At 40.0% G+C, this 105,530-nt stretch overlaps 4 protein-coding genes and 1 long non-coding RNA gene across 8 annotated transcripts in view; 2 read left to right on the top strand and 3 right to left on the bottom strand.

Moving 5' to 3' along the window:
* Positions 1-7,956: 7,956 nt before the first annotated feature.
* dyrk1aa (dual-specificity tyrosine-(Y)-phosphorylation regulated kinase 1A, a) lies at positions 7,957-59,641 on the bottom strand. Of its 3 annotated transcripts, none has more exons than XM_036524432.1 (13): positions 59,487-59,557; positions 27,623-27,735; positions 25,901-25,970; positions 16,506-16,702; positions 15,714-15,833; positions 13,410-13,598; positions 12,829-12,976; positions 12,150-12,436; positions 11,687-11,833; positions 11,060-11,200; positions 10,566-10,869; positions 10,316-10,440; positions 7,957-9,894 (listed from the first exon to the last, which is right to left on the bottom strand). In XM_036524432.1, exons 3-13 carry the CDS (start codon positions 25,908-25,910, stop codon positions 9,280-9,282), a joined length of 2,283 nt encoding a protein of 760 aa, XP_036380325.1. In that variant the 5' UTR covers positions 25,911-25,970; positions 27,623-27,735; positions 59,487-59,557; the 3' UTR covers positions 7,957-9,279. The 3 variants fall into 3 exon arrangements, with proteins under 3 accessions (XP_036380325.1, XP_036380326.1, XP_036380327.1); XM_036524433.1 differs by having other exon boundaries at positions 15,714-15,806; XM_036524434.1 differs by lacking the exons at positions 25,901-25,970; positions 27,623-27,735 and having other exon boundaries at positions 59,487-59,641.
* Positions 59,642-62,799: 3,158 nt separating this feature from the next.
* vps26c (VPS26 endosomal protein sorting factor C) lies at positions 62,800-72,464 on the top strand. Its single transcript, XM_036524979.1, has 8 exons — positions 62,800-62,932; positions 66,390-66,533; positions 66,691-66,840; positions 68,663-68,743; positions 68,997-69,071; positions 70,378-70,528; positions 71,034-71,186; positions 71,645-72,464. Exons 1-8 carry the CDS (start codon positions 62,876-62,878, stop codon positions 71,725-71,727), a joined length of 894 nt encoding a protein of 297 aa, XP_036380872.1. The 5' UTR covers positions 62,800-62,875; the 3' UTR covers positions 71,728-72,464.
* A 225-nt stretch (positions 72,465-72,689) lies between these two features.
* ttc3 (tetratricopeptide repeat domain 3) lies at positions 72,690-97,906 on the bottom strand. 2 transcript variants are annotated; one of them, XM_036523684.1, is made up of 43 exons: positions 97,746-97,906; positions 97,564-97,645; positions 97,263-97,316; positions 96,112-96,235; positions 95,929-96,014; positions 94,649-94,743; positions 94,212-94,274; positions 93,995-94,049; positions 93,409-93,571; positions 92,957-93,005; positions 92,733-92,835; positions 91,925-91,961; positions 91,090-91,150; positions 88,837-88,927; positions 88,364-88,540; positions 86,369-86,449; positions 86,124-86,233; positions 85,862-85,988; positions 85,529-85,651; positions 85,093-85,194; positions 84,888-84,980; positions 84,732-84,796; positions 84,181-84,323; positions 83,642-83,956; positions 83,253-83,525; positions 82,953-82,999; positions 82,747-82,803; positions 82,580-82,659; positions 82,338-82,493; positions 80,763-81,495; positions 80,186-80,254; positions 79,928-80,077; positions 79,635-79,774; positions 79,460-79,528; positions 79,121-79,217; positions 78,924-79,027; positions 77,542-77,626; positions 77,002-77,103; positions 76,060-76,424; positions 75,012-75,138; positions 74,267-74,446; positions 73,770-73,862; positions 72,690-73,497 (listed from the first exon to the last, which is right to left on the bottom strand). In XM_036523684.1, exons 1-43 carry the CDS (start codon positions 97,841-97,843, stop codon positions 73,366-73,368), a joined length of 5,556 nt encoding a protein of 1,851 aa, XP_036379577.1. In that variant the 5' UTR covers positions 97,844-97,906; the 3' UTR covers positions 72,690-73,365. The 2 variants fall into 2 exon arrangements, with proteins under 2 accessions (XP_036379577.1, XP_036379578.1); XM_036523685.1 differs by lacking the exons at positions 91,090-91,150; positions 91,925-91,961; positions 92,733-92,835; ... (8 more) ...; positions 97,564-97,645; positions 97,746-97,906 and adding an exon at positions 89,122-89,254 and having other exon boundaries at positions 72,693-73,497.
* Positions 97,907-98,208: 302 nt separating this feature from the next.
* LOC118774361 lies at positions 98,209-102,492 on the bottom strand. The gene is made up of 3 exons (XR_005004821.1): positions 102,408-102,492; positions 100,090-100,167; positions 98,209-98,244 (listed from the first exon to the last, which is right to left on the bottom strand). It is a non-coding gene; the product is annotated as an uncharacterized LOC118774361 (long non-coding RNA).
* A 2,170-nt stretch (positions 102,493-104,662) lies between these two features.
* The window catches only part of LOC118774359 (phosphatidylinositol glycan anchor biosynthesis, class P), a 2,642-nt gene continuing 1,774 nt past the window's right edge, over positions 104,663-105,530 (top strand). The window contains exons 1-2 of the mRNA XM_036523686.1: positions 104,663-104,801; positions 105,263-105,357. Coding sequence (XP_036379579.1) covers positions 105,279-105,357 — 79 coding nt within the window. The 5' untranslated portion in view covers positions 104,663-104,801; positions 105,263-105,278. The remainder of the gene's footprint in view (positions 104,802-105,262; positions 105,358-105,530) is intronic.

Raw genomic sequence — 105,530 nt, 5'->3', positions numbered from 1 at the left:
ATTATTTGCGTGTCATTGGCTGACTCAGCAGGGTGATCGTGGTTCAGCTCTTTGCGGCATGAGGAGAGGAGAGGGGTTACCCTGAGGCCAGGGTCTTGCTCTCCCCTTCCTCCTCCATCCTTCCTCCACAGCGTGGAGGTCACACCATGAGTGTGTCCCGCGTTGGCCGCAAGGTCCTCCCACTCCCCGGTGTCGACGTGTCCCTTGTCTCTTGAGGAGCCTTCAGGTTGCCCTTGAAACATCGTCTGCGTCCATGTCGATGAGGAGCCTCTTTCCGGAGTGAAAAGGGGACCTGCTCTGGAAGCAGATCAGAGGGCATGCAGGTGCAATGTCTGGACTAGCAGGGCTCACTTCGCATGGACCTTGGCTTTCATGCAGATGATATGGGGCTTCAGTTAAGTTGCTCATCTTCCTTTCTGACCTCGAGTGATCTACGGGAGCACCACTGGAGGAAATCCTTTGGTGCCTAAAGGTTCCCGGCGGTCAATGCACTGGCCGCCACCGTGGTATATCAGGCTGGCAACAGCAGTAGCACTGTGGTCAAGAGCCTTTGTGCTCTTCTGAGGATTTGAGCTGCTGGTAGACCTGGTTTATGTCATATTCGGAAAGAAGTGCTGTCACTGCAGATTCTGTGCTGGGTCCCGTCATTGTTGGAGACCTCCAGGGAGTGATGAGCGCTGAGGTATGTGAAACAAGCAACAGCCCCTTGCCCCTCCTCATCAATCAGCATTTATAGAAGTGCAGTTGGTTGTCCAGGCAGAGGCTGGGGATTTTGTAGCAGTGCTGTGAATGAGACTGTAGGATAATGCATTGCTCTGCGGGGGCAGGCAATTTGTGTACTACGGCTGGACAAACTGTACATACATTCTCAAGTATGTAGGAGATATGTCGAAGTATTCCAACCTGCAAGTGCTCTTTAAAACTATTCATCCCAGACAGCTGTTCAGAGAACTTTTGATCCACAGAAAGAAAGCCATTTGAATGGAGGAAAAAATATCTGCACCTTACTAAGTGTGTTCATTTTTTTTAAACTCTCACACTGACTGTTTGATGGCCTTTTTTTGCTAATCACAGCTTTTGTGCTGTTTCTGAAGTGAACATTACGCAGATCTCTCTTTTCTGGTGTGCGGACAGCACAAATATCAAAAATTCTATTTCAGCTGAACGTGCACGTTAACTGTCAGCCCAGCTTCCTGACGTATTGCTTTTCTTTCCAGCTTTCAATAATACACTATGGTTTTCAGTTTCACTGTAATTTGTTTCTGGCTATGTGCATAAGTCTCTCTGCTTTTGACTGAATTTGAATATATTCTCACTTTTCAGTGGATCTTCTAAAGTGAAAATTTAGTTCCTCCAGAAAGCCATATCCTTACATTTACAATGGTTTTATATTTCTGTAGACCTCATCCAGTATTGTTGTGTATTTTATAGATATCTTACTAAAATGTTTTGTTTTTTTTTGTTAATGTTTGTACATTTCTAATCACGTGTCAATAGAAATTTGAGCAAAAGACTGAAACAAAGAGGTGACAAAGGCATGTGAAAGAGAACTGAACAAAGTAAACTTTTACCTTATTTTCAACCCCTATTTTCATTGTGAGGATTACCACCATAGTAGGACTCATTGTACTTAGTTGTTTTATTATTATTCAGAGGATTTAACGAATGGCAAAGTGATCATTTAAGACAGTTTACAGTTAGAGTCACAGAGTTCTTGTGACCAAGCATTGCTCATCTGATTATTTTTGTTGTTGTGACTTGATGAAATGACATGTATGTACTCATATATATTTTACATTTAATACAGCCTGTATTCTGCATTCTGTTGGAATTTATGATTAGGAATATGTCATAACTGGACAATCAGTTTGGTCCCATTTTAAGGCCACCGAGCACTTTGTTCATCAGCAGTGAAAAATTGGGAGAAACCCGGGTGGGGGGGGGGTGGGGGGGGTTGTGTTTTGGAAGAGTTTCTCAACGTATCTGACACACAACTTAAAGCAAGACTTTCCCAGTTCTTCCTGTAAGTCCTTTTTCTGTTGATCTGTTATTTACTTTTTTTGTTGCTGCGATTTTTCATTTTAAGCAAAAGGTGAAAAGACGTTTTCCATAAAATAAACATCTGCATTGGTGTTTTGAAGACTGGGGAAAAAACACAAGCCCTGATACTCTTTTTTTTTTTTCCAGTTGCGGCATGATGTGATCTTTTAATGTGAGAGTGGCGTGAGTGTTTAGCTTCTGCAGTGGGGCCACCTGCAGGAGAGGTAACTGCACAGTGTTGGAGGTAATACTTGTTCCAGAAGCTTCCCACTCAGCTCCGTGCAGTCTGAAATTCAGAAAGTCAGTTGCTGTTAGGAGTCAGGTGCACACACTGAAAGCGAGTTGGTGCAATAATGACTCAAATCCCAGATTCAGTTTTCTTTGAATTGCATTATTCTGCAAATACCCAACTAAGGCCTCACACTTCACATTTTAGTCAAGATATCACCTGCCACCCCTTCCCCCAGCTGTCTCTGACTCCCGTTCTCTTATTCCTCTCATTTCCAGTGCTACACATTTGACCTGTTATGGGCTGGTCCTCTATATTTTGCACATCATTATACTGTAATTGTGCTTCAAATTAAAATGAATGTTGGGATGTACTGTATACAGTCAAGCTCTGCCAAATAATGTGCATCAATCCGATAACTGTACTATACAAAGTGATATATCAAAGGAACACAATAGGACAATAAGCATTAGTGCTGTCCTGGTGAGAGCATGAGAGAGAGCAAAGGGGAAGTTGGTCATACCTAAAATAAAGCTAATTTTCATGCAACAGACAGAACCTTACACTCCTCACATTGTTGATGGCAAACACTGCATCCACAAGGCCAAGTGGCTTGAAAATACCTTTCATTTTCTTGATAATAAGAAACCATACTGACAAGTTTCTCCAATATATTCAACATCAGCAGGTGTCAAAAATGCCTCGCTTCAGTGTAATTTGATTTAATATAGATCAGATGCCATCTTCATAAAGCAAGAACTCGTGCAGACTTGACAGTCAAGCAATAAAGCAACGCACTTTTGTCTCTTGACGGGCACAGAGAAGAAGGGCATTTGGCTAATAGCTCTCTGTGCAGCAGCGTCAGGAGGAACTGTGACTACGTTCAGTGAAGACTGTGTAAACAAGCTGACAGACACATCTGACACACTGAGGGATATGCGAATGTTGCTATGGTCTGCCCTCAGGATTAGGCCTCTTAAAGGGCGTTTTCTCCCAGTGTTAGCAGAGCAGAGGAAAAAACCTTCACAAAAAATATTTGAACATCCTTCTATTGATACTCAAGGCTCTCTCTTTTGTGTATTGGCTTGCCTTTGGATTTAGAGAAGAGCTGAGATCAGCACCTCCACAAAGTTAGTAGTAACATACGAGGTAGTTAATACTACCATTACAACTAGTATTAATGATGATTTTCCTATTTTTTATTAGCACCATAAAAATATGCATAAAAATATGTATAATTATGTTTATGTACACACACATACACGTGTACACTTTGTACTTGAATTGACAGGGAAATGAATACGAATGTAAAATTGAATGTGTAGTCCTCAATTTGTGACAGTAAGCTCTACCATACTGTTTAAGTCAACATATCAAATTAAAGATCATTCCCCGAAAGTACATGCATGTATGAGGCGAACTGGAACTTTTCACCTGCCCACAGATAATCAACCAATGACCACATTTACTGTTTTTACAAACGGGGATCACGAGCATCTGGATTGCATTAACAGATAATTTCAGCCAAATCTTGCCTCCGTGAATCCTCCCCCCCCCCAGTCCGTTTTCGGGCTCTCACCTAGCGCTCGAGCGAGTCTGCCTCATATTAGGACCCAATGAGCCGAAACGCTCACCAAGCAAACTGCTCTTTGAAGCCTTTAGAACGGATGCGTTCATTTACTGCACTCCTCCCCACTGCGCTCTTCTGCTCTGTCCAACACTTGCACAGCTCCCTCCTCCGAGTGGCGTTTTTCTTTTTTTTTTTTGGAATGCGCAATTTCCCAAATCCGTATTATAAAGAGCCTTCTGATATGAAGCAGAAAATATGTTTGCCACCAGACATTGCATAATCAAGACACAAATTTCTACCTTCTTTATACCCACGTTGGGCAAATAAAGTACGACTTCATGCGCACTGCTTTAGAATAAGAAGAATGCTCGAAGTTGTACAATTTCTCTGTCTACGACCCAAGTAGCAGTTCTTTTCAGTGTGTCTCTGCACGGGCAATGGAATGAAAGCATGCTTTATATGAAAGCACAATAATTGTACAGACAACTCAAATGATTATAGTGCCAAATTTTTAAATAAATTGATACAGTATGTTTAAAGAGATGTGTGAATGTGTGATTGATTTACTGTACAGACCTGAGTGAAAGGTGATCACGAGAACCCTAGCGACCACTACTTTCGAAAAACCTGGGTCAAAAATTTATGTTTTGAGGTCATTAAAAATTGTGGCTTCTGTCAAAGAACACAAAGCAAGATTTGCCAAAGAAACTGGTTTGTTGCCTCTTACAATAATATCTTCTGATATCTCTGGGGGTGTTGTTTATACTTTAACATTAACATTCAGCTTAACCGATAGCAGGAACCTTGCTTCATTTGAAATATAACTGTCCAAGAAAGTGAACTTTTTTCTATCTATGTGATCCAAGATCATTAGCTTACAACATGTCAAGAACCACAGCCAATGTACTGCCATAATGCATGGCAGCTGATAAAACAGTGTTAGTGCGCTCTCTAGTGTAGTAATAGTGTATTACACTTAAAATCATGTAGGTGGGTTTTCACTGGATAAATTCATAAATTCAAGTGTAATACAACTAATTAATATATAATCTACAAAAATATATTGTGTAAAATATAACATGTAGTGTATAATGTAGTGTATACTGTTACTAGACTACATTCTAGTTCCTATACTGAATTATGGAACATATCATATCAGATTACTTACAGTAAATGAGACATCACTTACATCAATAAATAGCAAACAATATACATTTGAATACTATTCAAAAATGTTAAAGATATGTTAAAATGGAAAAACAAATAATAGGTGAGGATTTTAAAACTGTTTACTTTTTAAAAACATGATATGCTCGGGAACAAACCATGTTATTGGGAAGATACAAGAGCCCCCTGTACGTAAACTGAAAAGCTTAAGCGATGCGGTAACTGCAGGGAAAGCGGAGCAGGGGAAACCACAGATGCATTGTTTAAAGAGAAGACAAACCCAAATCCAAAGAGACAGCCCAGTTGTAATGTTGGCGGGCAGTTCATTCCACCACTGGGATCCTGGAAAGGAGAAAGCTATATCTATAAATGGAAGAGTGAAAACATAGAAGGGAGGCTGCCAGAGGATGATCTCAATGGACGAGGGGGGAGTACTTGGATGGAATTATACATGAAGTCAAAAGGGGAGGAGAAACCGTTCTGAGTAGCAACAGTCGTCGTATGCATATCTTTCTGCGTGTATATATACGAAATATAAAATTATATACATGTTATATACATACATACATCCATGTGTACAGCAGACTTTCAGTTGGTTCAGTACGAGCAGCAGCTTTCCAGAGGGAGGAGCAGGGTCTACACTTAGACAGTTACAAGGTCAAACAGGCTAAAGATTTCAAATCGCTGGGATTTTTTTTCCTTCAAACAGCACAGCATTCTTTCCTGTGGGTGAAGGTTCCCATTCAGAGATGGGAGCTACACCCATTTTATTTTTAGCTTTACAAGCCATTTAAAACATTTTGGGTGGTATTATAGACATCTGAAATAATCTGTTACGTCATAAAATTCTCGGCTCTCACACTTAAAATAAGCTCTACATTATTAAGAATATACGATCCCTTTTTAAGCATGTGTGTACTGCTTACATTTTTTACATTCAAAATATTTGCTTGAGTGAAGTCATGGAACAATTCCCTTAAAAATGAAGCAAACAGAAAACTGAGGAGCTTGGTAGTCAGTGCCTGTACAGCCAAGGCACTATATTCATCCAGGACATAATCATGTTTGTGGCTTTCAAAAACTTCTCTAAATATCAACACATAAAGGAACCAAAGCAAATAGTTGTGGGGAAGACAAAAACAGCAACACAGGAAGAAGAAAAAGGCTTGGGACAAGTTAATGAACTTTTTTATATCATACATAAGACCGCTTGAATATAATACAAAGGGCTTGTCCATTTTTTTTTCTTTTGTAACATTATCATATACACAGCAAGTCTTGACTAGATCTTACAATCTGTGGACACAGGTACTTATCCTTTTGCCATGCTGTTGATCTTTACAGTGCACGTCAGACGTCCTGTAACCAAACCGTGTAGTCAATCACCAAAAACTGGACTGGGGGACAGGGGACGGGGGACAGGGGAGGAAAAAAAAAAACCCTTAAATCCCCCCTGAAAAAAGAAAAGAGTTTGGAATTACGTTGGATGCTTGAAAGTTGACGATGCACGGATTATATTGTGTAGACAGTTGTGTGCACCCACACACTTATAATCGCCTGACTTAAAATGGACCCACTGTTGAAGCTTGTGCCAATTAAACGCAACAATAAAAGGTTTCCTGTAATATGTATATATAATTGCTTATATATATATTCATATGTATATAGAATTAAAACACTGCTGTCATCCAGGTTCGTAGACAAACACCCACACACTATACCCTGTCTAAAATACTTAAGGTATGAAGATCTACTGTTTCCTGTTGAAAATTTAACCCTACACTTCAGCGTTGTACTGGCGTTGTCAACTACTTTGGCCTGGAAGCACTGTTACCCATTTACTAAAATCACAGAAGACTTCCACTGTATGGTCTCCACATTGACTTAAATGTAATCAAAATACCATTAGGAAAAAAGTAGTGAGTTCTAAACTTCCTTTATTAAAAAAATATAAATATGTACATAAATTCTATTTCAGCTATTAAAATGGGGTGGGGGTGGGGCGGAGGGGGTGAAAAGTAAACACCTGAATCCTGCTTTTCATGGACACCTTCTCTAGCTGATGCTGTTCCCGTTCGATCCGTGACTGGCCCGTGCTTAAACCTCTCTGAGACCAGCTTCCTAATGCTCCGGCATCGCACGACGGTGCTGAAGAGCGGACCTCCAGCAGGCAGGGCTAACTCACCATATTGTCGCTACTTGTTTCCCTTTGGATGAAGTGCCCACCATTGAGGGCTTCAGTCATTACATGTGGATTTGAACCAATTTGATTTTAGTACGTTTAACAACTCCCGACGTCCATCTATTTCAATTGTGTACAGTGCCTTCATTAGATTTAGGTCGCTTCTTCATTTCAGAGGAGGGTACCATTTTAGCCACTGCCATGTTGACTGCGATAAGTACTTAAGGCAGCATTAGCCGTTTAAATAGGCACGTTTTTAAAATAGCCTGATAAAACCGAGATCACAAATTGAAGATTTAATGCACTGTTGTTCACACCTTTCTCTTGCTCGAAACTCATGAATACAAGGTCTTGCCTCGAAACATCAGCCACCATTTCCTGGTACTCCGGAACCCGCAGAGTAACAACCAGTATCTGCATCTACTGTCCCTCGAGTCCTTAACAACAAAAAATAAATTCTACCAATGAGATTTTTGTGTTTTCTTTTTTTGGAAAAAAAAAATGATTTCAACCAATTCTGTCCAGGATACAGCTAACAGTAAATGTACTGATTTCAACAACAGTTCCAGTTTTGCTAAAGCAATAGATACAGCCATTTTTTACTGACATTTAAAAAAGGTCTTGATACACCTTATGTCAAAGTGCAGAACTGCTACATTATTGGTTACAGACATCTATGTGCTATAAAAAAACAGCTTTGGTACAATAAATTATCAAAAGGGAAAATAAATTCTTGTAAAATTCACAGCATAATTGTGAGGCAAAAAAAAGCAGTCACATAAAATTCTGCATGTTTTCATTTTCAAGATGAACAGAAGACATTTGTGCAGAAGCTCTGTTGGAGGAACCACATGCTGAAGAAAAAAGCAAAAGAAAAAGCGATAAAAAGCAGGAAGGGACACAGTCGTAGCTAATTCCATCCATCTCGCAAAACTACTTCTGTGACCTTCAGGATTTTTAGGAAGTCATGTTTAGGACACGCATGTGAACTTACAAGACCCTGCAATCATAGGGCCATCCAAGTCATAAATTTTAGTTAAAGAAAGGCCTCTTAAATTACCATTCTCAAATACCTTTTTTTCTACTTTTTTTCTATTTTTTGTTAAGAATTAAGGGCTGTCTAGAGTTCAAAAATACAGGAAAGCTATTTTTCATTGTAATGAGAATGTCCAGCTTCTTTTCCATTCAGAGTCCAAAAATCATAAGGCCAAAGGGTTATCTCAAAAGACTGCCACTGCCCGACATCCCTAGGTTTGGCCAGAGCCGACCTGGTGGCTGCTCCTCAGTGCACCTCCTCGGCACGGCCCGGCGGAGTCCCAGCTGCCCTGGGTCCCGGGCTGCGGGCCCTCCGGGGCCTGCGGGGCCTGCGGGGCCTCCAGGGGCCGCGCCCGCTGAGCGCAGGCCGCCCCGCCTCCGCCGCGCTGCGCCCCTCGCGCGGAGCCACTCAAAACCCACAACAGATGGAATCTCACTGCAAGTGCTTCTTCCTTGCCACACACTACAGGTTCTGAGCACGCAGCTCTTTTGCAGAATTGCACAACGTAAAGAACAACTTTTTTTTTTTCCTCTTTAAAAAGGCGTTACGATGAAATTCAACAGAAAACGATCCTGTTCGGAAGGGGGAAGGGGGAACGTTAATGTGTGCTTAGGATTTAACAGATTAAACTGTATGGGTGGAATAACTTCTCTTTACGAATGACCACCAGCAACACAATTTCGGACATTTCTCTCTAACCCACAATGTCTGTCACTTTAAAAGCTCACAGCTGACAATAACATAGAACCAATTGTCATGAAATGTCTAGAGTTAAACAAGTGAAATGGCGTATGTGTGTGCCCCGTACAGTTTTTGCTATGCCTATTCTGCAGTTCTACCAATTTGCCTATGATCAAAATCAAATAATAATTAAAAAAAAAGAGAAGGGGAGGGAGGGGAGGAGATAAATAAAATCTGGGCTCTGCACTGTGGTAGCGGTTCAGTGATAATCTCCCTTCTGATTTAAGCAGCTTTTGATCTCTATGCACTTTTTTTTTTTTAAAAACACCACCTTAAAAAATACACACAGAAAAAAAAACCCATTCTCAGTTTAGTCACGAACTAGCCACAGAACTCTGCTGAACACACACTCCTGCCATGGGAGACTCCTCCCGGTCAATGCCTTGTCTCATGCCCAGGTGACCCTCCGTTATGTAGTGACCAGGCCCCGTGCTTGTGGCGATAGGGTACGTCGGATGTCCTGCTATGCCAGTCTCTTGGCGGGGATTCGAGAAGGCACCCAATCCCATGTTCATGCTGCCATTTTGGCCAAAGTCCAAGGCATTGGCAGCGACCGGGCGGTTCTGATAGGCCTGGTTGCCTTGGTTCCCAGTGGAGGAGGAAGATGTGGAGGAAGAGGACGCGGAGGAAGACAGGGAGGTCATGGACAGATGGCTGTGCACCACCTCCATGGAATCCTGCGTGGAGGCGCTGTTAGTGGGGGAGTTGTAGAGCCGGGGGCGGGGGCGCGTGGCCAGGCCCTGTCCGTGGTGGTGATGGTGGTGGTGATGGTGGTGGGAGCTGTTGCTGCTAGCGAGGGGATGTAATGCCTTGGGCTGCTGGGGAGGCACATGGAAGGTGGTCTCCTGGACTGGGTGGGTCTCTACAGTCACCTGCTGCGGCCCGTCGCTGCCTGCCCACCCCACAGGCGGAGGGTACGGCTGTCTCGCCTGCCGTCCGGGGACAACAAATAACACATCAGAGAGGGATCTTTTTCAGACAGCTCTTTAGCTCTTTACCTCAATTACTCCTTCACAGGCTTTGAAGTGCCAGTTATTATTCAATACCAGGATAAAAAATAGAAACATTTGTCAGAGAGAGAGAGAGAAAAAGTGAAAGGAAAAAATGAACGACACATTATTAATGCCAAATATCCTTCATGCGGCAGCTGTTTGAAGCCATGGTCACAGAACTTGATTTGTTACCAGAAGGCTTCTGGGTAGACACCTGAGCGGGACCATCCTGGACAGGGGATCTGCTAAGCAAAATTACCAGCAACAGCAACAACAAGTCGTGCTGACACTGCCTCAAACCGGACTATGAGGATCTGCGAACGAGGAGGTCCCTGCGTGGCTGAAAGGGGCCGCTCACCTGTGGACAAACGTTTTCGCAGTCCATGGCCTGCACCGCTGCGCTGAAGTGTCCTCCGCTATGCCTGTGCTGATGGGTGGGGTCAGACCGCGCTCGGCCACTGGTGCTCGTCCCGGACGAACCTCCTGGGGGGCGCAAACGGCAGACACGCAGAGCAGTTAGCATTTCACACCGAGGGAAAAACATCCAAACCGGGCCATCTGCCACGCCAAAAACAAGCACAGGAAGAAAAAGGGCCGACGGGCGACACCTGAACTGGAGGAGGTGCTGGACGTGGTTCCTGAAGACTGCGACTGCTCGAGCGCCGGGCTCGTGGACACGCTGCTGCTCGTGTTCGTCCCCTCGTCCGCAGTCTTCTTGAAGAAGCTGTGCTGCAGGGCGTAGTAGGGCTGAATGCGGTTCTTGGGGTCGTAGTCCAGCATTCTTAAGATGAGGTCCTTGAACTTCAAGTAGTCGGCTACAGCGTGACCGGATTCCCCGGCTCGGCGCCCACCGGGACCTCCAGCTTCCACCCCGAGGATGCTGTGGAGCTTACGGGAGCCAGGAGGTTTATACTGGCCGCAAGAGAGCAGAGGGACAACCACTGAACACCCAATCAACAAGCACAGAGTGCATACACTGGTGCATTAGAACCTCATTATCTGTGTACATCATTACAAAAGTAAACCATTTCCAAACTACAGAATGGACGTTCTGTATCTCATCTATCAACTACTTATTAACACTGAGCTCGGCTCTACATACCCTTTTGCCATCTTTGGTCTTCTTTACACCCCATGTGCTGTCAGACATCTTCTCAAAGAACTTCCTCGCTTTGGGTGCCTGATCCAAGATGTGATTGGGAGGGATACCAAGCACTTCAACTATTTTGTTCATTTGATCCACCTGGTAAAGATCGAACCAGCACACGTTAAAAACTGTTTTGTTTAACTCCTTGCACTAAACCACTCAGCAGTGGTTTAATTAATCGCTCTGTATCTGTAAACTGCTTCAAGAGTAGAAAGTGTTTCAATACAATATGTAGAGATGCACACTTGTGAAGACACGCGCACACACACACACACACACACACACACACACACACACACACAGAACACACGTGCACACACACCTCCACACAGACAGACGCACACCTTAAAATGAGGCTCAAAATGAACAAAATAAAAAGTTACAGTCATTCAGGTCAGCAGGATTCCTCTTCCCTGAGCGACAGCGCCCTCTACTGTTCCAGTTTAAAATGATTCCATTCCACAACATAGTTAACATGCACACATGCCAAAGCAGCACTATTGTCAAATTAAATGTTTAACACATGGGTAGAACCTTACATATAAACACACAATTACTGATATCAGCTTTGAACCAAATTACCTCATTGGCTCCACTGAAGAGTGGCTCTCCAGTGTGCATCTCCACCAGAATACAGCCCAGGGACCACATGTCAATGGCCAGGTCATAAGGCATTCCCAAAAGGACTTCAGGGGAGCGGTAGAATCGACTCTGGATGTATTGGTATATCTGACAGAAGAAGCACCAGTAGGTAAATATATAATAAACACATTTATCTCAATTTACAAAGTATATACACATACACAAAAACACACAACTTAAATATGCCACGTAAAATACAAACACAGGCTGAAAAAAGCTTGTAACCATGTCACGATCTCAGTGATCCTCATTAATATAAGCCTAGTGCGTCATGCATAGGTGTCTCCTACATGCCGGTTCATCCTTTGGTCCGCCTGGCGTAGTGGTGTCCAAGCATGTGACGACACTGGCATTTTACAGATTTAAAAAGACAAAGTGGCAAAAATAAAAGTGCTGAACGCACCCTTTGTCCCAGTTGGCAGGAGCTCCCAAAGTCCACTATTTTGATGGCGCTTCTCTTGGGGTTACACAAGAGGATGTTCTCGGGCTTCAGGTCACAGTGGATGATGCTGAGTTCAGGCGTGGCGAGGAACAGCAGCGCCGTGCACATCTGCTGGGCGAACTTGCGGGTCAGGTTCAGCGAGACGCCGCGGAAATTCGTGTTCCGCAGCAGGTCGTACAGGTTGTACGACAGCATTTCAAACACTAAGCAAAGGTGGTTCCGGAACATGAAGTGACGCTTCAGGTGAACTGTATCAAAGGGGAAGAAGATAAAAGGGGACATTTGGGTAAGTGACATTTTTCAGCATAGGCAAGGATAAAATGGTGAAAACTTAAAGAATTTCTCTATATGCGTGTTCCATTAATGCACAGCATATAGTAACACAATCATCTCTTATGCCAGAATGTATCATGTTGTTTAATGCTTTTCTTTATTTGAAATGAACAATGACTCATATTATGCCCAGAGCCTCACTATTATAAAGGTTATAATAAAGACTATAAGAAAGTTTTGAACTTAAAGTTTGAGAGCATGTGGTAACAAAACTTAAACAGGCTTAAATAAGATGAATTTCCGTTTTGCCATTACAGAGACCATGTAGAGGAGGCACTGAGCAAGACAGCAGAGGGTTCGTGATTACCTATGTAGTACTTCATCTCCGTGTCATGTTTGTTCATGAGCTCGAGGAGACGCACTTCAATCTGGGCTTGATTTAGAAAAGCCTTCTTGTTCTTGATGATCTTAATTGCCACCCACTCCTGCTCAACACGGTCGTATGCTTTTACAACCTACGGCAAGAAGTAAAGAAACATCACAATGAGGATGATAAACACGTGCACAGAGGAAAGCATAGCTGCGTTACTTACTGCATCTGAAGAGCTCTGCATTCACCCTGACGTCTGACAGCTGAAAACTAGCTAGAACGACCTGGCAGATCCGTCAAATCCTATTGGTACCACCTTCATTAATCCATTATGCCCAAATTATTACAATTCTATCCGGTCAGCCAGCTCAAAGAAAACAAGCAATCATCTCGATTAGTATCAGTGAAACCGCTCTGTTCTCCATTAATCAAAGCTGAAATCCTGCAGAACGGAGCTCTCAAATATGACTCAACTTACACTGTATTTATACCCTTAGGTGCATGTTCTGGTGTGTAATTCATGTTTTTCAAACATTACATGATGCAACAAAAAAAAACAAACAAATTGACAGTCTCACCTGTCCAAATGACCCTTTGCCTATTAAAGAATCAATTTCATAGCGGTCCATCCATTTCTCCCCATTCTTCACGATGTAGTCATAGTTGTCGTCATCATAGCCATCATTATACACCTTCCTCTCCTTCTTGTGACTAGAGTCATCACCTTGGCCCTGTTGGTGTCGTCGTTTCTTTTTTGCATAGTATACCTAAACAACAAAAGGTAAAGTTTCAATGGAGAGAAATAACTGAAAACTAGGATGTTAACCTCTTCCAGCATTAGCATGTCCAATCAGCTCTATAATTGAACACTATATTCCTGTCCCATAAGCACATAATTTTTGTTCAGTTTTCCCTTCCAAATTTGTTCAGTTATCCTTCTCGCAGACAGACGGAGACACGGGAGCAATAGCGTCATGGTGGTTGAGGTAAGAAAATGGGACATACTAAAGCGGTCGCTAATATTTATTGAACATGTATTAAACACTGCAGCACACCTCATCTTTACAGGACATCTGCAGCTGTTGCTCAAATCACAGAACCACTTTTCCTTACTGTCTAATAAGGTTTTCCAGTTTTAATTCACAGACAAACTTCCAACGTTTCCCAATTTATCTTGTTTCCGCTGTTATCATTTCCACCTGGCAGAACTCGGCTTCAGATTTTTCACACAAAATGACTTCTGTCCTCCAAGTAAAAACCAAATAAATACAATGGTCTTCCTAAATAGCACTCATCTACTGACCCCAATTAGGACAATTATCTGCATGGGAATTCACACTAATCAGACTGAAAGGAAACATTGTCTTTGTTTCCGTTCACACAGAAGTTATTCATTCAGAAGCCCTGGGTAAACAGAGTGCACTGAACACCTGACTCCGAGACAACATTGTGGGAAAACGCTTGTCCCCCCCATGTCCCCCATAAAACCTTCCTCAACAAATTTACTGATGCACAACAAATGCCAAAAGACATGACCATTTAGGGGTTCAGCAAGGCTACCAACAAGCTAGTAAACTGATAAAAAGTGTCTCTTCATATACTTGTAATAAAGGTCTGAATTGGCTTTGGTCAGCCATCCAAGAGTGCAATCATAGATCTCAGTGAGATGACCTCTTCAACAAAACCTATGCATTCCTGACATGGTAACTAAGGCAGTTAGGTTCACGTATATTCTCTGTGCAGACAGTAACAGAAGCTTGAATATGTTGCACTCTCTCTTTCATGCTTATGCTTTTATGCTTAAGTGAAATCAGGGGATATGGCAAATGAATAAATTTGTGCTAATTGTAGGGCTAGCATTGACTAGCTAAATGGTCACCGAAGTGGTTAACCTCAAAAGCTGTGGCTGACTGATCAGCATTGGAATAAAAATGGAGGCATATCAGGAATGCTCTGAAAAAATACAGCCCTTCTAATGTGTCTACTACAGTATAAGGAATGCTCCCTATCTGAATAGCTTGACTTCACTGGTTTATTTGAAAAAACACCACAAGCTGATTGGTTTGCCCTCCTGTCTCAGGCTTGAACAGCTGTGTGTGCAAGTGGTTCAGCAAGGAAATGAGACAAAAACCAGGAGACAAAAGACAGTGCTGACTGTTTCTTTAAGCACCAAGTCTCATCCATCATGTCATAGGTCCAAACGTCCATTATAGTTTTAGATTTATAAAGGGAAAAAAAATAATGTAGTCCAGAGGTAATGTCACCAGAACTAAAACCAAGTCCAACAAATTCCAGGAATCCAGGCCTGGCTCTGACATGCTATTGGACATAACAGACTCTAGCTGTACAGAGATGGATTACTACTTTGTGAAAACTTGCAGTTTGCAAAAACTCTGAAAACATTTACTATTATTACAAAATGTTTGTACTGTTTCGTGAGTATGACAAATGTAATAAAATGTTTACAAAGCCATCTTTAACCTAAGTTTCAGTGGGAAAAAAAGGAAATGACCCCAGCCTCAGGAATTTTGGTATTTTTCTTTCTAGAAGAAAGAAGCTCTTCCTAGAAGCGGGTAGAAATAGTATGTTTTTCTTACAACTTTTCAAAACATTTGAGGCTACAAAAGGGTTCTGTGAGCGAAATTTTGTTTACCCGATAACTGGAGATTTCACGAAATTTGGACTAAGAAAGTTCTGAACTTTATTGATGACTCGTTTATGCAAATACTGCGCCACCTTTCCTTTGTTAGCGAGACAGCTAAAAGCTGAGCGCGCCTTCAGACGGCCTTTGAATGTACTGTGCTGTGAGTGCGGGCACCGAGTGCGAGACGAGAACGTCCTCAACAGGCTGCATGTCGGAGCAGAGCGCAAGCGCGTCTTACCTCATTGATGTGTTTGTAGGTTTTGATCAGGTCAATAGAGAGCTTCCTCAAGGGAGCCGAGGCTGGGTCACGAAAACATTGGGGCATGCGCCTCTGTAACATGACAACATCAGGGGTCACCTTAAACAGACAGAGAGTCTCACATTTAATCCTTTTTGAAGTACACAGCAACCTCCTCATACATCTTACAGAAAATATCAGTTTTTGACATTTATATTTCACATGGAAACTGGAAACAATGTATGCTCAGCGTCTTGTCCATTTCAACAAATCAAATCAGATTAAAAAAAAAACAAACATCATAGCATTATAAGCATTATAGAAAGCATTACAGAAATATTCAAAACAGAGATTCATGCCTTCGTCTTGTATCAGAATCCTCTAACTTACTAGTTGGAGGTTTCTGATACAAGCTCTCCACGTTGAAGTCAAGGGCTTGCTTAACTATCACAGATTATTTTCGTAATGGTTTCAACTGTCCACTGCAATAGAATCAAGTGGAAAACCATTGCGGCAAGGCCACAGTCATGCATGCTGTGATTCACACACTGCAAGTACAACCGATCCCCAAAGAGTGTCAAGATGCATTTTAAGAAGTGCCCTTTCCAGGAATGACAAGAGGGAAATAACCAGTGTCAAAAGGTCATGGGGCTGAGTGGCTAAATTCGGCGCGCACACCCCCTCCACCAACCCCCATCCACCACCCCAATTTTAACCACTCCTACAGGAGCACATTCGAGTGTGCTGTGCAGATGCTGTTGCTGCCTGTGACGTGGCCTCAGGGCCCTGTACCTGGTTGGCAATGGGCTGCTGAGCCTGGTCGCTGTATGGCAGCACAGTGACCGACGGGTCAGTACTCTGCTGGTGACGGTCACTGTACTGCTGGTGCGAATGGGGCATCGGAGCAGCCATCTGAAGCCCAGCAGCATGGAAAGAAAACGAGGGTGCAAGTCGGACGGATGAAGGTTTGCATGCTGAAGTCTCTCCTCCTGCAAAACAAATAGGGACGTCATGTGAGATCTTCATGTACACATCGCATTACTGCATTATTTATGTGCTTAACAGATGCCCTCATCCACAGCAACCTACACAGTTCACATTTACATATCCATCTGTATAGGTGCATATTTACTGAAGAAATTCACGTCAAGCACCCCATTCAATGATCCAATGGCCGTGCCACATTTGGGAGTCATTCCTGAGATTTTGGCTCAAACACCCAGCTCCTTCACATCACTAACCCGCACTGCCACTAACATCATGAATATTCTCACGGACAGTAATAAAGACAAATAAATGCCACTTCCAATGACATGGTGGTACTGAAATCGCATTAAGTCTTGGCATGAGGGACATTACAGTAAAACGGCACAGAACTACATTCAAGGAACACTTCTACCACTATCCGTAAGACCCTATTTATTTTTGATATCTGGACATATCGGCGGCTGTTTTTATGTAATGGGGTCACTTCTTGAGTGCAAAATGTGCCTAACAAAGTACAAAGGGGAAGTCATAGACATGTAAGGACAGCTGACAGATGGAGCGTGTGTAACAGGTTTCAACTTGGTTTGCTTCACTCAGTGTAACATCACACTTCTGTCACATACTCTTACTGAGGCTAATAAACCATCACACACACCAGGAGAGTGGATATCCTCAACTACCCCAATATCACAAAGCCAAGTGGCTTAATATTTTCAGAAGCATGGTGTGGTTGTTTGTGTTGGCCTCCAAAAACTAGCAAGAGCGCCCTGATTGCGATCACAATTTCAAAACACGTCTCGAGTCAATACACATATTGTTCTCTTCGTTACTTTGCTAAAAATATACTTAAACCACATTTTTATCCATGGCTTGATCCAAGTCAATGATTAAAAGATGAAGGGAATGATGTGGATACAAAGCCACAGAAATGGCATATACCCTGCACTAATACCAGATCAAACTACATTCCTGTCCAATGGTCAGGGGATGTGTCTTGGTAACAACAGATTTTAATTTAATAATTCATTTGGAAAAATACTAGAAAAACCATGAAGTAGTAGCAGCAACATTACTTGAACAGAGGCAGAAGTAAATGTAAATGTATCACATAGGTGCACAGTCTCAAACTTTTACTTCAGTGTCTAACTGCGTAAAAAAAAGTACATTTCAATTGTGAAAACACTTTCAGAGTATCATCTTGTGAGTGATCGCATCTAAAATGCCAAGCTTTCTTTTCTGATACTACAGGTGAACTTATCTAAAGTGAACTTATACAGACAAGTGGATACACTCTGCCTCTAAACAAACAGGCCATTAGCAGGAAATTTATTCATACTAAAAATCACTTTTAAAACAAGCTTGTATTAGCCATTATTGAATTTCAAGTCAAATGTATACAGGATGGGTGCCCCCAAAGCAGTTGTAAGCAATAGGTGAATCTATTTACAATATTTACACCAAGCAGCTCTTGGTCAAGACTTTTATAGACAACAAGCCACAAACAGCTTCAACATGAAAACTTAAAACAAGAATTTATTGGGGGGAAAAAAACCCTAAAAAAAAAAAATCACACTCAAAACCAGTCAAAAAGGCGACCCTGCCGGCAAACTTCTACATGAACTGCTGCCTGGCATTGCAAAAACACACCAAGGATATTGAACAAAACACAGTGACAAAGCAAAAACTGATAGCCCTGCCAAATCTCACAAAGTAGCAGCAAGTTTCCTTCACCACCCCAATATTAAATTCAAACCACTCTACACAGGTGTGTCCTACTACGGGATCTCTACTTAATGCGCAGTTGCTGGTCACTAATCCACTCCGCCCATATTGTCTAGGCTAAGGTGCCAGTGGACAAAGGTTCAGTCTGTCCAGTCAGCCACTGGCCAGTCATGTGACATTCAGTATAATATCGGTTTATTGGGATATGAAGAGTTTATGAAGAGTTTCTATACAAACTGTCCATAACTTTTTCCAACAACCTATATGGAAGAACATAAAATTAAACAACCTGGCCAATGATTTGTTCACAGCATTAATGGAGCTGTGATCAAGAGAACTATGATCTGTGTCCTGTACTACAAGCAAAAAGCTACTGCTCTGACATTTGGCAGCTGTCATGTGGGATGACATCAGATCACAAATAGCTACACCTGGTGATGTCACGATCTCATGTGGCCAACAGCACGAGGCGTCCGAGCCCATAACCTCATCTCAAATTGCAGCCCAAAGTAGAGGGGCCCAAGGGACACAACACACATCACAGTCACGCTCATGTCACAAGATTACTTTTGGTTACATTTGTTATGGGCTTTAAAATAGATGGCAGGATACATTCACGTAGTGTGCTGACTCCTGACAGATTCGTATTATAAGAAGCGACACTTGATTTGAGAACACCACCTTCACCTACTTGGGAAGGAAAAACGAAGGGCACACAGACCAGTGTTTGTTGTACCACATGACACTGGGGAATTCATGCTAATAACTGAATGTGGGGGGAAAAAAAAGTCAAATGAACAAATCTTTTGAATACAGGTGTTTGCTTTGGAGTCCCCCCCACCCCCTTCAAGTTAGAGCGAAGGCGGCGCACAGTGGCTGCCTGTGGATGTTGGCTGTCTGGATCAGCTTGTGACTCAGCTGCCTAGGCATTGAGCGCTGCGGAGCCAGACACAGGCCTGACCCCGCCCCCCGCCTCACTCTGCCTCCCAGCACAGAGGGCCGGGAAACTGCTGCGTCACTGCACAGAGTTCATCCCCAAAGCGGCTCCGACTACAGCGGGCGCACAGAGCCTCCTGAAGAGAGGGCCAGGCTGCCGCGGCTTTCACGCGCAGCATTCGGACATCACCTTTCTCCAAAATCCCCAAAACGTCATCTTTAAAGCATCGCTCCAGATTAAAAATTCTAATCCCTGCCTGCACGATTACTGTTCAGTAAGACCATAGCTGGAGTCATGCAACTTTAAGTACTGAGCATTAACAAAATATATTCTGAATGGAAGACAGAAAAATGTCTAATCAAAATTTAAAAGCAGATTAAATGGTCACATTTTCTCTTAAATAGGAAATATGCCTGTGCAGTTACAGTTTAGGTAAATAAGCACTGCATGACTACACTGCAAAAATTTACACAATTATATAGACGCTTATGTTTATGTTTGAAATATCTGAACGGGGTAGAGGTGGCATGTAGTTACATATTATGAAAAGTTGTGGTTCATATTAGTATGTTCAACAAGATACATGTACACAGTGGTTAAATATTTTAAAACCCCCACAGATTTATACAGATGCATTTCTGGCTAACAAGATAACATATCAAAGAGGGCATACCACAGAATCTGAGTTAGTGGTAATGTATTTTTGCAAGATACTCAGCTCCAAGTTCCTGACGCACGTTCCCTTAACACATGAAGCCGTGAAACAGAGCTGTGAGATACGGTTGAAACAGTGTGATAAATGAACCTTCAAAAGTTGTATAGTTCAAAACATGGCATCCACAATCCAAGCTTTCATGAAGACAACTACCAAGACTGTGTGCATGAGCTTTTACCTTGATCATTTTATGTGACAGTTCAGGGTTTTCAGTTACTGTATGAGATGCACCCTTAAAGCATAAAATCCATTCATTCAATGGGCTGGTAGTACCCAGCATTCTTTCAGCCAAATTGAAATATAAGTTTTATACAAAATGAATAAACCATGAAATTTATTCCTACTTTATTCTTACATTGTCAACGTGAATGTGTACATTTCCATCCCTTCTTAAATTATCTTTTGTGTTTTTTTTAACTATAACATTGTCCATCTGTCAATGGTTGTAGCTTTCAATAAATACATTAAAGCTGAAAACAAAACAGCCAACTACTATGAGTAGAACTTTAGAACTTTAGAAGCCACAGTTAAGCACAACATAAACTGGCCTGTGAAGTCTGGAAACAAACTACACACTCTTTTTTTTCTGCAAGCATTCAAAAATTATTCCAGAGTTGTAATTCTTTCACATGCGCTGACAACTGGGGGTCTCCCTGGCTTCATACTAACTAACCACACAGACTGAAAGAGTTCTTCCACTGCACTACAGCAATATGAACCAACATGTTTACAGCCACATGATGCACAATAGACTTCAGAGAGAAGCCTTCAGATTAGACTCAACAACTGAAAAAAACATACCACAGCACCAACAGCACACACACAGCATTTGCAGCCATTTTCACCTGTTGACCAAAATTTCAGACTGACAAGATAATTTAATCCATCCACATGATGGACCAGGTATTTGTGTAGACTATTCATATGACAAGCCAAAGTGGTACCCACAAGCACAACTGTCCAACTCTACTTAGTAAATTTTTGGTAAGCATTTAAATGTATAGGGGAAAAAAATGAAATGATCTCCCTAAAAAAAAAAAAAAAACTGGAGTCCAATATTAACATAAATCAATTGGAGGCTTGCTCTATGTTCATGTGGAAATCTCACAGTGAAAGTGAGTCATAAAAAAAAAAAAAAAAAAGGTTAAAATTGTCCAACATCAACTTCAAAGGCAAGCTTATACATTGCTATTTTTGCTCAGGAACAGAAGAGCATCCACAATCTTTGGCTTTCGACAACTTTGACAAACTGCCCTGCCTTACTGAACACCCTTGTTGCTCAGGACAGATGTCTCCAAAAACATCCGGCACTGTCTTCATATCACATGAGCAGATCCCCTGCACAGATCCCCCTATTAAAGGAGTTGGCCTGTTTTTTCATTGAGATATGAGATAAATGTAATTATTTAAATGTCTTCATTTAAATTACACAAAAAGTTTAAAAAACAGGTTGTATGTTGTATAAGCGTAGGTTTATTTGAAACTCAACACAAACAGTCTAGTGATGTGATCCTTTTAAACGATATTCATCGTTTGAACAGATTCAACTTTCCACTTTCCTCTGGTGGAAAATCGGGGACTACCAAAGTTTGACAGGGAGTCACATGCACGGCCATATTGGACCAACTTTCATACTGAGACTGCCCTTACACCTAAGCAAAATTTCTGTGAATTTAAGTAGTCATTTAACATTTACCACCCTTTATACCAAAAGAAGATTAAAAAAGAGCAAATCCAGAAATAGCAGCAACATGAATGGCATTCAGCGTAAAAACGTCCATCAGAGGGTCATGAAGCGTAATGTAAAATTGAAGTACACAACGTGGTATGGTAAATCTATACTGATTTAAAAGATTGCTCTTGATCCATGTGACAACTTTCAGGCTTACAGAGGGCATGAAATACATGTGCAGACTTCTTGAGTGAAAATGTTCTACCTCAGCTTTTGGACAGCTAAGTTTGATTGTACCAACTTTTCCTTCACAATTTAAATTTAAAACATGGTAAAAGGATTGCATAAACTTTGTGCTATGTTGTTGAATTTCTACTACGTACCTTTCATGAGTAACTGAAATTCAAAAATTTCACATAAAAGCCTGCAAAATACAGTCATTTTGTGCTGTAGCAGAGTATTCATTAAAGTCAGTTTAGATTTGCTTTGCCTATCCCATCTCATAAATATCCTGTTAAAAGTTACAGTCAGGGTTAGTCATTTCACACAAGTTTTTTTTTCAGATATATATTCATAGGTTTATTTTTTTTACAATGGGTTACAGACTGTCCATGGCAATAAAATATTTAAAGTTGAAACAAACTGTGACACTGTGTGTTATAAAATGACAACTGCTGGTAAATATCAATACGTGCACAGGCACTGTAAAATGATTGCTGCTTAGATCAAAATTCTATCAGATCATTCATCAAAATATTACATGGTTTCCATTTTCCTTTCATAAATAAAAAAATACCACATCCAAAAGGCAAGCCTTGGACACACTGCTATACTCTAACAAACAGTATCAAACTTGTTTTGATATGAACATTAGGGTTGCCCCAGATCCGGGACTTTCAGGTTCAGTCATACTGGACTGGATTTGGTTTTCTGAACCCGCATGTTTGAATGAAGCTTTGACTGCTGTTCAAGTGTTCATGGATTTCAAATGCGCCTGAATTATTGTTTATTAAAAAAGGAAAAAGAAAAAGGAATAATTCCTCTCCCTTTGAAAACCTGACCACAAATCACTTTTTCATAATTCAGCAGACCCTTCAATTAACACGCTAATTTATGAATGAATAACAATGTAGAAAATTAAGTATTAGAAAAAGAAACAAAATGTCTTGCAGTAAAACAGTCCTACACTATTAGGAATAAATATTACAAAGACAAAATAAGTCAAAATATATTTTAAATATAAATGTATACTTTTGTATGCCTTCCATTCCAACAATCTGTAGTATCAGTTTGAAAAGCACACCTCAAAAAGAAAAAAAAAATTCAAACTACTCTTTAAAGCATCTTTATCAACCAAGAAGGATATTTCTGTTCTCATTAAAGCCAGTTTTTACACATGGTATATTTTAATCTCATGGTCCTTTACCATAACTTTGGTATTAAAAATTCATTCTCCTCCAAAAGACTATGATTTGCTGATTTTGACTTGACAGTTATTTTAATCATATATATGGTTTATATGATATACATGTGGTTGCATAAAAAACACAGCTGCTTAATGTAAACTTGATTTTAAAGGGGAGTCAACTTTGTGTTTTTAGGGATTATTAACAGTTTTATTAACATTACAGATAGATGGTAATCTTTGGATGTTTGGGGAACAAAAAAAAAACTTTCAAAAAAGTTAGTACATCAATAAAAAGTGATTAACACCCACAAAAAGAGAGCCTGATTCAGGAAGGGTATAAGGTTTAATTCACTTGCTAATTATATGATTCATCCCTAACTGCATTTTATTGGAGGGGATTTGAGGAAAGAGGGCTGCTATTAGTTTAAAAAAAACACACACTTTAAAATTACCTTTTGGAAGAAATCACTGAAATCCAGGTTTCATTAAGCACTTTTCTTGGCCGGTTCAAATGAACAGTAAAAGCAAGCCTTTAGCTCAGCAATCGAAGCTTCTCAGTTCTATTTTGAAATCTCAGTCTGTCTGCAGTGAGTGGGAATTCTGCAGATCATTAAGTACTCATTTATCAACGTCTCTCACCAGGCAACACAATGCAGCAGAATCACACAGAATAACCACCCTTCTGAACCCCAGCAACAGCACCTAATTAGCATAGCCTACCACCAGGAAGATACTATGTGATTGGGTGAGTCTGTCAACGCACAAGCCAATCAGAAGGCAGTATGCAAATAACCTACTTTTGTTGCCAGGGCAGAGCTGCGATGTATTGTCCAATAGGAAAACAAGTAATAAACAAGAAATGAAATTGCACTTTGTCACATTTCCAAGCTGGGTTTAACACTTTAGTCTCTGGAAGCAAATTAGTGTAACAGTTCAGAACCTCAATTTAGTTGGTCTAGGAACAGAACTCACACATCTGACCTAAGAGGAAGAAAAAATACTACTGCAGCAATGGAAAAGAATGACCTATATTTTGCTACATTTATAGTTCAGGAGCCTTTTTGCCTTGAATTATACACTGGTTTACAAGATAAAAATCTGAACATTTTCCTGCTTTCTCAATGTTATACTTTTTGTACACAGTGATTTAAAAACAAACTACATGAGGCAAAATATGGACTGAACACAAATGAGAAATTTAGAAAGAATTCAAAACCTGAACCTGACTGGTACTGATAATACTGTTTGTATACACGAATGAACAGGAATCTGCAATGAATGACAGATCAGAAGGCAGAAAAGAACATGTCAAATGCTGTGCTCACACAGTTCTGGCAACATTTAATTTAAGAACTGCACACATATTTTATAAAAGTATCCAGGAAGGTACATCACTGTTTCTGTATGTCCACTGTTATCCTTCAAGTCAACACTGATTGGAGTTTCTTTTATGTAGTAAACAAAGAACAACTAACAAAAGGATAATTACTGAACTGGTGATGTACGCATGATAATCTCATAAAAATTTAAACAACTAATTTTGTCACTTCAAAGCTTTTACTTTCCTGTACACCCTCAGTATACTGAATTTCTACAGTAGTTTCTGTGACTCACACTTAATACAATCTCAGCAAAAGACATTAATGCACAATTTAAAGCTTGCTTGGTTGATTCGACCAGACAGCATGAGTATGCTGTTGGGAAATCCAACAGGGCTGAGGCAGCACATTTACAATTGCTTTTACAGTAAACTGGCATTCCAATTTCTTTCTGACAGGCAGGTGTAATCTAGCAAAAAAAAAAAAAAAAAACATTCAGAAAAGTAGCAAAAGTGAAGGCCTGTCTCCTTAACTCCCAGAACAAAGCCAAGACTCAGCACTAAAACAGATAAGTTAGGCTAGGCTGTTGTGGAGGTGGGTATTCTAAATGGATTCTGTAATTGAGCAAGAACTAAAAAGTAGATTCGCCTTTGCAAACAATTGTTTATCCAAGAATAACAGCCAGACAAATTTTGTATCAAACAGCCTGAAGTGATATTTCAGGCTATAACTTCAGGTAACCCGACAAGCCTGATGTCCATTCTCTACATGCCTAGAGACTTAACCAACACTTCTAGTGTACACATTCAGCCCAACAGCCTGTAAACTGCACTGCACTGTCAGAGGATTCCCAAGCTACTTTTAATTTGTAGCAGGCTCACTGGGCATGCTACATGACTCCTATAGAAAACTGAAATCAATCTCCCCTATCAATATCCTATGCATACCGCGGTAGAACAGTAACATCTATTAAGGGTAAAGAATACTTCAGATTGCTAAGCTATTAATCATTGAAAAGGTGACAAGGGCATGGGAAACTGCGCAGGCAATCATTCAAAGCGGAACAGACACTCCCATGGTTAATAACATAATAAGAAGCAATCAAAAAATGATGAATTCAAAATATACTGACCGGGACCAGTTTTAAGGGTTTCTTCAAAAAAGCATTTGTTGTCTCACAGTTTTGCATTAATTAATTATACATCAAAGAACATAAGAACTCTGGACTAAGAAAGTTTGTTGCACAGCAGGAAGGTATTGTCAGCTTGTTTAAGGCCTAAAACTAAAGAATGGGCTATACACATAAAGGTCTTTCTTTGCATGTGCACATCTATGGAACATGCACAGGTACAGTTTTTCCCCTGAAGTCTTTACATGTGTTTGGATGGTTTTCCCAAAGATATTAAGACAAAGGAAGAGCAGCTAACCTGTATGCATCGTCGCCTGTTAAATCTCATATCATCCTGGGAGGAGAGTCCAGCAGCAAACCACAACCCACTACAAAGAACAAAAACACACCATTATAATCAGTCAGGAGGACCCCATGATTGTTTTAGGGCATATTTCATCATTCCCTACTTTTTTGTCCATCTATTTGTTATAACTTATATTATGAACCAGGCCACCTATGTAGTAATTATTTTACTATTTAAAAAATACAAAGACAAGAACTTATTTGACAAGTTAACTTATTTGTAATACGTAACAAGTAATAACTTATTTGTAAGTATTTGAAGTTTCAAATGGCCTGATCAGCACTGTCCCTTTAACTACTTCTCACATACTACAGCATCATTTAGATTAATTTATAAGGCAGGCACAGCTATAATTATTACTACTGTTGTTGTTGATTTTGTTTACATTGTTATCAGTGTAATTTAACACAGTGCTTGAAATGCACACTTAGGCATATACATACATAGGTGTATCTTTAGAAGACAGAAGGTAGCAGAAGATTACACATCTGGGGAGCAAGACCAGATTATACCAAATACACTGAAATATACAGTAATTTAAGACGTAACTGCAAACAGTGGAGCGTTTCACATCCTCTGTTATAACCTGACAACGTTCTTTATTAATACATAAATAAATTATAAACGTCCCTGTTTATGACCATTCAGAAAATCTTATTACAAAGTATAATTTACATATTGTTAACTTTGTTGATCATGACAACCAAGACCAGTGTCTGCCCACTTCTTGGTACAATCTACAGAGGGGAACAATGTTCACTTTAGTTTTAATTAAGCAAGCTTCACTGACAGGATTTCCCAAATGAGGTAATAAGCATAAAAAGGTGACGTGATCAAAAACTTTTAAAAATGCCTCTCAAGCACACTTTTGCCAAACTTGGAAGTGTAGATTTTTGTTTGGTCTCAGTATATTAATTAGTCCAGCACTGTTAAAAATTTCCATTATTACATTTTAGTGGGTCGTCTTGATTGTAACCTAAAAATAATTTTCAACTTTTGTTCGTTTGCTGCCACAGCACTCACTGTCTCCACTAAACTCACCAAGTTAGGGGAAACATTCAAGGGAAACATTCAAGTTAATTAAATGCAGAATTGACTTCAGTCAACCCTGTTACGTTTCACTCTATCCATGTAAAAAAAAAAAAAAAACTGAACAGAAACTTGTGGACCATGCCTGAAGAACATACGCTGGTCCATAATATTACTGCCTCTTCACTGTTGCTGGTAGCACTGCAATATAGCTAAATAATACTATTAATCAAGGTTAGACATCCAGGATTTCATTCTAGTTTAACCCACTAATGCTGACTGACCCAACAATAAATTTCAAGATTGTAACTCCTGTTATCTACATTTTTAATTCTGATCCATCAATGTGTTATAACAACATTGATAAAGTAAATCAAGTCATTTCAGATGACATTTTCTGTGTACAGAGGACTAAATTCCTATCTGATATGGGTCATTTTTGCTGGATTGTTGTCACTTATCAATAATGGCATTCATACTATCATTAATATTCAGAGCTGACAGTTGGGTTATCTTCAATATGAAGATTTGGAAAACATGCCTTTCAAAAGGATGTTAACAAGGATGGGGAAAGGATAAATAAAGAATAAAAGTGTCATACTGATATGAGCTCCACCACAAGTGAATTTAATACACAAAACATACCTAAGCCAACTTGCAAGTGGTTTCCGGGTGAAAATACCCCTTCCTTTACAACAGAGACTCTCACTGTTGGGTGCTCTAGTTTGTCTATAGCCAGCACAATCATTGGTGTGGATCTGCAAAGAAATAACATACCATTAAATTTAATGAACAAACTCAATACCACTGAATTTATTACTTCAGATGAACATTGGCCGTCCTGATAGAAAACACCTGTGTAGACATTTTAGCGCTATTCAATGGTTGTTCAGCGCAAAAATAACAGATCAGTTTAAAGTCCTCCAATTCAAAGCAGTTTTATTTTACTGTTCAATGACTAGTTGATTTTCATGAGATAAAACAACTAATTGTGCACATTTCCATCATTTTCGAGACAGACAAACCATTTCTAGAGCATGATGCAGTTGTGGACAGCACCCTTTACTGACCAAGAGGCTTGACGAAAACAAGCACTTTTGCTACTGGGGTGGTGCAAGGCAGACATGATGGGTCCATTACAGAGCAGTGTTTCCCACACATAGACTTTACTTGGGCGGGCCGCCCAGGTATATTAACTGCTGCCAAACTATATTTGGCAGCCCATTTTAGCATTTCTTATTTTTACTTTTTTATACGTCCAAGAGAATGATACCATCCACTAGGGGTGTAACGGTTCTGAAACCGAAACCGAAACCGCGATACAAACGTCCACGGTCTCGTGTGCGACCCCAACCCCAACCCCAACCCGCTGCAGCTCTCATTACCATACTAATGTAACAAAACTCATTTTCCATTTCACAATTAACACTATAACACACGTAAATCACGAAGTTATTACTCTATTTAACAGGGGTGTAACAGTACACGTATTTGTACCGGACCGTTCGGTTCAGGGCACGTTGTGATTCGAGTCTAGCTTTAACCACGCATGTTACGTGCAAAACTTTTTTATGCTCTGATGGTCAGTCGACCGAAACGTTAGCGAAGTGATACGTAAGATACAGTGTGCCCTCTCTTCTACATTTCTGTGTGCGGAACTAAAAAAAAAAAAAAAAACTCAATTTCCTTTCCGATTTCATAACGGAGCCGTATGGCCGTGCTCCCAGTAGAATCTTTTTTGAAGCTTTCAGTGTCTGTTTTACATAATAATCCTATGGAGTAGACCATGTTTTCAAAAACGTCCTGAGCGTTTTTTTAACACCGTCGCCAGCGTTTTTTTCTGCAGCTCAGGGCGTTTTTTTTTTTTTCAGTTGAAAAGAAAAAAACGCCCTACGTCAAGTGCTTTTTTGACAGCTGACCAATCACAAGCAGAGTAGTGACACCTGTCGTTTCCCATAACCACCACCAAAAATGAAGAAGGTAGCGGTGGAGAGGTTAATTGTGCTAGTTTCTGAGCACAGTGAACTGTACAACATGACATAACATTCATCATAAAGAGGCCGCCTGGAGTCAAATTGGACGGATCCTAGGAGTTTCTGGAAAGTGTTGCAGAACTAACGTTAGCTAACAGGCTAGTTTTTTTAACGACAACTTCAAGCATTAAACACAAACAATGTATAGCTAGCTAGACGCTAACAATGTACATGCTACTGTTGTTATGGCAACAAAAGACGCTCTCAACTGCTTTTTGGAACAAATGCTGCCAGCGTTTTTTTAATTGAAAAAATTCTCTGGCCAGCGTTTTTCATCAAAAAAGACTAGGGCTGAAAAATTCGAAGCTTCGAAGCTTCTTTCATTGAATTGGAATTCGATTGTGAAATTAAGCATTCGATTATTAGGATGGGTGCTCAGTTGCAGTTTTAAAGTTATTGCTACTGTAATACAAAAAATTTAGATAATAAACAGTACGCCGCTTTAACATCATTTAATATAAACAATTTTGTCCATGAAACACGTTAGCACTGTATCCATGAAATATTGGAGAGAGTACATACTTTCATGCACAGAATACAAAACATTCCTGTTGTGCACTGAATTGACAGTTGTGCTCTTCATTTTGTGAACAAAAAAAAAAAAAACTGATTTTGTAGACAAAAGTAATTCTGTCCTAGGCCAGAATTTATGCTTTGTGGCACAAAATGCAGAAAGCGATATACTATCATCATTCCGTGCCATCGAATGTTCATTTCATCCACTTAACTGAAAGTATGATCTGCACGAAAGGGATTTATCACACTATTCTGTGACTCCGCAGTTACAGAAGGCATTCCGTCCACAAAAGCAAAGGCTGCCTGAACTTTCGTAGACATCAGTGTTTTGCTTAAGTACAAAATGAATTATGTTCATAGGCTACATTACTGACGGTATGATGTGCACGAAAGGGCTTTGGTCCAATACATTCCGCGAGTCAGCAGTTTACAGAATGAATTGTGTCATGAAATCGCACAGGAATAATTCCGTACACTAAAGCAAATGCTGGTTGAACTTTTGTAGACAGAACTGTTGGTTACATTCATTTGGTCACTTACGAAATTCCGAAACAACAGGCCAAAACGATGACGTCACATCACAGACATTTGAAGCTTCGTTCGAAAAGATTGGCTAAAATTCGAATGGCAAAAATGGCATTCAATACAGCCCTAAAAAAGATGCTACGTGTGAACACAGCAACTGAATTAGCACATGTTCAGTAGCGTAATGTCCTACCGTAGCGTAATCGATAGTTCATATCATTGTTCAACTGAAATCGGGCGTGTTGCTGGCAGTGCGTCGACCATGATTACTCATTTGAGACGGCATCGACCAAATGTGAATATCACCGGTACAAGGAAAAAAACAGCGGAGTGCATACACTGCTCCCGTGGCATTTAACTAAGCAACCTCTCCCTGCTGATTTAGATCGGGCAAAAGCAATAACAAACGCCATAGGTGTTTGCCTTTATGTGCATTCCTTATGTGTTCAGGAAATTATGGCCAGTTTGCCACTACATACAAGTTTGTACAAACTTATATGTTTACAAGTTAAATTCATAGTAAATGAAAAGAAATTTCATGTTTTGCATGTCTTTTTTTCACCGTACCGAAAACATACCGAACCTTGACTTCAAAACCAAGGTACGTACCAAACCGTCACTTTTGTGTACCGTTACACCCCTACCATCCACGATCGATTAACTAGTGGACAATCTCCCTTCACTCTACCCCTCCCATACCTGTTTGTTCTGCTATCACGAGAAGGGGCTACTGACAATTGTACATGCTCTGCAGAGAATCTCTCACACACACACACACACACACACACACACACACACACACACACACACACACACACACACACACACACACACACAGAGAGAGAGAGAGAGAGAGACGTTCTCTGGTATTACGTTAGAAGACGCGGACACAGTGGATATTTTACACGCACGGACCAGATAAAGCAACTCCTTTTCTCCTTATTGTGTAATTGTTCTCTGACTTTGGTAGTAGCTTTGAATTCTATCAAAGAAAGCGGCAATTATGCTGCATCGGTAGCTACAAGACTCAAGAGTGTATTCAGCACACATAACTTGGCCATTGCGCAAAATGCACAAAATTGTCCTGGCTAAACATAAGAAAGATTATAATTTGTATTCTCTGCGGGCTATGGCAGTTAGAAAGACAGACTAACTTTAGCTAAGGTTAGACTATAAATGTTTCATGCATTTACTCAGCAGATATGAGTACTCAAAAGTATTTTAAGAGAATATGGCGTGAGGAAGAGAGAAGCACAGCACCACAGATAAGTTAGCCAACGTTAGCACTTAGTGTGAAATGGCAAATATATGCATAGACCTCAATAATTACATGTGAATATTATAATAGAAATATTCAATAAATCAAAATATTGTGTTAAAGGTCACACATATTTGTTGTTTGTCACATGTAGTAGACCATTTTTGTGCCTGCACGTAATGCCGGCCCTTTCCGCCAGCTACTGCCAAAAGTACACTATATGGCCAAATGTATGTGGACACCTGACCATCACACCTATATGAGCTTATTGGACCTCCCGTTCCAAAACCATGGGCATTAATATAGAGTTGAATCCCCCCCCCCCCCTTTGCAGCTATAACAGCCTCCACTCTTCTGGGAAGGCTTTCCACAAGATTTTGGTCTGTGGGAATTTGTGCCCATTCAGCCAAAAGAGCATTTGTGAGGTCAGGCACTGATAGTGGACGAGAAGGCCTGGCTCGCAATCGTGTTCTAGTTCATCCCAAAGGTGTTCAATGGGGTTGAGGTCAGGGCTCTGTGCAGGCCACTGGAGTTCCTCCACACCAAACTCGTCAAACCATGTCTTTATGGACATTGTTTTGTGCACAGGGGCACAGTCATGCTGGAACAGGAAAGGGCCTTCCCCAAACTGTTGCCACAAAGTTGGAAGCATACAACTGCCTAAAATGTCTTTGTATGCTGTAACATTAATGTTACCCTTCACTGGAACTAAGGGGCCTAAACCCTGAAAAACAGCCCCAGACCATTCTCCCTCTTCCACCAAAATTTACAGTAGGCACTGTGCATTCTGGTAGGTAGCGCTCTCCTTTTTATGGAAAACATGTAACAATTTTCTGAATAAACTGACAAAGTTTACATATTACTTGACCTGTTCGTATGGTGTTAGATGGAAAGTGAGACACTTTCCATCATTTTCGAGAGAGACAAACCATTTCTCGAGCATGATGCAGTTGTGGATAGCACCCTTTACACAAAACTGGCAGTATAACTTGCTGGACAGATTACGGTGCAGACAAAACATTAAGAGACAAGTAAAGGACCTAGCTTTCATGTACTAATTTCAAAATTTCTAGTCGTGATCAATGTTAACTCATTCAAACAGTGATTCACAATTCTGTTAGCTAGCTAGTTCATTAGTGAAGTGATTGTTTTTGCAATCCATTTTAGTTTTGTGTTGAACAATGAAACGGATCAGCATGGGTTAATTGTCTCAATGTGTCTCTGCAGCCTACAAAAAGGATTGAGTAGCTCGTTTCTGTACATGCAACTAGCTCTAACACAGGCTCTACAATAATGCATACATTAGTCCTGATACAAAACTGAAATTATAAAACTAAAATCAAATTACTACTTATTACCCCACATAGACCAAAGACTGAACATTATTTGTTCAACACTGTTTGTGAAAACTTTTAGACAAAAAAGCGAACAACTGTATGTCATGGAAACAAACTGTCATGAAGTGCTTGATGTGTAAATTTATGAAATTATCTTTCAGGTAAAATAAAACAGCATTTTATTAAAGTCTATAAAGGGTTATCTCTGAAACACATTACATGTCATGTCAAACTGCTAATGCTGCTACAAAGAATATGATGATGACTGTAAAAGATCATTCATCTGAACAGAAAAATGGCTGAAAAGTAATTAGGCATATTCCATCCACCAGTCTCAACTGGGATACTGCACCTAATCTGCTGAACAATAACCAATTTTGCCTTGTAATCCTGTTATGCAATAACTGGTAACTGTATGTAATCAGTGCATAGACTAGACTTCAGGTCTGCTCTGCTTCAATATGAAAAACACATAGCACAGAGCACATACTTAACTATAATTAGGTAAGATGTATTTATCATTGAATGGTACAAGCTAATGAAATATAATAACCTTTAGAAAATTAAGAAAGGTCTAATTTATCTGACAGAAGACAAAAAGAAGGTATTTCTCTTTGGCTACTAAAGACTATTAACCATTTGTTACACATAATACCAGTGATACACTTGGTCTCTCAATAAAATAAGGAACTTAGTCCATACCACTTTCGACTCAGCTAAGAACAATAGAGGGAACATAATAAATTTGAATCTGTATCAAGCATCAGTGAAAATCATTATCAGTCAGTTTCCTTGTTCTCTTAAAGGCAATTTCTACTGGCTGAATCAAAATGCTAAATGATAGTACATATGGCTGTAAAAATAACCTCCATTCCTGCAAGATTTTCTGGATTGAAACACAACATAAACAGAATGCTGTGATGTATGTTCTGTATCATTTATAGTCCATAGGGTAACCTAATGTGATCTGCTACTTTTCAAAAAATCTGTGTAAGTCGATATGCAGACTTAATTAGCTAAGCTTCTTCAGGAATTTAAAAGGGGATTTAATCCTTTCACCATATCAGATTTCGTATCCCCTCATTTAAACCAAACATTGCAGCGGTCGTTACTACCTTTCACAGTAAGTTGATTCTTCTTGTTGACAGATTTCCTCAAATTCAAAAAAATAGTTCAAACTATTGTTACCTTCTTGGTAACTAGCTACAGTAAGCTGAGATGTATCAGTTTGCGAGCTCATCATATATTAATCATACCTGTGATGTACAGTTACATCACTACAAAGAGCATGGTAGTGGTAGCTATATTCCAGTATCACTGAGGCTCTTCTAGTGTCAATGTCACTGTACTTGTGGACTGAGTGAGGAGACAAGAGTCCTGATTCCCATTCAAAAATCCCTCGACATTCACATTCTTGAAGCTTGGAGTTTTCTTCCTCTTTTGTTAATGGATACAAATGGAGACAAAACCAGCCTGTGAAAACTGACTGGGTGCAAACTAGGACTGCAATCAAGTTGATATATTGCATTGCATATGAACTTCAGGGGTCCTCCCCAAAGAATGAAATAATGGCACTAGGCCATCATACTCAATCACTTGCAGCATCATATCAACTTATCTACTGTTCCATTCCCGTGAGAATTTTTGAGATGGTTTTAGCTAGAACATGCAAGGTAAAATGCGGCAATGTCGCCTTCACATTGCGTCTAATGATAATAATGAGAATGTGAAACTTACAAGATTGGTCATACATTTTTCTTAAGTACAAGAGCCAAGGACTGGATGGATGTATCGATAACGTGCATATTTTTAAATAGGTTTGTTTCCACTGGCGATCTATCAAAATGTGAGAACTCTGTGGGACTGAGTTCGACATGCAATTTTTTGGACAATGACAAAACCTACATGATACAGCAAGCCCTTGAAAAAATCAAATCAGGACTCAATAGTATTCCTCTCTGGAAGCCTACAAACCTTTGCTTCAAGCAGTAGTCTTTAATGTTTCTCTTTAATGTTAGTCTGTTGGTCTGTTGTTTCTTGACTTGTTACTGGGAATGACAAAGCCAAGGAAACAGAACTGTAAAGATCAACCCTTTTTGGAAAGCCCGTTGTTTTGGGGATCATCACGATTCCCACGAGCAGTGGGACAAATTACAAATGAACCCAGTTTCAGACGTCAGCAAACTCAAACACTGCCCAGCAAACGCAAATAAGGAACAGCATTTGCTAGCTAGCTACTGTAGTTCACCAACATAGAATCCAAACAGAATTAATTCAATTACTTTCTTCTTGCAAGCTAGCATGCTTTTGAGACATCTTTATTTCACATTAATATTACAAAGCAGAGTTGATTTGCTGGCTTACTACAGGCATCTTGTAAGAGATGGTAAATGCTTCCATCTTCTGTAACTTGACTTAGCCAGGAATATCCTGATTCTATGAAATTATGATATTTCATCTGTGTGCATATAATATATATGTAAGGCATTTAAAACATACCCTTGTATATACATACACATTCTTTTGCACACATGAATTGGAGTATTTATGTCAATCAACACATCTAAAAATTACATTTAAGTAAAATCAAGAAAACCATCCCAACAATTACATGCCAGCCTCCGCATGGGCTGCCTACATCAGAATACTGTCACACAAGACAGGTAAACCATCATGTGCAAAACATGTAGTGCTGTTATGCTGTGAAAAGGAGCTCAAGACCCTGATACTACAAACTGCCTTGAACTGTTTTGCGGTTAGTGCATGGGGTTTTACCTTTTGAATGACAGAACAGAAAGGGATAACATCTTTACAATGCAACTGTACGAAACACAAGTTGTGGATGGCAGAATGTATACTTTGTGTACAGCACTTGTGTTTTATGAGTAGGCTTAAAACAAATTGCAGTTAAGCAGACACAGGCAGTAATGTTCACCGATAATACATTTATGTCACCTGTTTACGTCCCATAAGAACTACAATTGCTAATTTGCCTCCCTGCCTCTACGCTGGAAAGTAAACCACACCTGCAAGTAATGTAATAGTAAACGTGAAGTCATAGCTATCATTAATTGAAATAAATAATATTCAAATAATTTATGAAAATGCAGGGACATCATGTAGGTTGATGATTGGCTAAAAATCCTATCCTTCAAAATGGAAAATGTGCCCTTTGGAATATCTGTAAAAAAGATTGAATAAAATACTTATATTCTAAACCTGGATTTCACACAAGATATAGCTTTACAAATATATGGCAGCAGAAAATATAACACGTAAAAGGAATTTATTGCCACACTGGGTCTGTGTGCACTGAAGGCAAACACCACTCATAATGGACTCATAATAGCCAGTGATTGCAATTTCAACTATATGCACTTTGGAAAATGAGTATCCTACTTTGGTAAATAAACAGCATCTGAGATGCTTATAAATAAATTCAAATTAATAATAAGGATGATATTTGTTCATCAAATGAATTTTAGCACTTTTTTAAAAATGCATTTCATTGTATCTTTATAAATATATTAGTCCAAAGTAAACATCAAGGTTAGGATCAACTCCTATGTGTGTGCGCGTGCGCGCTTATATGAAATGTGCGCGCGCACACACACACACACAGAAAATTATTTTGAGCACAGCTAGCTAACTACATGATAGTCGAATAGTTTGCTAGTTAACTATAAACTACAAGGAAATAGTTGTGTTATTTACAAGCCAGCTAGCTAGCTAGATCAAGACAAATAGTGATATATACCTACATTAGTTTCTATTCAATCTCTGAATATGGTTTTTGCTTATCAGCATATTCTGCAAGTTAAAAACCATACAAACTGTGAAGCAAACTGCTGGCAATAAGTCACCAAAAAAAAATATAACCAGCTCCTTAGCTACACAGATTTGGCTTTAAGGATGAATAGTTATTTTGATACCATAACTAGCGAACAAGCCGACTAGCAGTTTTATCAATTTGATGATGTATGTTCTTTCTGTATTGCAGTGATACCATGCAAAACACATAAGACTGAACGTGTGTAGTTGCTAAAATTTAAGCAACAGAGCAAACTGCAAAACTGGTTAGAAAATAGAGAACACAACACAAAGAGCCATCAAAAGAAAACAATATGTTAGCAATGAAAGCATTTCATAAAGAACCTCACCAAAATGGCAAGATGACTAGCTAGTTTGTAAATTAAACATAACAAAACACTGTAAACACGGCTGGCATTCTTTTGGTCAGAATGTCTGCATTACCATCAAGAAAAGGATCACCCACTCACGTTTTTAAAATCAGAACTGAGGAAATGGCAGTGGATCCTTGTTTTGTTTAGTTGTTGTGCTGTCAACTGCTGTCTCATATTTAAAACAGTTGATTATTCACTTATGTGAGGGGCAGGTTGCCCTGTATTCAAAATTTTACTTATGGTTTTCCAAACAACCTATTTCTCAGAGACCAAAAGGGAGGAAATTTCAACAACAGTCCAAGACTCAAGGACTACTTTCAGCACCAAGGGATGCTAACGTGCATCTGGTTACTTTCTTGGGGGGGGGGGTGCGCGCTGTATGACGGGACGTATTTTCCACCATTTGGAGAGAGAACTATTACTTTCAAATGCAGAAAAGGCAGGCAGATTCAGGAAATGGAAAAAAAAGATAAAAGAACAACCTTCCAAGAGGAGGAACCAAAAAATTTTCCAAAGTCATTTCCAATGACACAAAAATGAGATTAAATTTTTTTCTAATACACACAGCTTCCCAGTGAAAGCAGACATCCTCCATAATTTTAACAATTGTTTAACATGAACCAAGTACCACCTTCCCTAGCCTTAAGCCTGTCTGGTCTCCAAGCACGTTGCCATAGTCACTCTCTCTGAAATGACACTCAAACTTTGGTCTCAGATTCACTTTAGACCGTTACTAAACCTTAGCAAGCTTAGTATTCCATGTAGTTTTTCATCAGTTTTAAATTTAGCACAAATATTTACTGCCATTTTTTAAATACTTCCAGGACTTGCTACTTACTTTTAAATGTGGTTGTTGCATTGGGCAACTGGTCATCAGTTTTGGTTTGCCTGAATGAACAATATGGTTGCCATGTGTTAACAATAACCCCCAAGCCCCAAAACTATAAACTGCTGACAAGAGAACACTCGACTGAATCAGTTTGTCAGATTGATAAGTTCAGCTGTGGTTTTTACTTTTATTGCAAACTTTAGGTTCTTCTCTTTGGGTACTGTTTAGAAGCTATGAAACAAGTATATCCAGTTGTCTCTACTGTTTCTGGGAAAGAAAATTGGATGCTTGAGTATTTCTCAAATCTCTTCTTTACAACAGAAATTAAAATCAAAAGATAGCAAGGTTTTATGAATGTCAGTTTCTTTTTTTCAGATGACAAGTCTACGTATTGCAATGGTGAGTGATGATATTGTAGAAGTCAGCTACTACTGTAAGGCGTTCTACAGGGGAAACCGTAATATGTAGATAGAAGACAGAATAGTTTATAGTTTTGTTTTTTTTTTTTTTTTGAATTTTTTTTGGTTGCCCTGGGCAACTGGGCAACCATTAATGTTGAGCCCTGATTTCTAAATCCGTCCTTAGGATTTGGCAACAATTTTGGCAATTGCTGCTGGTCTGCAAGGTTAGAAAAGACTTACCATAACTCCAGAACATTGAATATTTCTGTCAAGCAACCTTGCTATAATTATTCTGTTGTTTTTCACGGCAGCTATTTGCAGACCCGCTTGCTCTTGCCACAGCAAAAGTATTTGGCCACACCTGTTTTTCAGGGTTTGGGCTAGGCCCCTTATCTCCAGTGAAGGGCAATCTTAATGCTTCAGCATACAAAGACATTTTGGACAATGCTATGCTTCCAACTTTGTGGCAACAGTTTGGGGAAGACCCTTTTCTGTTCCAACATGACTGTGCCCCCAGTGCACAAAGCAAGGACTATAAAGACATGGTTTGATGAGTTTGGTGAGGAAGAACTTGACTGGCCCACACAGAGCCCTGACCTCAACCCCATCCAGCATCTTGGATTGGAGCATCTCTTGAATTGGAACGGAGATTGCAAGCCAGGCCTTCTCGTCCAACATCAGTGCCTGACCTGATAAATGCTCTATAGAATGAATGGACACAAACTCCCACAGAAACACTCCAAAATCTTGTGGAAAGCCTTCCAAGAAGAGTGGAAGCTGTGATAGCTGCAAAAGGGGGACCAACTCCATATTAAAGTATATGTATTTGAATACAATATCATTACAATGTAATGGTCAGGCGTCCGAATACTTTTGTCCATATAGTGTACTTTAACTTTGGTGCTGGCATATTTTACACTGTCTTATTTCAAAGTGCTCTCCCTGCATTTTGCAGCAGTTCTAAAGGAAACACCAACAGCTTACATCAAACAGCTATTTTTGTTGGCATGTTGCATTACTGAATGGTTATTTTTCATCGGCTTTTGGCAGTCCCTCACTGCACCTGAGACCCAACACTAAACAGGAATCGGTGAAAATATCAAGACCGCTTGATATCCACTCAAAGGCTCTGAAAGAAGCTGTTATCACTCACAGGACCTGACACACTACACAATCCAAGGTGTTAAGGCGATGTACATTTTCAGCTTACACACACTGAATTTAAACAAGAATTGTAGGAAAGTCATATCAAAATAGGAGGGGCAACTGAAAATGCCAAACTAGGGCTAAAATTCCAATGTGTGTACAAAACATTAATGACTAGCTGACTGAGAAGTTCCTCCAAAGTAATGACTGACACTAAGCTTTGTGTATTAAAAGTAACATGAGTATTGGGAAGGGGCTACTTTTTATTTTAGATAGACTTCTTGAGGGATCTCAAATGCAACCAGCCTCCTACTGTGAAGTGGATGTACTTTATGCCCAAGAATGCATCTTCTGCAGAACCTATTTGCCTATGCTCGCCTCCAGGCGAGGACTACAATTGATTGACTTTCCTTTGAGAAGGTTTCACATTAGCCATAATGCACACTTTCAGAAACTAGAGAATAAAACAAACTGTATAAGAAAACAACTACTTTTCATTTTCAAACAGAATTCTTCATTTGTTTTTGGAATAAGTAATGTAAAGCAGACAGACAAGTCAGACAAGCAGAGTATATTCAGTAATAATTTTACCAAAAGCTTTTAACCATGACAACAGCAGTAACACTGTTAATACAGGTTTTGCAGTTTGTGATGCTGTGAAGCAGGGTTGTGTGATGTGGGAGGGCAGTGTGATGCACCACTTTTCTGCACTGTGTTGTGCTGAGGGTCACGACTCAAAGAGTCACTCCACTCTGTTTACAGACTCCCTCTCCCACACTGACTCAAGCGGCCCATCCCCCCGGCAACAACCAGCTGCCATCCCCGAGCTTTCTCTTGGTAACTGCTGGCTTTGAAATAGAAACGGCTTGTTAGGTTTGTTTGGTGACGAGGCAAGTGTAGGAAGAGAACTGAATTCAATTAAGTGTTGCAGAGGACAGCAGTCTGCAAATACCAAAATCACAGAATTTGCAACAAAAGGTGACAGAATCCCTAGTATTATTTAATACCGCTGGAAATACTGTACATTGGCCTGCTGGAAATAGTGTAGTGCTATTGTTCTGGCTACCCACATATTATTTATTATTAATATTTTAATATTTTGTCATGGATGAAGCGTAAATCAGTCTAATTATGATTAAGTCACCATTTTAATATTGGCAATCATTTTGGTCATAAAACCTACCTTCTGTTTATATTTCTGGTAGAGATGCAAATAGAACATGACTGCAAACAAATCTGGCTTTTTCCCCCATTAACTTTCATTCTCCATTTACAAGAGTTCACAGTATGGCAAGAATTCAGTCACTGATCTGGGCCTTGAATTTTACACTGTGCTCTCTTTCAAACCATTTCATCCATCTGGCCATACAGGCCAGAGCTCAACACAGATTATTTCATAAAAAAACGATTCTACTGGATAATTCCATGTAGTTAATTACTAAAGCCTGATCATCCCATCAGGCCGTAAAATTGTTTTTTTTTTTTTTTTTTTTACTTCAAGTACCTTGCTATGTCAGCTAGTGCAAATAATGTTTTTGCTTAAAATGTTCAGAATTTCCAATAATATTTGATGGTCAAATCTGTTACAATTGATAGCCATAAATGATCCACTGCTAACGTTATTAAAAGATTCCTTCACTTGCTTTGTGTAGGCTAAAAACTGTAGCCTACATCTCCCACATTTAATAAAGAGTCTGATACCTAGACTGCGTCACTGTGTGAAACTTATACACTGTGCTACAACAGAATCCTTTAAATTGTGTATGCATGTGTCATAATCTGAGGAACTGTTGGCAATTTGAGCAATATGGTGCTGCTCAGCGGTGCTACCCCAAGAGTAGGGCTGCAACTAACGACTATTTTGATAATTGGATAATCTACCAATTATTGAAACGAATAATCGACTATTCGGATTATGACTCGCACAATTAGGCTACTCAGTGGCTCTTATTTATCTATTGGCTTTTAAATTTAGCTTGTGGTTGTTTTAGGCATTTGCTAACTGACAATAAATACAATAAAGATGAGAACTTCATTCAAAAATACATCTTTTAATGAATGGTTACTAGGACTAATTCAGTGACGGCAGTTGCTTGCTGGGGAGTACAAGTCTGCTTCCTTTGAAGAAAGCCATCCATGGTAGCATTACGAGATCGAATAAACCCATAACTTGTTCAAATTAATTTGAATGCAACCCACACTGGGCACGCACGCATAGACACGAGTAATCTTTCACAATTTAGAAAGTATCAAATTCTCCAGTGTTCTCTAAACTTGTGCACTTGGCAGCAACACTATCTCAAGCCATAAATGTCGCCATGACAAGGATGCAACATTTAAGCAGAGAATTTCTAAATAGCAGACAGGTTCTGTGTATCGTATTAGTTGCCCTATAGGCTGTAATTGTACAAATCTGATAGTATTGCATCCTCAAACAGACCTTACTCTCAGCTGAGAACTGTCTCATTGTGGAACTGTACACATCCTGTCCCCGTACTGTCGCTGTACCTACTGTATGCACTTTTGTAAGTCGCTTTGGATAAAAGCGTCTGCTAAATAAATAAATGTAAATGTTCTGGTTTAACATTGTAAAGTTAGGGTACATTTGGAATGTGAACAGGATCATTGTGAGTAATAGGTTATTTGCTATACTGTATGTTCAATGTCATTAATAATTTATTGATCAAGAGAAAATGCATTTCAAAATAAAAACCTTTCCAGCTCATAACATGGCTTTTAATACTAACATTAGCTATGCTAGCTACCAAACTAACTTAACGAGACAAGTCTGCATCATACAGAGAGCCAAAGTGCCACCTCCTCAGATGCTCGAGCATAACTGATGTGCTTCCATGCCAGGCAAGGTCAGGTTTGCAAATGTTGCAATTCACAACCTTCTTGGCAGAGTTAACCCTTTCGCGCGTACAGTCACATGGGTGTGATTAGCCTTTTAGCACGTATGCTAGCACCGCTGCGATTAGAACACGAGATTGGAAAAAATTCTAGCTAATTTTAGCTTTGAGGAAACCACAATTTAACGTTAAATATAGCAAATGCGGCAGTGAAAACTATGAGAAGCTTAATAACGCCAATGAAAACATAACGAACCATATAATGTAACACGTGTGCTACATAGCATAAAATAAGTTACATGCAAAAGGGTTAAGAGTGAAACGCTGCCACACTTTTGAGGTCTTGAAGGTGTTGCCATCTCTATTGTTCACTCCAGTAAAGCAACGTAGCTTAGGCTACATGTCTGAGCATTCAGAGTCCGCACAAAAAACATGATCAAACGACAATTAAACTCGTTGGCAACTAATTTGGTCATGGATTTTAGGTGACTACGTCTATTATTCGTTGTACCCCTACCCAAGAGTAGGCTAAAGTATAAAACACTACTAAAGGACACACACAATTCCCAACCATATCTAACAAGCCATAGTCTGATAAGTACATCTTCAGATTCTATCCAGTATGTATTGTTCTAAATGAAGGAAACTCTGAGCTTTGTGGTTTGTGGAAAGAGGACGGTTGTTGGGAGGAATTACACTAGGTTCCATTTCACTCCATGTCTTTCAACCACTGACAGTGGTAAAATACCAACAAAAAATCTAAATAAAGACAAGAAAAGACAACTTAAATGTTTTTCTGCATCACACTGCACTGTTAGGTAGATGATCTAGAGAATTACATTAATGATAATAAATGGTCATCGTGTGGACTTTTGGACTTTTCCCTCTAGCATTTCCTTAGCCGTTTATTCTCTGGATTCTAGGAGAACGTCACCAGAGGTCGTGCACTACACTAGGTCATAAATTATGTATAAGGAAGATACATCACAGACACTGGCTGTGATTGAATTCAGTTTCAACAAGCACACAGTTTTAAGGCAACGTCAAATGCAGGCTTGGATAGAGTGTAAACATATAAAAAACTATTTGCTGGAAGAGCAACACTGAAATATTTAGGTTTACAAAACAATCAGTGACAGCTTTTGATTTTTTGGAAAATTATGTCCTGTCCTTGTGCAAATCTGGCTCCATTCTATGAAGCTGCTTTTGCCTTCCTGTATAATAAACCATATTGAACCAGGCTTAGATTTATGCTTTTAACTTGTGTAAATTAAAATGTAATCTGAACCACTTCTGAGTATGTATAGAATCATTTTAATAAGCAAAATGTGTGAAAGTGTTTGAGATCAGTTTTAAAAGCAAGAGTGTAAAAGGCCAAAAATGTTTTGAAAATTACACAGAATTTTGTTAAGATCAGCCAGGGGTTTCGGCAGTATAGTCAATGAAAATTTAACAAGTCCTGATTCAGCAAGTCAGCAATGGCTTTAGAGCCTGTTAAATAATGTCATGCCATGTCAATGACATTACAATCATTCAAAAAAAAAAGTTTCTAAAAAAAAAAAAAAGGTTTGATGTTGACATATCATAGTTCACACACATTCTTCTGAGGGGGCATTCTTTCCCAAACACTTCAGAAACAGCTGTGTTTTGTTTTTGATAATCTATGACCTTTAACCTAATAAAGATGACCCAAATAGAGTGCTACACATGATGGAATCTTAGGGGGATTTAAGTAGCTGAATGCAAAATCATGACACCTACAATGAGTTAGGAAAGTATGGTGTAGCTATCTCATCAATGACTTATTTGCAATACTGTACTGAACAGTTTGGTATAACAATACTCACAGCCTGCAAGACCACAACAAAAGCACTACCATCCTTCCTCATTGGTGGTTGAAAGTGTCCCATTTACATAGTTAGAGAGCATAGTATAGTTTCCATTTCTTTTCATTACTGATTACAGTGGCCTTCAGAGTTGAAACCAGCTGCAAGTGCTGACTAGCAAAAAAACATTAATGGTATATGATTTCACACGATGGCAGGCTTAAACCACTGCATGCTAGCTAGTGTAAATAGCGTTCTGTTTGTGAGATTTCCAGCAATATTATTTCAACAACAGTGCCAGTGATGACCAGAGTTTGGCCAGGATTCTACTGGGCGCTATGTTAAATAGCACAAAGCCAGCGCATACTACAAGATTCAATGAACTTGGATGGGGAATTCACACACTAAACAGTTAAGTTTTTAATCTGTAAATGTCCTTGTGTTCATCTTCCTTGCATACTAAGCATAAGACAAAATGCTGTAATTTCAAACTGTGAAATCAGAAAATGACAAAATCTTTTGTGGCCCTGAGAAAATACCTGAAAATCAAGTTACCACCTGACAGACTAAGATTAAGAACTGGCAAGAATGTAATATACTTTAATTTTTAAAATATCATGTCAACTGAATTTTGAATTGTTTTACTTGTTCTGTCAATTGGCCCTCACCAGTGCTGTGACAAAAGTACTCTATAAAAACAATTCATTCCGATGAGTTCTCCCATTGGTCAGTATTCCAGTTGTGGCCATATTCCCCAATATTTCATGGGTAAATGGAATTGTCATTTCACATCATTCTAATATCGCTGTGTATTGACACACATAAATATTGTAATGGATCCATTCCACATCACCAAGAGTTAAGTTACTGAAGCTGGACACTTTTACCACCTCTTTCGAGATTTGAGTAGTTCTTGTAGTTAGCCAGCAGCTAAATTCTTCTGTGTAACATTAATAACCCATAACATTATCTAAATGATCCTGCTGGATTCGCTAACTAGCTTGTTCACTGGCTAGGTAGTGAATACAGCACCATCATTTAGGTAATGTTACAGACTAAGCATCATAACAAGCTTGGTTCAATTTTTATTGACTGTTTCATGTAATGAAAGCAGTTTCATGTACAGCTTTTTGATTTTGCTACTCGTCTTACCTTATACACTCTAGCTAAGAAGCATTTAGTTAATCATACCTGATGCAAGAGCGCACCTCCAGTTTTCCGGGGCCATGTAAAATGCTTCCGGGGGAAAAAACACCACTCATATCTATTCAACGTTGATATCACAGCAACAGCACTATGCTGCTTCCATGTGACAGACAGAAACACATGGCTACAAAGATAAAGAGTGAAAACATAGGCTATGCGTTTTTCAAAGCTAATAGGTAAGTTAACTAACATATAGATACAAGTGATATTTTTCTGCCCCGGAAGCATTTCACTGAACTTTGGAGGTGTGCTCCCGCATCAGGTATGACTAAAGGGAAAAAACATACAGGAAGAAACATAACGCCACATACCGGGGATAGCTGTTATTGCGCTAAAAAGAGCTATGCGACATACTGCGACGGCTATATCACAAAGCCCTAGTTTAAACTGTCTCATTTATTACTGCATGGCTACACTTGACATCTACTATGCATACGGTTACTGCCATAACAGTTTTTATGCTATACGGTAAAGTATGGCTAACCAGAACTAGCCAGCAACAATACAGGTGCATCTCAAAAAATTAGAATATCATGGAAAAGTTCTTTTTTTGTAATTAATTAATGAATAATTCAAGAAATGAAACTTTCATATATTCTAGATTCATTACATGTAAAGTGAAATATTTCAAGCCTTTTTTTGTTTTAATTTCGATTATGGCTTACAGGTCATGAAAATCAAAAATCCAGTATCTCAAATTATTAGAATATTTCGTAAGATCAATAAAAAAAGGATTTACAATGTTCCAGTTCTGAAAAGTATGTTCATTTATGCACTCAATACTTGGTCAGGGCTCCTTTAGCACAAATTACTGCATCAGTGCAGCGTGGCATGGAGGCGATCAGCCCGTGGTGTTACTGAAGCCCAGGTTGCTTTGATAGCGGCCTTCAGCTCATCTGTATTGTTGGGTCGGGTGTTTCTCATCTTTCTTTTGACAATAGTCCATAGATTCTCTACGGGGTTCAGGTCAGGCGAGTTGGCTGGCCAATCAAGCACAGTAATATCTAGGGCTGGACCCCAATATTCGGCTATTCGGATATTCGTTCATTGGGTAGGTATTCGGTTTTCAATTTTGAGATTCGGATCGGTTTTTGTTTTTTTTTTTGCTAAAAGTAGGCGAACTATAAAATACATTTTGCCAGCACATTCTTGTACTATATTTATACTTTTTAATTGCACTGTTAAAATGTGGAATTATATACAACCTCATTTTGGGCGCCTGACATCCCTCTCACTCACAGCAGTTGAACGTCACGGTGATGGGAAAGTAGCCAGCGATCACCTAGTTCCTACTCTGGGACTCGAACAGAGGGCTTAATGGTTTCGACCGACCCCTAGCTAAATTTGTCACCCTGGAAGGATACTAGCTGCAATGATGTCATGCTTCTCTCTGCTTCCAGTGGGGCGTGAGACCATTTTTAAAAACCGCGGCTCCGTAGGCAGTGACGGTTATGAGTGTGTAGGATGGGTTAAATGCAGAGGACAAATTTCGTTTCAACGTAGGCCTATGCGACTACTGAGAAACGACAATAAAGAAATTATAAATAAATATAAATCTTATAAATATAAATTTCAGATCTTAAATTTGTTGGAGCTAGTAGCCTATGCTGTTTCTGCGCTTCTGTTTCGCAGCGCTTTGTCAGGCGCGCTTTGTTGTCTCTGTTTCAGAGCCTATTATGAGAATTTATGTAGGTCTATAATTTATCCATGATAAGAAAAAATTTTCACAAGCTGTTATGTCACAGAAAGTGCACAGATAGGACCTCGTTCAACCAAACCCCTCAGGATTCCAAACATGCATAAAACACACCAAAGCTTTTGGAAAATTATTTTTATTAACAAATAACAATACAGCCATGCATCCACGATACGTTCTGTGAAGTAAGACATTATGTGATTTGGACGTTGTGCAAACACCATACTATATACAGTATATGGTAGGTCTATATCATGTAGGGCCACTGTACCATTATACGCCTGGCAGCGAAATCCCTTTATTTCCATGAGACACAAGATACACGTGTTGCATGCGGGAAGCGTTGCCTTCACTACGTCCGGTTACGTCCGCTACGTCCCGTTCTGCGATCGGGTTTTTAAACTTTATTATAACCTTATGGGACTACGGACGTACATGCGAAAGTGACTGTACAACGGCACTTGACTGTACAAACAATAATACAGTAGAATAACAGAATCCTTAAAAATTAATGCCTTTAATTAAACCGAAAGACACGTGTTGCAGTGCTATGCCGTCCATCTCAGCCAGGAACTGAGAATGTCTGGCCGAGTCCTTCCTGAATCATGCTCAGCAAACCCCCCCTCCGGCCGAAGCTTCGAATATTCGCTGTTGATTACTACTGAAGCTCTGGAGCCCAAAAATGGTATTCGGGACAGCCCTAGTAATATCACGGTCAGCAAACCAGTTAGTAGTAGTTTTGGCACTGTGGGCAAGTGCTAAGTCCTGCTGGAAAAGGAAATCGGCATCTTCATAAAGCTTGTCAGCAGATACAAGCATGAAGAACTCTAAAATCTCCTGGTAGACGGCTGCATTGACTTTGGACTTGATAAAACACAGTCAACCAACACCAGCAGATGACATGGCACCCCAAATCATCACCGACTGCGGAAACTTCACACTGGACTTCAAGAAACTTGGATTCTGTGCCTCTCCACTCCTCCTCCAGACGCTGGGACCTTGTTTTCCAAATGAAATGCAAAATTTACTTTCATCTGAAAAGAGGACTTTGGACCACTGAGTAACAGTTCAGTTCTTTTTCTCCTTAGCCCAGGTAAGACGCTTCTGACATTGTCTCTGGTTCAGAAGTGGCTTGGTACTAGGAATGTGACAGTTGTAGCCCATTTCCTGAAGACGTCTGTGCGTGGTGGCTCTTGATGCACTGACTCCAGCTTCCGTCCACTCCTTGTGAAGCTCTCCCAAGTTCTTGAATCGGCTTTGCTTGACAATCTTCTCAAGGCTGCGGTCATCCCTGTTGCTTGTGCACCTTCTCCTACCGTACTTTTCCCTTCCAGTCATCTTTCCATGAATATGCTTCGATACAGCACTCTGTGAACCTGTGATTGTGGTTGTGTGTACTGAACTAGACTGAGAGATACCCAGCATTTATACTGTATGAATGGTAATTTAATCAAACTCAAAATGAAATATTCTAATATTTTGAGATCCAATTTAAAACAAAAAAGGCTTGAAATATTTCACTTTACGTGTAATGAATCTATAATATATAAAAGTTTCACTTTCTGAATTAAGAAAAAAAAGAACTTTTCCACGATATTCTAATTTTTACCTGCAATGCAAATCAAATCTGCATGGCGGCAATTCTTGTTCACAGACAACTCCAAAGTTCCATTCACCTTTCAGCTGAGATAACACCAGTGTGATTTCCAATCCAGAAAGTAACCAAGAAAGTATCATCAAATCTAGCGGAGCTAGAAGGAAAATAGATGATCAAGCAGTATATGTTTATCTTTGACTTAATGCTTGCAACAATATATCAGCATTTCTAAACCCATAGCCCATGGACTGGCAGCGGTACAGGGGGAGTTACTTCCCTCAGTCCCCCTTACCAAGCATGTACCTTGTTACCAAAGAATCTAACATTAGCTAGCTGTATGGTAATTTTAGTAGTAACGTACGCAACTTCAGTTTGTGTTCAACAAACAGCCTCACAGACGGTGCTGTATTGGTTGCCATGGAAATACCAGCACGCACATGCTTCTTAGTTCATATGGAAGACAAAAGTTCAGTTGGATAAGAACGTGTGGTATTTGACAGTTAGACAGCTAGCTAATACTAGGTTCCTTTCCTAACACAATTACCTCTACAGCTATTTTGGTTTAAAATAAAGATAAGCAAAGAGCAAGTATCCAGGACTGTAAAAAGAAAAAAAAACAAAGAAAATCATACATACATCATACATCAAATCGTGGCTTGAAATCTGCCAAGGTGAACATCCATCCAACTGCTATGTGTACTCTGTCAAACTACGTTAAATAATGATACGAAAACACTGAATGTGCTTAGATCTTTACCAAACAATACTTAAAGGAATGTCAGAGGACAAGTCAGTACGCTTGCAATTAAAACCCTAATGAAAAGCAACCGAAAAGGATACAATAAAGGCATAGAGACAAAAATAATACTTTGTTTAATTCTGCCTTATCTACTGGCAACAGTATGAATATTTGGTTGTGTTATTAGTTAGCTACCAAATTACCTTTGCACAGCCCAGTTGACAGTCACTTACTTTCAAATGGGGTAAAATGTTACTTGGAATTCCCTGCAATGAACAGATGTGACTATTGGGTGAACATGAGGAGACACCAGTGACGATAAGCATAACTACAATTACTAGAGCATTTGTGGTGATGTAATACAGCAGAAATTAAAGACAGAGAAACAAAAGGAAATGAGCAGTAGAGGAAGACAAGGACAATGCAAATGGAGCAAATGTTTGGTCGTATAATGTGTGACTGTATGACATTCCAAAGTCCATCTATTTAAATTATCCAATGTTAGACGATACACAAGTTTGTACTGAATTATACCTCAGGGTCACTGTTGCCCCTTTTCCACCAAGGCAGTTCGAGAGCCAATGCCTAGTCTCGAACCAGTTCTTTGCGTTTTGACAGCCAAAGAACCGGCTCTCGGCCAGGAAAACTGGTTCGAGAGCGGCACCAACACTTTGCTGGTCTAGAACCAAGAACTGCTTACGTCAGGGGCTGGGGGCGGGATTATCGTGACCAACAAGCTGTTTAGTGAGCTACTAATTTCTCACATGGCTAGCTAGCTGGCTAGCTAGCTAGCTGTTGGTCAGCTAACATTACCCAAGCAAGCACAGCTACTAATTTCTCACATCAGTGTTATATTCGTAACATTAATGTTATGTTCAACGTTTGTAACAATGATATGAGAAATAAGCAGCTATGCTTCCTTGGGTAATATTAGCTGACCAACAGCTAGCAACCGTAACCTTGGTAACAGTGGTTTTGTTTTTAAAAGCACCGTTCTCTTGTTTTAACCCTAACCAAACCAGCACTAGCACCAGCCCAGAACTTGCACCTACTTCGCGTTGGTGGAAAGGGGGTAAATGGCTACTTCAGGAGGAAAGCACACTAAGGGCCAACCTCTAAATGCTGTGTAGGCACGGGGGGGGGTATGCTCCAACAACCTGTAAATCAACAGATGTCACACCTGCCATGCTAGCTTGAGCTCTGTGTCCCAAAAATCAAATCCTCATCAAACAAAATACACTCAAACACAGTTAGTGATGCAAAGTCAAGCTGTTCAGAATCAAATTCTTTACAACCTTCCAGAATACTGGCAGTACCTTAATAAGAAAGTATAACCAATTATACAGGATTTAACTGTACACTATCATCATGAAGGGATTTCCTTAGAATGTCAACCACTTCATTGACTTTACCCTGCCATCCTGGCAACCCTGCCTCTGTAAAGCACTTTTAAGATGTTCGGTGTAACTTAGTTATCTCTTGTAATATACAGATTACATTCTGTGTGAAACATCCATCCTCCATGTGATATGCTCCTTTACAATATCAGCAAGAACTCCAATTCTCACTATATCATTTTGGGATTCCCACTTTGTACTCTTCACAGACTACAACTCAGCAAAATGCACAATACTGATGGCAAACTAACAATTCCAAGACATCTTACTGGTTAAGCAGTCACAAGCTAGCCAATAGGGTGAAACATCATTCTCAGCAAGAGAAGCAAACCAATGTTTACTGCACAGTTGAAATGAAGTGAGCTATTTTTCTCTAAGCTGACATTTTAGTTTTACACGTAAGGTTAAAAAAAAAATCACTGACATCTCTTAAAGTCACAAAACATGTAACCTCCATGACAGCTTTTATGTTAGCTTTTATTTTAACTATAAATTATGTTTATTTATATTACCATACTTGTCTTGCTGACTTAATATCTAATTTTTTTGTTTTAGTTTACAGAATTGTTTTTCACTAGTTGTTTGAACATTGCAAAGTCTGAGTACTCTAACAAAACTAATACTTAGCAAAAGCAGAATCAAATAGGCCATTAGTTTTAATTTAATAACAATAATAACTTTAGATCTACCATTGTCAAAATCAGCAGTTGTGGTAGCTCCAGGGTTGCACAACTTCTAACTGAATGTGGTAAACTCTAGCTCTGCCTATTGGTCAAGGTTTGACCACATATACCTGCAAATGGTTGACTAACTCTGTCAACATTTATCCTTCATAAAAAATCATGAAAGAATGTGTCTTAAAATTAAAATTGGCAAAAGTGTGAGCCTGTTTATAAAGTCTACCTGTACTTACTTCCAGAAAATCTTAAGGCGTACTCACACTAGGCCCGGTTGCCTTGTACCGTGCCCGAGCACGATTGTCCCCCTCCCCACGTCACACGATGTGACTTTTTGTGTCTCGCGCAGCCAATGGAGTTCATGATTGTGCTTATTTGTAATCGTTTTGGGCGCGGTGACACACGATCCTCTCACATGCCTTATAGATTTATTGGTTATGCAACGCAGCAATTTTCAGTTAATCGTGCTGCACATATAAGGAGACTTTTACGGAAGCATACAGACATTTCAGTCATTATGCTAAGGGACAGACCAATATTTTGTGTCAGATTACAGTAGCCTAATCACAACAATGTTAGCTACTGTTAACGAGTTAGGACTACTACTTGTGTGTGCACTACTGTCATCATTACAACAACAAGCATCTTCTATTACTACTTCGATTGTACACTTTTCAATTCATTCGAACATTTAGCTTAACAAAAGGCTAACATTGTATAAAGTGTAGTGGACAAGTTTGTTTTTAAAGCACTGCCCTCTTGTTTTTATTGTTGTTGTTTGTTCCCACAGTGGCAGCTGCAAGCTAGTGAAACACTATGCTTGCGAAAGATTATGCTCGCGAAACATCGCAGATTGTCTGAAATTTATGTGTATTGCGAAAGCAGTCATGTTTCATGAGCATTTAACGTAATTTAAATCAATAAATGCCATCCTAAATTAATCTCATGTTGTAGCTTTCGCAAGCACACAAACTACAGACAATCTGCAGTGTTTTGCGAGCATAATCATTTACTCTATTCACACGATTGGTGTCAACTATTCTGTGAATTATTTGTTTTATTGTTAATCAAGGAGGATAAAGGGGAACAGGTTGAAAGTAATGACAGAACTAAAGGTAGTGTTTGGGCTTCCCCTGTTTCAGGCTCACCAGCCACCACTGCTAGCTTGGCGCTAGCGGGAAAGCGGAGACGTATACAGACATATACAGTAATGTAATGACGTGGCTCTCTAGCCCGTGGAAAAGCAAACCCATTCTTAGAAGGTTTGCAAGTTGAAGCAACTCTGAACTGGCACTAGCAACAGCCCAGAACTAGCACATAGTTCACGTTGGTGGAAAAGGGGTAACTGATGCATGCCATGCCCGAGCCCACCTCTTCAAGCAGGCCCGGGCACGGTACGGAGCGATCACACTAGTCAAATGAACTGGACTTTGGGGGTCAAACGTGCTCAGGCACGGTACAGATCGTATTAGTGTCTGGAATAGCCTACATTTCTGCTTGACCTTTGTAGCTTTGGTTGCTGAAAGTTGTGAGAAAATATTCTGCATGTATTTTGAAAGATTTGTGGACTCGTACACGAACCAGAAGAGGAAACTCTGACAACATAATTCATTTACCCAATTCAATTTCATTGGTAGTTACCCACTATAGTTGGTAAAAATGATTGATAGCACACATTTGTTGCCTATAAGCTTTCTTTCAAAAACACATACATAAATTGCACTGCATTGTATTCATATTTCTCAGTGATTCCCTAAAGATGAATAAAAAGTTTAAATTTGAAAGAACATGAAATCAAAATCTACAAACAGAACAAAGCATTCCATGAAAATCTTCAAATGGTTTAAATTTTTATAAATCTATTTGACAGAAGTTAAAACATCAAATAAATTTTTTCATGCATGACTCAATACTAAGAGTGATTGTCCGAGGATCTCGGAGACATTACACAATCCATACACAATTTGTTCTCCTGCTGCCAACAGTTTCAGCCAATTAAGATAACAGCTTTGATGTAAACTTATACCTGGAAGCAGGCCAAATACTTGCAGCACATACATTTCTGTGTTCTGTATCTAGTTCATGCTCAGTCCAAACACATCTAAAACACCAGAGAAGAACATAAGTTTGTGCTTTTTCTAAAGCTCCATTAAGGGTAAGGGTAAGGTCAGTGAGTCGGGATTAGGTCAAGTGTAGCAGCCAAGCACACTGAGATACAAACAAGAGAGCACACATACCTCAGAAGCAAATTCAAACGACACAAAATCCATATCACAGACAGAAATACCTTAGGAAACTAAAAGACTCATATAGGATCACACAAAGTAAAATAGTATAACTCAGAGGTCCAGTTTAAAAAATCTGCTGTTCCAGAGTTCATCTCTCAACTGGTTCAACAGAGTTCATCTCTCAACTGGTTCAACTGGTCAAGGTAAAATCTTAGGAGAAACACAGTTACAACATCTTTATATACTATATACTGTACTGTGCTGTGCAAACTGGTATGCTTGACATTAGGGATATCCCATAATCATTTTAACAATGATACCAAAGTTCTAAAGACCGAATAGGCAGACAGCTTATACATCAGCTTATTCTGATCCTTTTCATTTTGCATGATTTTTCTAGCCAGAGTCAGTATTTCATTTTTGGTTGACATTTGCAGACAGACAGGCTACTAACTACAGTTGTGACCTATCTGTTGATTAATTGACTATTACTCATGAGTGTGTATGTTGCCAGTAAAATCTAATCATCACCCAGACTTTCTTTACCAAACCAATCAGAAGGAAAGAGTACCATTAAATGTGACTGAGTAATATTTTCATTGATATTTCCATCAAATGTTACAGGGTAATTTTCATTGCTGATAAGTATCACTAACATAGCACTGTTACTGCCATGTCATAATGAACATTATTCCTTACAGTACATGTGTAGAAGGAATGAAAAATTAACTTGATAACTGTTCGTGTTGTGGCGTTTTACAAGCAAAGTGAAATGTCATACTTATTTTTTCACCAGCTGTAAGCGAATTCCAGCACCCCCTTTTAAAACTTAAATATTGCGTCAATGTCTGGTATCACATATGAGAATGAATTTGTTTTGATGAAAGCTAGACAGCAAAAAAGTGTTAGCATTTCGATTCAAATGTGTGCCTTAAACAGGAGTGCAAAGTAAGTAATGCATTATTTTCATTTTTATTTGTGGGGTGTGACTTTCCTCTTTTGAGTTACTATTGAATGGAAGCAACATATTCGGTGCTGGGGTAACACCACCTCCAACCAACAGAGACAAGAAGCATTATTGTTATCAGCATTTCACAGATTGAACCTGGGAGATACTTATTAGGCAATTAGCTGACCCCAGGTTGGGATAGCCATTAATGAGTAAAATCATTCATCATTAAATTGATAAAAACACATTCTTTTAACAAAATGTTTTTCACATTTATGTTTTATAAACAGTATAAATAAAAATAGCACATTGTTGGTGCCAGCCAAAAACATGCAACACTATATATGCAAACCTGTAAATGACCACCATATTCCTCACAAGAGTAGGTAGGTAGGTGGCTATGTGATGCATGTATCACAATGACACCAAGGTCTTTACTATACTGGGTATCTATCAAGTTAAATGAAGAGGATGAATATAATTCATTTTGTTTACCATAATTTTTTTTTAAGATTAAATATAACTACTTAACAAGTATACCTAGGTGACTAGCTGAAACGGTCCCCAGCCTTGTTCCTTCAAACAGTTTGCTAGCTAGCAGTAATTCTTAAAGCTTAATCAAATGCTGAAAATAACCATGACATCAATGCTGTGGTTTTTAAACACATGTACTATATAGTCATGCTCGCTACCAACTTAATCTATTGTCTTAAAGTTCACATCAATGTACACCTAACCATGACTTAAAATACAAATTTGGTTTGTACCAAAGATTTTTGCATTTTAAATACACAACTTCATGAAACAAAACATGAAAACAAACCTGTTAATACAGCACAGGAGCAAGGCAGAACTGTCACTACAACAATAGATTTGGAGCCAATGCTGCAAGAACAGAGGTCCACCACACAACTTCATGACATAGAACTAGTCTGTACAACAACGTGTTACCTATTATGCATAGCTTTTAGGAAGGAATATACATGGTGGCTGTCATCTGCCTCACTGGTATAGTACTGCATCTTTTTTGTTTATGAAAGACACATATTTTGTGACCTGTATGGGTCTCTGTTCACAGTTGGTACCTCCAGTGAGGGCAATCCCAATAAGATCAGTTAACAGAGCTTGCCACATGGGATATGTCTTGTGTAACTGTGACATGTTCTGCTCTCCCACTGCAGGCAGAGACAACCATGTCACAAAATCACTGGTACAACCTGTGGCTGAGTTTCTCCCACATCTGTCCATTAAACTCAGCACAAACACCACTCAGGTTGAACTGTCCACGTCATTTGCCGAGTACCTCAGAATTGCCAAAAGTGGAACCTACGAGTCATTTTTCCTCACAGTTTCCCCCTAAAAAGTAAATAAAAACTGAAGGTCTGTAAGATTCTGTATTAAAAATCAGTAATGAAAAACTGACAAATCTGAAAGGATTAGCAACTGCAGTAGACTAGATTGTCATTCAGAATCACTGTAATTGCACTAAGTATTCTTGTAACTTTTCAAGATCATAGAGGGTAATGAGCCATTTGATAAAAAAAGACAGCTTCACTTTTGCCAGTTTCCAAAATTCAAAAGAATTTGCAATTGTTTAAACTACACATTATTCTGGTTTTGTTCCTGACAAATAAACATGACTGAGAGGCAAAAATATGAATGAAATGCATGTATTTATTTTCAGTCTAATAATGCTCTGAGTAACCTGCTAATGACCTGCATGCATTTAAATGTAGACACAGCCAAGTATGGCTCTATTAATAACATGGTAGAAGAGGACTACATCACTAGTTGTTGGGGAGCAACAATTGCTTCTGTTCTGAGAGTCAAAGGCAGAGCGTCTTTGACTGTTGCATACAGCACACTCAGCCTGATTGACAGGGAGACTGTTCCTATAAGTAGATACTTATACCACATATCTGTCTATTCCCTAGATCCAAATCATGATCAACTGGAACTCATATGTTTTACACATATTCTGTATCGTTTACTAAATTCTGGAGGGGGTAAATTGTTCTCCACAAGCAACAATGAAGTTTTTCTCAATTTTTCACCACGCCCCATGACATTGCCCCACTTTTCCATTTTTGGATGAAATCTAACCATTGAGAATGTACTTTATCTCAAATACTCTTGTTTTAGGTGTGGACTTCTAATTGGTATTTTTCCAGTCATTCTGTCTGTCAGACAGGACTTTGTTCTTAGGGAATTCCTCTTTAAATTCCACAAACAAGTGCACCAAAATTACACAACTGTCTGAGTTATTTTTAAAAGTGACTAAATAATTTAATCCCATAGATAACACTTAATTCATCAAAGATCAAAAATATCTTCAGTACAAAGGTTGATTGATTATTTTTAAGAAAATACACTGTCTTCCTCTTGGCGTTTAGAAACAACTGCTTATCAAATTCCAGGGCACAAACAGGAATAGCAGTGACAAAATCAAGAGAGGATTCTTCGTGCTTTGACACTTACAGCTGTTGGTTCTTTGATCTAAAATAAGCACCTAACAATGCATTTTAACATTCTCCTAGGTGTTTATAAGAACTCAGGTGGAAATATAGGTTTCGTAACATATGCAGTTTTTTTGTCATAAGATAATCTGACAGTTTAGCTGTACTTCAAGAAGTAATTAAAAGTTCTTTGGAATGTAGAGACATTCACAATCCAGCTTTAAGAGAAGCTTTCTCTTTTGGAATTTGTAAACAATGTAAAAAACCATGTAATAATTGGAAATGGAGACCAGTTCTTCAGGTATAAGCAACCAAACGTGCTTCTGATGTCCTGTTATCCTCTAGCATTCTACGACCAATAACCAGCCTACACAGCCAATTCTATCCCCACTAGTTGTATATTTCAACAGACTTTCCTTGTAGTCAAAGTAGGATATGGGCAGTTTCAAAAAAGGAAAACAGGTAAAAATAACCACCTTTACATTTATTACAATATTAGGCCACTACAGTACTGACAGAATGCTGAGATGTATGTGCATGCGGTGTAGATCACATACGCACAAATGATTTTACAAGAGTAAGAGGATTTTTGTCATTTTTCCTATTTTCAGAAACTAGGTCTCTGTGAAAATAGGTCAGCATGACTTTTTTGACATTGGCAGTACATGCCATCACTTGCAGGAATCACAATATATTGACCCTTCCACCACGAACCATGTAACATTTTGAACTGTAGTGGCTTTGAGATAGACATTTTTTACCTTTAACCGTATATGCACGGTTAACTAACCACCGATCAGAAAGCCCAAGCACCTGTCTTTTCTGATGAAATGAGCAGCTGCAGGTTAATGTCATTCGTGTTGTTCCCAATAAAGAGGTACGTCCAATATAATCAGCACTTATTACATCCAGCATTGACATAATATGCTTTGATTACCACATATAGTTCGGCACTGAAGGTTTGAAAGCATTCATTAAACATAGCTAACATATCCATCGAATGCAAAAGACATTTACAAAATAAACATAAATTGTAAGAACAAGCCAAAAACCCGTCTGCCTTTCAAATATATATTCGATGAAACACTAGGGCCAATAGTACGATCGTAACTGCACAGCTTAGCTAGCTAGCTAACCAACTGGCTAGTGCTAGTCTATATTTCGAATCGCTGATGGAAAGCAACGTTACTCAAATAGTGGGAACATGATATGGCTAACATTACAGTGAACCCCGTGACAATCATTTTAGCATACAACACAATATTAGCTAACTACCTACACTTGCAGCACAAAACAACCGCTAACTGTACAGCCAGCCATAATTGCAGCTAGTCATCCGATTTTACAAATATGTGCCTTCACTCATGGGCTCCGGTCAAACAGTAATCGTAAGACCTTTTTATCCTAGAAACAGTCACGAACCAGGCCTGACTGTCTAACGCAATCAAACGTTAGCTGGGGCGCCTTGCTAACTTCTCGGCTAATGGACTGAAACATGGATTAACGATAGCCATCTAGCTAGACTGCCACAGTTGTGGACAAAACGTCACTAACGTTAGCTAGTTCGTATGCTAGCTAACTAGTTTGGCAAAACTGCATTTAATTCTAGCTGATTTGTGAATGCAACTACCTAGATAACTTAAAGAACACCAACTGTGTCAGGCTGCCTACTGTGCCCCTTTTAAAGCAAAATCACAATTTACGTATAACGTAACGTTAAACACAGCTAACTACGCATCTGGCTACCTAGCAAGTTGCCCATAGCATAACGGTCAATCTTAGCAAAAGATGTCACTCGTCAAATAAGGCTAAATAAGCGAGATATCTGGCGCTACCAAGAAGCCATGGAGTCGCACGTCTGTCACTTCGGCATTTCTGATCGGAAAATGTTGACTTGGTAATTCGCGACACAATATAACGTTAGACTAAACTCCCTACCTTACTAGCTAGCTTTGCTTCATGAGACCATACATTTGTGTACGACACGATGCCATCACTAGCCAGATAGCAAACAATTCACTTACTCTTAGGTGGCTACCTAGCTAGCAAGCTGGCGCCTAAGAGAGCCTACCAACTAGCAAGTGCATATCCATCTTAACTAGTCAGCTAGTTATTTCCCACGTTTTCTCTGGTCTTCACAGCGCTTGCTAGCTGCCTAGATAGCTGATCATATCAAGTAGCCACTTGACTAACGTTAACTAACGTTAGTTTGGTAGCTGTTGTAACAAACGAATGATTGTCAAAGTACCTACAAGCAGAGAAGCTGTCATTAGGCTGGTTAGCTCGCTAGCCAGCAAATAATATTATAGCGACCAAGCAAAGGGGCTTCCAAGCTCGCTAGCTTAGCAACATTATCACTGTGGCCTAGAAGCAGCCGCAACTATTACCTGCGAATAAATTAGATCGCATCATATTCACACCTTACTCGTAACAAAATTCAGTTCAACAGTCTAGTTAGTAGGGTACGGGTTGTCATATCAAGCATCTTCCACATTTCCAGAATGACCAGCCTCGTTAGGCTAGCTAGCTAAAACGTAACCCCCCTGGCTAACAAACAGTAGCGACCGAGCGTGCTACTTAGCAAAGCCGTGTCTCCAGATAGCGGGTTTCAACAATTCAAAATACCGTGGACAAACGTTTTCTGCAGCGCAACTCACCTTTGTCGTTACGTATCACTCTTCCTATCTGTAAAATACGATCTTCATTTAAAGTCCCGGAACCCGTAGGTCGAAGTAAGGGATCCAGTTTCTCCTCTTCTCCAAGGAGCCCCCCAGATTTCCCAACCAGCAAACCCCTCACTCCTCTGACTCGGTGTCAATTCAGTTTCCAAATCAACAGCGCCTCTCCGTCAACTAGCCAGCTAGCTTAGCTAAACACAAACTTATTCGATCTATGCCTGAAGAAACATACATTCACATTTACCCACAGAAAATGTAAACTGTCGGCAACTCCCGTATCCAACAATATACGATCCCTAAAAGAGGTTTATAATTGCAGGCCCTTTAGTTCTAAACCTTGTTTTCTTGCACGGTTTTTTTTGTAAATTTCACAAAATGGCGCGCGTTCCAAACCTGCGCAGCGAACCGGCCCGGCAGACCATAGAGACACGGACGGCCACTACGCTCGGTGCCGCCTAAAAATATCCACCGCGTTAAATTGTAGACCTCCGAATTTTCTTAACACGATCCTGTCGACGCATTGGTTTCAGTATCACTGCCATTACTAATAAACCGTAAATTTATCATTCCGGCGGGAAGCTAAATTATTTGAAAAAAGAAAAAGCAACTAACAAAATGGTGGCTGACTGAGAATGTTACCATGACAACTGTCAATCAAACTACGAAGTTCCCGGATGGACCTATGACGCAGGAACAGGCAGTGCGGTTGTCATAGAAACCGCCAATCAATTTTTACGTAGAGAAAGGGGTGGAGAAATTACACGACCACTGATTGCAGGATCCCTCAAACAGATAATGTAACCAAACCAGGGAAATAACATGAGTCGGGCTGTAGAATGCTTGCCTTGTAGCACAGTGATCAATACTGAGACGACGAAGTGTTTGAACCTAAATGTCAATTTTTTAAAATCAATGGATGGGTCTGACTTTTTTAGTCGACCCTGGAATGAGGTATCTCAGTAACTACAACTTAACATTGTATATGGGGAAAAGTGTGTTCCCCTGTATAGTACTGATAGAAGTGTGACCCTTATATCAGCATATTTTGCATTAAACTCCAGCCTGGTAAATGCCAAGGTTAATTGTTAGTCTGTCCTCACTTGTTTCCACTCCTAATGACTTGCCTCTGTTGTCCTGCCCTCTTCACTTGCTGCTTGTACTTGTTAAACTTCCGATGTCTAAATGTGGAACAGTCTAATTTCTGCCACATAGACATTCTACAGTGCTAGAAATATTGTGTCTCTCTACTAATTGGTTATAATAAAAAGCTTTTGCACATGTATTAAGGTGAACAGAAGAAAGTGAGAAATCAAACAAACAGAGGGAGGCTCCAACAATCGCTACTTCCTGCAATCACCATTCTTTATTGGAAGTAATGTATCGGTGTACTTTCATACAAAAAAGCATTTGTACACATGGATTACATTTACATTTAGTCACTGAGCAGCTGCTCATATCCAGAGCAACTTACAAAAGTGCATGCAAGAAGGTTAGGCAAAGAGAAGAGATGATACTAAATCATAAATGTCACAATCCAGTTGTAGGAGTCATTGAATAAACTGTCATATTCTGTTCAGGGCCATAGCAGTTGGAAAAGGGAGTCTGGAGGTACAGCATGAATGTTTTGATGTCCTATGTTCGAATGCCCTATGTTGTCATTTGAACCAAGATGCAATAAACAAGAAGCAAATTATAATCAGCATGTGGTTGTGGTTCACAACCTAGTTGATCACATAGACAGCACACAGCACCATCATTAGACATGATCAATGAAGATGTCAGCTGAGCATGCAACTAGACAAGTGGTGCTACTGTTAACATGATCATTGTCCTGATCATTGTCATCACATCCATCATCATCATGTAAAAACCTGTAAGCAGAAAATGTATGCATAATATATATTTTGCATTGAATATTACAATCATTTAGCAGACACTCTTATCCAGAGCAACTTCCAGCACAAAAGAACAGAAGTATAACAAGTAAATATTATGGCCATGAAATGACATTGCAGCATATCTATACACAAATATCACATGTACAGCACATTACATTTATTTGATTTATCTCAATCAATTACATGATCTGCTTCATTTTATTTGTGTGTGCCTTATATATCAACTTGCACGTTGTCCTTGTATAGGGCTAGATGTTTTTTTGCTCTAACAGCAGTGCAGTCCATTGCCATTAAGCCTACAATTTCTTAGTAGTATTTTCATTATCATTAGTAGGTAATTTGTAGTAATTTTTGGCAACGTCCTAAAGTCCTCAGGACAGTAGGAAGTAGGACAGTTATAGGCATCACGAGTAAACTTGCAACGTCAGTTTTGGGCAGATATCAAATAATATAACCTGACGTAATACATCAGCTGTTCCTGAATTTTCAACACAAAAACGTATTAAAAGCAGATTGTAACTGTATAAACCCGAAGGGGAGCTGTGCAAACTAGGTGTGTATTAAGAGAGAATGTGCCACCAGAAGGGTTTTTCGAACAGAAGAGTACCAAGAAGAAAACGCAAAGGGTCAAAGTGATTGAATCAGAACTGTCATGATGCATGAAGGGCTCAGCTGTCGGTCTCGCAGCGCACGAGGTGACCACCACAGGAAAAGTCAAACAAGTTCAAAACACGTCGCACAAATGCCTTTTAAATTGAGTACCACGACTCAATGTGCTTTGTCTGTGCGCTGGGATACCAAATTTGTGGAAAACCCAAGTAACAGGCAGTAGTACAAATATAACACGGCTTGGCTTATTGCTGAATGATCGCTAGTTTGGGGTTTAAACTACGTAATGTCAAAGAGCCAATTTACTACGGCAACCCCACTGGTAAATTACCAACTCACGATTTGCATTTAAAACAGCTTGCCATCGTTTATGTTGTAGTGGACAAATATGTATGATGCTTCGTAACAACCTAATCTACACATATGAATTGGGTGAAAACCCATTTCGCAATACCATTCAAAACTGCGCGATTATTCCAACAACAAGCTAGCAAACTAGATATACTATGTCACAACGACACCGCTGCAAAGAACTGCCTGCAGAATGCACTCATTACAAGTTATTACTACAACTTCGAAACAGCGCACCAGCTAGGAGACGACAAACTTTTCTAGTCTGAGCTACACATAGCTAGTCGTCACTGAAGTTGTCAACGAACACGTTTACCTATATGCCAAGACAAGAAAATCTGTTCGTACACCACGCGCTAAATGGTAGCCATCATAGCGAAATTGATATCACGTGAATGGAGTCATTTATATCACGTGACAATGAGAAACAGGAAGTACGTTCAGATAGCTAGAAAGTAAAGGAGCTGTAAATTTGTATAATTTTGCGATTTGCTTGCAAGACTGAAGAAAATGAGTACCAGTTTGGACATAAGACTCAAGCGAGCCAATAAAGTATATCATGAAGGGGTAAGGCGCCCTTTTGTTGACCTGACTGTAGCTTTCACGACCATTTGCTAGCTATGTGCCCTGTGTGTTCACTAAACTTATTTGCGAAGATCATTTGTGACAAGCTATGTACATTCAGTTCGACATAACCACGTCATGTAATAGATCCTGTATCATTTATATTAGCTAGCTTGCCAGATAGCTGTAGCTCGTCAGTTGAGTGCCTCATCGGTTAGGTCAACGAAGCTGGCAAGCTTCATTTACTATAACAAGTGCAGTGACACATTAAAACTTTTAATGCTCAAGACTAACCGTTGTTACAGCACCGGCTTTGAATGTGTGCTGTGTGAATGGCCCTGCCACCCTCACGCTGGCCTTATAAGCAAATGGGGCAGCTCCCTGGGCTTGAACGGCTACTGATCTGCTCGTCACTGTGTGAAATGGAGTTGGAGTTTCTGCTGTAGAGATATACCTTATCTGTTAAATATTAACTTTTGGATTTCGATATTCATCAGTATTTTTACACTGTGCATGTACATCAACTTAGTCTTTTCATTGTCCCCATTTGTGTAAATGTGCGTCATTTTTACACAGCTGCAGCCAGTGGTTAAATTTGTATGCCTTTATAACATCTCTCAGTTTCTCATGTCTCTGTTGCCACTTAGCTCTGGGAGCCAGGGTAAAAATGTGAAATATCTGTAAATGCGTGGAAGAGGACACAAATGCCCCATTCCACCCTGAGAAGTCCTAGGGCCGCAAAATGGCAGATAAAAGATGATGTTCTCTCGCACATAAATCAAGTCGATTTTGCACTTGCTTGATGCACGTTGGTAATTAATTTACACGAATCATGGGCTAAAGTGCGTCAGGTATGTATGGATAATAAGACTATAATATGTGATTGTGATTCCAGAGCAGTATCTGGCTGGCACATGGCAAGTATTATGAATGAATAACCTGTGGTTGTGGAAATATCTTTCAGTAACTGATAGTGCTAGACAGTTCTGAAACAGAATTGTCTTTATTGAGAAGTGTGAGAACTTGGTGAGGGGTTAGAAAGTGAGGAAGTAAGGAACATACAAAGGTAGTTCTCCCATTCAGATCATCAGATCTCCATGATTTACCCAAGCCAATTCCTCCTTTGCTTTAAGGACCTGCTATGTTGAGAAAAATTTACATTGACATTTAAGTGGAATGGACATTAAACTTCATTTTAACGACACAACACAAAGATAACTGAAGAGCTGTCAGCCAGAGAAGTCAGTCTCAGTTAGTGGAACTATGAAAGTCAATAAATGGTTCAATTGTGTGGTTCTGTGGTTCACTCTGTCCCTAGAAAATGTAAGACTATGGGTCCATCACTGCACCAGTAAAGATGGTGTTGGACAGTGGGTCCATTGCATATTTGATCCCATGCTTCCTATTTTAAGTCACCCCCCCAGCACACTCATATACACACATCCATAGAAGTTATTTTCTGAATGAGTTCAGAGTTGGTTGTATTGGGGGTCAGGCTTCCAGGCTGCTTCTGCACTGCACACTACCATCAATGTCTAACTCACTGACCGCCCGCTGGTGGTTGGTATAGCACAAAATGCATAATTCATCCTCATCAGACCCGGGTCATGTTTGGTCCCTCAACTACTCCAGCACTGAAGGGGAAAAAAAAGTGTGTCTTACTAAAAAGGGGACCTTAAATCTTGAAAGTCCACCTCGATTCAAAATCCAGGTTTAGTTTAACTCATTGTAATAGCCAGATAAGTGTCACTACTAGTGGACAGCTATAGCTCTACTGCTGTAAACCAGAGCAGAGCATAACCCATAAGCCTTCAGCCTCACTTCTCAGCTCCTGTACAGCAACTGCATGGATTTCTCTTATGGATGGAACATATATGCATGTGCATAACATCACTGCATGTATGTAAAGTATATTTAGCACTAAAAGGTGTGTGGACACAGTTTTGTGTATATCCAGGCAGGCAAAGTGTTCAGAGATGTATAGGCTCAGAGTGTGGGGTTAAAGAGTAGCCTTTGGATGTTCTGAAAGTTTAAGTGAGCAAAAAAATTCAAATACGTGAAAAGCAGCCTTTTACGCCATGCACTGTTAGAACCACACAATCTTTTGCTATACGTATATCTCTGCTGGCGGAGGGGAAAGCCAGGCTTGTTCAAGCCTTTCCAAAGCAACCAGTTGTGATGCTGCTCTGTATTCCCCTCGTTCCCCACTGAGAGGTTCTGTAGAGGGGCAGGCTAGAGGCTCTTGCCACAGAGTGAACTACAGCCTGGCGATGCAAACCTGCCATCTAAACAAAGCCTCTTTCAGTTCAAGTACAGTGCATCCCAGTGCCTCCACTCTTTGCCACATATGAATGGCACTGGACAGAGCCCAGTAGAAGAGAAGACCCGTCTCAGTGCTTGGATTATGTGGGGTCATGCCCACTTCCAGATAAATTCACAGGAACATTTGCCCACCGCCTCTTTTGCAAAGATAGATGTTTCTGTTAAAAATAAATGCTTGTAAAGTGATGAGAGATGTGACAGAGCTGGCTGATGCTCTCCACATAAATTAACAGGAATAAAACTTTACAAAAAAACCCCCAGTTTATTTAAAAAAACCACTCCCAAACACAGGAGACGTAGTCTACAGCCACCAGCACACAAAATGGCTTCCAAGAGTCTGAAACTGGCCACACACCTGTATATAACAAGTCTAATTAGTGCAGATGTGACCAGTTAACTGGTTCTCAGACAGACAAGACAATTAACAAAACAATTATTAAACAATCAATTAAGACAAACATGAAACCTGTTTCAGTTGTAGTTGATTGATTTAAGGCGCTTATTTTACAAGATGGAAAATGCACAATATGAGGATCCTCAATTTAACCAATTAAACAAACAATTAACATTCAGTCTGTTGGGGTGGGGTGAAGGGCCGCTCCTTCACAAGAGAAAATAAAGAATCACAGACGCATTAGTCATTTATGCTGCTGATATGCCAGATTACCAGTGCGCCCCTTAGTGGATTTGCTGGGTAATGTGATTGTGAGATCTCAAGACCAAGATCTTGAGCATTTGCTTAAAAGCACAATTGACTAACACAGGGAGAGCCCTGCTGCTGGGGTGCATGGCCCGTAGATACAGAAAAATCTTTTGCAGCATCCACTCTTTACTGTGTTCAGTGGTCCTGTACCTGTTTCCTCCACTGAGGAATTGCTCTTTATCCTCACAGGGCAAGTTGAATCAGGGTAGAAATACAGTGGGAAAAGAAGGTGTATTTGAATTATGCTTGATAAATTTGGGCAAAGGTGAAACTGGAATGGGGAGGCAAAATTAAAATGTCTTCTCGCAATCCTAGTAGTTACTTTCCTGATTTACTGCCCATACTTGCAGTTGCAATCCGAGAGCAAATTGTCGGTGTCATTGTCACTTTAACTGCTCTGTTTTTACCACTCACATATTCTCTTTAATTTCCCAGGAAGTGCTGGCTGGTGTTGTGGTTGTTATCTGCAAGGAGGCGGTACAACACCAGGGCATTTCTCTTACTATGGAGGGGATAGTCAACCTGCAGCTCAGCTCCAAGAGCGTGGGTGTCTTTGAGGCTTTCTACAACTCTGTCAAGGTGAGTGACAAATGGCAGCCATCATGTTACTGTGCATCCTGCCCTTTCTTGTTTTGATTACAAGTAACAAGCTGCTGAAATGTTCAGATTGGCAGTGTTGGCAGAGTTTGGGTACACTGGCACTGAGCTCGCTCTTTGAAACTTCTCCCTCTCCTAGCCCATCCAGCTGATCACCAGCAACATTGAGGTGGTGAAACCGGGGAAGGTCCCCGGGGGCAAGACTGAGATCCCCTTCGAGTTCCCGCTGCACGTCAAGGGCAACAAAGTGCTTTATGAAACCTACCACGGGGTCTTCGTCAACATTCAGGTACGAGCCACGCTCCCCGGCCGAGGTGACTCGCACTCTCAGACTGTGACCTAGTTTCCCTTCAAACCAGACAAGGCCCAGACTGGCCAAGAGCTGTGCCTCCCACGGCGTGGCCGCCTCAGACACACTGCCCATTAATCTCTGCCGCTGTCCGACCTGCACCACGCCTAAAAAACTACACAGCACTCCCTCCGAACATCTGTTTTCCCTGCCTCCCAGAGACAAACCGTATTTGTGAAACATGTTTTTTTCCCCTCAGTATTTACCCATGAGAGGCCAGCACGAGCGTTGTCAGCTGACTCAGCATCGGGAACCTGCCTGAAGATCATTAAAAGAGGCTTTTGTTGGGCTGGCATTTGCCAAAAACAAAACGGGGATTGTGGTCCTTTTTTGTATTAGCTGCTAAATTTAGCTAATGAGGAATAATTATAGAGATGGAAAGCACAAATTAATTGACATTTCCCGTTTCACAAGAAGTGGTGTGTGGTCTTAACTAAGGAGAATGTTATTTAAAGATTGAAGGGAAGACACTTTGAAAAAGCAGTCTTGTCAACATCTTTCTCATCAACAGTAGAGCGGATTAAACAATTATTGTCAGGAAGATGCTGTCAAGAACACTAGATATTCACCTACAAATCCTTAAGCTTGGAACATTTTATAAATTCTACTCTACAAATAATCATCCTACTTGAAGCTAACTTTCAAATGCAAAGTCCAATTGTTATGTTTAGTCACAAAAACATATGAGCCAGGGTACCTCAAAGCTTATCTTGATCGGTGGATCAGGAAGTCACTTCAGAGGCTCATCTGCTAGACAGGGTACAAGGGAGGTCAGGGTGGACGCTCTAATCACATGGTCATTGGAGAATATGGAGGTTATTATATTCTTTTTATGTGGTAAACAAGAAAAAAACAGATCAACAAGTTGCACACATTATTCCATCTATTAATTTAAAAAGTAGAATACTGTTAAGGGTACAGCAGTACAGACCCCTCTTCCAAGCGCCACCCCATGTGAACTTGGAAAAACTGGGATAAAGGGCAACTCATACATGAGTACATAAGGTGACACCTCATGAGCTAGTAAGTATTTTTCTGCCAGCGTGTCTTTATTTCAGTGGTCCATTCATTTACCTGTCTGCTCAATGTTCTTCAGAGCAGTAGGCTGCCTTTCCCTCCCTGCAGTCTTCCTAGGGGCCTCAATGATTCATTCAGACACAACTTTGTTTTTCTTTTTTTCGGGGGGGGGGGGGGGGGGGGGTTTGGATGGTTTCTCTCCTGAACCCTTCAGGCCCCAGCCGCAGATGCTGTATTCTTCTAATGAGTTTTGGAGACGTTACGAAACAGATCTTGTGACAGGGCAGTAGGCCCCTCTGCCCCCTCACTCTGAGGTTGCGTTGACCCCCCCCCCTTATCAGGAGCCCTTTGCTGTGGGTGGTCGGGGAAGCGTCTAGAGGCCGTCTCGGCCTGGAACCCAGGCGAGCTCCTGGAATGCTCTGTCAGCAATTAGAGCCAGATCTGGATCTGTGCCTCTTACTGTTCCCCACACACAGCCTCCAGCCACTGCCAGACCAGGGACATGCGCTGCAGGAGGAGGAGCTGGCAAAAGTGGAGGGTGGACACAGGGAGGGGTGCAGGCAAACATGGAAGGGGGTGCGGTGTAGGGGGTGGCACACAAGATGAGATGTACAAATCATTTTGTCAAATCAAGTTTAGTACTCAGCCAAGTCACTAAAATAGTTATGGATGTAAATATAAAGTCTCCACCAGGTACAATACTTTAAAATTGACTTAATATACAACTGTGTCTTTACTATTTTAGTACACCCTGCGCTGTGATATGAAACGCTCCCTGTTGGCCAAAGATCTGAGCAAGACCTGTGAATTCATGGTCCACTGTCAGGTGAGTAGGGCAGCACACTGTCCTGCAATGTCCTCTGCTCTGTGAAGGGGCTCTGTGAAGGGGCTCTGTGAAGGGTTAGTCTTGGTCACGTTGTACTCACCTGCAGTTTCCCTAGTTCTCTTCTATTCTCTTAAATATTGCATCGGTTTAGCTCACTTTCTCCCCTTGGATTGGTCATCTTCCTGCAGTTGATGGTTTCCTGCTTATACACGTACTCTCCCTCTCTCTCTTTCACCCCCACTCTCTCGTTCAGCCTCAGAAAGGAAAGGTGCTGCCTGGTCCAGTGGATTTTACCATCACTCCAGAGACACTGCAGAATGTCAGAGAGGTAGGGCTGTCCATGTCTGTCACCAGTTCCACATAGCTGCCAGTTGGCCTGACCTCTGACAGGCCAACTTCTCGGCTCATATTAAAACAAGCATATTTTTAATGCTTAAACTATGACAGAGAAGCAACTATGTTTTCAAAGGAATGACATCTTTCAAAAACACAGAAATCAAAGTGATTCATATCTGCTTTTCCTGCAGAAATAGTCCTGTTTCAGAGTTCAGATGTTTGAATATTTATAGGAAATGACTGGATCGTTAGAGAAGCTTATAAACCTGTGTTAACACTGGGTACAAGAGGAGGTTACACACTAAGGCAATGTGTCAGTAGCCTTCATCACGGTTGAAATTAGACAGCCATATCCAAATGTCAGGCACATTTTGAAAAATTTCAGGGATTTTTACCTCAACAAGTCAGGTGATAGATATAACAACATCCACATGAAGCTTAAACAGCCAGTGTCTGCTACAGGGTTCACTATTGCATCAGTAAAAAGTACCACCTACTGTTGTAACCTGGATGAATATGGTGCTTATGGCAGACATGCCATGAACCTCTTCAGAAGTCAAAATACAAATAGGGACAAGACTATCAAACTATCAAACTGCATCTCAGTGACACTGAGGTTCATGTTTTTTCTTTATTGACAATACTCATCAGGGGTATGTTTGGTGTCAAAAAGCTGACTTAATGTCTAAATTTAAAAATCTCATCCCCTGTGTGAAATATTGAGGCAGAACTGTTTTGCTTTGAGGTTGATTAGCGTCTTGCGGTATTGGTGCCCTTGTCAAACTATCCAAATACATACCCGGACACATTGCCTGACACCTGGTAACCCCTGCTAAGAAGCTCAAGCTTTGTTAAACTGTAAAGCAGCCTGATGATGATCCAGCATGCATCATTTCAGCTGTGATTTGAATTTAAGAAAGCTATTAACAAATGAGAACTAAGAAAACTGAAGGAGCTCAGAGGGCACTGTACACATCTCACGTCTGCTGAAAGCTCAAGGTAACTCCACATTAGCAATTGTCATAGATATACTACTTATTGACCAAATATTAATCTCTCAGCACCTTCAGTCCTCCATACTCAATGTCTGGCTCCCAAACTGTCTGGGTTGTTATGCTACCAATGGATGTTCTGTCTTCGAATCAGCCACTTCAGCGTTATTAACTTAAGACAGAATTTTTTACAGTACACACATGGAGCTGAATAAACAGTCACTAAATAAAATATCATTGGGCATTTGAGAATCTTGGGCATGAGGAAATCTTCTTAGCTTTAACATTTGGTAATCATTTTTACAGAGAAGCTCCCTTCCCAAGTTCCTGATCCGGGGCCGTTTGAACGCTACTAACTGTGTGATCACCCAGCCACTGACAGGAGAGCTGGTTGTGGAGAGCTCAGAGGTGCCCATTAAAAGCATCGAGCTGCAGCTGGTCAGAGTGGAGACCTGTGGTGGGTGCCAACCAACTCGATACAAAACTCTCCTTTGTCAACCAAGGCTTGAGATTTACATATTACAATTTCACATTACTCCTCGTATTGTGTCTCCCTAGTCAGTTAGAAAGTGACACCAAATATGTAAGGTCTTGAAGTCATGCAGTTGATACCACAATTGATATTACAAGGAAAGTAATGAATGTGTTAATGTGTTATTAAAGGGTTAATTGTACAAGAACACAAGTTGGGTAAACACATGGGAAGATTTTATCTGGTATTGCCAAGATTAATGGTCATAAAGAAAATATGTGAAGCAAAATGCCATGTCAGTAGTCGTAATATATCCCATTACCTATTATAAAAAAAAAAAAAAAAAAAAACTACTTGATGTTTTGAAATGGTTGACAGTAGTGACGGTGTGATGTCAGAGTCTGCTTGCCTCTGATCAGGACCCAGTCAGACAAGAGAGAAACACAGGAGTGATAGCAGGGGTGAAGAGTTTCTAAACCTTTCACTGCAGGATGTGCTGAGGGCTACGCACGAGACGCCACAGAGATACAGAACATCCAGATCGCAGAGGGGGACATCTGCCACGGCCTGCCCATTCCCATCTACATGGTGTTTCCTCGCCTCTTCACCTGCCCCACGCTCGAAACCACCAACTTCAAAGTCGGTAAGCCATCACCAAGCAACATCCCATTAGTGGCCCAGCATGGCCCTTACATTACATGCTATTCACCCCCTTTTAACACGCATGTGTACACCTCATTACTGAAGCAATATTCTACACCAGTTGTCTTATCTGGGTGTCCATTTCCACCACTAATGCTCAGTTAGAGTGAGGCAGAGTGTCAAAAGCATGCTGATCAGAGGGATACGGTCACCAAAGTCCAATTTTAAGCCTCTGTGGGAGAAAAATGTCTTTCAAAGTTAATATTTCAGAGAAAATGTTTTTTTTAAATGTTTTGAAAACATTTTTATGTCTTTTAGACTGAATTAACAGCAGTAAACTTATCAATTACACTTTTTTTAAAGAAAGAACATTGATTAAAAAACAGCATGCCTTTTACTGTCGTTGTGGTGCAGTTGAACTTTACATTGAATATGAATTACGTGTTTTCTCTCCGCAAGAATTTGAAGTTAACGTGGTGATAGTTCTGCACGATGACCATCTGATCACTGAAAACTTCCCTCTGAAATTGTGTCGGGTGTGAGGACCGTGCTGAGTGAGAGTGTCAGCCTCTGCCCGTGGCCGCAAACCATTTCCGGAATACTGGCATGGACAATTTCATTGGACAACAGAAGTGGAACAATTTCTTATAACACAGTGAATGAACTTCATAGAACCAGAGTGGACGTTTTTGATTGTTATTAATTGGACTTGTGATCAATTAAGCACCACCAGACAAAAAAGATCAGTGGTTTATTACTTAAGCTGACATTAACACGACTGTTGCCAGCCCATAAAACACTGTTGTTTGTATTGTTTTCACGTGTAGTAAGTCAAATTCAAGTCAAGACAAAGAGTGCTCGGCCTACAAATGGGTTAAAAGCAACTTTAGTTGGCTTTTACTGTTTGTAACCTATGGTGCCCAATGTAGTACAGCTCAGCAGTAATTAATGAATCTCTATTGGTGAAGTCAGCGCTCCAGTGTGGTGACTCCCCTTCCTGGAAAGCCAGAGACTCCAGATTGGGTGTGATGGTGTGAAAGTTCCCCTCTCCTTAGCTGTGAGGAGCTGCTTTTAGACTCTACAGCATGACAAGAGGGAATCACGGGAGCAAACATGTAAATGAGGACCCAGGGTGTTGCTCGGCTTATTTTGGGTTCCCAGGGATTCTGTATATCGGTGAATAAATCAGCTGTGCTTAAACATGTCTGCAAGTGTTGATCAAAATTTAATTTACACCTGATTCCCAGTGTTAGAAATATCATGTGTATAAACAAGCCGTAATGAGGGGAGAAGTAAAGCTAAGAAAAACTTCAGTCTTATGCTTGTCCTGATTTTTAAACTCCAGAACTTCTTGAAGTACACTGGCAAGGTGACGTGTACCGTGACTGATTATCTTTGTATCCAACAGCTCATTATTCTTTCCTGCTTATAAACGCAAGAAACACAGCACCAGTCAACAGTTTACACAGAATTTAATTACAAAAGGAAAATTACCACGTTAAAATGAATACAAACACCAAAGTTATTAACAAGGTCTGAACATCAGATGCATGTACAGTAAATGAAGATGTTAGTGTTAACAGACAAGACCCAAGCAACCAGGAACTTTATTACAGAGAACATTTAAGTCATAGAATTAAAGGGAGGTTACTGAACCAGTATAAACAAGCATGAACAAACATAATCGGTTCAAACTAAATTCAATAGGACTTGAATGTCTTCATTTTTCTTTGAAATCTTCATTCATAGTTTTTACACACTCCTATTTTGTATATTAATAAGAGCCCTTAAAGCATTTTCAGAGCTGAGAAAATGTGTATATACTGATTCTGCAACAGCACTGATGTTTAGTCATGCAACATACAATAATTAAAATTACAATTTCGATTGGTTGTGTCCTGCTGCTTAATTTAGAACTGGCAGCAGTATGGCATATAAACTTTTTAAATGAAATACAAGACTGTTTAAAAACAATAAATACTTAACATGATGTAAAGGTAAGACAATAGGGGGAAAAAAAAAACACTTCAGGAGTGTAACTGGCTATGAATGGAAATTTTACAGACATCACACCAAGTGCAAGTTTACTTGGGTCCCATGACATTTTCCTTACCAGCGCGCCCCGATCCCTTTAACCCCCTTCCGTACGCGCCACGGCAACTGAACGAGGGAGGTGGGGCTCAGGAGGAGGGTGTGGCGGGCGTGTGACCCCTACGCATCCTCCCAGGCAGCAGGGGGAAGTCCTCTGGCAGGAGCGCGTGCTCCCTGCAGGTGGGGCAGGTGCTCTGCTCCTTCAGCCATGACTTGATACACTGCAGAGAGTGGGAGAAAGCACAGGCCCTTATAGCACTGATAGAAGACCAAGGCTCGGTGAAACTCAAAACGGGCAGAGCATTCATTCAGCTGCCGTCAGCAACTTGCAGACTTGAACCAATCACTGTCCATGGAGGGCAGACTCTTCTGATTGGCTCATATCAGTCTTTACCTGACGGCACATGTTAGCACCGCCCACTGTGAGGAAAGCCTTTAGGACAGAGGACCGGGGAACGCGGAGAGCTCAGGTTTGCACGGCGGCTCCCCTTACCTCCCGGTGGAAGCTGTGTCGGCACTCCAGGACGCACAGCTCCTCCTCCGTCATCTCTTCATGGCAAATGATGCACGGATCTTCCACATTCAGCTGAGAAAGGCATCAAAAAGGACAATCAAACTGTCTAAAATTCCATTTCAACAGGTAAAGCTGACACGAGACTTGTCAATTGAAAAGCGTTTTCAGTGAGTTTACACAGTCTTGATTAAGGCGAAACAATCACATTTAAAATCTTGATATTCTGCCATACAAAAAAGTGGGTGGCTAGGGCCAGATCCACTGAGATCTGTGACAGCATGCATACTGCATATACAGGCTTAAACCCTGTATTGGGACACAAACTGCTTTTAGTTTACACCCAATCACAGTGGCCACACACTCTCATAAACACAGGCCAGCATTAGAAGTCAGAGATCGTTCATCTGTGGAACATTCCTGAAGAACAGAAGCAGAATTTGGCTGGAGGGATACCGAGTGCCAAAGCAGAATCTCACCGCTTTGGACGAGGCCCATTTGGAGGAGTTGTGGGCTCCCACGTTCTTCCACACATGGGAGGGAGGGGGAGTGCCGGAGCTGCGGCTGACTGCAGGAGAGTCCGCCCTCGGGGGCGGGGTCCGGCTCACTGGGGCTCTGAAAACACTGGGGTCAGCTCTGTGGGTGGCGCTAAATTGCTCCTGGGAAGGCAAAATTAACAGTCTTGGCTCAGTCTCAGAAGATGGTTTAAGATCCAGCATATCCAAAGCTTGAATCCACTATGCAGAGATGGGTTTTGTCCCATCTTATCAACTACACCCCTGCTCCCCTCTTGGTGGGTCTGCAGTCTGCATTCTGACGCAATTTAGGATTAAAAGGTTTCTTATTTTGCCACACAACGAGTCTCAAAGTGTTTTGTACATTTACTCTCAGGTTTACCAGCACATAATCTGTAAATCACAACACTGACAAAACACTATTAATTTAACGAATTAAGAACAGTCAAGTTTCGACAAGTTTCGCCACTTCAAGCGGCAGGTATGGGAGATAAGTCACCAAGAAGCAGCGGCTCTGCTCTGGGGCCTATTCTGTGCTTCAGAATCACCTTATGGCACATGTGTTGATGAATGGCACAAGACCTTGTGTTATTGTGGGACAATGCAAGCACTCTCAACCATTTGGTGAGAATGGCTTTTAACAGAATGGGATACTTGATAACAGTCACGTTCTCCCATACATGACGCCCCCCACTCAACGTTTTCTTACTCTGGTGTTTTCTTGATGGTCCAAAATGAGTTGAGCCACCCTGTTGATGACTTCTTCATAGGACAGGCTGTTCAGACATCCTCCATTGGCAGTACGTACTTCCTGGATGAATTTTGTCAGAGTAGGTCTGAAATATTCAAAATGTGACAGAACAGAATACAGTCAACTATCAGAAACACTTTCCAATTCATTCAAAATGTATGCCTCTGTACAGCATTCTTAATGAAACGAAACAAGTGTTACTTACACGCCACCAAATTCGGTGGTGGCTGAAATTAAAGAGGAATGCTGTGCGAGTAAGGATTACTCAAATGATAACTTCACAATGAATTTACAATTTTGACGGTTTGTTTCCTACTGTACGGAATTTGATTTTTTTTTTATTTCAGCAACTACTTTCAACCTTGTGCTAACGGACAGTTTCCAAATGCATTCAGAGCATGTATGTTTTCAAAATTTACATGAGTCAAATTTTATGAGGGCCACAAAAATAACTGGATAATGTCTTTGTGCTTTTCTGTTTTGTCATTGACTGTGAGGGAACTGGAGCGTCATCCACACAACCAGCACCAGTACCTAAAAGCTGTGTGCCTTGTATTAACAAATCAGTTTTCTTAACTGTGCTCATTTCACATCTTTTGTGGGTGGAGCAGTTTTGATGACCCCACTACGTTCCTGCTTTAAGAGACAGGATGCAGACAGGAATAAAATGGTTTTAATGGAAACGTTCAGAAATATTTCACTAAGAAAATTTCAGTTAAAAACGAAAGGCATCGATGTTAATGAACTTTAATGGCACACATACAAAATCAGGAAAAAAGGAAATGTCCGTCAGGATTTAAGTATGCTTAACTACTAAAGAAATTTATTTTAATTATAAAGTAGTTTATATACTTGTAATTTTAGTAACATAGTCAAAATGTAACTTTCGACTGTTGTTCAAATGAACATGAATGTCAGTTGTGGTTAGCCTGCACCTGGGAGTATGCGTTTAGCTGCCTGTTACAGCGCATGTTAGCGGTGGGCTGTGTCCGCCTGCTTCAGTTACCTGCTGTAGTGAGGAAACATGCTGCCGAGCCGGTCGACGATCCTCTCAAAGACGTTGCTGTGCAGCTGTGGCCCTGCGGGCCTGACTGTCACGCTGCTGGCACCGCTGGCTGTGGGCGGGACCGGAGAGGACATCCGGGCGGCTCGGTCCGGCTGCTGACCGGGCTTCCCCAGGGACGGCTCTGCCTGGACAGGGGCCGGTACGGAGGGGGCTCTGGGCCCGCCATGCTGGAGCTGGTGTCTCGCGGGCAGGGGAGCCCCGTATGGCGCCATGTACTGCCGGGGATCGTGTGGTCGGGTGGGGCGCGCTGGGTACATCACCTGTACCATGGAGGGGTTGCTGATGACAGGCGCCATTGGCATCATCTAAAACCAGACAGTTATTAATCAGGCAAAGTCAATAAAGCCAACAGAAAATCAAATACTTTGGCATGGTCTTGTAAACTGTAAATGCCTTCGCTTCTTGATGACTCTAGACGGTAAATCTGCAGTGACTCTACCCAATGGTCTCAGTGCAGGGCAAAGGGGGGCCCCAGAGTATGACCTGTCTAAGCTTTCATGAGGACCAGGAGGGGCACTACAGGGAGGCAGATCACAGGGGATGGGCAGAGCACTGACAGGGGGCCGTGCAGGGGAGGCTGTCTGGGGCTCATGCATGGGGCTAACTCTGGGACCAAGCACATCAGAGGGATGGGCATTTGAAAAAAACTGCATCTGCAAAACCACAGCGGTAAACGGCACCAGTTTGCCATGGGAATATGTCTACCTCTCACTTTCAATATACTTCACATCTTGCCTCATTAACAGAGATCACTTACGCTCTGGTTAAATTTCATGGTGGCACCATGAGAGACTTTTGACATTGAGAATCCCACGGACCACACTGTGTTACAGGAAACTATTAATTCATTTTTGAACAATTCTGAAGAGTGCGAGTCCTTACCGGCAGAGGTGGAGGGGGGGAGGCACTGGGGATGGACACTTGGGGAAGAGTACACAGCCTGGTGCCCTTCTTCACCAGCTCTATCTGCTCCATGTACTGGGCCTATATGAATGAAAGAGAAACTGTAAATATAAAACAGAACTGTCTGAACAGAAGGACATAAGATTTCAAATTGAGTCTTTCATAAGCCACAGGAACATATCCAAAATAAGACTTATGAAAGTAACCAGGTTTAGCGTAAATTTGATATTTGCACAGCATTTCTCATGCTCTGAGGTGCCTCAGCTCTGACACTCAAGAGTGTCACAGTGCTGAATGCAGCACAAATGATTCAGTTAAGACCCCTACCAAGGTGTTTACGGGGTAAACAATCCAAACTTGTTTTTAACATGGTGACACAGCTGTAATAATTGTGGGTTGACACTAGGTGGATTATGTGACAACTGTCCACTTCCGTGACCGAGTCTGGTGTAAAATGACATAAGAATTTCCTTATTTTGAGACATTTTAGCCTTTAAGATTCTATTGTAGACTGCTCACCTCGACCCTGTAGATTTTTTCCTTGGTGTCCTGGACACAGGCCTGCCAGGCTTCAGCAGCAGGGCGAAGGCCAGACGAGGGGAACCTTAAAGAGAACGCACATCATGAGCCACCGTCGCCCCGCGGGGGAAAAGTATTACTTGTAATACTTGTATTACTTGCTGTTTATTTTACATGTAGTATTGTGATGTGTTTTAGAGACTGATCTAGTGACTGATGTATGGTAGTATACTTGGCTTCCCTTGTGTTGGCTTTCGGTGAAATTGATGCACTCGCAGGCTAACTAATAAACTGTTACACAAAGAACTTCAGTCTGGACCGTGGTTGAAGGAGAGGTAGAAACAGGTTTATTGATGGTCTTCAATACAGCAAGGCTTCACACGCGATGGTCGGCTCAGATGTTACACGCAGTCTCACTTAGAGTCTTACGCCTTACACACTCATCAACCTCTCCCGATCCAGTCTGTCTCTGCTGCAGGTGGGTGACTGGAACTCACAGACTGACTCTCACACACGCACTGGAACTCTGCTGCACAAAGAACATCTTATACCATCCTAAAGAGTAGGAAACTGATGACCTAAGCTGTCCAGATATTTGATTATACCTGACCTTGTATCGTCTAGAGTCTGGCGCCTAATTGGAAAAACATTGCTTCAAAGGTATCCTTGATGGATAAGGGAGTACATACTGACCCAACTCCTCTTTGTCACAAACATTGACATGGGAGAGAGTGGGAGAAAGTCGCACCGGGTAGAGAATCCCTATATCACCCAAGAACAAAACTTTTAATATAAGAAGCCTCAAAGATCTAAGATATCTTGGTTGTGATATATGTTGTAATATATGCATTTCCACATGGCTAAATATGGAGTGACTGACCTAATACCGAACTACAGCTATATGAGTGCTCGAAATCATAGGCCTTTCCGTTGGGACGGCCTTGTGCCACGTACACACTTTTAGTATGCCTGTGTGCATGATTAGTTCAACATAGCAGCATCTCTTGGAATGTAGGCCACAGGTCACAACTCTGATCAGCCTAAAAACTACACAGAATACAACCATCATTGTCGCGGCGTATACTAATTCTACTAAACTAATCAGTCTATTGATATAATGATCACTAAATAATCACCACTATTCTTCACTTGTCTAGTCAGGTGGCACAAGTTACCTTGTGGTGGGGCTTAAATAGTGTTATGCTCACATTCACTGGTCTGGGAGTGCTGTTAACCTGGTCTCACACTGTTGCTCATTCAACTTGGATGGATACACTTCTGTTCTTTTGTGCTGGAAATTGCTCCCGATAAGAGCGTGTACTAAAGGAATGTAATGTAGAAGGTCCTGAGCTACACTACAGCCTAGTGTGCACTGCGCCTACCTGGTCACCAGTTCTGTTATCTTGTCAGCGATGGTCTCCCAGTCTGACACGCACTTGTAAAGGCCTCGCAGGTTCTGTCGGCGCCGGTTCTCCAAAATGGATATCTTGATAAACAGGAATGCATGCAAGCATGAGGCATTACAGGAAGTCAGAGACGGCCCGAGTTCCGACAGCGAGAGCAGCGTTAAGTAGCGTACCTCTGCGGCCTGCGACCTGCTGGCAGCTTCAGCGCGCACTTGCCTGCATCTCTTTATCTCCTCCTCCAGGCCCATCTTCTCAGCAGCTGACTGATTGCTGTGGAATTCATACAAACTTGGTTGTCATTCCTGCAGCCGTGAAGGCGGCCTTGAACTTAAGAGACAAACGTACAGAGAGCTCTCAAATGATGGAGTTCAAGTGGTCACTGGGAACTTGTAGAGATACACAAAAACACACTAACAGCTAAGGAAAAAAAACTCATGTGTCTGAAAATAAAATCATTTTAAAGCTAAACAGCTGTTGTAAACCCATGCATAAACTTGTCACTTGTCACTTACCTTCTCTCCAAAAAGTCATTGAGATGCTTCTCATACTCCTTATTCTTCTCCTTGATGTTCTTAGAAAAGCTGAAGGGAGAGGAAGAGAGGCTGTATCAGTTGCCAGGAGGAAAGGTTGTGAATGTATAAACCCTTACAGGTAACACAGCAAGAACATTAATGTTACAATACTCACATCTCATGTGACTCAGTCAACTCTTTTATTTCAGTTTTTAAGACTTTGAGTGCTTCCTGATTCTCCTTTTTCTCCTGCTGATCCTTTTTCACCTCCTCCTCCAACTTCTGCTGGAAGAGCTCCAGTTCTTTATTGGTGACCTAGAGACAGAGAGAGAGAGAGAGAGAGAGACACACACACACACACACACACACACACACAGCATCGTCAGCACCAAGGCCAAAGAGCTCCCACATCCTCCTACATTTGCAACATGATCATTCCAAGGCCTCTGACAACAGGCAGATTAGTACCTCGGTGTTCTGCCGAATTTCTTCCAACTCCCCTTCAAGGACAGAAATATCCTCTTTCCTCTTTTGCTGTTCCTCCTTATAATTTTCCATCATTTGTTTAATTTGTTTTTCAAAATCCATATTATCCTTTTCTCTTTTTGTCATGTCCCCCTGAAAAAAAAACAAAGGAAATTATAGTCTTATGGAAACAAACGGTTTTCCAACTATTAATGCCAAATGAAAATCTGCCAAAGAAAAGTGGTGACACTCAACACTTACTTTATTTGATTCAAATGGTTCATAAGGTTCTGTGTTAACTGCAACGTCATCTCTGGGCTTAGCAGAGGCCTGCGCGGGGTGGGGGCGGACACAGCATTATTAATACTTGGTATTATTAATTTTGAGTTTGTATCTGGTATCGGTTTAGTATCACAATAATTTTATGCTTTAATGAAGGCAAACAATATTGACTTGAATGCATATCAAATTGCACAGGTGCAGTGAATGTAATTTGCCTAGAGCAAATGTCAATAATTCAACTTTCTGTTGAACGTTTTTCATGGAAGACAAAAGATCAGCTAAGATCAGTGAGTTAACTATATGGTGTCCCTGCATGGACATACAGCATTTTTTGTTAGTAACAGACTTCCTGTTTAGCACAATGATGCAAGTTTCATCATAGAACCACAGATCGCTCTGAGACTTTTGCTATTTCCATACTACTGAATGCATCATAAATGAAACTTTTTGTTATTCAGTACCTCGGTAGTTTCAAAGTATTAGTATTTTTGACAACCTTAGTATATAACCAGACAGCTCTTGCGTTTACAAACTCTCAAACAGAATAAATCCATACCTGTACAGCCACTGTCATCCTTTTTCTGGAATGTTGACCAATGAGAAGACGACTACCTCCCAAACTGGTATTATACAAATCAGCATCTTCTGTTTTAAGAGTAAAGTCTGTGTCTTTATTGCTTGAACTGCTGTCTTTAGAAGGGTTATGGAAAGCACCCAAAAATGGTTTTGGAGAGTCCGATAACAATGTTCTTTCACCATCGTAAACTTCACCTAAACTCTCCGCAAAAGGCTCATGCAAAGATGAACTTGAAGGGTCAAGCATGTAAAGATCAGGGAAGATGTTATATGGCATCTCTGCAAACTCAAAACCGCTGGGCTGTAAAGGATCTGGAATCTCCTTCATATCATGGGAAATGTGATTTCCAAAAGGAAAACTGGTGTTATCGTCAGTCGGGATGTGGTTTTTAGAGAGAGGCTGAAACTCTTTAGCTGAGGGGTTGAGGGAAGGCCCCCTTGTGGAGATGTCCTCCACGGCAGTGGGGAAAGGAAAATATGAGAGCCCGGAAATTGAATCCTCCGCCACTTCCTGCAGCGACACGGCGTGCTTCATCAGCCCAATCAGGTTGTCCATCATCACAAACCGCAAGGACTCCAGGAGGAAGGCCTTCAGTCCGCCGGCCTCCTCGATCTTCTGCTTCGCTTCCGGGGGGAAGTTCTCCAGCTCCCCCACCAGCAGCTGGCTGTGCGCTTCCATTGGGCCGTGCTCCTCCAAGATCTGAGCAAAGTAGCTGCGGACCAACAGAGCCTTTAGCCACTCCTCCACACAGACCCAGCACACCAGAAAGGCTAAGAAAACTAAACCTAAACCAGCAATACAAAACTAATGCTAGGGCTGGATTAAGTATTCAATTTTACTCGATACCACAATAATGTAATGTAATATTCTAAGTTATTACATGACATATATTACACTGGCATTTGTGGTTACAAGCCCAGCTCCTAACCACTGTGCAATACTGACGCCCTATCACTTGCAGGTTTTACAAACCAACAATATTTGCAGGACAGCTGTCCCTCAGCAACACTGAGGGGGAGGTATGTTCCTTAATTAGCCCACAGTGCAGTTTCTAGCCAAAAATAGTTTTACCAATGAACACAGTGGTTGTAAATTTGAAAAGTAGTGCATGAAGCTGAAAATGTGTTTTTACTTTAAAATACTGCTCCCAAATAAATTCATGAATCAAAGTTTGTCAGAGGCACTGCCTGTATGTTCTGTATTGACATCTAAATACCTGGATGTCATTACAAGGAGTATAATTAATGAAGGAAAACAACAACAATAACAATAGTAATTTGAACTAAAATATTTAGTATTAATATACTATCTGAAAGTGAAGACTGCGATACCCAATAATATAAAAACAGAATCTGCGCCATGGAAACAGCAGCCATATATATGCTGGTGACTCCATTTGGGTTTCATTGTCTACATACTCCTCCATATAAAGATGTACAGCACACCAAGTCCACATGTAAATTTGGATATTGGTTCAATTCTGATACCAGCATATTGATGACAGCTTTCTACTGGTTACTGTTGGCTGCTTAGTACAAAAAATGAAACACTCACTCGTACAAACTTTCTTTTGTCGGATCTGGATCGTTGTCCAAAATTCTCCTGTAATGACTGCCAGATGCAATGCTGACATACTGTCCTTCAAACTCTGCAACTTGATCTCGAAGGTGATTGGGGACACTGAATGGATCGCTGGGGTTAAGGAACATTCTGTCAAAAGAAACGTGAAGTTCAACTCAATTCCCAGAACCTCACCGCATATGACCGTAAGCAATTATGTTGGACCATGAACTTACAGTGAATCTTCCTCAGAGAAGATATCTTCATCTTCCTCTCTTAGAGTCCCACCTCTTGTTCCAGAAAGGATGATAAGAGACTGCCAACACAAAATCAAAACTTAAAAACTGGCTTTGACATGTTTAAGTTGCTACCACTTTAGCAGATGTAGGATGTCTTTATTTACCTTTGGTTCTTTTTGTTTCTTTTTCCGACTTCTGTTCTTAGTCTTTATAGAGGAATTCTGGAATGCAAGTACAAAATTAACAACATGCAAACTGGACCTTTGGTATGCTGCTTATCAGACAAGCAGTGATAACTAAGGTATACTTTTTTATGCTATCCTGGTCAAAGTCCAAGACCTTAAACAAATTAGCAATGAGTGGTACTCACAATCTGATTTTCATTTTCTGACTTCTTAATCACTAAACAATGACTATCTGAAAGAAAAAACATTTCAGACAAGTTATGTAGACAGAGGCTGCATTCAATTGTTTCCACATAATTTTCTAAGGTAGAAGGACAAGGACACACAGTGAGTTTACTCATATTTTGATTGGATCCAAGACTGAAAGACTAAGAATTCTTAATTCACCAGACCCACCAACTCCAACTTTGCAATCCAAATAAAAACATGCAACATTCTGAAATGCTTACATATGTGTGAGGGTTTAGAGAGAGAGAGAACCTTACCCATTATATCAAAATAATCATTCAATACATGATGAAAGGAGGGGTAGTGATCTCTGTTCTCCTCCATTGTCCAGATGAAGAGCCGCACCTCCCGGGGAGGAGCCTGCTTTAAGTAGTCCGTTACAGTGGAGCCCTCACTGAAAAACTCCGGCGTGGTTCCAAACTTCTCAATGAGGATGTCCTGCATGGGTGTAAAGGTGAGCAGTGGCGCCAGGTCCACCTCCTCCAGGTGCTCCGCATGGCGCTCAATAAAAGTCTCTGCGGCTCTAAGACCTGCCCAAAATGCAAAGAATCCCTGTTACTCCCAGTAACCAGGAACAAGCTGGAGATTTTTTAACACATCACACCCGATGACAGTTTTGCTATAGGAAGCCAAAATCAAACCGCACCAGCACTGTCCAGCCGGTGAGCCCAGTCATGCAGCTTTGGGCTGATGTCCTGAGTGTCGCTCAGCGTCTGTATGAATACTCTTGCCCACACCCGGTTCTTCCTGTCCAGTAGTAACTCTACAATGTCTCTCATAGTTTGAGCCTCCTTCAAAGAATGGAGATATTTTTCGTTTCCCTTCTCCCTCTTCACCTCCATCCAAGGCTGGAGACTCTTCATGAATGCAGAAATATCTTCAACACCGTCTTTAAGAAGTTCTTTATTCTCAAATATTTGATGCAGAACTCGGTCGCCATAAGTAAGCCAGGCCTGAGAAGCTGCAAAATATTTTTTTAAAGAAATTAACTGCCAAAAATTCATGCTTTTTAGGTTTCATGTGTGTAATTATTTGCAAACCAAATGATATTGGAAGTGTCCTTGTATGAACAGTGCAAATTACCATGTTAAAACCTTGCGCATGCCCTGTCGGGATTTAAAATAACTTCAGATTCAGTTTAACATTCAGCAAAATATGAATGACTGTGGCATTATTCTGGCATACCTTTTTCTTGATGATCTACCTCACTCTGCTCAGTATTTTCCATCGATTCTGTTTCAGTTTTTTGCTGTGCACCCGGAGATGCTGCTTGCCTGTGTTGCTTTCGTTTAAACTTACGATCTTCCTTAGATTTCAGCTTTTTGAGACTGAGAAAAAAAAATAAAAAGCTTCAACACCATCTACCAATTTTAAATGCACAAGCACAGAAATGCTCATGATTTCCACTAACACTTCCAAAGTATGATCTCACAACATAAAGGAATGGTAACTCCTATCAGCATAAAATTTTGTTTGAATATAATCTTCACTCTAAACTTCCTGGGGTCTTCCCAGACACATCCATTCTTACAAAAACTTGCACTTTTTTCACAAAATGCAAATGAAATGCAAAATCGTGATTTCATTGCTGGTTTGCAAATGCAATCTTTAGCTTTGGGTAACAGTCAGCTGACACAAATGAAATGCAACACATAGGATTGCATAAATTTGAAAAGGAAGGTATTGGGAGAAATGGGGAAAAAATCTTATAGAAAACTAGTACCAAAGGTACTCACCTTGTACATTTCTGCTTGACTCTGGCCTTTGCAGATATTGCAGGTTTTTGAATAGAAACTTCAAACTAGATGATACAAGAGTGTGAAATTAATGACTAAACAATTCTACATATTGAGTACTGAGAATAAATGGCCTCATTGTCAAGTTAACATTACCTCACATTTGATTAGACCAGTTGAACCATAGATTACAATACGGCAGATTTTACCACCGCAATCTGGAGTAAAACACGTTTCTTGTAGAAAATCCTGTGTGTGGATAAAGAAACAAAATAAGATCAATTAGGACATAGGTTTCCTCAATGAGATTTGTTTTTTATGGCCAGAATTTCAACTTTCAGTGCCATGGTCTTAATAGTACCTTATCATTCTTATCACTATACAAGGCAGCTTTCATCTTCTTCCAGCAGCTGATGTGAAACTCTACACTGCAGCCTTGGCAGCAAACCATTCGAATGAACCCCTAAAAGTAGAAAACAACATATCATCATGCTTAACAGACTTACACACTCACTTCAGTGAGAAAGGACCATACTATTCACGAAAAAATTTTTTCACCAAAATATTTTCCATATAGAAACAGAGTAGACATTCAGATGTTTAAAAAACACAGCACCATATGTATAGGATGTTGCATACAGTAGAAAGCCACTGCACCCTGAAACGCCATTCATGAAATTATACTCTGAACAACTGTACAGACACAAAAGTACAAAATATCTGTAAGGTGAAATATCTCCTTTACAGTTCAGACGGGATGTGCTCTCTGCAAGACAAACACAATCATTCATTCATACCTTAAAATCTGGGTCCGTGAAGTAGATTTCAATTTTTGAATGACCCTGGCACTTTTGATTTCGACAAAGGGCATCTGGTTTAGGTGGAAACTTGCACATTTCAATATTCTTCTCAAGAAGATCCTAGACAACAAGTGACAGAAGTAAAGAAAATGAGCTATGGTGGCCAAATAACATCATAAAATCTTCACACAGGAGTTGAATATTTCTTTTTCCTCCACATCATCCACTTCATGTGTTGTTATTCAGATGTAAGTATTATCTATTCAAATGTAGTATACAACAGATGTAGCCTACTTAATAACTTTCCCTGTATTCAGTTGTGATATTTACCTTTAAAAAATCAGTCTGCGTTTCCTCAATGATAACTTTTGTTGTAGGCCAGGTCAGTTTCCCTGGTGTGATCTGTCGTTTAACCATGAGTAGAGCATCAGAGAACTGTTCAAGGGCAGCTGAAAACCTGGTGATGACATTAAAACCATTCATCACATCTACTGCATTCAAAGTGACCAACTGGGCTGATGGTGGTTAAACACCATAAAATCCAATTCCTCTCATTTCTGTCCTCAAACTTTGCAAAACTGAGATGCCATACCTGTTCTCTTTCAGAAAAACCCTTCCAATTCCATAGTAAACCAAACACTGAAACGTCCGCCCAGCAACTGACTGAATACCGAGGAACTCCTCCTTAGCCTCTGCCAGTTCCTGGGCACCAAAAAAAGTTTAAAACACAAGCACACACAAATGTTATTTGGAGACAACTGGAGCTGCCTTGCTTCACTCCGTCAGATTCACTAGCACTGTGCTATACGTTACCACTTTAAACCAAAGCAAACTTACCTCAGGCTGTCCGGTTTCAAGTAGAGCAGTTGCACGGCCGTATTTCAGGAGAACAGTGTCAAGATCGGATATTCCCAAATCCTAGAAAACACAACATTAACTGGACGATTAAAACCACGATCCTATGTAACGTTTCTGAATAATAAATGCTGTGAATAACTAACACAACAGTTAGTGATATATTCCGCAGGAATATAAGACTGTTTGCGAACAGCTATACTAACTAGTTAGCTTGCTTGCTAATCCCCTCAACGTTACCACTGAAAGACCTCAAATTTACAACGATCGTTATAGTTTAGCAAACACCGTCAAATATTTTAATTGTACCTTGGCAGCTCGCTAGCTATAGCATGACAGGAGCAATAAGTTAGGTAGAAAATGGACAAACCTGTATTCCTTTCGTTTGTTAGATTCGTTTATCTAGCTAGGTAGACAATAAGGTGGCTTGTTTAGGTCGTCTAACTGCAATTTTGGGAAACAAAAATGTTTACAGCCTAGTCTATATATATATATATATATATATATATATATATATATATATATACTTAAGACGGCATTTTATGTCATACTAACAATTTATGTGATTTGATTATAGTTCAACTGTTTTGTGCGTCGTCACTAGTCCCAATAAGTTTATTATCATCTCAACTTCCCGCTAACGTTTTCCAACGCTACTTAGTTATATAAATGCACCTGGCAAGTGATGTCATTATGCGAATTCTTCCCTGGACATTTTACAGTTTGAAGGAACCGCAGATTTTCACTCGCCCTCTGCATGGAGATTTAGGAAGAATCCCGTTTACACAGCACTGCGGTTTGGTGTAGGGAAATCACATTTCAAGAGCGGGAAACAAGGAACAAAATGACATCGATAAGCACAGAAGTCAATCAACAGGGCACACAGTTGCCTGTTTAGTCTATCTCACTGATTCTCAATCCTGCTCCTGGGGCCCCCCTGCTCTGCACGTTTTCCATCTTTCCCTGCTCTACCTACCTGACTGAACTCATCAGTGGCACTTTTGATTAGCTGAGCACACCTGATTTAATCAAGAGCATGTTAATCACGCAAATCAGGTGTGTTTGGAGCAAGGATAGATAGAAGATATGCAGGACAGATGGGCTCCAAGAGTAGGATTGAGAGACACTGGATCATCTAAATGTTAAATCTAAACTTTTCCGTCAGGATGTCCACGTTCAAGTTGTGTGAAATGTTTGCGGAGTTGGCCGAATCTTCATTTGGTACAAGTGAGCTGGTTATTGCATTCAACTTGCAAATTTGTAGTAGCCTACAACACCATTTTAAACATAATGGAAATAAGATTTTCAGTGTTTCATTGTACTTATCACTTCTGAACTGACCATTTCTCTCAGTCAAAAAAATTCTCACTTCATGGATCAGAACATAGGCTCTAAATTCTAAAAACAAACTAAAGATGTTGCTTTATTTTAATATATAACACGATAAATGCAATGCAAGTAGATAAACGTATCCCATTCTCTGGAAGATATTAAAAGTTTAAATATGTTATCTTCTGCAGCCCGGCTCTGCATATTATGATAAAATTCTGCAACTTTCAATTCAAAAACATGCCCGAGATTCCCTGGGCCACAGTATTACTGAGTTACCAAACGGAATAAAATGGGCAACTGTTAAATTTGTCAATTGTTGTTGGTGAGTCCCTATACGAGATTCACATAGAGGCGCAACTGGGGATAAGCACAAGTAATATGTTTTAATGTTCTAGGTTTGAACAGCAGGTTGCTTTTCTGACACTATAGTATATGGATAATTACTCATTTAGAGTATTCCTCCTGCAGCATACATAATGGGTACACCTTTCTCAAAGTCACCTATAATTCAAACAACATTCATTTTCTGCAAAATATTGTGGTTACACCTCCCTCCTTTATTGCCAAAATAGCAGCTTGAGAATCCATGTTGCCATCAGTCATCTATATCAGGCTCGTACAAGCAAGACGTAAAGGAAACTATACCTTTGGCACAGTGGAGCCAAGTAGACAAAGTGCTTGAGAGAAGGCCTGTTCAGCATTGCGACAGCGCTGGTCAGACAGGGCAGTGTGTGCATCCTGCACTGCAGACTTAAATTGGTTTCTCAAACCGTCAGTAGCTGATGGGTCTTTCACATCTGCGCCGCCTGTGCTAGCCTCCATCTACATAAACATGACAACCACAAAAATCAAAAACACATTCAATTAAATGAACATTCCTGCAAATCAAAGTGTCTCTTAAGTTTAGCTGGGGTATATACTAAAACAAGCTCTACATTATTGAAATTCTACCAATGCCTAGTTTTTTTTTTTTTGTTTCTGTTAATCATTTAAACTTATCAATACACACATTTCAGTGTTAAAGTTTCCAAACTGTTCACTCCTTTTTTGCACAGTAGCTTTAAACAAGATCTTATGTCTTACTGTCATAAGAAAGAAAAATGCAAAACAGGCAGTACCTTTTCCTGTGCCGGTGGAGTTCTGTTTTTTGGCTTCTGAATGTCAGATGTACACTGCTCTTGTTTACGGCTCTTCTTCCCTGCCATTTCCCTGCAAGAAAGCAAAAGTTAAATAAAAAGGTAACTAGCTCAAATTACTTACTGTCTAAAACACAAAGTGAACTGAGGTTACCGGAAAAACTAAAAAAAAAAAAAAAAAAAACCCTGCCGCGCAGATTGTTGTGCAATTCTTCACACTCCCGCCAGAAAACCTGTCTGCGCTCAACTCAGACTACTTTGTTTTACCTTTTCTACTGAGCCTCTGACTTTCAAAGCTGTAGTCCTCCTTACTGCTGTGAAACCGTATCACAACTAATATATAAATTTCTTTTGGAGCTAGTCACTTCTCAGATTCAAAACTGAAACAAACCTTCAGTAAGAAAAGAAGCAACTAGAAGAAGGCCGTAAAATGAAAGCACTGCGACACAAGTGCACAGAAACTCCTCCCCCTGACAGAGCAGGAATTACAGGCCACAGAAACACGGAAATGATAACCTGCAGTGACAGCATGTTTCTCAATTTGAATCATTATTTCACTTTAATACCTCATGGAGACTCAGCATTAAAAAATATTAATTTCAGCAAATACAAAGCGAAACCTAACATATCAGCCACAAAACCATACTTTTGAACAAACTACAGTATATTACCCTCATTAACAGCTTTAAGTCAAGTGTTTTGCTTGCATTTGAAAAGTATGCACAACGTGATTACCAGTAATCCCTCCACCCTAACTTCTTGGTAACTTCTGGGCCATGATTCCAGTGTACTCTAGAGGTAAACCTTGCTAAAGACACAGCCGAAACCTATTATAACACAGCTTCAGGCATAACAGTAATCCAGAATCACCTCCTGTTTGTGAAAGGGGCATCAATTGAGCACAAATTAAGGGAGGGAAATCCAGAAAGTAAGAAACCACTCACTAACACTGTCGTGTTTTCACTTGAAAAATAATTACACAACTTTACTAGTCCTGTGAAAACAGACTGATACACAAAAGCTATGCCTCACACAAAAATGACATCAAACTCCAATAGCATATTTTCCAAAAACAAATGATAACTACAAAAAACAAATATTTTTTCAAATTTGAGAACCTAGAACTAAGTTTGCTGCTGTAAGACTGATTTCTCAATACCTTGACTAACACACAGCGTAGTATAAAAATAACAAAACAAAAAGGAAAGGAAACAAGAATAGTCCTGACTATCACATTTTCACCACAATGACTGAATATTCAGAAGTACAAATGCCGTGCAAGCTAAGACAATGCTTGGGTGTACACAATAATAATTCGATCATCACAGTCAGTCACATTTTCACAACTTGAATTTACATCTTCAGTTGTTCAGTTAACTATCTGTGACACGCACACTGATAGCACACAGAAGGCAATCATGTCAACAATGTTGTATCGGATTCAGAGCTCAATAACATGTACGCAAAACAGAAATGCAAAATGCAGACCAATAAACAGAAATTTTAAGCCAACAGTACATTTTAAAATATACTTTCATAATAAAAGACTGTTAGCATAGTAAGTATCAAGTGTATCTATACAAAAGACCAACCTAGGGAAAATCTTTGACATTGTTAACTTTAGGATGCTTCAGGCAATTACATCAACAGACCAACAGATGCCTACTGCATACCAAGAACACTTTCTGTCTGTGACAGAGTGTTGGCCAGCACTGTAACACTAATTAAGATGCAGATTTGTAACTATGAAAACAAACATAATGTTCTTGATCCATCAATGGAGTGAAAAATCTGACAATAAGTGCAACTGCTTTACACGACAACAGCTATGACGCTTGTTGGTGATTACACCTTTGATTGCATATGTACAATTATTCACAGTACTACAGGCTGGAAATTCAACTCAACAGTATGAGACAGTATGATTTAAAAAAAAAAGAAACTTGTCCAACTTGAAGACATGTCCATGTAAACACAAGACAAAAATAGTTTTACTGGTCAATTTAATAGCTCCATGTTGAAATCTGAAATCAAAGCACAATACACTCTTTCCCTTTCTCCTTAACTTGAGTTCTGAGTTGATTCTCTCAGTATGTGAAACAAGTCAAATGGCATTCCATTCCACTTAGGTAATCCCAAAACACAACATCTTAAATTACCTACAGCAGGCTTAAAGGTTTTACATTCATGTATGAGGAGCTCTATTCAAAAACTAATTTAAATAACTGTAATTACCTTTTTATGTCGTTGGTGTCCTTAGAATTTCCCTCTGTCTGTGTCCTGCCTTCAGTTGCGCCTGTGAGACAAATAACAAATGTTGTATTCACAATAAACCAGGAAAAAAATGGTTTCATACAACGAGAAAAAAACTTAAATGTACCTCTTGGATAAGCAAAGATCCATGCAATTGGTTGAATCAAAACTATAACCGCACTGCCACACCTTCTTTTTATGGGTCAAGTACTGCGCACAGTCAGTCAACAAAGTTGAAATGTTGCATGACGGCATATCTAGATTTGCTTTGCAACAAGTTCCGCCAGTACTGAAAATTAACGTCCAAAACTGTACAGCTGACCAGGCACACACCTTAACAAAATACAGTACATAAAGACATCTTACAAATTTTTCAAAAATATCCTAACAGGCATATGTGCAGCTCTGAGGTGACTGACACTGTGGAAAAACAAGTGGGACAGGGATTTTCTCTGCTCTGTACAAGGTCATGCTGAAATTATTTTCCAGAAAAGCAAAACTCGAAAATCGTTTGAAATAACATCCACTTCCGATAGTAAGATATTAATACCAGCAACATCGATCCTGCCGTTTGTGGCCATAGTGTTATCTTTTGCGTATTTACACAGTTCAGATATTAGCTCGGCCCAAGGTGAACACCCGTACTTTACGTATACACTGGTAGCCTGGAAAATGCAAACTCACGGTTGCCATGTCAAGCAAAACCATCCACTGATAACACAATATCTTAGACACTGTCAGCTTTTTATATCTGTAGCCATTCGTTTGGTTTCGAATGTTCAGCTCTGCGCAAAGAAATGAGAAACAAAACACTTGCCTGGATTCTCTCCACAGCCACTCCCATTTCCTGGTTCCTGGTATGGTTTAATAAATAAAAAAAAATGATTTCAACAGGTGGAAAGAGATCAGAAAGACCTGATAACATTCATCTATGACAATGAGACCAAAAGAAACTGGAAATTTTCTGTGCTTTCACAGCTGTGCACAAAGAAGTTTTGTCAACTTCAGATTTTACATACATTCTTTCATTATTTTTACTTAGAGTACATCAAATTCTGACACTGTTGTTCATTTGAATTGAATGGATACACTTGTTCTGTAATGCTGGAAGTCACTATGGACAAGAGTGTCTGCTAAATGCATGTAATGTAATGTAAAAAAAAATTAACACAAGGCATTGCTCTGACAGGATATCTTCTGACAAAGATACAAAAATGTACAATGGACAATTTGATCACATTAACTTATAGACACAACACATACAGTACCTGTCAAAAGTTTGGACACACCTACTCATAGAAGGGTTTTTCTTTATTTCACTCTTATTTACCACATTTAAGCACAAGTCTTTTGATCAAAATGTCTTTCAATGCATGTTCCCCATTATCTTAATCAGGTGTATTAAAACTTGACGGGCACTGTATTTTAAGCTTTTTAACCCCTTTAAGATACCCTATATTAGTGCAAATCAGGATCATCTTACTGCGACAACCTTTATAGTCATACAAGGGCACTTAATTGATAGGAATGCAATTCTATGATACACTTGCATGCAGGGAATGGACATTTTCCACACATAGAGTCTGGTCAGCCTGCACTCAAAAATTGTACGTACACCTTCTCACCTTGTGATCTTCCGCTGAAGTGTCACTCACATGTGCTGTTCTACTACCTGGATGTTCTGTACTGTGCAGACTGTCTGGACCTGTTCTGGGAACCGAATCCACCCTAGAGAGGAGTCAAAAGCTAATGTCATTGACAGAAGTATAGTCATAGTCTTTCAGAGTTTTCTGTAATATTACTATGTTCTCAACAACATGTTCATAAAAACATATATATAAAAACATACCTTTTACTCAAGTCTTTCTTTACTCCAACTTTTTTCCGTTTTCCCCCACCTAAGAAAATAGTTTACATTTGTATTTGTCCACTGAATACATCAAACATTTTACTGAGGTATGTCATATCAAAATAAAGATTGTCTTCATTTCCATAATACTAATCTGCTGGCACACCATATTAACTGCTCTAAACTGCAAAAACTTCCATACCCCCACAAACCGCACCCAAGACATAAGCAAAGGGAAAAAGACAGCATACTAAACCTTTTTTAACTTACACATAACGCTACATCTCGTCCTCTCTGTTTCCAATACCAGAAGCATACCTTTTTGAGATCTGGCTCATTCCTGTTCGCACACTGTAAAACACGCTATATAGATGAACTATTATTGCCGGTGACTTCTAACCCTGCCAAACAGGTAACTCCCTACACAAGCACACGGCAGGGCCAGTGGATACCTCTGCTTTCCTCCATCTCTTTCAGGAACCGGGCTTTCTGCTGCTGCAGGTCCCTCATTCCCTCTGGGTCGCTGCAGCAAAGCTCCTGGGCCCTCTTATTGGCCTCTAGGGCCCGCTTGTGTTCACCCAGAAAGAAGAGCGCGTCACAGAAACGGTAGTGACCCTGGCAGACACAAAGATCAGAACTGAGCGGTTGCCGTCAGCAGCCATCGCCGACCTTGAATCCAAATAACAAATGCAAGAAGTTTAAAGGTGAAGAATGACTTTAGTTGGATGTGTTGCACAATGTGCTTCAAATATTTACATTCATATCTGAGGGAACAGTCCCAGACAACCATGCAAGCTCCAGAACTAAGTCTCCTCCTTCATTCATGAATCATTCCATCTTGCATATGTGAAGCTCTGTAACCTCCCCATACTGAATAATTAATGAGAAGCATTTAATACCTACTGAACAATGTGAATTTATGAGCATTTTTGCCGAGAACATTTCCTTCGACAAAATCGATTAAGTTTGAATTGAATTTCACAATATTGTGTTGTTTTCAATGTATCTGCCTGAGCATAACATAATTGAACAGTTTACCTTTGCCCAATCCGGCTGTATTATAGTGGCACGTTTTCCATCACCAATAGCTTTTCTGAAAATTAAACAAAATTTAAGTCTAGATTTTAAAAAAATACACTAAATTTATAATGATTGACAAAAGATTCACTTCCTCCTGAGAAATTCCCTTCTTCCTGAGAAAACAAAGTATACAGATGCTTATAAAGGCATGTTAATCGCGAAAAAATGTACTTACTGATATTTTTCGCTGCGAATAAAGCAAAGTGCTCGGTTTCCATAAAGAATATGGTTTTCTGGGCTGAAAGAAAAACAGGAAAATAAAGCAAATAAAACTGCACGCTCTGCTACAAGGGATACTTTTAAAAAACTATTTTACTTAATCATGTGCCCACTTTAAGGCTTTTTCCCGTTTATACAACCCCAATTCATTCTGCTCCTGTGGCCTCCCAGCCATTGTCAGCAGATGATGGCTGGATTTGAACCCAGGCCATCAAACTCAGCCTATACTCAAGACAAGTGCCTTGCTAACTGAGACACTCCAGAACTCTCTGCAGCCATTATTGATCAATCTTGAAGCAACTACTTTGAAAGTGATAAACAATACATTTGCTTCAGAAGAATAAAGACAGAGTTTTAACTGTTCGCATGGCACTGTAAAGAAACATTACTCACTGGAATTTGATGGCTCTGGTGTACCACCTAACAGCTGCATCATACTTCCTTTTCTGAAACAACTCGTTCCCCTTGGTTTTCATTCCTTCACTTCTCTAAAAAAAAATATAAAAGGTAACAAGACACAAAGTGAATCCGGAGACTCTGACAGAGAAAAAAATAGGTGAGCAGATACCAACCTGCAAGAAAACTATAGAATTGAAGTTAGGACTGTAAATTTTAGGAAAGAAAATGTTTAATACATAGCAACTAATGTTTTACATAACACACTTAAGTATCTGGAATTGGTGCAGGCCAGCACTTACAAGATTATCTATTGTCTAAAGAAGTCATAAAATGCACAGTGGACAGGAGACAGGCATGGAGAAGGAAGGCAGGAGAAGGGAAAATGTCAATAAGAAGTTGCCATTAAAAAAATGCATAACAAGCCTCTACAAAGTGGATGTATAACCTTTTAAAATGAGGATCAACAGCACTTTGGGGAGCAGTGAGAACATCTGTGTCAAGTTTTACTGACATACAAACAAGAAGTAGCAGAGTAAGGGGCTGGATATTAAAAAACTATCAAAAAACTACCTTTTGCAACCTTGACCTTTGACCTGTAAATCAGTAAGGTTTTGGAGGAAAAGTCAGGCCAATATTTCTGTAAAGTTTCATCAACATCCATACATGAGTCAGAGATTGGCACTGGAGACACCTTTATATGGCCTCTATGACCTTTGCTTTTGATCTAAAAACTGGTAGGATTCTGGAGAACAATGAAGACAACATTTACTTACAGTTCTGATCAAATCCGCACATGATGCTAGCAATGTCCAATTATGATTATGTCACATTAATACTACTTTTATAGTGGTATAGACGTACATTCTCTGGTTCCTGCCACATATTTGTGCATTCTGTGACTGTGAGGCTACCAACAGATCTTTATCCAAAGCAAAAATTTCTCCTCATTTGGAAAGAGGAAAAAAAACCTGTCAGCTGAATCCCTTCAGGATACCTACTGTCGATGTTGCAGAGCACCAGCTTCGCCTTTTCACCATGTTACTACTTGAATTCAAGACAGCAGGCCAAACAAATCTCAGAGGCTATTTCAGGTTCTTTGTCCGAGGCCGAAACGCCCGTGCTTTCCATTAGCACCATGTGTAAGAGGTGTAACCTTGGTCAATTCTCAACACTGGTCTCCCCAACTCAGATCAGACCCGCTTTACTACAGATTTATCAATACAATTTGCAGCTTCACGATGAAAGTAAGGGTGGGACACAAGCAGGGCTCTTACCTCTACACAGCACTTGCAGGCAGGGGAGGCGTAATGTGCGATAATGTCATTTTTATTAAATGCCATGGCATGCACATAATGGACATCTGTGGTGAAGAGAAAAGAACAGGAAAGTGTGTGATGCTCCTCAGCAGAACGCACAGCATTTTCAAGATGTCCGTCTCACCACTCGACTGCACTCACACTCAGTGAAGACGAAAGAGAGGGCGAGGACACGTTGCCGCTTGGGGCCCAGCTTGTGGACCTTCGAAGCGATTTCAGGCTCCCCTGTGTCTTCCAGCCAACGCATAGCTTCCTCCACACAGTCCTTCTGCCATGTAGAGGGAGGTGAGAGTTCAGAAGTGTGGTTCGGGTAAGATGGCTTACTGACAATGACTGAGTACAGACACAAGACCAATAACACATTCTGCTTCTACTATTTGAATCATCCCTCAATGTTGTTTTATAACCACCAAACAAGAGGTGCATAAATGTCAAAATGAGAATTCAAGGACTCTGCTGATGTATCTGGCTGATGACTCATCTACTGATAATGGAAATAAGTTGCACCATTTTGTTGCAAGGTCAAACCAGTGTTGGGGAATTCTAAACACAATACAAGCCCTTTTATACTGCTTCCCATATTCACCCCAATGTTCACAAGTCACCAAGTGTATATTAAGCTTGCCACACCACAATACCTCCACACAGGAGTGGTGTAGTGCAATGTGTAGAGCAGAACTTGACTTGCAGCGTCTGAAGGTGTGATAATATTTATTTATTATGAAGTCAGATATAACCTCCCCAACCTACCAATGCCAATCTCCCTTCAAAAAAAAAAAAAGACAAGCCCCAGGCAAACTCGACTCAGCCCCAGATCTTTTCAATAGCTAGAAACGTCCCTGCCACTAATAACATCAGAGTAACTCAAAGGCACCTAATCAGTTACTAGAGAGTGCTAATGTGAGGTGGAACAAGGGGAAACTGGGCAACCTAACCCAAAGAGCCCATGGTGGAATAAAGCCAATTTTCAGCCACAGCTCAGAGTAGATGTTGCTACATGTTGGGCTGTGGGGTCGTGTCTGTGCTTGGAACAAGCGCCTTTACCAATTGATCTACTTCAGAGCCCTCAAAAACAAACACTTCTGATGAGGAGCAATACTGTAGGAGACATGTTCTGCGCAAGAAAGAGAGTATTTCATATTTTATATCGCTGAGTAAACAATAACAAAAGTTAAAGTGTCACTCAGGGGAATGTGTTGATATAGGATCACAGGGAATATACAAAGGGACGGAAGGTACTGTTCATAAGCATATATACAACTTCTAAGAGAGTATAAAATGGATTTACTAACCACATCAAACTGGTTACACAGAAAAAACAGACGCTTTGTTGAATCTTCAGACAACTGTGGAAAAAAATGATCAAATTAAGGACCAGATGACAAATACATGACATTTTCAAAAAAAAGTATTAATCATACACAAAATGTCTAAGATCGCACTTTGAATTAAATCAAGGTGACCCTTGCAATACTTTTTATATGTGTTTGTTTTACATTTGTTCATTTTACATTTTGATGAGGGTACACACCTTGCATGTTTCAACAGTTAAAGGTGAAGACGGGAAACAAAAAAAAAAAAAAAAAAACTTACACATCCTTTTTCCATGGCACTGAGTATGGATTCTAAGATTTCTATCCTATACAGTCTCTTCATGCTCAAATCACTGGTGACACTTGAAAAACAAAACAGACACTCAAAATCAGATGAAACTCTGAGGTCCACTGATATAATCAGATTCATCAGCTCAAGGTGCGTATTCCTGGAAAACCTACTGCTGGTCCAGGAATCCCATTTGCACAGCCCACTGTGTGGTGCTGTGCTTGTCCTGCTGCCGAAGTAGAATGTGCCACCAAAACACATACAAATGCATCTTTTGGCACGTATCCCTCTTCACGTTTGTCGGAATCTGCTTCCATAGCTCCAAAATCCCTTCAAATTCTTACAAACACACAAAAAAATATAGAGATAAAGGTTCACTGTTGTACATCACTCCCATTTTGTTTTTCTGTCCACCATTTTGCAAACTGTCACAGTACAATATAATGTTCAGTTCTCTAATCTTGGTCATTTTATTTATTTATTTTTTTTTATAAACACTAAAAATGTACAGAAAAGCTTCAATAAAAACAAAATAACAGTGTATGTAATGAACATATATACTTCTATGAAAGGCATAAACACTGACATAATTACGTTATGTACTCATGCACATTCAAGCAGTGACTTACCACCTGTATTTTTTCTTGCAGCAGCAATATTTTTTTCAAAGGCCTGGGGGGGATATCAGTGGTTATTATCTAAAAGTATTGTACTGTGGGGGAAAAAAATCCCACACATAACAAATCACAACATGTCTGTCTGACACCAATACAGAAATCAGTGTCGGGGTCCATTCCAATTCATATTGAAATTCAAGGGACAATTCATAAATTTACCCATGAAGCAAATCATTTATCTTGCTAAATTCCAATCATAACGAACAGTAAATTCAAGAATCTCAAGCACTGGCATGGAATTGAATTGGAATTTAGACTGAACTGGAACTGAATCATAACTGTAAAAAAGTTCAGTCTCTGAAACTGGAATTGAATTTTTTAGGTTAATGTAATAAATGGAATTAGTGAAATTTGTACTAAACACTGGCTACTTTAAATTATAGCTGTACTGCTAAAGGTTGCACTGCATGCAATTCATACAGTAGTTAGTTATAATCAATTAGCTTATGGTATTATTTATTGGATTCAATCACAATTTGCTTCTTTTAAATGTGTCCTCCCATGGTGAATACATAACACCTGCTCAATGTATGCCAGTCAGTCAACCAACCAACCAAATTTTATTTATCAGAGTGCATTTTTACAATCAAAATTTTCACAAAGCACTGAACATGTAGTAAACTGCATATATAACACACTGCAGTGTTATACATGTATGGTGTAAATATGGATGATGCTTGTAAAGTGTGTGTGTGTGTGTGTGTGTGTGTGTGTGTATGATGTGATCTGCCTGACATTCAACAGAACAATCCCCATTTAAGTCTGGGTGATGGCAAGTTTTGAAGTGATCAGTGATGAATGATGAACATTTTAATAAATACAACACAATCAGCAAGTGAAATGAGTCAAGTACATCTCTGTTTCAACATATGCAAGTTCTAGAGGATTCTGACTGACCTTTGGCAAGCAAAAGAGAAGGAATTTTCACACCTGACCAAGCTAACTCTCAAGTATCTGGCAATACCAGTACCCTTTGCCTTTGGTGGTAGACTGTTTAGTGACACAAGCAAAGTTATTAGACCTGAACTCTGCAATTTGTCTGATGATACATTTCTAGAACTTTATAAAATGTAATGATCTGAGAGGTTAAGGTTGTACCTGTATTGTTTGCTGTAGACCTATGCCTTGCAACTTGTATAGTCTTGGAAAGTATGATAGTGTTACTATTTTTCTCTCAAATTATACATATAAAATAGTGAAACGATCATAATCATTACAATTGTACACATTTTTGCATGTCACTTTGTAAGTTTTGCAGTGAAGAGCTGACATTAAATTAGATACACACTTCCACAGGGCCAATTTAGTCAATTTTAGATCAGTTTTGTAAAAGGTAGAGCAAATGTTTGTGGGATCTGCATGTGGGCTTGAGTTAAGGGATGTAAGGGAACTTAAGATGAGAAACTAAATTGGTCCAGAGAGGGAAATTAATTGAGGGAATTGTTATGGGAGACTATTGAATTGGGAATAGTATTTTTGACTTGACTTACAATTAGAATTGAAAGGATCTGAATAGACTCTGAGTTAAAAGAATTGGTCTGGAATTATAACAGAATTGATGGAATTTACAGGAAGAGGGAACTGCGTTGAACTTTGTGGAACTGACCCCCAACCCTGACTGAAATGGCTTAAGATTTACGACTTTCTACACAAATAAGTATACTGTATATCTGACTCAATGGGACAGAAAAAGTATTATATTGAGGGAAAAATGTTTTCTCTCTGAAGCATATTGTTTAGAGTGTCTTCCAGATTAGGGTCAATCTGTGTACTGCCCCATATCACACCTATTCACTCAATCTACCTTAAAAAACAGGAAATTGGAATAGATCCAGCTCACCCTTCTTGTCCTGTGTGGGCCCTCCTCAGGACCTTCGTCGAAGTCCGACTCTACATCTGAGTCCGACATTCTGAAATCCTATCAGCAGATATAACGTGTGTTGAAATGTGTTGTCAACTATGGGGGATTTTTTTTAGCAAAACTAAAAATAATTGATTAAATAAATGTGAAACCATGTAAATTATCACAATGATGTGTTAACAAAAAAAATGAATAAATAATTTAAAGTACAGATAAATACACCTAAAATACAAATGAAGAAAAATAAATATATATTTATTGTATTATTATGCATGCATTTCCCTTTGCTGACATGCAAATTAACAGGTGTCAATCAACGCTCCAGTGGTCTACCACACCAGTCAGGCTAGTGCAATCAACTGACTGATGTCTTAACAGGGAGAAAAAAAAGGGACACTCACTTTCTTACAGGTGTAACAAGCCGGGTACATAATTTGCTAGAAGTTAAATCAGCAGTTAGCTCTCTGTAAAAGCTGCCACTTAAGTGATTCTGTATCTAGTCATAGAGCCATTAGCACCAGCTATTATTGCAAACTAGTTGTCAATTTATCCAGCTGCCCAGCCATACATAGGCTCTTATGAAACCAATTTGCTAGCTAGTTACTTTGCTGTGTGGTGATGTAATAATTCTATTTATTTTTATAGCACCTTTCATCATTTTCAGTCATAATGAAAAGAAATAAAAAAGAATAAAACAAAGAGAACAAAGACAGTTTCTTAAAACATTTACATAAAAGAACAGAAACCAAAGTGGTGTCCAGAATCAATAAGAAATAATAAAAAAAACAATATCACCTCCATAATTAAACAAACTATAAACAATAATAAATAAGTACAAAAAATCAGAGCATTGGAATGCCACTCTAAACAATTCCTAAATAACAACATTCTATGATAAGCTAACGTCTAATAAGGACCTAGGTATAATAATTAGTTAACCAGCCCGCTCATTACAGCAGTGGATAACAGCCTGCTGGCAACGATAGTAAACAGGTCTTGCTTGCAGCTGGTTACTATCCGTTACTATCCGTTGCTTGTTACTGATTGCTTAGTTGATAACTTTCCTCTCTTAAAAAGAGCAGGGATCAACAACCAAACTCAAACTTATTTGAGCAGCGATTTTACTCCTGAACAATTCTGTCACGGAGTGTCATTGCTCGCTAAATATGACGACGGAGGGTGTCCCAAAGTTAACTTTTGAAAGCTCCTGCCTTCCCATATTGTTCATAGAATCACTGGCCCATTTAATAATGTCGTACATTTTGGCAGTGACTAATAAATAAATTATTAATGAACCTGCCACAATCACTCGAAAAAAATACAGTATATGCAAGTCTAGATACTAACTTCGCCACAGACCATATAACTCAATGAAGCATTGCACTCCTGAGTCAATCGTCAGAACACAGAAATAGAAGATCAATAAATAACTAAAAACAGATGAATACACATACAATGGTTTATTTTTCTACATTCATTTTCATTCGTTTTTATGCTTCTTTTTTATTACTCGCGGATGAGTTTTCGTATTTGTGTATCCATTTATTTAGCGCGTTCACAAATTAATTATTACGAATGAATACCAGATTCTCCAGTGAAACGTAAACAGTATCCGCATGTTGATTGTTGCGTTAAACTGGCTGTATGAAGTAGGATCGATGTCATGCAACTTAGTTGCACTTGAATTGCTAATTAGATGCAGGGGTTGTTACGTGGCGCAATCAAGGTATAACTTCATGATTTTGATTAGAAAACTTGCCTCGTTCGTTGTTAGCCATGCTGATTTGCTATCGCTAATTATTTCTCCAAGACAGAGTAGCTAACTAGCTTTTAACTGTAGTTAGTAAAATGTCAATAATCTGAACATAACACTTTGTTTGGTTTTTGGCCATTTGGGATGTATTAAATGCCACGACTTGGATCACTGTCTTTATTATCGTCATCATGGTGGAAATCCCACGTAGCAGTTACAGTCAGAGAGGCCGACATACCAGCTGTATCAATGAGCTGACAGTTAACTGGTAAAATAACTTCCAAACCCCTTACCTTAGCTAACAGCATATCGTATAACTAGTTACTAGCAACAGTTCGGGTAGCTAAGTTTGCGTAGTTTTGCACCCACGGGGCTTGCTTTGCTGGCTGCGTAACGTATTGTAGGGCATAGAGCCAAATCAAGCCAAAACAGCCACCACCTTTTTCGTTACCCAGCAAGATGGCTACTTCGTACCACAAACGACAGCTTAGATCGCATAGCGCAGTGGATATGGGTTGCTACAGTCGTGACCGATCTCACCTACCTTTATCTATTCTTTCACTTTCGCCAACGATCTACACCATTGTTTACATGTTCAGCCATTTAGCTTCACAATACTTGCAGTTCAGGATAGCTATTTGAGTCACATGACCAGAAACCGCTCCTTCCGGGTATCGTAAACAGGAGGGGCCTCCGCGTTAGACGTCACACAGTTACGCCCCAAACGGCTGATTAAAGGCCCATTCATGCCCGTTGGAAACTGTCCATTTGAAGACAGATTAATCTCGTAACCACATTTTACCCTTAAAATACAGTCGTCAATTTCATTATAAAATCTCGTCAATTTAAATGTAGTTTTTGGTTGGCCGTGGAGCTTGGGGGTTTTGGATAAAAGATATATCAACTGAATATTCTATATTTCCATTAGCTGAACCTAAATTCAGTCATTTTTCAGGTGCAAAAGACTTTACTGTAGCAGCCAATAACATACAACCCGGGGACATTGGTCATATCATTACTTTACATTACAAATCATTACTTTTTGCAAATAATGAGATGCCATACAAAATGAAAGAAACAATGTACAGTCATGGCCAAAAATATTTCCACCCCAGCACTTCTTTCAGATAATGCACCACTTCTCCCAGAAAATTGTTGCAGTTAAAAATGCTTTGGTATTCACATGTTTATTTCTTTTGTTTGCATTGGAACAACACAAAAAAAGCAGAGAAAGAAAGCCAAATCTGATATCATTCCACACAGAACTCCAAAAATGGTGAGCTGAGCCAAATGATCCGGCTCACTAGAGTGTGCCGGAATTCCCATCACTAGTTCTGAGAGAGAGCAGGACCGGATGGACTCGTATCCAGGGAAACCAATGATGTAAAATAAGACCAAACTCCAAAAAAAAATCATTAATATCAATAAATAAGAAATTATACAACTACTATGCCCTGGTAAGAGTCCACTGGGAAGGTCAGTATAAAATAAAAGTAATGTGAATTTAAGAAAGTAAATATTCTGACCCATCAGCTACTAACCATATTGGCTACTCGCTAACCAACGAGCTAACAAAGCTAGCTTGGAGTTGGAGTTCGCTGTAATAGCGATTCCAAAACACTACAACAGTACCACCCCCCCAATTGATCTGATTCTGATTGCTGATCTGGGAATCTGCCACTGTCTCAACTGTGACAAAAATTATGGCGATCCAATGAAGCTTTCTACAACCCCTAGAACAACAACAACAGTAACCTCTGTTTGCTGGTGGCCAGGTCCTAATAAATCAATGTGTTATTTCAGGTTGTTAATTATTTGCTCAAACCAAAATCAGATTGAATTCATAAAAGCACCCTGTCTGCAGTGTAAGGTTGTGTCTGAAGGATTGCTCCAGGAGTCATCCCACAGACACAGCTTTGCAAAATGAAGGGCAGATGAAGCAGTGACTGATAACACTACCAGTCATGCCACCAGCAGACAAGGCCACAGCATCATGTAGACAAGAGGAAAAGACATCTAATCACACACTCATCACTGGGTAAAACCCAGAATTGCACAAGTCCAACAAAGTTCTGGAACAACTGTCAGCTCAGGAGAATTTTCAGCAACAGGAACTTACCAGTAACCCTTACATAGGTCCATTGTGGTAAGGAAGATTGCCTTCCCCAGTCTTTCAATTAGTTCCTCAAATCTTGGCATGGGGTAAGAGTCAAATTTCGAGACTGAGTCAACATACTAAAAGTCAATACAAAAACGTATACACCATTTCTGTTTGAGGTCCAGTTCATGTCTCAAAGCAGGGAGGAATCTCTTCAGAATCTGGTAGCTCTCCCTCTTGAAATGTGCATTGCCCTTCAGAGTTGTGGTGTAGATGCATACTGTGTACAAAACTATTTGAAGCTTGTGTACGGTTCATGCAATGCTTTCTGAGTCAATAAGCAACACTTTTGACTGCACCAACTGTGTCCTGTGCCCACCTTGCTCAGACACACACTGCCGCACAGTGAAGCGAAGTGAGGCCATTTTGCAGCACAGCAACAAAGTAGAAACACACAACTTCCAGACAGGAACATATTCAGTCAGTGAGGTAACAATTAATGGCATTTCCAAAAAAACATCAAATGAGGTGTCAGAAGAACACCCCTGATGCTCCAACCAGTGTGCATAACCGTCATTGTACTTGGCTGAGCTCTGATCACTCATCCAGAACCCTAGGTGGCAGTATACATTGTGTCTTACAACTGTGTAAAATATACCGAAGAAGTAGTTGTGTTTTCTTTTTTTTTTTTGCGAGAGCGAGGTAACTATCTGAGAAGTCTCTCTTAAATGACGTTGTTCCGTGTCGATAGTAGATAGATAGTGAGTGTTTCATATGTTTCATCTTAGACAAAAGGTCGAGAAGCGATTCATATATAGCGACATGTTTGGTGATATAAAGGTAAGTTCACTGCCATGTAACATCAGTTGGTAGCTAGTTTATTGTTAGACGGTTATCCTGAATCTAATCGTGTTGTGTTGGTCGCTTCGACCACAGTGGTCTTGTACTTCATTAACCGTGTTAGCTCTTAGCCAGCTATACTTGGACAAACATAACGTTGTCGGTGTCATATATTGTACCCATAGGTGCTGGTAGCTGCAATTTTGTTGTGGCTAACACTGTTAGTAGTGGCTCATTCATCGCTATCTATGTTATGAAGCTAGCTATCACGCCTTGTTGCCACTGTGTAGCCAATGTAAACGACGAAAGCAATAGTAATTTAGCTAGCTAGACATTTAGCTGTGATTGAAAGATGCTGGAGACAACGCATGTCTAAAGTACATTTAGCTAACGTTACCCATGTTAAGTAGGTACGTGACTGAAGACATGAATTTTGCTGAAGGGATTTCTTTGTCCTGTAGTGAATTCAGGATTGTGATGGAAAACTCCCCATCCCCGCTGCCAGAGAGAGCCATTTACGGATTTGTTCTCTTCCTCGGTTCTCAGTTCGGCTTCTGTAAGTTAATTTAGTTTGTGTTTTCTATATAATCAAGAACAGTCTAGTTGGCATACTAAGAATAAGGACACGGCTTATTAGAAAGTAGCTAGGTAGTTTGGCTATGTTATGAAGTTTTGAGACTGTAGATAGCTAGTGTAACAGCCTCAACGTCGCGTGGCTTTGATTCACCC

Source organism: Megalops cyprinoides, chromosome 3, assembly GCF_013368585.1.
Source record: "Megalops cyprinoides isolate fMegCyp1 chromosome 3, fMegCyp1.pri, whole genome shotgun sequence".
Lineage (NCBI taxonomy): Eukaryota > Metazoa > Chordata > Actinopteri > Elopiformes > Megalopidae > Megalops > Megalops cyprinoides.
The sequence above is the reverse complement of the archived record's forward strand: the minus strand, read 5'-3'. Positions and strand labels throughout refer to the sequence as shown.

Coding starts and splice junctions, on each gene's coding strand:
- dyrk1aa (XM_036524432.1), bottom strand. Junction 12,977..13,409: donor GCAAAGGGTCATTTGGACAG/GTGAGACTGTCA, acceptor TTCTTGCCGTAG/GTTGTAAAAGCATACGACCG. Junction 11,201..11,686: donor TCTTCAGTGGAGCCAATGAG/GTAATTTGGTTC, acceptor GATCTTTACCAG/GTGGATCAAATGAACAAAAT.
- vps26c (XM_036524979.1), top strand. CDS start 62,876: ATGAGTACCAGTTTGGACATAAGACTCAAGCGAGCCAATAAAGTATAT. Junction 66,841..68,662: donor GGGTCTTCGTCAACATTCAG/GTACGAGCCACG, acceptor TTACTATTTTAG/TACACCCTGCGCTGTGATAT. Junction 68,744..68,996: donor AATTCATGGTCCACTGTCAG/GTGAGTAGGGCA, acceptor TCTCTCGTTCAG/CCTCAGAAAGGAAAGGTGCT.
- ttc3 (XM_036523684.1), bottom strand. CDS start 97,843: ATGCATTTGTATGTGTTTTGGTGGCACATTCTACTTCGGCAGCAGGAC. Junction 83,526..83,641: donor TCACCGGCTGGACAGTGCTG/GTGCGGTTTGAT, acceptor CATTTTGGGCAG/GTCTTAGAGCCGCAGAGACT. Junction 79,218..79,459: donor AATGACTTTTTGGAGAGAAG/GTAAGTGACAAG, acceptor TGAATTCCACAG/CAATCAGTCAGCTGCTGAGA.